The sequence below is a fragment of the Pteronotus mesoamericanus genome, unplaced genomic scaffold, assembly GCF_021234165.1.
Source record: "Pteronotus mesoamericanus isolate MK-2021 breed Mesoamerican mustached bat unplaced genomic scaffold, CSHL_Meso_final contig_42, whole genome shotgun sequence".
NCBI classification, from domain to species: Eukaryota; Metazoa; Chordata; class Mammalia; order Chiroptera; family Mormoopidae; genus Pteronotus; species Pteronotus mesoamericanus.
Window position 1 is genome coordinate 1,583,422 of NW_026555157.1, and position 102,125 is coordinate 1,685,546.

The 102,125-nt window shown below is 37.6% G+C and overlaps 1 protein-coding gene and 1 pseudogene across 1 annotated transcript; one reads left to right on the plus strand and one right to left on the minus strand.

Annotated features, from left to right (window-relative positions):
- The first annotated feature begins 559 nt into the window (after positions 1-559).
- On the plus strand, positions 560-101,380 carry CFAP44 (cilia and flagella associated protein 44). Its single transcript, XM_054577303.1, has 34 exons — positions 560-659; positions 3,707-3,862; positions 4,375-4,534; positions 6,517-6,679; positions 10,749-10,851; positions 15,330-15,546; positions 19,388-19,502; positions 22,619-22,783; positions 24,602-24,757; positions 25,176-25,223; positions 25,813-25,912; positions 34,694-34,788; positions 38,110-38,319; positions 38,947-39,057; positions 50,372-50,533; positions 51,544-51,783; positions 54,380-54,525; positions 55,135-55,405; positions 58,456-58,511; positions 58,644-58,806; positions 60,457-60,587; positions 67,513-67,709; positions 70,178-70,352; positions 75,180-75,357; positions 82,836-83,336; positions 85,672-85,875; positions 86,545-86,740; positions 89,898-90,008; positions 91,290-91,420; positions 92,664-92,780; positions 94,006-94,207; positions 98,349-98,509; positions 99,553-99,687; positions 101,207-101,380. Exons 1-34 carry the CDS (start codon positions 560-562, stop codon positions 101,378-101,380), a joined length of 5,550 nt encoding a protein of 1,849 aa, XP_054433278.1.
- Positions 69,202-69,656, minus strand: LOC129073671 (ubiquitin-fold modifier-conjugating enzyme 1-like; annotated as a pseudogene).
- Positions 101,381-102,125: the final 745 nt, after the last annotated feature.

Sequence of the window (102,125 nt, forward strand, 5' to 3'; positions counted from 1 at the left end):
AAGCTTAAAGACAACTGAACAATCTGCTACCTGCCTCCTCTTCATTTCCCCATTCACTGCCCTACTCTAGCCAATAGACTACTTTCCGCCCTTCAGACACAGCCCTGTTTCTAAGTTGCCTCTGCCTAATATACTGCTTTCCATTCTATGTCTGGCCAGCTCCTACTCATCACCTGTGTCTCAAACACCTCTTCATTAATCCCTAGGCATGAGAAGGAAGATGGCAAAGGGTTCATTTGAATGGTGGAACATTTTGAGAAAAGATGGACTTGGGTGGTGTTTCACTGCGGACCTCTGGACAGCCAGAGGGCACCGTGATGACAAGTTTGCCTGAAGAAAGGAAGTATCTGGCTATATTTTGCTATTCTGCAGAGGTGTCTGACAGGAGCTGTACTCTCCTGCTGGTGAAGTCATCTCGAATACTATGCAAATACCCAATTATCATCAATACACCTGGTCTTTGGTGCTTGTGGAATTTGTTTACAGGAAAAATCTGTTAACGATTTCTATGTTACAACTTTCTGACTTTCTCTGTCTCAGTTTTGTGCTTACAGAGGAAATGAAGGAGCCAGATGATCAGGATACTGATGAGGGGAAATCAGGTAGGTCACAGAGCAATGGAAGGCAGTCTCCAGGGTCCTCTCAAACTGCATCAAGATGCAAGCAAAGGCTATAATATACACTTGGTTTTTGATCATTAAAGTTAGCTAAAATAATTTTTAAAGAGTATATATCTAAGTTTATACAAGATAAATGGTTTACTTGTTTAACTCCCTTACTAAACTCTAAGTTCTTGAAGAGCAGTCTTTATTTTAATTATTTAACCCCACCTCCCGGCACATATACAACTCTGTGTTGATAATGACCTGTCTGCACATCAGGTCGTGTTCTCCTGTGAGGTCTTACGGGGCCTTTAATGGACTTTTCTAAAACAGTGTGGCAGGCAGAGAGCTGCACTTTGGGTTTGAGTCCTGGGTCTACCACCCAGAGGTGCTTGATCTTGGGTAAATCTTAGAGCCTCAATTTTCTCACCCATTAAAATTATAATTGTGAGCTGTTTCAGGATTAAATTGGGTAACATATATAGAAACGTATTACAGGCTGCAAATAGATGGGAAGTAGGAATTTTATAATAGGATTTTTAAAAGATGGCTAGCTCTTTCTGACTGGGTGCCATGATGTTAGATATCTAAGCAGAATCTTGACCTTTTTAATTGTAATTCTAAATATAGTTTCAGAAATTAATTTTGACTGCTCACCTAGAGGAGATCTGTTCCTGGGGAAATGAATTCATTTACAAAATGTACATTAAATTATTTCAATCTGAGATATGTCTCATAAATTCATGATTTCTCCATACCATGTTTTATGTTAGTTGTTTAACTCCTCTTGCTTGGACTCTTAAAACAAGGAATTCCATTCAAGCCCCCCTGTTCAAGTCTCCCTCCGTACCATCACTAGAGTTATCTTTCTAAAAAATAAGATTTTATCACTCTTCTTCAAATTTTAGTTTGCTTCTCTCTTGTTTAGTCTCTACTTTTCCCCACTCTCCACATTTCTGACACAGGCTTATCTGCTCTTTAGTTTCCAGCCCTTGGTAGCATTTCTCCAGATGGCTGGACTGAATGATAGTGACCCTTTGTCGAGCGCTGCCTCAGCATCTCCCTTTCCCCAGGTGGAGCCGTCTTGGAGGCTGGCCCGATCAAGTGTGGCCTGGCCCCGTGCTCAGTTTATAAAATAGTTCACACATCATGGGTTTGGGGGTCCCAAATGATAATGGGAAAGAATTCGCTGGTACCCTGGAACCCTCTGCCTTGGTGCTGCAAGAAGAGGCCTATGTCCTGATTCAGCCATTTACCTGATGGCTGTGCCCCCAAACCACCCTGAGACCTTGCCTTGTTCTCAGTCTTGCTGAAGTATTTGAGCAACTTCTTACCCTTTCGAATTTTCATACAGAGTGAATTTCCTGGTTTTCCACCTAAGCAGAGATTAAAGTGGAGTCTTCCCCAGACTCAACAATGGGTTTGTGTTATAACTGAGTCCTAATAAGAAATTTAAGCCAAATGTACCAGCCAAACTATCCAGCATTTCTTACAAGGTTGAAGGACTGTTAATTACTAAAACAGTGATTTCTGATTCTTATTAAAGGACTACATTTTTGCTGGCCTCATATAGTAAATTGGGAAGTATGTTGGTCTTTCTATTTTTATAAATGTTTTGTGTAGAATTCATATTATTATTTCTTCCTTAAATGTTGGGTAGACTTCACCAGTGAAGTATCTGGGCCTGTAATTTTCTTAGTGGGAAAATATTAAACTATGAATTTAATTTCTTTAATAAATAGAGGATTGCCTATTTCTTCAGTAACTTTTGTACGTTTATATTTTTATAGAATTTGTACATTTTTTTCTAAATAGTAAAATTTGTTGGCATAACTCTGTAGGATTTATTTTTATTTTTGATATTGGAGATTTGTATAGTCTCTCTTTTATTTCTTGATTGGTCTAGCTAGGAGTTTGTTTATTTTGTTGATCTTTTCAAAGAATAAGATTTTGGCTTTGATAATTTTCTTTTTTGTTTGTCCTTTTTATTTCATTGGTTCTTGCTCTTCATGTTTATTATTTCTATTGTTTCCTTCATTCTACAGTTTCTTGGAGATTTTTCCCTTTTCTTTTTCCAGTCTTCGAGTAGAACTTCAGGTCATTAATTCTTGACTTTTCTTCTTTTTCTTATATGCACTGAAAGCTATAAATTTCCCTCTTCACATTGTCTTAGCTCATCCCACAAATTTCGATATGTTATATTTTAATTATTATTTAGTTTGAAGTATTTTTAATTTTTTTGTTGACTTCTCCTTGACCCATAAATTATTTTAAGTATGCTATTTACTCTCCCAATGTTTGTTTTCCAGATAACTTATTGTAGTTTTTTTTTTTAAATATACTTCTGTTGTGATCAGAGAATACACACATTCTGTGTTATTTTAAACCTTCTAAATATATTGAAACTTATGTCCCAGCAAAGAATATACTTTAGTGAATGACCCATGTACACTTGAATGTGTACCTTATGTTGGCAGATGTAGTGTTTTTATAAATATCAGGTGAGGATGTTTTATAGAGTTGCTTAGATCATCTATTTCTTTATTGAGTTACTGACTAGTTCTCCTATTAACTGAAATGATACATGTACAGGGGTGGGTAAAAGTAGGTTTATAATTGTGAGTGTGTGAAACAGTTTGTTTTTGAATTATTATTTATTAATTATTGTATTATTTTCTGTATGAACAACTATAAACCTACTTTTGCCAACCTCTGTATTATAGTATCAACTAAGTAAACTGTGAAAAGTTGAGGATATATGTAATAATCCCTGAAGCAACTATATATTAATGAATGTTGGTAAAACTGAATTGAATTAATGATAGCACACTAGCCAATCTTTTTCTCTTAATTTTTTACTTTCTTGTAAATATGTTGTGATGGGAAATATATTAGAAATGAAGTGAAAATGGAGATTAACTCCTAGGAAAGGCTTTTTTAAAAAAAGTTACAATGATCAAATAATAGGACTTTTCTAGGAAGTTTTGAGCATTAAAATTCATTCACTTGAGAGTCCAAACAAATTGGAAGGATTGGTCACTTTGGAAATAAGAAAATGTTTAATTCAAAATTTAGAAATTATTAAAACAAATTATTTTTAATAGCCACTACAAAAGATGATGACAAAGTGTCAGAAGATACCACAGATGAAACATTAACTGAAGGGGAGAAATCACGTTTAGTGGACGATGACTCAGACATGGAATATTTGGAAGGGAGTTCCACTTCATTTCAAGATGATTACCAGGAAAGCACTGGAGGTTAGTATTACTAGTTTTCTATATCAGTCCTTGTTACTGTTTTAAAGATAAATTGACCAAGTTGAACAGTTGTAAATCCATAGAAAGAGAAATCTGCAGGATGTGTGAGGGTGGGGAAAGGAAAGCCTGGAACATAAACTTCATCATTGTTTCGTAGCTCTGGGGTTGTATTCTCCATTTCTGAGGCTCACAGAACTCTCATGCTCCATCTTCTGGAGAGTGAGGTGGACTAAGCAGTGCTCTACCCTAGATAAGTGAGAGTAACTCTCCCTTGGAACTGACTGGGAGTTGCTTTTGCGACTGCAGAAACCATGACCCCAGCTCGGCATTCACCCCAGCACACCGAGGGTTGTAGGTTCTTCCTCCCATGCTCTCTGGTAGGTGGCAGCCTCTGTTTGGGCTGGTAGTGGTACTTACTGCTAGAGTACTGCAGGCTAGGTACATCCCTTTGTGAAGTGTGATTTTAGGATTCACCAGATACCCTTCTTAGTTGAAATATTTTAATTTTTTAGAATCTCAGCATATGGAAACCCCTGGCTCAGCTGCAGAAGAGGCAGAGGAGGAAGTTAAGAAGAAAATACCAAACAGCTTCTTTTATGATTATATGGAGCTGGTTTCCATGCCTTTTGTGACTCCGGATTCGAACATACCACTGGATCTTCTCACACTGGTGTATCCACTTGTTACATATGCATAATTTTGGCATTTCAGCTTCTTAGGTCAGAGGCTGGCAAACTACAGCCCATAGACCAAATCTGGCCTCCTGCATATTTTCCTAAATAAAGTTTTATCAGAACACCACCACATTCATTCACTTACATTTTGTCTATGGCTGCTCTCACACTGTTAGGGCAGAATTAAATTTTGGGTTGGCCAAAACATTTGTATGGTTTTTTTCCTGTAAAGTAAAAGACACATTTTTCATTTTCACCATAACTTTATTGATTTGGATATTTTGAGTATGTTGGCTATTTCCCACATGGCATAACATCGATTGTACTCAATTAGTGACTCGATTTGATTGCTATCAATTTCCACTGATCTACCAGCTGTGGAGCATCATCCAACAAGAGATCTCCAGCACAGAAATTTGCAAACTACTTTTGACATATTCAGTTAGTCACAGCACCTTCTCCACACACTGAAACATCTTTTCTTTTTTTTGCATTTCAGTTGTGTTTTCACCTTTCTTGAAATAATAAAGCATAATATGCCAAAAATGTGTTTTCTTCCATCTTCAATATTAAAATGGCTACACAACAATTCACCAATTTTAATGTGTTATTTTTTTTTAATGCACACCGATATGACAGCTGTCACAATACAAACTAAAAAATTTTTTTCAAATGAAGTTGAAAACACTACTAGAAGTTGAAAAGCACTACTAGAGCCATGTTACAGAAAAAAACAAACAAACTTTTTGGCCAACCCAATAGTTAACAACAGAGCCCATGCGGCCCACAAAGCCTAAAGTATTCACTACCTGGCTTTTGCAGAAAGTTTGTCAACGCCTACCTTAGGTACTTCTAGGAAGCTTGGCCCTTAGAAAAGCTGAGATAGCAATGCATGATCCTAGTTTACACTAAGCTTTTGTTTGATGCCTAGTAACCATAAAGAGAAACGACACTTTTCTGGCTGTTCCTTCGTGAGATGTGACATGAAGGAGAAAAAAAGGCCTCATCCCCGATTACCTTCTCTGCCAGCCTGGCATCCCTTTTTGATGCCTGCCAAGTTAAAATCATTGACTCCCCTTCTGGAAACACTGATACCATTTTCAGGCATTAGTACTCTCACAGTATTTATTAGATGAGTTTTCCAAAAAGACAACCACCCCAAAAGTGGGGCACAAAGTAACAAGTTATAATTGATCTGGGGCATAAGAGCCAGAGAAGAAATGTAAGGGTGGAGATGACTGACACTTTATGGTGTTAGGTTTGTAAGGCGGACACTTGCGAGACGATTTCCGTTAAGGCCCTTGGCTGGCAGTTTAGTAGGCCTGCCTTCGGGGGCAGAGCTTAAGACCACATGGCCTAGCCTGTTGACTGACCTCTGGTAAAAGTGTGCTTACAGAGCGAGGGGGGGTGTATTTCCTGACTCAATTTTATTTTTACATAGAAATAGAACACATTGTTACAGTTTATAACTCTGTTTCAATCCCAGGGATAAGTAAAAGGAATTCACCTTGAATCTTGTAACCTGGATTTTCCCCTCTTGAGTGCTTTTTTTGTTTGTTTTGTCTTTGGACAAGTTACTGACAAAAATTATGCTCTTAGCTTTCCTCTAGCCTATTTTTTTCAAATGGGGTAGAATGTGAGAGTCACTGTAAACTTTTCCTGAAATGCACAAGTTCTGATAACTTCCTGGACCTATTTCACATGCAGAGGGGCTTGGACTTATGCACTTTGACAAAGCTTCTCATATGGTTTTCCCTAAGAAACTTAAAACATTATGTAAATCAGAGTTTGAGAAAATTTTCACCAAATTTAAAATCGTGTTAGTAATACATTAAAAAATTCCAAGTTTCAGAATAAAATTCAACTCTGAATCTTTACCCATGAGTGTGGGTTTAAAAATATATATTTATTTTATGTTACTTTTCCTGTCTCTAGGATGGTTATGATGTTTCACTTCTTTTCCTTAACAATTTTCCTCAGACATTCCTTTGGTTATGACTGCAAAAAGCGGGCCAACTTGCAGCTTCTGGACAGCAGTACCATCATGTACATAGCTGGGAACCAGCTGATCCTTCTGAATCTGAAAACCAAGGAACAGATGTACCTGCGAAGCAGCAGTGGTAGAGGAATTGGTGTCATTGGGGTATGACTTTAGTAACTTAAAAAAAATACATCTTTTTTGATTGCTCTATGAAGCAGCCAGGTAGGTGCCAACATCCACACACAGCATTGTGGGGCCACATGAAATGCACAGCGGTCTTTATTCTAAGGCATTCTCAGTTCAGTGATTACAACCACAGCATTCACTGACACTTTCTCTGTGTAATATTGCAATATTATATTATTAATATTATCATCCCGTTTTTCAGGAAAGGAATTTGGGGCATGTGGAAGTTAAGTGACTTTCCTATGATCATGTTGATTTTTTTCCACATTGAATGCATTGTTGCTATTCTGCAAAAATAGTGAAATGAATAGCACAAATGACGATTCAAATAATAAATAGAGCTTCCTTAGTCTTCTCATCCTCAGCATAAACGCATTCTAAATCAACTTGTTCTCATTTTAAAAGTCCCCTCTCTTACCATGCATTCTCTTTACCCACTTAGTTTTGATCTTTTCTTCCTAAGCCAAGCTTATGCTGTCTTTTTTGCCATCACCCCATTGAAACTGCCTTTACTGAGGGTGACCCATGGGCCTCCGGTGGACAAATCGGAGCGCCTCTCTAACTGTAGCTCACCTGGCCTCGTCCTAGCAGTGGGCCCCATGATCAAACTTTTCCTTTGGCTGTTCTTCTGCTTTCCGCTCCTAGAAATAGGTGTCCCTAGATCTGCTCTTATCAGTAACAAACAGCTTGAGGGGCTCTTCTTGGTGTCTTTGGTCTCTCGAGAGGGATGTCTGTTCAGGTTATGCTGTGTGAGACAGTGAGGGAAAAGAGGAGAAACACACACGGTTTGGGCTCATACAAGCAATCGTTCTATATGAGACACTCAGGAGGGTTTCCAGAAGGATCGGGATCCAAATCCAGTCTTCCCTGTCCTTGCCCTGCCTGCCTGAGGTAAGTAGATGAGGTGGAACTGGAAGGTGCAGGGCCCACTTCCCAGCACCTGCTGAGGCTGAGGGCTGCCAGCAGGAGGGCTGAGCTGGCAGGGGGCAATGGGATGTACTTTAGAGCAGACGAGACCCAATAGGACATTTAGATTACAAGTGGAGGACAGTGCAGAGGTTTAGAAGATTCTTCTTCTAAAAATTACTGTTGATGTACACTATTATATTAGTTTCAGGTGTACAACCCTGTGATTAGGCATTTATATAACTTATGAAATGATCACCCTGATAAATCGAGGGCCCATCTGGCAGCATACATAATTATTACAATATTATTGACTATATTTCCTATGCTGTAGTTTACATCCATGACTATTCTGTTCCTACCCATTTGTACTTCTTAATCCCTTCACGCTTTTCACCCAGCTCCCCAAACCCTCTCCCACTGGCCACCATCATGAAGATTGTTATCTGAGGAGTGAGGCAGGGACATGGCAATGGGAATGGAGAAGGTGAGGAATTAATTCCCTTAAATTTCACATCAACCATGTTAGTTTGGATACCATTATCATTCCCATCTTATTCATGAGGAAACTGAGGCACAGAGAAGTTAAGTAACTTGCTTGAAGTTACACAGTTGGTAAATATGAGAGGCAGTACTCAAGTCAGATGTCAGAGCCAAGAAGCAAAGGGAACTAAAAAACAGAAGATTCCAAGGGCTTAGGAGGAAATGGTTGAGACTATATCTTTCTAGATCCCCCAACCTGGGGTTGGCTGTGGACACAGGATATAGTGAGATGGAAGAGTGAAAGATAATCTCAGGTTTGTTTCTTACTTGACCATCTTGTACATGCTTGTACATAGCATGTATGCAAGATAAAGTCTCTGTCCTCAGGGAATTTGTTATAAGACCAATGAATGGATTCAGCAAGAATTTATTATATAAAACTCAGTGCCCAGACACTACCCAGAACATGCAGGGAGTTGAATTCATAGAGGTCATGAACTTAAGAATTTAAAGGCCATTTAAAGAGACAAAAAAATATTAAAAAACAAAACCCAAAAAACTATGTAAGCACATGATACTATACAACTACCAGCAGTGTGCAAACATTTGCAGGCCCACACGTGAGGGTCTTGGGCTCTGTGGAAGGGAAGTCAGTCAGAGGCCCTCCTGAGATACCATGAGCCCTGAAGTCCACACCATCTACCAAGTACTGAGCAACATCTGACTATCATTTGTTTTTCTATCACTTTATGGCCGACAGTAGTTTTGAAATTTCTGTTTTGTTTTGCTATACAGTACTTTGGTCTGAGATCAGCAGTTAGAGGTGAAGTGTGGTCAAGAAGGCTAATCCTGATCCTCATCCACCTCTGCCCTGCGCAGCTGCGGGTCCCCAGGGGGTTTCTCCATCTGTGCTGGAGCGTTGGTGACTGGGAGGTGGAGGGGCCTTTCCCCATTGCCCAGGCTGGCTTCACTTTTAAATACTTTGGCAAGGTTATGAGAAACCTGTGAGAAATGTATTTTGGGATATGTAAGCTATCTTCCAGAAAAGATAGGGCAAATCTCTATGTTGAGTGTAAACAAATGACTTAACTAGTCCCGGATCTCTACTAAAAATGATGGAAAACCCCAAAACTCAACCCCACAGTAGCTTTCTATCTGAAAGCACAGAAACCTTTCACTTGCTATAGATAAGGCCTGGGGGCGGGGCGGGGTAAAAGAGTTGCCTGAATCTCCACTCAGGTTTCTGAGACCACATATCCTACATAATATTTATTTGTAAATGGGGATCTAGAAAGATATAGTCTCAACCAATTTCCTCCTAAGTCCTTGGAATCTACTGTTTTTTCATTCCATTTGCTTCTTGGTTCCAACACCTGGCTTCAATCCTGTCTGTCATAGTTACCAGCTGTATAACTTCAAGCAAGTTACTTAACGTCTCTGTGCCTCAGTGTCCTCATCAATAAGATGGAAAAGAGAATGGTATCCAAGCTAACATGGTTGATATGAAATTTAAGGGAATTAATTAATATAAAACTTAGATCAGTGTCTGGCACATAGTAAGCACTCAATAAATGTTAGCTGTTTTTGGTGTTATAATTATCTTAGTGAGTGTCTAACCTAGAAACCCAAGCCCAGTTTCAAGTTGAACTGATAGGTATTTCCTGGAATGGAAGAATAACAGGCAACTTGCCAGTAGAAAGGCAACCTTAACACAGGTCTTATCAGCCCACATGTGGAGGGAAGAAAAAGACCTGCAACATTTCTTGGGTACCAGACCTTCCAGCACAGTCTGTATCAGAACCAAGCTCCTTGTCCTTGGGTATATAATCAGGAGTTGCAAAACAGTAACTGAAAATAGAAGTTTATAAGTACAATATGTGTTTTAAATAGTTTATTCTTATAACAACCTATTTTTATTTTTATTTTTATTTTTATTTTTGGCCACCCATTTACTCTTCCTGCACATTGGTGTACAAATGAACAAAAATAACAAAGAAACATATGATTCTATACAATTTATATGACTACTATTTGAAAGGCTGACACAAATAATTTATCCAGGGCATATTCACTATTTTCCACCGTGTCTGGATATATTGTGACTTTCTCATTTCTAATAAGCTTACATTCATTTGTGGTAAGTTTGGTCAAGGCAAAAATTTAAAAATTAGGATGTAAACTATTCTGGAAACATGAATTTTTCTATGCTAAAATTTAGGTTGGTTTATATGAAGGGTGGTTTTCAGACCACAGCATCATCACTTGGGAACATGTTAGAAATGTATCAAGTGGAAATTCTTGAGTCTTGGCCCTTATTTACTGAACCAGAAACTCCGTGCTTTATTAAGCCTTCTCTGTGATTCTGATGCACTCTAGAGATTGAGAATCACTGTTGTAGCTCTTTTGAAAGCAACTGCGAAATTTTTAAAGTTCAATTTGATTATATTAATGAAATTAAAACCTAAAATGAATATGCTGGTTTTCAGTTAAATCATATTCATCATCGAGTATTTATCAGATGCCCCTTTTTTAGTTTTCTATTGGAGTGGATCCTAATAAACAAATTATAAAATAACAGTTGCTAAGTACTGCGTTAATAGGGCTATTTAAATGTAAATCTTTGTTTATTATTTTAGTGAGATTTCATTTTTTGTAGGTTCACCCTGATAAAACTTACTTCACCGTGGCTGAAAAAGGAATTTCCCCAAAGATTATCATCTATGAGTACCCTTCCCTGAGGCCCTACAGAATCCTTCGAGGTGAGTCCAGTAAAATCTTTAAAATGCCAGTGTTCAAAGTTAACAACATTTTGAAGAACATGTGACATTATTTATATCAGTTAGAGTCCTACCAAGAATCAGAACTAGTAGAAGACTGAAGAGAGATATAGCCTCAACCGATTTTCCCCTAAGTCCTTGGAATCCACTATTTTGTCCCTTATTTAAAGGAACTGGCTTATGCAGTTGTGGGGACTGGCATGTCTGACGTCTGGAGGACATGCCTGCTGGATCGGTCCAGTTATGACAGTGGGTGTCGAAGTCTCCAAGTGGAATAGTAGATTCATTTATTTCTTCCTGAAGTTTTTGTCTGCTTTTGCCTCGTGTAGTGTGATGCTCTGTTTTTTACGGGCACACATGTTAAGGATTATTATGTCTTCTTGGAGAACTGCAGCCTTGTCATTATGTCGTGCCCCTCTTTATCCCTGATCATGTCCCTTCCTTTGAAATCTGCTCAGCCTGAAATTAATGTAGCTATTCCTGCTTTCTTTTAATTAGTGTTAGCAAGGGATGTTTTTCTCCATCCATTTACTTTTAATACACATGTGTGTTTACGTTTCATATATAGTTAGGTCATTTTTTTGTCATGTTTTTTGATTCACTGCAACAATCCCTGTCTTTTAATTGGTACATTTAGATCACTGACATTCAAAGTGATTATTTACATAGTTGAAGTAATATCTATATTTGTTAGTTTTCTATTTGTTGTCTTTGTTCTTTGTTCCTGTTTTTGTTGTCCCATTTTTTTCTGCCTTTTGCAGTTTTCATTGAGCTTTTTGTACAATTCCATTTTTTTCTTTTCTTAGCATATGTTATACTTCTTTTATTAAACTTTTTTTAGTGGTTGCCCTGAAGTTTACAATATACATTTTCAACTAATATGGGTCCACTTTCAAATAACAGTGTACTACTTCACAGGTAGTGTGAGTACTTTATAATAACAAAAAATCATAATTTCTCCCTTCCTCCCTTATAATATTGCTGTTATGTACTTCACCTTTATATAATCTTACACTCATTTCCCTTACATAAGCATACTATATACATATACATACATACTCAAATACATTGTCACTACTATTGTTTTGAACAGTTATCTGTTACAACAATTAAGAATAAGAAAAATAAAAGTGTTAATTTTACCTTCACATATTCCATCTTTGATGCTCTTCCTTTCTCTGTGTATATCTGAGTTTTGGGTCTGTATTTTTTTTCCTTCTCTCTAAAGAACTTCTCAACATTTCTTGCAAATTCCTTCTATGTTTGTCTGAGAAAGTTTTTATTTGTTAGTTTTGAAGGATAATTTCACTGGATACAGAACTGGTATTTCTCTTGTCTCAACACTTAAAAGATTTCACTCTATTCTCTCCTTGCTTGCATGGTTTCTGAGGAGAAGTTGGATTAATTATTATCTTTTTTTCTTGTGGGTAGGTGTTTTTTTTCTTCTCTATCTTCTTTCATTTTTTTAACCTTTCATTTATGCAGATTGGTGTTCTCTGGGTTTCCTGGATCTGTGTTTTGGTGTTTGATGTTAATTTGAGGAACTTCTCAGTCATTATTGTTTCAAATACAGGGTCCAGCACAAATAATGCCCTTTTTTATTATAAAATCTTTTATTACAAAATTATAAGCATGTAATTCTGTAACATAATTATATCACACTGAACCACACCATATGACATTTTAGTTGAACTGTTCAAATTAAAACTATAAATTATTACACCCATATTATTACCCTACCAACCACACTCAAGCAGGCATTACTTCTGCTGGACCCTGTGTTTCTTCTGTTCCTTTCTTCTCCTCTGGTATTCCCATAACACGTACATTATACCTTTTGTAGTTGTCCCACAGCCCTTGGATATTCTGTTCTGTTTTTAGCAATCTTCGTTCTCTTTGATTTTTAATTTCCAAAGTTTTTATTGACATAGCCTGTAACTCAGAGATTCTTCCCTCATCTGTGTCCACTCTGCTAATAAGCCCATCAAAGGTGTTCTTCATTTCTGTTACAGTGTTTTAGATTTCTAGAATTTTTTTTCTTCTATCTTAGGATTTCCATCTCTTTTTCTTATATTTCCCATCTGTTCTTACATGTTGTCTATGTGGTCCTTTAGAACCCTTGGCATGTTAATCGTGGTTGTTTAAATTCCTGTTCTAATAATTTCAGTATCCATGCTCTGTCTGGTCCTGATGCTTGCTGTGTCTCTTCAAATTGTACTCCCTGCCTCTGGTATGCGGTGTGATTTTTTTCTGGAGAGCCAGAGATGATGTACTGGGTAAAAAGGGCTCCTTTAAATAGACCTTTAGAAGTGGTGGTAAGGGGTGTGTGTGGGGCAGAGGGGGAAAGTGTTCTATAACCCTACGAATAGGTCTCAATTTTTATTGAGCCTATGCTTCTGAATTGTGAACTTTATAAATGTTTTCAGTATTTTTCTAACCACTTTGGTGGGATAGGATGGCTAGAGTGGGCTGGAGTTGAGGGCAGGCAACCTTGGAGATATTGCAGGCTTGGTCCTATACCACTGCAATCAGGCAAATACTGCAATAACATGAGCTATAATATTTTTGTTGGTGGAGGGCTTGTCCTCAATTTGTTAAAAGCACAGCATCTGTGAAGTGCATTAAGCAGAGTGCAGTAAACGAGTTTGCCTGTGTTTCAGTTACATTCTTATAACATCCCAGAATTTTAGGTGCTAGTTAATCAGTTTATCTTGAGGGTAGGCCTTACTAAGAACAGAGTGCTTTAGGGTATTTCCAAATAGCTCCCTTTCCCTCCCCCTGATGGAAGTCCAAGGGGGTTTTTCTAAATATGTACAGTGGGACTCTGGTCAAGCTCTTGGAGGTAAATTTCACAATATTGTGAAATATTGGGGGCCACCTTATGACAGGGTAGCCCTGGAGTTTTTAGCTCTCAGGCTGGCCCACGCTGCGCTTCCCACAATCCGTCAGTTACAGTTCAGGTTTTCCTGTCCCCACCCTGATTCCCTTGCTGTTGTGGCTGTATCTTGCCCTGAGTCTCTGCCCCGGTAAACTGCAAATCCCTATATCCACTTGTCAGTCTCTCCAGACTTGGGGGTGATAGTTTGCCCTGTGTCCCTCTCTTGTGGACCTGAGAAGAGTTGCTGTTTTTCAGTCGGTTCAGTTTTTAACTTGTTGTTAGTGTTGATGGGAGAGACCTGATTCTTCTTGCTGACGCAGGCAAAGAGTGACGTATCAGCAAATATATTAATGTGCAATCAGAGTTTATTAATAATCCATTCCCATGGAAGAGAATGGGCCTCGCCAAGATGGCGGGGTAGGGGGGTGAAAGGCAGAGGTTCATGGCAAAGCAGAGTGGCAAAAGCAAGGGCGGCTGAAGGCTGGGATGGCAAGCCCCCAGGTGGCCTGAGGCTGGGTGGTCAGAGAGTCAAGAGCACCCAGATTGCCAAGAGAGTGAGTCCTTAGTTCTGAGAACTTACATAGCTGGTGGGATGGGAGTAAAAAGGTTCCATATTGATTAATGGGTAAGTGTGGTGCCAGCTTTCCTGGGGGGATGTGACTCCCCAAACTTAGGTGTGGTGGGGGTCTGTTAGCCTGGATCCTTATCTTGCTCCAGACTCCATTCGTTCTTCTTGTTGTAAAACAGATACATGGCAGGAGGCAGTTAATTAAAGTTGGGGCAGTTACCCGAAGTTTCTTATGGGCTGCTTCTTGGGGTACTAGGGACTCTCTTCTGCCTTTCAGGTCCTGGGATAAAAGCACAGTTTCAAGGCTTTCTTTCCCAGGTAGTAGAAATGCTGCATAGAATTTCAAGGACTTCCCTCCTTCCTTGCTGACACAGTGTTTCTTGTGGTGTTGGAACACCTGGCAATATTATCGGACCAGGCTCAGGACGGCTGAGTCAGTGGGCGAGACGTGTCTTCCTCCTTCTCCCTGCCTTCGCTTGCTGTTCATTCTTCCTAAGTGCTAAAAGGCATCTCCTGGCAACCAGGATGCTAGACGCTGGCCAGTAACAGAAGTGCAGCCTCAAAATTCTTCCTATGCTGTCTCCTGCCTCATTAGGATGGAGTCGTGACTTCCTAGCTCTTTGCATGGAAACCTGAAGTCATCAAATTTTATTTTGTGATTTTTTTTTACAGTAGTAAACTTTAAATTGTAGATTGGATTCCTTCTGAAAACATGCTTTTGTGCCCCCTCCCTGACTACATAAAATGGAATATGTTCTTAAAGTGTTTTTCTCATGCAAAACGTTATTAAGATTTATTTCCCCCCTCACCTCATATTACTGATTCTTTTTAAAACCAAGGTTGTGAATGATTTTAGAATGATCTATTTAGGGGATTCTTGGCATTCTACCATCAATATACATAATCAAGGCGGCACATTCTCTGTCTCTCTGTCTCTCCTGTATGAATTTTTAAATAAGACACTTTTGAAAATGAAATAAATGTTACACCTGTTTATTACATTCATCCTTTCAGATGGGACTGACCTGGGCTATGCTTACATGGACTTTAACTACAGAGGTACATTGCTGGCCTCTGTTGGTGGCAACCCTGATCATACGTTGACCATCTGGAATTGGAAGGAGGAACAGCCCATACTGAGGACAAAAGCTTTTTCTCAGGAAGTTTTTAAGGTTACTTTCAATCCTGAAAATGATGAACAGCTTACTACATCGGGATCAGGCCACATCAAGTAGGTTGTGCAACTGAAACAGGTCCTAGTAAATTATAGTAAATGTATTTTCTAAGAGGGTCAATCAGCTGGAGACATTTTTGCTGATGTTAACATTAAGATATTTTATTTTTATCTTTTAATATGTTTTATTGATTATGCTATTACAGTTGTCCCAATTTTCCCCTTTCACCCTGCTCCGATTGGTACTCCCATCCCCTCCAGCAATCTCCCCCCTTAGTTCATGTCCATGGGTTATGTATATAAGTTCTTTGGCTTCTCCATTTCCTATACTTACACTTCCTGTTCTTAACATCCCCCTGGTCTATTTTGTACCTACCAATTTATACTCCTTAACCCCTGCACCTCTCCCCCCATTCTCACCTTTCCTCCTCCCAGCTGATGACCTTCCAAATGATCTCCATGTCTGTGATTCTGTTCCTGTTCTGTTTTTTCCCTTAGTTTGTTTTGTAGATTCAGTTGTTGATAGCTGTGAATTTGTTGCCATTTTAATGTTCACAGTTTTGGTATTTTTTTTCTTAAATAAGCCCTTTAACATTTCATATAACAATGTCTTGGTGATGATGAAGTCCTTTAGCTTTATCTGGGAAGTGCTTTATCTGCCTTTCCATTCTAAATGACAGCTTTGCTGGATAGAGTAATCTAGGTGGTAGGTCCTTGCTTTTCATCACTTTGAATACTTCTTGCCAGTCCCATCTTGCCTGCAAAGTTTCTTTTGAGGATTCAGCTGACCGTCTTATGGAAACTCCTTTGTAGGTAACTCTCTGCTTTTCTCTTGCTGTTTTTAAGATTCTCTCTTTGTCTTTAACCTTGGACATTTAAATTATGATGTGTCTTGGTGTGGTCCTCTTTGGGTTCAACTCGTTTGGGACTCTCTATGCTTCCTGGACTTGTGTGTATGTCTATATCCTTCACCAAATTAGGGAAGTTTTCTTTCATTATTTTTTCAAATAACTTTTCAATTTCTTGCTCTTCCTCTTCTCCTTCTGGCACCCCCCGCCCCCTGCCAAAAATTCAGATGTTGGAATGTTTAAAGTTTGTCCCAGAGGTTCCTAAGCCTCTTCTCTTTTTTTTTTTTTTTTTTTTTTTTTTGAATTCTTGCTTCTTCATTCTGTTCTGGTTGAATGTTTATGTCTTCTGCTCCCACTTGTTGATTTGAGTCCTGGTTGCCTTCTCTTTACTGTTGGTTCCCTGTAGATTTTTCTTTATTTTACTTAATGTAACCTTCATTTCTGCCTGGGTCTTTTTCATGCTGTTGACATACCCAGTGAGTTCTTTGAGCATCCTCATCTCCAGTCTTTTGAACTCTGCATCTGATAGATTGCTTACGTCCATTTCATTTAGTTCTTTTTTGGGGTTTTGTTCAGTTCTTTCATTTGAGCCATACTTCTTCATGGCTTCATTTTGGCATCCTGCCTGTGTTTGTTTCTGTGTGTTAGGTAGAGCTGCTTTGACTCCCTTTCCTAGGAACGTGGCCTATTGTAGAAAAGCGCACCTGTAAGTTGTATGGAGTGGAGCCTTAGGCAATCGCCAGGGTGGAGCAACCCGTGTCACCACTGTGTGGCTCTGTGTGTGGGAGGGCTTGGCGAGGGGATAATGTTGTTGCCTGGCCTCTGGAGTTTTGCCCAGGAAGAAGCTATCTCCCAGCAATTGCCTAGATGTCAGCCACTTCAATTTCTCCCTGTATGCCACTGGTGCCCTTCCAGCTATTGCCATGGTGCCAAATCCCAGACGGAATGGGTCCACATAAGTCTCAAGTCTGTTGTGGGCCCTTTAAGAGAAGTCTCCTCTGAATCCTGCACTTTCTTCCACCAGCCCAAACCCCACTGGTTTTTACAGCCATAAGTTATGGAGACTTATCTTCCTGGTGCTGGAACCCTGGGCTGGGTGTCTGACCTGGGGCTGGAATCCCTTATTTCCAAGGTCTCCCACCCAATTCTTATCCACTACATGTGGATATGGCACAGCCTGTTCTGTGTCTCCGCATCTCTCCACGCCTCTCCACGCCTCTCTGCAGGACTCATGTCTCTGTCCCTCCTGCCTGTCTGGATGACTATGGCTTCTTTAAATTCTTGGTTGGAGGACTTCCATACATTTTCTGACATTTCTGGGTAATATTTGTTTTGTAGTCTAGTTGTAATTTTTGCTGTAGTTGTGTGGGGAGGCAAGCTGTTTTTCCCTATGCCTCCATCTTGACTGGAAGCCCTTTAGGATACTTTTCAAATGTGTGCTTTTTAAAGCTAACTAGCAGCATAGCTTTTCTAATTCAGTATGAGGATTTTTAGTGCAGACAGCACTGATAAAAGAAGGGCTTTTAAATTTAGCCTGCTGCCTTCTTAGAAGCTGTACCTTAAAACAGTTTGTATATTGTTTTCCTATCATTGGCATGGTATTTCCAGATTTGTATTGAACTTTCAGATTTACTATTAAATTTGTTGTTCATAGCAATATGTATGATGGATAAGTCATTTTGACATCTCTGAACTTAATCTTCATCTGTTGTCACAAGAATTACAACAGAATCATTTCTGACACAGGCCCCTTGATACTAAAGGGTAGCAGAGCCTACACTTAACCTCAGGTCTTCGGCTCTAAATTCCATATCTTTTCCACTGTATCACACCCTGGTCCATTTCCAGGATGGAATGGTTTTGTCCTCCTTTTTGGCTCCACCCTGTCTCATGTGTTTATTTAATAATCTTCTACCATCACCCTTAATGCCCATAACATGATTCCTGTGTCTTTTTATGAAAGACGTTTTTGTCTATCCTAAATTCTTATTCCAATGAAAGCTGATCTTCTTATTCATTAGAAATATAGAATAACTGAACAGATTTTTAAATTCAGTCTTGGGGGAGTTCTCCAGTAACACTCTCCTAACCAGAGGCTAAACATTTCCATTTCCTTACATTTCCCCATCATTTAATAAAGTCTATATTTTCTGTGCACTATATCTTTGGGGAAAGAGGGACATGGAACAATATCATGCATGAAGTGCTGTAAAAGAAACACAGACTATATGGAAACAGATGACCAGGGGACCTGCCATAGCCTCGGAGAAGGGGGTTGGTCACCTAGTCTTCGACTTCTATTATTGGCATTGATATCTTCCATTATCTATTTTATATCCAGTTAGTAGGCCAGATTCTTTTTCTACATGGTTTTTTATCATTCTGATTGTATATTTGTTTAGTCTGTTAGTGGAAAAATACTAGTAACAACTAACATTTATTGATTACTTCTATGTGCCAGGCACTGTTCTAAGAATTTTTCAACAATTTTATGAGTTAGGTGCTACTAATATTCCCATTTTATACATGAGAAAATGAAGGCACGCTGTAGTCAGGAAAGTCACTTAAAGTTACAGCAAGTAAACTGGAATTTGGGAAAACTTTTGTGTATTCTAAAACATTACTATCCAGCAGAACTTTCTGACAGGGTGGAAATATTCTGTGCTGTCCATTCCAGTAGACACTAGCCACATGGAGCTTATTGAGCAGCTGAAACTGGCTGGTCTGACTGAAACACTGATTTTAAAATTTTATTTAATTGCTTTAAATCTGAATTAGTCCAATTTGACTAATGGTTATGACATAGGACAGCACACCTCTAAAATATAAGATCTACAAAGGCAAGAAATTTTTTCTTGGTTTATTTTGCTCAACGCTGAGTTCATATTGCCTAGAACATTGCCTGACAGGTAGTAGATAATTAATATGTATTAATCGAATGAGTGGTGTAATAATATATGTGACTATGAAACATATACATTCTTGGATCATATTGAAATTTAAAGAAACTTCTTTGATGTTAGTACATTTAGTCTCTTTCTTGTCTGCAGATTCTGGGAAATGGCTCAAACATTCACTGGTCTCAAGCTTCAGGGTTCACTAGGTCGATTTGGGAAAACAACCACTACTGATATAGAAGGTTACATGGAGCTCCCAGATGGGAAGGTGAATACAGCCTCTATTCTACAATAGTAGAACTATGTTTTCAAGTGACATGCATGTGAAGGCACATTACACATTCTAAAAAGCACTACCAATATTAGCAACAACAGATACTATACTTGGGAATATAATAGACATTTAATTTTGTCTCTCACATTATCAGTCTTAATACATTTCCATGAAATTGTTATAATGCACATGTACATTCCATTTGCTGTTTTGTTTTTACTAAACATTATACACACATATAAAGTATGCAAGCCTTCTCATATATTAATATAGTGACACACATGTTCCTTTTAATTATGTCATGGAGTTGCAATGTTTATATCTTTCCCCTCTCTTTTCTTTGCCATGATACTTCAAGAGAATTTACCAAGTCAAAGGTTATATACTGTCTTGTGGCATTGGTTTTTATTGTCAGATTATCATTCAGCAAGATTGAGCAACTTTACAGTAACATCTACAACACTGCAGCTTTAAAATAAACTGTTAGTTTATTTTTTAATATTGTTAGATTACTTTGTTTCTTTCTCTTATAAAATTTATAGGCATATTGCCTGTAGAATCATTTCTCTATTAACATTATATTTGGTTTCTTATTAGGATTAGTTATTTGTGATCATCTCAATTATAAGTAAATGCCAGTGTACAAATATTACTCTAAGGAACAAAATGGCCTAGACTTCTACCTAGTAGGATATTCTCAGTTAGGAATCATGGTGTATAGGAGGAAATAAAAAGCATTGGGTTCTGGCTAAACAATAGTATATCCAAACCCATAAAAGGATTGTAAATTTATTTCACCTTCATGTTCTGAATACTGTAAGAATTAAGCTACATAAAGATCAATGCAACTCTTGTTAAAAACATGGTATGAGATATATCTTTAAAAGTTTCAGTAGAATTTGTGTAGATGTAGGGGAGGAAAAAAAGTCTTTTTATTTTTTAAATTTAGCTTTATTTTTTATTTTTAGAGAGAGGAAAAGGGAAGGAGAAAAAGAGGGAGAGAAACATCACTGAAACAGCAATTGGTTGCCTTCCCTACTCACCCTGACCAGACACCAAAACTGCAATCCAGGCATGTGCCCTGACTGGGAATCAAACCGGTGTCCTTTCCATTTGCGGGACAATACTCAACCAACTGAGACACACCATACAGGGCAGAAGTATTTTTTAAATTAGAGTGCCACAAGGAAATATTTAGCATTAGGAATAAATATCGGATAATCAGAGGGCTAATTAAAATAAAGCATTCATCTTGGGTAAGAGTGGGAAAAAAGACTGAGAAGTATAGTTAGGTCCTGGTGTTTGAGGGCTTTAGCAGCCAGGCAGAACTATTATATAGTGGAAGAGCAGAGTAGCAAATGAAAGGAGTTATAGATAAATTTGGCCACAAAATCTCAAGTGAATTAGAGTAAAGAAAATCTGGAATCAAAGAGATGAGCTAGGAAGGAGGATGTTGCTTCCCTCTAAGAAGAGGTGATGAGGGCTTAGACTTTTCTCAGGATAGTTGGAAAAGGAAAGCTAGACATGAATGACATTTCAAAAAGGAATGCCTTACAGGCTGTGGTGAATTTGGTGGCTTTAGTTGCTGGACAGAAGAAACCAAGTCTAAATAAAGACTCTACCACAAGTGGGCTGAAGCTTAGTAGGTAATATAAATAAGAATGGGTAGACCAAGAGGTAGAAAAGGCTGGGTGAGGTCCTGGGTCACCTAGGTGAGAGGGACAGGGGGATGCAGCATCCTGGGGCAGGCAGGAATTAGGTCAGCGTTCCCCAGCGGTCATTTCATGGAGCGTTAGTCTGCAGAGAACTCGATGACAATAAGACTTCCTCTTCGAATTCCTTTGTACCTAAAAATTCCTCTTGGTGATTCCCAGTAAATAGTTTTGTGCCAAAGAGTCCTAGAGAAGAGAAATATGTTTGACTTTGTTTATCCTAGCATCTGTCTTCTGAGGCTGTGGTCGTCAAACAGGAGCTTTTGAGCCACAGTGCCTCGTTTAAAATCCTGACTCCTCTGAGTAATTTTGGGGAAGATACTTAACAGTTCTGTTCTTCAATTTTTTTCCTTTGTAAAATGGGGATAATAATAGTCAGGGCTTCCTCTGGCTTATGTGGTTTTGTGTGAAGACAAAAATTGTCTTTGGGAGAATAAAGTATCCAACTTACACAACTGTACATGTTATCCCCAATAAATGTACCTAGTTCATATAGTTTTTAGGATGAATTTATGTATGAAAAAGGCTCCAGCAGTTCTCAGCACAGTGTCAATACTCCATTAGTAGTATTTTTTAGTTAACACCTGTTAAACATCCTAAGAACTAGTGTTTAGCGGTATGTATTGATACTTCGGGAAGTGGGGGTTAAATGAATTAATATGAGGTGATTCCAGATGATCATCCTTCTTTGAAACTGGATACTGTTATACTATAATCTTCTGAGCTCAGTAATGCCCTCACAACTTATCAAACATAACAGTTGATATTATCACACTTAAAGAGTCGGTCTCATCTATCAAGAATTGTAGACATACCTCTGACTTTTGACTCAATAATTCCTCCTGGATTATATCCTTAAGAGATGTACAAAGACCCTGGCTGGTGTAGCTCAGTGGAAGGAGATCTGGCTTGTGAACCAAAGGAGTTATAGATAAATTGCTGGTTCGATTCCCAGTAAGGACACATGCCTAGGTTGCAGGCCAGGTCCTCTGTAGGGGGCGCATGAGAGGCAACCATACATTGATGTTTCTCTCCCTCTCTTCCTCCCTCTCTTCCCCTCTCTCTAAAAAGAAATAAATAAAATCTTTTTAAAATAAAGATGTACAAAAAATATATAGTAGATATGTTTGAAAAGTTACCAGCAGCTTATAGCCTAGTCACAACAATGAAAATGATGAGCAACCCTCAGAAGAAATACATCAGCATGTGATAAATGGTTCTTCCTGAGGCAGTGAGTTTTCATTTCTATATTTTCTTATTTTTTCCATATTTAAAATGTTTTACTTTTATAATCAAGAAAAATAATCTTAAAAAAATCACTTTTCCTGTTATTGGAGGCATAAATATACACACTGGTCTGTCTGAATGCACCTTCTTCCCTTTCCACACACCTGTCAGGTGCTCTCAGGGTCAGAATGGGGCAACATGCTGGTGTGGGAAGCTGGCCTCATCAAAGTCGAGCTCTGTCGAACTGGAACTAAGTCCTGTCACCAGGGTTCCATCAACCAGATAATGCTAGATGAGGGAGAAGTTATCACTGCTGGGTCAGACGGATGCATTAGGGTAAGTTTTCCGGGTACGTGGACAGTAGCACCCACATTTAAGCCTTGCAGATCACTTGATTGGTTCTATCATTTTTTCATTTCTCACAACTGTCACTTTATAAAGGAGATCAGTGATCACTTACACCCAAGTCAACTTGTTTTAAATACTGCTTCTCTTGTGGTAAATATTTGAATTCTAGTCAAAATTAATTTACAGCATCTTAGCACTAAAATTTTCTGAGGGAATCTTTTGATATTTCGATTCTGTTATTGAAATAGTAGTTTGAGAAAAGGGAAAGCCCATGTTTGCACAATATAGAGAGTGGACACAGATGTCCTTCCACAATGTCTGGTGTGAATGCATCATTTTCTAGAGACAGAAATACCAAACATTTGTAGGTTATTTTTTACTGCGGTTACCAAAGGGATATACTCAAAGATGAGATGGGAGGGTTTGGTTCCTCCATTCTTGTACCTGACAATAGTGAACTCACTTGTCCTCACCAGCGGACACTGTCCTGCCCAGAGAGTGGGTTTAGCTGGAACATTGTTCCTCCTGGTTGTGGTCGCACCTGCATATGTGTGCCCTGCTATTGCTGACAAACCTGGAGCCCCGGATTTATCTTGTGGTTCCCTTGGTGTGGATTCTTCATGGGGCCTTTTCTAAGAAAGTGGTAGTGTTATCTGCATAGTCTTTAGGAGGTATTATCAGAAGTAAAACTATTTTTCAATAGTCTGATCATTGTTGACACCTATTGAGCTTATTATGTCTAATATATTGTTTATGCCAAATCTTCCATAGTCTGCCTTCTAACTGTTAGCTTTTTGAATCCAAGTATAAATTTACATTTACCATATTAAATTTAAACTTAAAAGATTTTACTCAATACTCTGAGAATATGTTATATCTTTTATTATGCCATACAATATATTCACACCTTCTAAGATATGTCACCCCAAAATGTCAAGACACCCAACGGAAGAAATCCTCCAGAGAAAAGAAGTTAAATATTTCACAGAGGATCCCTTCATGGACACTGCTAATTTCTAAGCTTGATTCCATTTTCAAAGTTTATCCTCATCTCTTCAGTTCTTTACATTGAAATCTCTCTCTCTCACCCCTTAGGAAAAACTTACCCCAACTCCAGACACTAGGCTAGCCCTAGGACCTGGTACTCCCGCCATGGGGCTAACTTATGTGGGGCAACGCCAATCTGCCCTGAAATTACTTTCTCAGAGTCTGAGTTATTGAGTCTGAGAAAATGTGGCAGGTGTGTCAACAGAACCATCCAAAGTGGGCTTTGGCCCTTCGCAGAGGAAGTGCTTCTGAGTCTCTCTGCCGCATGATGTGAAACTGTGCTCCCTCACCTTTCCTGTAGCATTCTGATCTCCCATCCCAAGAACAACAATCCTTATACAAATAATACAGTCTAGACTGATGACAAGGAAGGGAAACAGTTTCTAATAAACACATAATCACATTAATTTTCTCTGTTTGTAATGAAGATAGTGTTTGAATTATTAAGCAAGAATGTCTATTTCCCCTTTCCAGGGAGCCTACAGGTAAATATGAAATAGGGCTTATTATGATGTCTTGCTGAACGAGCGACCATCTACTCCTTATGGCCACTCCATGTGCAGAAAGACCTGTTACATACATATCTTTAAACTTTGATATACAGATTACTTTGGGTGAATTAGAATTCCTATTTAGAGCTGTATTTTCTTACATATCTCTATAAATACAAAGGAAATTTTTGTATTTCTTTTCTGGCTTAGGAAATATTAATTCAGAACCTGCTCTATGATTAAAGTATTTTCTTATTAATTTTATAAGATATGGGATTTTGAGACCATAGACACTGCTGATATTATAGATGAGACTGGATTGCTAGAGATTGAGCCCATTAATGAACTTCAAGTAGACAAGAATGTTAAACTCTTCTCTATGATAAAAATGAATGAAACTGGAAGTAACGTTTGGTTGGCTCAGGTAAGTTGCATTCTTCTCTCTTGGCTCTTTTGAAGTTACCTGGACATAAAATTAAAACTATTATAATTTATTGTCACTGTAAGTCTATTTTACCATTAAGACTACTGTTGATAACCTGAATGAAGAGTTCTTGAGTTTTGGTGTTTAATTGACTATATGATAACACAGGAAACCTATTAGGAGTATATTTAGTATGTTAAACTAACTATAAATATAACAAGATTGCTTCGTTTATTGGGTGGTGGTGTTCCAAGACATATAGAAGTTGATTAGTTAAACTTCAGCCACAGTTTAAAATATATGTAAGCTTTTAGTGTTATAGTTTGTACTTAGTTTAAATCATAGAAAGAAAATTATTTTTATTTGATAAAAGTTCAAAAGGATAAGACAAAATGTTATTAGGTATTTAATCTTTTAGGATTCCAGTGGAGCCATATGGAAGCTTGACCTTAGTTTTTCAAATATCGTAAGTTGTCTATTTTCTTATTTTTCCTAATTTTCATATTAATAAATCTTTGTTATTCTTCCTTAAAAGATACTCTTTTTTTTCCATATTTTATCATTGTTCCCATCAAAAACTTGGTCAATATATCTGATTGCTATTGTTCTCTCTCTTCTGTTGTTATTATTGTATATTAAAAAAGGTCTATCATATAGCAAAACTTACCATAAAAGCAACAATGACAATGGCTAACATAGTGCTTCACAGTTTTCATAAACATAAGCCATTTGCATTGATATTATCTTGTGTAATCCTTGCCACTATCCCATTTAATGGGCAGGCAGTTGCCATCATCTCATTTTACTGATGAAAAAATGGAAACTGGCATTCAAAGGGGCTTGTGCAAAATCATACAGCCATCAACTCCATTTCTCCTAATTCCAAAGTCCAGTGTTCTTCCTAGCCTATTATGCTTTTCCTTTTCTTTTTTTTTTTATTAGGACACAATCACACATGTAGTAACAGGGTGCTATTTGCAATCCTTTAAACCTGACCTTCATTCTAGGCTAAGCTCTCTTTGAATCTAACAGAATTTTGGTCTTTTTATGATCAGACACAAGATCCAGAATGCCTCTTCTCCTTCCATTCTGGAGCCATTGAAGCCCTGGCCGTCTCTCCTCTCACTTACCTTATGGCCACTACTGGCTTGGACTGTAAGTAGAAACTCTTAATAAAAATATAGCTGGGTTTTTTTTGTTTCATTTTAAATACATTTTTTTCATATGTAAAACATTAAAAGCATTTGAAATTTTTCCAAAAGGTAAACCTTTTAATGTAAGTGAGGTAAGTTTTCTATGGGGGTAAGAGGGCATAAAATGCGGCAGCCATGGTTATTGTGAGATTAAAATAAGGACACAATCAGTAAATTATTCATGAAAATGTTATTAATTTTGGTTATATATATATTTGTGCTGTTCTTTTTCTTTCCATCTCCTTTCTTTCTTATTGATTTACAGAGAATCTATGTGGACTGTGCAAAGTGAGATTGATCTACCCATCAATCATCTGTTGTCTTTTATTTTTAGACTTTAAATAATTTTTTATTTTACATTTACAGTTGACATACAGTATTATATTAATTTCAGGTGTACAACCCAGTGATTAAACCTTATATAACGTACTAAGTGATCATCACCCTGATAAATCTCATACCCATCTGACACCATACATAGTTATTACAATATTATTGACTATGTTCCCTATACTGTACTTTACCTCCCCAAGACTATTCTTTAACAATCAATTTATCCTTCTTAATCCTTTCACCTTTTTAACCACTCCCCCGGCCCCCCTCCCATCTGGAAACCATCAAAATGTTCTCTGTATCTATGAGTCTTTTTCTGTTCTGCTTGTTAATTTATTTTGTCTTTTTTAGATTCCAAATATAAATGAAATCATCTGGTATCCGTCTTCTTTATCTGACTTATTTCACTCAGCACAATACCCTATAGATTCATCCATGCTGTTACAGATGGCAAGATTTCATTCTTTTTTTAATGGGTGGATTATATCCCATTGTACATACATACCACTTCTTTGTTCATTTATCTGTTGATTGACATTTAGGTTGTTTTCATATTTTGCCTATTGTGTATAATGCTGCAGTGAATATATGTGTGTTTGTAAGTTTTTGATTTAATGTTTTTGGTTTCTTCTGAGAAATAGCCAGAAATGGAAGTGCTAGGTTCTTTTGCCATCTCTTGTTTAGCCTTTGTTTTAAAGTCCATTTTGTCTAGTGTAAGTACTGCTACCCCAGCTTTTTAAAACTTTCCATTCATCTATTGATAGATACTTAGGTTGTTTTCCTAACTTGGCTATTGTACATAATGCTGCAGTGGACATGTGTTTGTATGTATCCTTTTGATTTACTGTTTTGGGTTTCTTCCAAGAAATACCCAGAAATGGAATTGCTGGGTCCGTTGTCTTATTAATAGGCTTTGTTTTAAAGTCCATTTTGTAGGACTTCTGGTCAAGATGGAGGTGTAGGTAGACGCACCTTGCCTCCTTGCTCAACTGCAAGAAGAATTAAAATGAAACCTCAAAATAAGTAACACCCAGACTGTCAGAAAATCAAACTGTATGGAAGTCCAACAATCAAGGATTTAAAGAAGCAGCATTCATTTACACAGGAAGCAGGGGTGGAGTCATGGAGATGGGTAGAGAGATGAGGAGGTGTGGTATGGAGGGAGAGGTGGTGACAGCTGTGGAACAGGTGGCCCCACAATCACATGTGGTGACTAAAATTTGGGAGGCATACCTTGGGAGTGAGCAATCCCAGACCAGGGCAGACCACAAAGCTCAGGGTTCCAATGCTGGGAAGATAAATCCCTGTAACTTCTGATTGTAAATAGCAGTGGGGGTTGGGGTGGCGGAAGAAACTGCCAGATTTTCAGGAGAGTCTACTTAAAGGGCTTGCACAGACTTAGAATGTATGCAAACCCACCCACTCTGGGATTTGCCACAAGGGCAGCAGCTGGAAGGGCACCCGTCACATATAGGAAGTGGGTGAAGTAACTGGGAATGGGGCTAGTGCTGGGCAAACCTCCAGAAGCCAGGCAGCAACATTGTCCTCTCTCTGAGCCCTCCTCTCACACAGAGCCACAAAGCAGTGAAACAAGTTGCCTAGCCCTGGTGGTTACCTATGTCCCCACCCCATAGAACTTAACGGGTGCACTAAGATAAGGAATCAAAGAAGCTCTAATTAATACACAGAAACAAACACAGAGAGGCCGCCAAGTTGAAGAGACAAAGAAACATGGCCCAAATGAAAGAACAGAAGAAAACCCCAGAAAAAAGAAATAAATGAAATGGACATAAGCAATCTATCAGATGCAGAGTTCAAAACACTGGTGATCAGGATGCTCAAAGAACTCACTGGGTACTTCAACAGCATAAAAAATACCCAGGCAGAAATGAAGGTTACATTAAGTAAAATGAAGAAAAATATACAGGTAACCAATAGTACAGAATATAGGGAAGAAAAAAAGCATTCAACCAGAACAAAAAGAAGAAACAAGAATTCAAAATAATGAGGACAGTATAAGGAGCCTCTGGGACATCTCCAAACATGTCAACTTCTGAATCATAGGGATGCCAGAAAAGGAAGAGCAAGAAATTGAAAAGCTATTTGAAAAAATAATGAAAGAAAACTTCCCTAATTTGGTGAAGGATATAGACATACACACAAGTCCAGGAAGCATAGAGAGTCCCAAACGAGTTGAACCCAAAGAGGACCACATCAAGACACATCATAATTTAAATGTCCAAAGTTAAAGACAAAGAGAGAATCTTAAAAACAGCAAGAGAAAAGCAGAGAGTTACCTACAAAGGAGTTTCCATAAGACGGTCAGCTGAATCCTCAGAAGAAACTTTGTAGGCTAGATGAGACTGGCAAGAAGTATTCGAAGTGATGAAAAGCAAGGACCTACCACCTACATTACTCTATCCAGCAAAGCTGTCATTTTGAATGGAAGGGTAGATAAAGTGCTTCCCAGACAGGAGAAAGCTAAAGGACTTCATCATCACCAAGACATTCTTATATGAAATGTTAAAGGGACTTATTTAAGAATTAAAAGACAACCAAAACTGTGAACATTAAAATGGCAACAAATTCACAGCTATCAACAACTGAATCTACAAAATAAACAAACAAAAACAAACTAAGCAAACAAACAGAACAGGAACAGAATCACAGATATGGAGATCATTTGGAGGGTTATCAGGAGAGGAAAGGTGAGAATGGGGGAAAAGGTGCTGGGATTAAGAAGTACAAATTGGTAGGTACAAAATAGACACAAGGATGTTAAATGGTATAGGAAATAGAGAAGCCAAAGAACTTATATGCATGACCGATGGACATGAACTAAGAGAGGGATTTCTGGAGGGAATGGGATACCAGGCGGAGGATAGCAAAGAAGGAAAACTTGGGACAAATGTAATAGCATAATTAAGAAAACATACTTAAAAATACAATCTGTGTAGTGTCAGTATTGTAACCCCAGCTTTTTTTCATTTCCATTCACCTATTGATGAATACTTAGGTTGTTTTCATATCTTGGCTATTGTAAATAATGCTGCAGTGAACAAACTCATATGTATGAATCTTTTTGATTTAGTGTTTGGGGATTTCCTCTGAAAAACACATGGAAGTGCAACTTCTGGGTCCTTTGTTGTCTTTTGTTATGGCCTTTATTTTAAAGTTTGTTTGTCTAATATAAGAAATGCTAACCCCCAAGATTTCCAAACTCTTTTTGTGAGGCCAGCATCATTCTAATCCCAAAACCAGATAAAAACACAACAAAGAAAAAAAACTACAGTCCAATATCACTGATGAACATAGACGCTAAAATCCTCAACAAAATATTGGCAAACTGCATCCCAAAATACATTAAAAAGATAGACTTCCAGCCAAGATGGAGGTGTAGGTAGATATACTTTCCCTCCTTGAGCAACCAAAAGGAGGACAACAACAAATTTAAAAACAAAAAAAACCAGAACTGCCAGAAAATCAAACTGTATGGAAGTCTGACAACCAAGGAGTTAAAGGAGAAACATTCAACCAGACCAGTATGAGGGGCAGAGACAGGCAGCAGGGGCAGAGAGGACACATAACAAGGCAGCGATTGGTGGACCAGGTGGTCCCACACTTTTATGCAGATAAACCAGGAAGAAGAGCTGGGGAGCAAGACAAACCATGCAACCCAGTGTTCCAGTATAGGAAAAGAAAGCCTCAGAACATCTGGCTGTAAAAACTGTGGGGGTTGCTGCAGCAGGAGAAACTTCCAGCCACAGGAGAGTTCACTGGAGAGACCCACAGGGTCCTAGAACATACACAAACCACCCACCTGGGAATCAGCAATAGAAGGGCCCAATTCGCTTGTTGGTACTGGGGGAAGTAGATGACTGAAAGCTGGCTGAGAGCCGAGCAAGTGGCATTGTTCCCTCCCAATCCCTCCCCCACACATAGCATCACAACACAGTGACCTGGGTTGCCCTCCCCTGGTAAGTACCTAAGGCTCACCCCTTACAATGTAACAAGCATGCTGAGACAAAGATATATGGCCCAAATGAAAAAAACAGATCAAAGCTCCAAAAATAGAATTAAGTGATGAAGAGACAGCCACCCTATCAGATCCACAGTTCAAAACAATGGTAATCAGGATGCTCACAGAATTGGTTGAGTTTGGTTACAAAATGGAGGAAAAAATGAAGGTTATGCAAAGTGAAATAAAGAAAAATATACAGGGAACTGACAGTGCAGGAGATGAGGCTGAGATTCAAGTCAACGATTGGGAGCAGAAGGAAGAGATAAACATTCAACCAGAACAGAATGAAGAAACAAGAATTCAAAAAGAGTGAGAGCTTAGAAACCTCTGGTGCCACTTAAATGTTTCAACATCCAAATCATGGGGGTGCCAGAAGGAGAAGAGGAAGACCAAGAAATTGAAAAGTTATTTGAGAAAACAATGAAGGAGAACTTCCCCAATCTGGCCAAGGAAATAGACTTCCAGGAGATCCAGGAACCTTGGAGAGTCCCAAAAAAGTTGGACCCCAAAAAGCATACACCAACGCACACCATAATTGCATTTTCCAAGGTTAAAGATAATGAGAGAATCTTAAAAGCAGCAAGAGAAATGAGACAGTTCCCTACAAAGGAGTTCCCATAAGAGTATCAGCTGATTTCTCAAAAGAAAGCTTGCAAGCAAGAAGGGGCTGGCAAGAAGTATTCAAAGTCATGAAAAGCAAGAACTACATCCAAGATTACTCTATCCAGCAAAGCTCTCATTTATAATGGAAGGGCAGAGAAAGTGCTTCCCAGGTAAGGTCACGTTAAAGGAGTTCATCATCACCAAGCTCTTATTATATGAAATGTTAAAGGGACTTATTTAAGGAAAAAAAGATAAAAAACTATGAACAGTAAAATGACAACAAACTCACAACTATCAACAATTGAACCTAAGAAAAACAAAAACAAAAAGCAAGAACAATCTAAGCAAACAAGTAGAACAAGATCAGAATCCCGGAAATGGAGATCAGCGGGGAGGGAGAGAATGGGAGAAAAGGTACAGGGCATAAGAAGCATAAATAGTAGGTACAAAATAGCGGGAGGTTAAGAATAGTATAGGAAATGGAGAAGCCAAAGAACTTATATGTATGACCCATGGGCATGAACTAAGAGGAGGGGAATGCTGGTGGGAGGTGTGATGTAGAGCAGAGGGGAATAAAGGGGAGGAAAACAATGGGACAACTGTAATAGCATAATCAATAAAATATATATATATTTTTTTAAAAGATAATACAACATGATCAAGTGGAATTCATCCCAGGGATGCAAGGATGGTACAATATTCACAAATCAATAAACATAATGCATCACATAAACAAAAGGAAAGACAAAAATCACATTATCATATGAATAGATGCAGAAAAAATCATTTGATAAGGCACAGAACTGATTTATGACAAAAAAACCAAACAAAGTAGGAGTAGAAGGAGCATGCCTCAACATAATAAAGGCCATATCTGAAAAACTTACAGCCGACAACACACTCAACAGGCAAAAGCTAAAAGCTTTTCCACTGATATTGGGAACAAGGCAATGATGTCTGCTTTCACCACTTCTATTCAACATAATATTGGAAGTCCTAACCACAGCAATAAGACAAGAAAAAGAAATAAAAGGCATAAATATTGGAAAGGAGGAAGTAAAACTGTCATTGTTTGCAGATGGTGTGATAGAGTACATAGAAAACCGTAGAGACTCCACCAAAACACTACTTGACCTAAGAATTAAATTTGGCAAAACAGCAGATACAAAGTCAATATTCAGAAATCAAAGGCATTTTTGTATGCCAACAATGAAATATCAGAAACAGAAACCGGGGGGGGGGGGGGGGAGGGGGGAATCCCATTTGCTATAGTAATGAGAAAAATAAAGTACCTAGAAATAAACCTAACCAAGGAGGTAAAAGACCTATACTCAGAAAACTACACAACACTGAAGAAAGAAATTAAAGAAGACGTAAACAAATGGAAGCGTATATCATGCTCATGGATTGGAAGAATTAATATCATCAAAATGTCCATACTACCCAAAGCAATTTATAGATTCAATGCAATCCCTATTAAAACACCAGAACATATTTCACAGATATATAACACCTATTTTGAAAATTTATATGGAACCATAAATGACCCCGAATAGCTGCAGTAATTTTAAGAAAGAAGAACAAAGTAGGAGGGATCACAATACCTGACATCAAACTATATTACAAGACCACTGTAATCAAAACAGTCTGGTACTGGCATAAGAAGAGACACATAGATCAGTGGAACAGAAGAGAGAGCCCAGAAATAAACCCATGTCTCTATGGTGAAGAAATATTCAACAAAGGGGGCAGAAGCATAAAATGGAGGTAAAAATAGCCTCTTCAACAAATGGTGTTGGGACATCTGAACAGATACATGCAAGAAAAATGAAACTTGCCCACCAAGTTACACTGTACACAAAAATAAACTCAAGATGGATAAGACTTAAATATAAGTCATGACACCATAAAGTCCTAGAGGAGAACATAGGCAGGAAAATTTCAGATGTTCCATGTAGCAATATTTTCACTGATATATCCCTTAGAGCAAGGTACATAAAGGAAAGAATAAATTAATGGCATTTCATCAAAATAAAAAGCTTCTGCATGGCTAAAGAAAACATCAGCAAAATGAAAAGGGAACCAACTGTATGGGAAAATATATTTGCCAATGATACCTTGGACAAGGCTTTGATCTCCAAAATATATTAAGAACTCATACAACTCCACTCCAGGAAGACAAACAATCCAATTTAAAAATGGGCAAAGGACCTGAACAGACACTTTTCCAAGGGTGACATACAGAGGGCCCAGAGCCATATGAAAGTATGCTCCACATCATTAGCCATCAGAGAGATGCAAATTAAAACCACAATGAGATACCACTCCACACTGGTCAGAATATCCATCATAACCAAATCAACAAAGAAGAAGTGCTGGTGAGGTTGTGGAGAAAAGGGAACTCTAGTCCACTGTTGGTGGGAATGCAGACTGGTGCACCCACTGTGGAAATTGTATGGAATTTTCTCAGAAAACTGAAAATGGAACTGCCTTTTGACCCAGCAATTCCACTGCTGGGATTATATCCTAAGAATCTTAGAACACCAACTCAAAAGAACCTATGCACCCCAATGTTCATAGCAGCACAATTTACAATAGTCAAGTGCTGGGAACAGCCTAAGTGCCCATCAGTAAATGAGTAGATCAAAAAACTGTTGTACATTTACACAATGGAATACTACACAGCAGAAAGAAAGAAAGAGCTCCTAGCCTTCATGACAGCATGGATGGAACTGGAGAGCATTGTGCTAAGTGAAATAAGCCAGGCAGTGAAAGACAAATACCATATGATCACACCTGTAAGTGGAACCTAATCAACAAAACAAACAAGCAAATAAAATATAACTGGAGACTTTGACATAAAGAACAAAGTGACAGTAACCAGGGCCTAGGAGGGAGGTAGATAACGGGGGAAAAAAGGAGAAGAGTCATCAGTGAACATATATAAAGGACTCATGAACAAAGCCAAAGGTGGGAAGGATTGAGGATGTGATGTGAGGGTGGATGTGCCGGGGGAGAGCGGTGGCGGGAAAATGTAGACAACTGTACTTGAAAAACAATGAAAAATAATAATAATAAAAAAGCTTTAAGAAAAAAAGGAATTGCTACCACGCCTTTTTTTCATTCTTGTTTTTATGAAATATCTTTATCCATCCCTTTCCTTTCAGTTGTGTGTGTCTTTCTTTCTGAAATGAGTCTCCTGTGAACAGCGTATGTAAAGATGTTGTTTTGTCATCCATTCAGCCATCTATCTTTTGATTCGAGCATTTAATCCATTTCCTTTCAAAGTAAATGTTGATAGATAAGCACTTATTGCCATTTTATTATTCATATTTTATCTCTTTTTTTCTGCTAGAAGACCATTTAACATTTCTTGTAATAATGGTTTGGTGGTAATGAACTCCTTTAGCTTTTTTTTGTCTGGGCAGGTTTTTATCTGTCCTTCAATGATAAAGGATAGTATTTCTGGGTAGGATAATCTTGTTTTAGGTTCTTGCTTTTCATCACTTTAAGTATTTCATGCCAACTCCTTCTGGCCTGCAAAGTTTCTGATGAGAAGTCAGCTGACAGTCCTGTGGAGTTCCCTTAAAAGTAACCAACTGCTTTTTTTATTGTTGCTCAGTAAAGGGTATGCATAGAAATTTTTGACTAAGAAAAGGTTATGGAATTATCAGTTGATTTAGTTATTTATGAAATTTCTTGTTATAAGGCTCAATATGTAAAGTGAGCCAAAGTTATTTAAAAATGGATTATACCTAAATTTTTTAAAAACTTGTCTTTCTATAGGCTCTATTCGAATCTATGATTTTGCCAGCAAAACTCCTCTGGTTCATGTGAAATTCAAACAAGGAGGCACTGCCCTTGCTTGGGTTCCCCGACTGGTAAGTTTATTATAATGAACTTCTACCAGATTCTGTTAATAAATACCCTATATCAGTGCTATTTCTGGGAAATACAGATGTTTTCTGTCTCTGGATTTCAGAAAAGAATAAAAATTTTAAGTTAGTTTATTCACTTAGAATGTGATAGAAATCATATTGTGTCCTTCCTATTGTTGTGATTTTGGTCCCGTTTTAACAAAATTCTATTTTTATGCCACCTGCAGATTAGTAGTAGTTCTGTGTTACAAAGAAATTACCCAGCAGAACTTTTGTTTATGTTCTCTATCTGCCTGGCTCTGATTTCATTCATTCTGTTTATATTTCCAGCATGCCTACTAGGTGCTGGGCCTTGTTCTGGATCTGAGACGATAGCAATGAATAAAGACAAAAATATTTATCCTTACGGCACCTTACACTGTAATTGTAGATAGGAGGCAGAGACAGACAATAAACAAATAAGTAAAATAGGTGATGTTAGATAATGATAAGAGCTATGGAAAAAAATTTAGGCAGAGATAGGGAATTGTTCTAGTCATCTATTGCTGTGTAACAAATTACCACAATAATGTAGTGGTATAAAACAGTAAACATTTTGTTTTGCTCCCATACTCTATAGATGGGGAATTCAGAGAGATGACAGCTGGGATGGGTTATGTCTGCTTCATGGTGTCTGGGACCTCAGCTGGGAAGACTTGAATGGCTGTGTCCTAGAATCATCTAAAGGTTTCTGTACTACAGATCTGGCACCTGGGTTAAAGGCTGGACTAAGCTGGGGTGTCAGCAAGAGTGCTCACCTAATAGTCCCTCCATGTGGCTTAGGCTTCATCACAGCATGGTTCCCTCAGCACCGTCACACATTTCTTACACAGTAGCTCAGGGCTCCAAGATCTAGAGTCCCAACAACAAGGCAGAAGCTGCTTGCATTCCCAGCTTTGGGAGTCACATAATGCTACTTGTACCGTATTCCACTGGGTGAAGCAGTCACAAACTCCACCCAGATGGAAGGGAGAGAAACTTAAAGGCCCATCTCTCCATGGGAGGCATGCCAAATAATTTGCAGCTATGTTTTTATTTTTTTAAATATCTTTTTTCTTAAAATCCTCACCTGAGGATATGTTTTTATTGATGTGTGTGTGTGTGTGTGTGTGTGTGTGTGTGTGAGAGAGAGAGAGAGAGAGAGAGAGAGAGAGAGATGGGGGCTGGGGGTGGGAAGTGACATGATCAGATACTTCACACAGCTATGTGAGAGAGAAGCATTGATTGGTTGCTTCCTGTACATGGGAAAATTATATAGGTTTCAGGCATACAATTCTATAATACATCATATCTTTAAATTCTTATTAAAGTCTTTAAAATATAGCCCCAGTTACTGAATTATTTATTCAGATGGTTTCATGATGTTTCCTGTTTTAGCCTTACATCCAAGTAAGGATCATATGGATATTATACTAAAATTGAAATGTCTCTTTCCATATTCCCTGCATTCTAGAAAACTCCACATCATTCTTGACAACTGAGCTTAGGTCAAACATCATCTTCTCTGCATAGCCCTTTTTGACCCACTTTCAAATAGAGCTATGTGTTCCTCCCTCTGTTATATTTTTGTTTGTTTGTTAAGGATTGCTTACGTACTTCATTTACAGCACTTAGCACAACATAGTAAGATGATTTGCTTTATTGTCTTTCCTTTCCACAAGACTGTTTATTCTTCATGGTGACAATCATACCTATTCTTATTTATACTTCCAGTGCTTCTACAGTTACTGGTACATTTGACACTTAGTAAATGGTTGCCGAATTGACAACATTCAACTAGAGATGAATGTAGTACAGTTTTCTTATTTCCAATATTCTTCCCATTGCCTGGCCTCAGGGAAGATCACTGCTCTAAAGAATACCACGCCGTTGCCCTTCTCCTGAATGTGTTTCAAGACAACAGATTTAGTAAATTCTGACATTGCTTGATTTACATTTTCAGCCTAGACTTCTCTAAGCTGCAGACTCTGTCGCCTCTATTTTGAGATCTCCAGTGCACCTCAAATTCAACATGGCCAAGACCAAGTTAATGATTTTCTGCTTGCCCTCAGTCATTCCTCGCTCCAAAACAATGATAGCAGCAACAAACCACACACACACCTGGCTCCCTTCCAGTGTTTCCTGACTCAGTATATGTCTTAGTTGCCCTTAACACCTCCTTCTGCCTCATTCCTCTTACCTAGTCATTACCAAAGGGGCATTATACTCTTACTGAAATATGTCTATATACTTCGTCTCCACTACATCACCTCAGTCCACGCGACCACAGTCACTCTCCTAGAGTATGAGAGCCATCTCTTCAAAGTACTCCTGAAAGTTCTCCCTGCCTCCTAGCTGGCCTTCTCAGATCTATTTTTCACAGAGCAGGGAGGATGACTTTTCTGAAATAGCAAATCTGATCATGTCACTTCCCACCCCCAGCCCTCAACTAAAAACCTTCTGTCTACTACATGTCAGGCACCCATCACAAGCAACTCAAGAGTGAGCATAAACAGTCTCAGGCCCTGGTTTCACAGAATTTATGGTCTAGTGGGAAGGACAAACATGAATTCCCGCTACTCTTGAGATGAAGACTATGCCTAACATGCCACGTAAGGTACTATGTGGCCTGGTGCCTGCTCATCTCCCCCTCCAGCCTCTAGTGGAAGCACTGCGCCCTCCCTCAGTCTGCTCTAGTCAAATTCTAACTTTTTTCCCCTGAGTTACTTCTTTTACCACCCTATGACCTTTGCACAAGCTATATCCTCTCCTACGAGAGCTCCTCCTACCTTCCAGTTTGTTAATTCCTGGCCCTTTTTCTGATCTCAGCTCTGCCATCTATTCCTTAAGGAAGTCCTCAGTCTAGGTCAATTTGCTTTGTTATGTGCTCTCAGACAATATGCTTCTTTCCTTTAGCACTCATTTCAGCTCATGATTCCTCACTCATTTGTGTGATTTATGTCTGTCCTTTGCACTAGACCATAAATTCTCTGAAACCAGGGCCTGAGACTGTTTATGCTCACTCTTGAGTTGCTGGTGATAGCTGCCTGACATGTAGCAGACAGATGTGCCACGAACATTCACTCAAAGAATGTTTGAATTGCTGTTGTTTACCTGTCTCATATTCAGCAGTGACAGGATCTGTTCTAGAACAGCTGGACGTTACCAGGAAGCGGTATAAGAAATTACCAAAGGGCAGCCATTGTTAAGTTACTTAAATCTAAGTAATACAGAGGTATCTGTTAGTATGTAGTATGACTCCTAATCAACTAATTTCAGATTTCTTGTGTTTAATTTTTGTCCAAGGTTAGCTACACTGGATCACAGATTGTTGTAGGATTTGAAGATGGGGTTGTCCGAGTTCTTGAACTTTATGATCCGAAGGGGCTCACAATTTTTGCAGGACGGAAGAAATTCTTAGATGCAGATCTCCATTTGAGACATGTTTTCAAACCCCATACTGCTCAGGTCACTGCTTTAGCCTTTGAACGTGATGGAGAAATTCTAGCCACGGGGGTAAGGAATAACTCTTTTGTTTTCTGTTGACCTTGCTTGGTTAAACTTGGCTTATTAGTTTTCTTACTTAATGATGCCTTGCTTGGTGATAATCATTTCTGAGGACATATCCAAATTTTGCTCTCTTTGTATTCATATTCTTCCTGTGTGGTCTGTGCATGACGTTTTAAAATATTCTTACCAGTTGAGTTCTAATGCTTATTTGAAATTAATAGAAAATTTCAGCTTGGAATCACATGAGATGTTTTATGTATAATCAATATTTTATAGGGTAGCATTCTTATATAGAACTGCCATAAATGAAGAGAATGACTATGTAAATTCTTTGTGCATTAATAGATGAACATTGACATTATGGAATTTTTTTTTCTGAATTAATCTTATGTACAGGTATGGTGACTGTATTCTCAGAACCACATACTGGAATACATGGTTTGTCAAGTGCTTTCCTGGGGAAAATGAAGTAAATATTTTGAAATAAGAATTTTCCCAGAATAATCTGGGATATGTGATCATTGTAGGTATAAGTGTACAGTGGATATACTATAGCTATTACATTCTTCCTTGTACTCTGTTGAATTGATTTCATAATAATACATATTTGGCTAATACTTCTCATTTTCTTAGAGTAAAGATAAAACTGTGTTCTTCTTTGAAGTGGAAAAGGATTATAAACCAATAGGTTATATTACTACTCCTGGACCTGTTTGCCAGTTAATGTGGTCTGGGATATCTCATGTAAGTAATTATTATTTGTCTTCATGCTTAAATCTTAATTACTACATAATGAGGTGATCTGATCGAGAATAGCAAGTGCAGCTATTATCCTTACTCATGGGTCCGGCATTGAGGGACCAGTGTGCTGCCCAGCTTGGCTATTAGTGCACCCTCAGGGGCTTCACGCTCTCCTCACTACCCCCTCTCTCTTCCATACTCTAATCATTGGCCACAGTCCTCTCAGGAAACACTGAGTTATATGAGGCTTTGCTTCAACAGAGGAGCCGTTAGCCAGATACTCAGTATGTCAGAACATGCAGACCTGACAGTCCTTGTGACATTCGGAAGTTCTGTCCCCAGTGTACTTGTCCTCATCTTTATCTTTTTACTTCTCTTCTGCCCCATTCTACCCCCGTTTTCTCTTCTAATCTTCCATTGCCTCTTTCCTAACAACAACTAGAGATTAAGTATTATTACTCTTATTTAATGCCTATAATTCCCCAAAGTTGGAGCCTATTACAGGTCAGTCATCTGATTAGTGATTGACTGTCTAAACCCGGTGCTGTACTAGGTCCCAGGGTAATTATAATACTGATGAACTGCATAAAAGTGATGTCAGGGTTATTGAGGTAACATCTATAATGTTTTAATGTCTTTTAAAGAAAAGAGCTATAAAAATGTAGTAGTATCTAGAAAAATGTCTTTTAAAATTAAGAAAGCTCATTGTTTTTTAAAACTCATTTATGTTGCAATTGCAACTGACATTCAATATTATATTAGTTTCAGGTGTACAACACAGTGATTAGACATTATAAAACTTAGGAAGTGTTCCCCCCAATAAATCTGGTACCCATCTGACACCATACAATAGTTATTACATTATAATTGACTATATTCCCTATGTTGTACTTTACACCCCCATGGCTATTTTGTAATTGCCAATTTGTACTTCTTAATCCCTTCACCTTTTTCATCCACTCTCCTACCCCTCTTCCCTCTGGCAACCCTCAAGATTTTCTCTGTATCTATGAGTATGGTTCTGTTTTGCTTGTTTTTTAGGTTCCACATATGAGTGAGATCATCTGCTATCATCAGTCTTTCCTGTCTGACTTATTTCACTCAGCCTAATACCCTCTAAGTTCATCAGTCTTGTTGCAGATGGCAAAATTTCAGTCTTTTTTATGGGTGAATCATATTCCATTGTATATATGCACCACTTCTTTATTTATTCATTCATCTATTGATGGACATTTAGGTTGCTTCCATATCTTGGATATTGTAAGCAGTGACTATATGGATGCCTATGTCTTTCCTAATTAGTGTTTTGAGTTTCTTCAGATAAATATCCAGAAATGGAATTGCTGGGTCTTCTTTGTCTCTTGTTAGAGCCATTGTTTAAAAGTCCATTTTGACTGTTTTACTGTTGCTACCCTAATTTTTTGCTTCCATTTTCATGAAATATATCTTTCTATCCAGTTACTTTGAGTCTGTGTGTGTCTTTGAGCTTAAGTGAGTCTCTTGTGAACAGCATACGTAAGAGTCTTGTTTTGTTATCTATTCAGCTACCATATGTCTTCTGATTGGAACATTTAATCCATTTGCATTTAAAGTGATTATTGATAGGTATGTACTTGTCATTTTGTTCATATTTTTAATCTTTTCTTCTTCTAGAAGACCTTTAACATTTTTTGTAATATCGCATTGCTGATGATATTACTTTAGGATATTACTGAAGGATACATCCTTTAGCTTTTTCTTGTCTGGGAAGCTCTTTATTTGTCCTTAGATTCTAAATGATAGCTTTTCTGGGTAGAGTAAGCTTTGTTGTAGGTTCTTGCTTTTCATCACTTTGAATATTTCATGCCAATTTCTTCTGGCCTGATGTATGGTACAGATGCTCCAACCAACTGAACCACCCAGCCAAAGCTGTGGGAGGGTTTTTAATAATGGATTGAATTTCTTCAGGAGATACAGGACTGTAAAGTGTTAAAATAACTCCCAACCCCCAATTTTATACATAGTGGTAGTAACTTTCACACTGAAAGTTAAATTGAAAACAAATGTGACTCTTTGCATGAAATGAACAAATCCTGTTCCTGCGCAGCTTAGAGTTGTGTAAATGTTTTAAAGGCAAAGGCCCAACACAATGTCAGTCTCACTTTTTTGCATTTTCCTTTTCTTTGAGATTATGTCCCCTCAGGTCCTAACTTGCTCTATTGTAGCTTTGAACTTCAATTTCTGTCTCCTTATCTGTGAGGGAATGCCTAAAGTCTAGGACACTACATTTTATTTGGCTTCTAGGTCCTAAGCAGTAAGTTGGTAAACACCCTGAGAAGAAAGAGTTGCAGGGAATATCTAGCTCACTTCACTTAGCTTCTTTCTCTCTGGGATCTTGGCTCTTTGAGTTGTGGCTGTAACCAGTTTCTCTCTGATGTTTTAAACTTGTTTACTTTTTTCTTTTTTAGATCTTTATTGTATTTTTTTCCATTACCATTTAATCCCTTTATCCCACCCTCCCTCCGGCAATCATCACACTGTTGTGCATGTCCATGAGTCCTTTTTTTCTTTTTGCTCAGCCCCTCCACCCCCTAACCTTCTCCCCCACAACACAACTGAACTATCTTAGCAAACTTTTCATGTCACTGAGTTTCTTTTGCTAATATTGTATTAGGATTTTAAATCTAGGTTCATAAAAGAGATTGCGCTATTATTTTCTGTCATCATAGTTCTTTATCAGGTTAGTTATTAAGATTATTTTATCTCCTAAGATGAGTTGGAAAATACTCCTTTTTCTATTTTCTTAAAGAGTTTATGTTATATTAGAATTTTGAATTTTTGACAGACTTAGTAGTAGAGCCGTCTGAGGATGGGGTATTTTTTTAGATGATTTTAAAGAAGTGATTCAATGTCGTCAATGAATATAGTGATATTTAGATGTAGTTCTTTTTAATTTTTTTGAAGTATAATTGACATACAAATTATATTAGTTGTATTATATTGTACAGGTGTACAACTAATGATTCGTTATTTGTATACATTGTGATATGATTACCACAATAAGTCTAGTTAACATCTGTCACCACACAGTTAACAATTTTTTTCTTTTGATGAGAAGTGTAAAAATTTACTCTCTTAGCAACTTTCAAATGTGCAGTGTGCTAATATTGACTATAGTCACCATGCTCTACATTACATCCCCCTAACTTATAATCGAAAGTTTGTACATTTTGACTCTTCTTCATCCATTTTGCCCACCTACTGCCTCAGGCAACTACCAATCTGTTTTCCATATCTATGAGCTTGGTTTTATTTTGAGATTCCACATATAAGTGAGAACATGCGGTATTTGTCTTTCTCTGTATGACTTGTTTCACTTAGCATATGCCTTCAAGGTTCGTCTGTGTTTTCACAAATGGAAGATTTTGCTTTTTATCCCTGAATAATATTACATTGTGTGTGTGTGTGTGTGTGTGTGTGTGTGTGTGTGTGTGTGTATGCCCCTTTTTTTTTTTAATCCATTGGTGGACACAGGTTTTTTTTCCATATTTTGGCTATGGTAAATAATACTTCAAATAAGTGTTTTTGTTTTCTGTGGATAAATATCCAGAAGTGGATTGTTGGATTATATGGTAGCTCTCTTTTTAATTTGTGGAATCTTTAACTCATAGTAGCTACACCAATTTATGTTCCCACCAATAACACACAAGGGTTTCCTATTCTCCACATCCTAGCCAGCCATTTGTCTTTTTTATAGTAGCCATTCTGACAGGTTCAAAGTAACAGCTTATTGTGGTTTTGATTTGCATTTCCCTGATGATTAGTGATGTTGAGCATATTTTTATGTATCAACTTTATTTCTTTTGAATTCTTAAATGCATTTTCTGTAATTTCATAATATCTTTAATATCACAAGATCTTTAAAGATGTCCTTTTTTCCCTTTTTATATTGGTTATGTGATCTTTTCCTTCCTCCCTTTCTTTCTTTTTCCCCCCCTCTCTCTTGCTTAATTGAACCTGCGACCTTTCAGTGCACAGCACGACACTCCAACCAACTGAGCAACCCAGCTGGGGCTGTTTTAGGTTTTGTTGTTTGTGGTTATCTTTAGGTTTGTGAAAAAGAAAATTTCATATATACAATAGTCCTTTCTCTTTTAAGTGCATCTAATCTCCATCCTCTTTTACAAATTCAAGGCTTCACCTCCTTCCCTGTTTATGTTTTTGTTGTTACAAATTATACCTCTTTATGCTCTAAATTTGTTGGTGATCTTACTTGTAATTCTGTGACCTTTTGTTCTTTGTTTCAGGTAGAATAACCCCCTTGAGTATTTCCTGCAATGGAGATCTTCTGGTGATAAATTACCTCAGCTTCTGTATGTCTGGAAAAGTCTTTACTTCCTTTTCATATCTAAAGGATAGCTTGGCTAGAGATATTATTCTTGGCTGGTAATTTCTCTCTTTTAGTAGCTTGAATATTTGGTTCCATTCTCTTCTAGCTTGTAGAGTTTCTGCTGAGAAGTTTGATGTTAACCTAATGGGTTTTTCTCTATAGGTTACTTTCTTCTTTTCCTTAGCTGCCTTGAAAATTCTTTCTTTGTCATTAATTTTTGACAGGCTTAATACAATGTGCTTGGAGAAGGCCTCTTTCAACTGAGATAATTAGATATTCTGTTTGCTTCTTGGATTCAAGGATCTAGCTCCTTCCATAGGTTTGAGAAGTTCTCATCCACTATTTGTTTAAATGGGCTCTCTATTCCCTTCTCATTTTCATCTTTTTCTGGTTTGCGTATTATTCTTATATTGCTTTCTGATGGAGTTACGTAGTTCTTGTAGAGTTCTTTCATTTTTTTATGCCCAACTCTCTTCTTTCCTCTGTATCATTTATAGATTTTTATCTTTCATACCACTCATTCTTTCCTCCATCTGTTCAGCTCTACTTTTTATGCTTGCTAGTCCATTCTGGATCTCTTTTTATTGAGTTCTTTATCTCCAGAATTACTGGTCAGTTCTTTTTTAAAGTTTCAATCTCTTTATAAAAGTACTTATTTTGTTCATTGATTTGTTTTCTGAGCTCATTAACTTGCTTGACTGTATTTTCTTACATCTCTTTGAGTTTTCCAGAACTGTAATCTGGAACTCTCCATTATTTATATTACATATTTCCATATCTATAAGTTTGTTTTCTTCAAGTTTTTCATTCTGAGCTGCCTCACCACCTTGTTTATTCATTGTTATTCAAGGTATTTGATGGATTCCTTTTCTGTCTAAGCATTTCTGTGTGAGTGGCACATCTCCAAGAGATCAATGCAAAGAGGACTTTCTCCAGTAGGTGGCGCAAGATCACAAGGTTTTGTGTTTGCTTGTTTGGTTTTGTTTTGTTTTTAGCTCTTTTGGTCTCTTTGGCTTTACAGATCTCCATAGGGTGGTAAAAATGGGAGATGGGTGTCTCCCCTACCATCTGGTTGCCCCATCCCAGGGGACCAACCCTGCAGGGGAATGCGGTGAGCAATGGGGCTCCGAATCCCTGAAATCCCAGTGCTATCCCCTGAGGCCGGACGCTACCCTCAATGTAGCCATGATATGTGGGGTTGGGGTGGGCTGGGGAAACTTGGCAAACTTCTGTGTTGTTTTACCCTTCTGGTAATGGCGATCTCAGACCTCCGTGAGGTACCCCCTGTACCCTGACCCCAGCACCAGTCAGAGAGTGCACCCTTTTCTCAGGGTAAAAAGTGATTCTGTAGGATCAGTTCCCGGGTTTATAGATAATGTGCTCTACCCCCTGGCACTAAGGATGAAGGGAGGCAAGCTCTGGGGGGTTACAGAGCAGTCAGGCTCTGTGGCTTTGTTTCTGTGACTGGAATGCCAACCACCTGACAACTGCAGCCGTACTTCTGTGCTTGACCTTGCCCAGGTCTCTGGGCTCAGTTGCAGTTCTTACTGCCCAATTCTTCGGGAATGACCACTAAATCTCTTTGCTCTTCCCCTTGAAGGGAGCACCAGCTACAATGTGTTTCCTCCCTTCTCTGGACTGAGCCCTGCCCGTGAGCTCCTGGCTGCAGGGCTGCCTCCATGGCTCTTTTGAGCTCTTCTCCCTTCTCACCTCCCAGGTTCACTCCCACTTGCCCACCTTTGGATTTTCAATGCTTGCATCTCTTAGGCATATTTGTGCATTGAGCTTGGAATCTTTTGTTGAGTTATAGCTGTTCATATTTTTGAAACTTCAAGGGGAGAGACCAAGGGAATCTCTCATGCCGCCATTCCTCTGATGTCCGTAATTAACACTCGTGAGCTTTCTTTTTGACCTTTATTTTCTTTTATTTTTCTTGCTTTATTTGCCTTTATTTGGACTGATTTTTTAAAAATTAGTTTACCTTTTCTTATACTAGTTTAGAAATTATACATCTGTTTCTATTCTTTAAATGGTTACTTTACATTTTAACCTATGCCCTTAAGTCATGAAAATTTGATTTTGATTCTTTACTTTCCTAACACACAATGCAAGTTAGTCCCTTGGGACTTTCCCTCTACCTTCCTTCTAGAATGATATTCTATTGTTGTGTATTTAAAAAATAACAATATCTCATAACATATTAAAATATAGGTATTTTAAAATTTCACAAGATATATTCAATTAACGTTCACTAAGAATTATCCACATGTTGACTACTTTTTTTGTCCTTTATTCCTTCTTGCATCTGGGAATATTTCATTCTGATAAAGTACATTCTTCAAAACTTCTGGTGTGGCTCAGTGGATGGAATGCCAACCTGTAAAGCAAAGGGTCATTGGTTTGATTCCCAGTCAGAGCACATGCCTGGGTTATGGGCCAGGTCCCCAGTAGGGGGCGTATAAGATGCAACCATACATTGATATTTCTCTCTCTCTTTTTTAATCCCTCCCTTACCCTCCCTCTAAATATAAAAATATATAAAATCTTTTTAAAAAAACTCCTACTGCAGGTCTACTATTGGTAAGCTCTCTCGATTTTAATTTTTTCCTTTCATTATTGAAGGGTTTTTGTTTTCATAGAAGTCTAGATAACAGTAGTTTTCTTTCAGCTCATTCAGTATAGTATCCCAGTGCCTTCTAACTTTAACTGCTTCTGCCGCCTATTGGTGTGATTACTGCTTTGAAGGTAATTTGCTTTTCTTTTCTGTCTGTGTTTAGAATTTTTCTATGTTTTTGGTGTTCTTCAGTTTTACTTTAATGTGTCTAGGTGCTTGAATCCATTGATTCATAACTATACCAATTTTGAAAAAAAATTATCCACTTTGTCTTGAAATATTCCTTTTGTTCCCCATCCCCTCAGAACCTGATCAAGTAGATATTAGGATTTCTCAATTGTATCCTGTAAATTTCTCACCCTATCTTTTGTCTTTTCTAGCTTAGAAAAGTTTCTTTAGGCTCTATTTTACAGACTTTTTTTCCTCTCATCTGTTTTCTATTGACAATCTCTTCAGTTATCTTGGGTTTAAGCCACACTTTGTGGTCTTAATTTTGACTGTTTAATTTTTTTAGTTCTTGCAGTTTTATTTGGTTCTTTTTATAGATATTTGTTTTATTAAATTTCATGCTTATTTGTTTTCTGTATTTTAAGGTTTTCTTTTATTTCTTTAAACATAATAAGCATGATTTTGGTGCTGTGTCTGATCATTTTAACAGCTGAAGTCTTTGTGGATTTTTTTCTGTATTATCTTTGTTTTATCGGTTCTTACTCTTAGTGTCTTATTTCTACATGTGTCTGGTGATCCTATCATCATGGATTGGTTGTCTATATCTTTAGTGACTGAATAAATGACTACCCTTTTACTCTCTTGAAAAAAATTTTATCCTGAGGCCACAGAATGATAAACAGTGTGGAAGGAGAAAGGTTGAAGGCTGGTTCCCACATCCCAGAATGTCTTTGTCCGGTGATGGCCCTCTGTGGAATGCCTCTGCCTCTTAGTCTGGCTCAGCCTCAGTGTGTGCTGGCCACCCAGGCCTGATTGTTGTCTCTGCTTCTCTGGTTTGCCCAGTAGGGTTTGCACCCTGACCCTCCACTACTCTCACTGTCTTCTGGGGACACAGTGAGTGGTGCCAGATTGCATCTGTGGCTCCCGTCCCTGTTCCTCACCACCCCTCACATCTCCGTTCCCTCCTTAGTCCCACCTTTAAACGTTGAAATGTGCGGATCTCTCAGACGTGTTTGTGTATTGAGCGGAGAATTCTTTGTTGAATTATAGCTGTCCAACTTGTAACTGCAAGGGGAGGGACCTTGAGGTCCTCTCATGTTGCCATGCTACTGACATCGACCTCTAATATGATTTCATTTGTAGCAACATTTATCTGTTACATTTATTTGAAACTCATAAAATTAAGATAAAAACACTGCTCGTTTGATCTAATTCAGCTGTATCACCTTGTCTTTCTTTACAATGCTGTCATTTTCTGATCACCTGGTCAACCTTGCCCTTTTATTAAACTCGAGAATATGGTTTGCTTTCTCTTCAAAGTGCAAGGAATTATTCTGAACGATATTAACACCATGTGCATGATGGATTGGACAGGGTCAGCCTCAGAGCTTCTTGGCCTCCCCATTTTCCATGATCCTACAGCTTATCCAGACACTTCCACAGCCACCCACTGGGGACTGTTACCACTAGTTCATTAGTTTTCCAGGGCTTTCATAACAAAATACCACAGTCTGGGTAACTTAAAAAATAGAAATTTATTTTTCATGGTTCTTTAGGCAGAATCAAGGGCTGATAGGTTTACTTTCTTCTGAGGTGTTTCTTCTTCTCTTGTAGATAGTACCTTCTCACTATGTTTTCACATGGTCATTCCTTTTTGTCCTAATTACCTCTTCTTATGATGACACCTGTCACATTGGATTAGAGCTCACCCTACTGACCCTATTTTAACATTATTACCTGCTTAAAGGCCCCATCTTCAAACACTGTCACGTTTTGAGAGCTAGGGGTTAGGGCTCCTATGTATGAATTTTGTGGGGTGACATACTTCTGACCACAACAACTTGTAAGAACTCAATCTTAAATGTCAAATATTTAAATATCTCACATTCTGACCTCAGCCTCTCTCCCTTCCACACTGTTCAGTTGGCTATCCCTGTTCTACTTTTTCCCTGGTGTTACAGGAACCTCTTGTTCATTTACCATGTTTTCTCTAACCCGTTAGTTCATTCTTGTCCTAACTTCCTTCCATGTCCAACTCAAATTTCATGATTATTCATTTCAATAAGGATAAATAAAATTCTTCCAAAGCCTTGATCTTCTTGTACCTCTGTCTTTTCTACATACCTATATGGCAGAAATTTAACTCTGAGTGCCTCCCGTTGATATGTATTTACATGTAGTGACCAGGCCAGGACATCTGGAGATACTTGTGCATCAGGGAAGATAGGTCCTTCAGAATTGAGTGATTCATATGGCCTTAAAACAGTCCATGGGATGGGTAGAAATCCTATATCAACTTCATCTCTCACCCATAATGGCCATTTTAAAACTTCTCTCCACAAAACTTCAAGCTTCCCATGATCACTTTCTCTCATTCTCAGCATTCCTTATTTCAGAGGAAAACTAGGAGTCCTTAGATAGGGACTCCTTCACCCTCCTCCTACCAAATGTAAAGTCCTGTTACCTCTGCACCCACCTGCTTCTCTTGCCTCTTTTTCCATAGATAAACTTTCTTCCTTCCTACTTGAGGCCTCTTCTGCCTCTTGACCTTTGGATTCTACTCTTTTCTACTTTATTTTCAAGATTTCACACTATGTATTTTATTTTCCCTCATATAAATTTAACCTCATCTGTTTACTGGACATTTCTATCAGTATTTAAATATGTTCACATATCTCCCACTTAAAAAAATATATTTTTTGACATCAGGTTCTCCTCCAACTACTGCTGTATCTTTTGTCTCCAGTTTTTCTCATGAGGATTGATAATTCTCACAAATTTTATTTCTTTACATCCCACTGTCTCCTTTACACTCTCTTACCAGTATCTAGTCTCACTATTCCACTAAGTCAACTTTTCTAAAGACACTAATGATATCCACTTAATGTTTTTCTTTCCTTTCATGATCTCTTAGCCTCATTTGATCCCGCTGACCCTTATTTCCTCTTTGAACTACCATCTCCCTTTGATTTTTGTGACATTTTGTCCTCATGGTTCTCTCTCCTGCATCTTGTCATTATTTTATCTCAGTCTCTGTCACACAGCCATTGAGTGTTATTTCCTTAAGGCTCTGTCCCAATCTGTCCTCTCACTCTGTTCTCCTGACCTAGATGATACCATCCAAGCCTACAACTTCCTTATGAGCCCAGTGTGCTTCAGGATACTTGCACATGGTATTTCCTTTACATAGCATCTTCCCTCAGACCCTCCCTTAACTCATTGTGTAATTGTTCACTACTCATCCCTCACCAGAAGCATAGGTGCCACCTTCTCAGGAAGCTTTGCACAACCTTCTAGCTCTTGTGGCACCTCTGCAGCACTTGCTGCGGTTATAATTTATTTCTATGCAGTTATAGATTTAGTTCTATGATTTTTTAAATGATAGGCTCTCCCATTAGAGGGAAGCTCTGTAGTGGCAGAGACTGTACCTCTTCTTATTATAATTTTACCCCTACCACTTTACAAAATGCTGAGTACATCGTAGATGTATAATAAATAACTGTGGAATAAAATAACCAAATAAATAAACATTTTGAGCAAAGTGTCTATGCAATATCAAGATGTGGATTTGTCATATGTGATTAAATACATGATTTTGGAGCTCAAGAGAGAGGTCAGGGCTAGAGAGAATAATTTGGAATTTAGTTGCCTGTCAATGGTAATGAAGCCTTGAGTTGGCTATAAGATTTTCCAGGGAATATTTTTGAAGAGAGGAGAAATGGAAGAGGACAAAAACCTTGGAATATTCATATTTAATGAACTCTAGCCAATAGAGAATGATCCATCAGAGGAAGCTGGGACTCTTGCCACACATTGCAGATTTTCCCTTGGCAGTCCCAATTATAATAGTCTGCTCTTTAGGCCAACATGTTTCACAACCACGTTTTTGGCTCAAAAAATATGTATGACATCTACAAGGGAAAAAAAATCTAAATCTAATTTTGATACCTTATTAATTATAGTAATATATAATTAGTATTAATGGTTGTTAATAGTGATTAATAAGATTGGCTTATGAATAAGAATTACAATAAGGAATTAAGTATCCTTCAAAAATGGTTAGTATACATAAGCAATTATATTTTCCCTGGTTTGTAATATTTTTGAACTGTGCTTCTAAAAGTTTGCCTAAGTATAAATAATATGTTTAATTTTTTTTTTTTTAGCCTGATAGTACTTTACTGATTATCTGTGAGAATGGCCATGTTCTTGAAGCTCCATTTCCAACCATAAAAGAGGAAGTGGAGGACCAAGATGTAGTTTCCTATGAAATCAAAGACATGTGCATAAAATGTTTCCATTTCTCAAGTGTCAAATCTAAGATTCTGGTATGAGATATTCTTGAATCATTATCTCCTAATATATTTTTTCTTTCTTAATATATAAAATATCCTGTGCTAAGTGCTGGGAAAATACAAAGAAGAGTAAGACATAGACCCTGTATTTGAAGGCAGTAGTGAATGGATATGAAAATCACAGTGCAAAGAAATGGATTTTAGGGGCATGCAGAAAAAACAATATAAGTTCTGATGAGAGGAGGTCAAAGACAACTGTATGGAGGCGACATTCAATACTAAAAGAATGAGAAGAATTTTGAAGGGTTAGAAATGAGGAAGACGGCAATAAAAGCTGGGAGAACATTCTGAGAGAAGGCAGACTTGTTTTTGGTGTTTGGGGGAATGAAGAATACACTGGTGAAACAGGGATGCAGTTTGTGGTGGGATGTGGCAAGAGTCTGTGGCCAACACACGGGACTCCTTAAATTCTAGCAAAGATGTTTCGGTTGTTTCAATTTATTTCTTAGACTGTTGGGATCCATTGTGAGTTTTTAGGAGGGGATTGATGCGATGAGATATGTAATTTAGGAAGACAATCCTGAGAGATAAACAGAATAAAGAGGTAAAAGATGGGCGTTAGGGATGCCAGTGCTGGGGGCTAGTTGATAGATGCTGAGGGTCTAAATTACAGTTTTACTAAAAATAGAAACAACATCCTTTCATAGACTGTTTCAGTGCACCTAATTTATGGGCCGACAGGGATAGACTGAGAGAAACCGTATTTAGCTTCTTTATTGGGGAAAAAGTGATAAAATAATTTCTGTAAAACCAGGATCAATGTGGGATAATACAGAAATGAAGTTATTCCAAAGATTTGAAAAATTTAATGATAAAAATATATGGCCAAATTGATAATTATTTTTAAATGATATTACTTGTTACATCAGAGCTGTGAGTTTTTCTAGGACTCTATATTTCTTTTACTTTTTTTGTCATCCAGAATAGTGTAAATGAATGAATTACAATTGTTTCGCATCTCTTTAATGTCTCTTTTGCAAAAGAGATTAATAGAAATTGAAAAGAGAAAGAGAGAGAAGGAGCTGAAGGAGAAGGAAAAGGAAGAAAGGAGGAAGCAGTTAGCAGCAGAGATGGGGAAAGAAGGAGAAAAGGAATCCCAGGAGGAGGAGCAGAAGGAGGAGGAAGAGGAAGAGAAGCCGTTACCTGAAATCTTCATTCCATCAACCCCCTGTCACATCCTCTGTGGATTTTACTCTGGGCCAGGGAAGTTCTGGGTTTCTTTGGTGAGTACTAATGTAATAAATAATTTTTATGTCATCCCTAAATTAATATATTTGATAGTCATTATTTTCCAGTACATTTTTACTTTCTCACTCTTGTGGTAAGACTTCATTTATTAACTACTATTAAAGGTATGGATTTTGAAGAATGTGCTACAGTTTTTTCTTTTTTAAAGATCATCTTAATATATCTCCTATAGGTCTACTTGTTATATCTGTTGTCATCTAGGACAGTCATGCATGTTCCAGGAGGTCAAAGGGGAGAAGAATTGAAGTTAGAAGGTCAAAGGGTTAGGAGGTTTTCCAAATGAGTCAGTGTTTTTAAATTTTGAAAATAATTAGCTTTTTGAAACTAATGACAGTGCTATCCAGTAGACATTTGCTTACATTTTCCTAACTACAACTTTGCTGTGTAAACATATGGAAGCCTGAGAAGGTGACTATTTTTGAACGGGCACAATGCCGCCCTGAACAAAACTGGAACTTGGGTAATAAAGAAGAGTAGAAAAATGGATATTGGGGAAACAAGTACCAGGGACTGTCACAATGATGTGAAAATTAAATCCTCTTAGGTATTCTATTTTTATAAAACATTTTATCACTCTATCACAAAGCAAGATTTCCTTCATTATAAATTTGTCACAAATTTCAAAAAATTTCACTCTTTTTCGTAAAATTTTATTTTTAAATCATGTTTATTCTATTACAGTTGTCTCAATTTCCTTCCCCTTTGCCCTGCGCCACAACAGAGTGGGAATTGACTGTATTTTTCACTTTTGACTGGTTCTTTTTTATGTTTTAAATATCTATTTTTTATGTTTCCTGTCTCTTCGTTCTTACTAAATTCATCTACTCTTCTCCTAAGTTCTTTGAGCATCCTTATAACCAGCGTTTTGAACTCTGTATCTGGTAGATCGCTCGTCTCCATTTTATTTAAAAATAACAGGTAGTTTTGTTGTTATTTCATATGGGATGCTTATTTTTTTTTGTCTCCTCATTTTGGCTGCCTCCCTGTGTTTGTTGCCATGCATTAGGTAGAGCTGCTACGCCTCTCGGCGTTGGTGGAGTGGTCTTACGTAGCAGGTGCCCCATGGGCCCAGGGGCGCAGCCTCCCTGGTCTCAAGGACTGGGAGTGTCAGGTTTGCCCCTGTGTGAGCTGTGTGCCACCTTCCCTTTGTAGTTGAGCCGTGATTGCTTTTGGCACATCAGTGGTAGAGATTTACCCCATCCTTTTGAAAACACTTTATTTTTCTGGTTTGAAAGTCACCACATACTACTGGCCACTTTTTAGCTAAATCTGTTGGTTTCTCATTTGCTGAACAAGGTTTGAGATTTGAAGTACTCTAGGATGTGGTCTTGGACCCCTTCCTTCTTGCTAGGTGATTTCATCTAGTCCCATGGCCTTAACTATCAATTATATGCCAATGAATATCAATTTTTTGTCTCTATTCTTGACCTCTCCTCTTATATTCAGACTTGTATACCTACCTAACTTGACATCTCTTGTTGGCACCACAAAATTAACATATTCAAAATATAGCTTTTAAACCACATTTGCTTCATGCAAATCCGCTACATCTCTATCTCAGTAAATGCGACAAACATCCACCCAGATACTAAAACAAAACTCAGAGTTATTAATGGTTGTTCTTATCTCTTTGCCTTTGATATTCTTATATTCAAAGTATGTCTCTTTAAAGCAGCATGCAGTTAGACTTCTTTTTTTTAATCCTGTAGGTTGATCTTTGTCTTTATTTTAATAGAGTACAATGTCCAATTATGTTTAATGTCATTACTAATATATTTTAGATCAAGTCCACCATATTAACTATTTCTATTCATCACACCAATTCTATGCTCCCTTTTCACCTTCTATTAGATGATTAAGTATTTTCCTTCATTTTTCTCCTCTATTAGGCTATTAGTTATACGCTCTTTTACTATTTACTTAGAGGTAATCCTAAAGACCATAATATGTATCCTTAACCTCATAATGTAAATTTATTCTTATACTGGTTCCAGAGGAAAAAGATCTTAGGGTACTTCATTCCATGTATCTTCCCTCATTGCCATTTATTGTATTGTCATACATATATTTGTGTCCCCAAAAGGCATTTTACTATTGTTTTATATTCTTGGTAGTATTTTGGTATATTCTTTTTCTTGCTGTTATTCCTTCCTATATCTTTGTAATTACACCTTCTGCCTAAAAAATAGCCTTTGACATTTTCTTTAGTGTAGGGTGTGCTGGTGACAAATTCTCTGGTGTTTGTCATGACCTATAAAATTCTGTTATTACATACTGCTTATTCAGGGTAATATTTAAAATGGCATTCAGTACATAGTCAGAGATGAGAACTCTATTCTATTACCTTTAAGTGGAAACAAATTATATGTTTTATCATTATAATTGTATAGTTGCATATAAATGGAAAATGGAGATGTTTTATAAAACCTATCTATAATCATAGATATCATATAAAGGAGATATTTTAAGACATCTATTTTGTGTTTATGAGAAATAATCAAAAACTTCTCATGTGGTCATATGTGTCTCATATTAAAATACTACCTTCTATGTTACTTATCTCTTTTCTAGGGTGGCTATGATGCTGGTATTCTATATCACTGTGAGTTTCCTCCATATGACAAAAACAGTGATATCACAGAAAAGAAAGATGAGCCCTTTGATTTCCGTTTTCTTGAGGATGCAGAAGATAATCCCATCCAAACCATCACTTTCAGGTGAACAGAATTTCAGAAAGCTTTAAAAAACTATAACCCATTGCTGTCTGTGGTTTTCTCCATAATGAATATTGTGAATTTTTAAAGATCTGTCCTAATGGAGGGGCACTCAAACAATGTTAAATAAATCAAAGGAAGAAATAGAATCAAAGTGAATCCTGAAAGTGTATTTCAATCCCTTCTATCAAATATTCTGCCAATAGTTCTTTCTATCACACAACTGAATTGTATAGATTTATTCTGTGTTGTTTAGGAGGAGGCTGCTGCTTGGTCAGATAATGTAGCTTCAGGGGTATGATTCTGGAGAAATCACAAATTAAATTATTACTCCTTAATAATTAGGAATGAAGCATATATGCCAGTCATGCTTTTGGAGACCAAATGCAATAGCTCCAACTTCCAAAGTGGCTCCCCACCACATTTATCCTTTTGTATTAGTTTGCTGGAGCTTCCATGGTTAATTAGGGCTTCAACATGTGAATTTTGAGGGGGACATAATTTAGTCCATAATATCTTTGTTACTAAATATTTACTCATTTGTCAATCAATTTAAAATTAAACATTTTCAGATTAATATAAAGAACAATTTACTTTCTTTTTGTTTCATAGTTTTAACAAAGATATGATGTTTTGTGGAATGCAAGATGGAGCAATTCGAATCTATATCCTAAGTCAGAATGACTCATCATTGACCAGTATGGAAAACTACTGGCACTTTAATATCCATGACAATAATTATGGATGTATTAAAGGCATTTCTACTAGCTATGATGACCGATTTTTGGTGACTGTTGGAGCAGATGGTAATATCTTTGTTTTCAGCATTTTTTCTGTATTTGAGTTAAGGAAAAGCATGAAAGCCAAAGTGCCATCTCCCAGGGTATGTAACTAACAACAAAAAACCCTTTATTTTAAGATAGGAGTGCTAAAATTGTTCATGTTCTTTAAAATTTGAAAACTGCTTAGACACATTAATCTTACAGATTAATCTTTCTACTAGTATTATGATCTTGACTTTCTGATGCTTCTTTTTGAAATATTAAAGATGTTGAATTCCCCTTACTTATAAAGGTATAGAATCCCCCAAATTAAAAAAAATGGTGTTAATTTTCTGTATCAATCACTTAAAGTTTGTTTTCAAAATGCATACTTTTTCATGTACATATAGCTCTTTATTTACTCATTCATCAAAGGGGCGTATTTGAGATGTACACTATAAGTTTGCCTTTGAAAGGGGTTGTAAAAATATTATTGTCTGTGGCATTAGCATATGACAGTGTGGGTCATGAAGGTCCAGTTAAATTATTCTCTTTTTATGGTGAACACATTATTCGCTTTTAGTAAAGACTGAGTATTCAGATCCCCACATTATGTACTTTTACCCTGTCACAGGGCCTGACTTTCCTATTATTGAAGTGGTTCCTTTTGATGAAATTATTAATAACTGTTGGAATTTCTCCTAAGGAACAGGAATTGTATTAGAAAGACTAGAGTTAAAATTGCTATGAACACATCGGCTTCCCACTTAACAGGTAGCCAGCCTTAGAAGAACATACAAAGAACATAGGGAAGGTCTGAGAGGGAAGTTTTTAATTTCTATTAATAGCAGCAAAATTTGGAGAATGGACTGTCGCCTAAAGAGTTTCAGCTCAGGAAGAGGAATTACAGAATGGAAAATGTATGAACATGAAGCAAATCTGTTATTTCTACCTATTGTCAACTCTCTCTATGGAAACCCATATTGGAGAGAAAAAATACATTCTACATATGTATAATAGTGTCCTTTTATTTATGACTGCAATCAGTATTTCCTAAACTACTGCTTTGAAGAAGGTGAAACCAAAAGGAATTAAATGAATAAACCAAAAACTAAACTCTGCGTAGGTTTGAGGTTCTTACCTTACCATGCTATAGAATCATCTAGGGAGTCTTTAAAAGTACAGATGCCTAAGCCCTACTCAAGAGCAATTAAATCAGAATCTCTGAAGGTGAGGCCCAGGTATCCATACCCCCTCACCCCCAAGTCCCTGTGATTTTATTGTGCAACCAGGATTGAGAACAGTTGGCATACATTTTGGGGCTTTTGGGAGCCCCTTTGTTTAAACTGAAATTTATTGAAAACAGCTGAGGCCAGGAGCTCCTGGAACTCACACTAATTTGGAGAAATAAGGGGCTTAATTCTGGGTAATAAAAGAATTTTAAAAAGTAGTTCTTTTTAACCATTTGTTCACTGCTTTGTTACCCAAACCCAGATGACCCCCTAGTGCCAGAGATTGCACGGATCTATAAAACTAATAGAGATAAATACAACAGAATACCTCAGGAATGGTCTCAGAAGTATGCCATGTGATACTACCTTAAAGTCAGAATAACCTTCATTATAGCTGGAATAAACTCTAAATTACTGTTTCTTTTTTGATTTTCTATCTGGTTGCTCTCCTATCAGACCTCATCTTTTTCAATTTTATTTTTTGTTTACCTCCCTCCATTCATTCACATGCCCATCTGAGAAAACAAGTTCTTCCAGCTTTGGACAATAATTGCTTTTAGAAACCGTAAAGTAGTTACAAGAGAACAGTTGTCCAAGATTCAGAATCTTTTAGAAAATGGAGCATGTGTGTTATGTGGCCAGTGTCTTCACTCCAACTTGGTTATGAGACGAAATCCATTCCGCACCGCGCTACCATGCTGAGGGTATCATCCGATGCGGAGGGAGGTGGATGCTCAGTTGTCACATCTAAGGGAGCAGCACTGTTCTGGCAGCATCCGTTCTTGTTGAAGCCTTCCACTGTTAGAGAACTGAGGTCACATGATATACTTTATGCTCATGTGGCTGGAGGATGGTATTAAATTTATAGCGTCGGCAGAACAGAAAATGTGATGTATTTTATGCATGTCAATAAAGGAATGACCTATTCTTGTTCTACAGAGGAAAAAAAAGAATTAAAAAAATAATTCAATAATTAACAGTAACTACAATGTGTTAGTGATCATTGTCTCTTACAGTAGTCATGATTTATGACTCCACCTTTACTAAAGTCGTAAACCTGTCTTACACAAAAAGAGACAGACCTACATTTCATATGTATAAAGACTAGTACTGTATTAAAACAACTTGATCAAAAGTCTTTGTGTCTTTACAGTGAATGACAGCAAAATAGACACCTATCTATTATAAAAGATAGTAGAAAATAAGCAAGTTCAATCTACTTAAGAACTTATTAGCTAGCAAACTAAGACTCTTTGTTTAGTTCACCAGGTCATAATTCTTCTTTAACAGCCTAAGACATTTTACAGCATAGTACCTGAATAAGCAAAGTACTTCTGAGTGATTTACTTCACAGTACTCCCTAATTTAAATTGATTTTGTTTTTAAAGGCAGATTCATATTTCTGATTTCATATCTTTCTCAAAGAGAGGGATTATATTATTCTGTATATTTCTCACTGTATGTCTTCTTTTGATAAGGTGAAGTGAAATGCTTACTAAAAATTATATATATGTATAATCTTCCTAGTACATGCATGAGGAATTTTGGGGAGTTATGTATGTATAAAATGGACATGATTTTTAAAAACCCATATTTTAAAATAAATGACTGAGAAAATTTTTGTGTGTATTCTTTGTTAATAAGAATACACATAAACATAGACAATTCACATTTTGAAGGGCCAATATGGTGATATTAACATTTTTGCATACATATGATTAAGTTTCAAGACTTACTCTACCTACCCCTTTAAGTGAAGTAGAAACAAGTAAGTTTAGTCAACTGCAATATTTTCCCTAATTTATTTTTTATGAAAATATTTTTCAGGCCTGCACTTGCTAGAAAATGGCAGGGGAAAAACCCTCAGTTTACTTATGATTAGATATTTTAAGGGCAATATGCAATTTAAAAGGGCCAATGTTTTATTCCTCTTCCTACAGTTTGGACTTGAAACAGAGCCAATTCCAGAAGATATTGAAGATCCCAAAGCCTACAGGTCTGAGCTTTTTCAAAACAAACCAACATTTTATGGAAGTTGATTAAGCTAAATGAATTTCCAAATAGTTAAATACTAATTTTCTCTTCACTGTTTCTGTATCTTGTTATGCTTTTAAATTTCTGTTTTCAGTATAGAGAATGCCAGAAGAAAAAGAGAACAGGACAAGCTAATGAAAGAAGTGGAAGAAATAAAGGCCAGGAAGAGAGAACAACTCAGAGCTTTGAGGAATCAATTTCAGAAACTGTTAGAAATTAATGAAGAATTACCAGAGCATATGCAGTTTAAAAGGACAGTAAGTCAAAAATAAATTTGACTTTAATTTTAACATATGCTATTTTTGGCTTGAAACTAGTACTATTTTGTCAATAATATCATCTTTAAGCTTCTCTTTTCTGGCCAGTCAATGTGTTGGTAGCAACTAAACTGCTGTAGAACTTGTCATACATCTTAGTTTAGATGCAGAAGAACTTCTTCATACAAAGTTTACTTCTGGATTTAGCTACCTTACCTTTTTTTTGGTAGCAAGATAAGCTACAAATATAAGTTTGAATTTGATTATCAACTCTTATCATATGTAGTCAAGATATCTAACTATTCAATATGTAACTGTTGAATATATAATTTGATTTTTGGTGGTTGCATTTCTATAATTCATCAGATCTGTTGAAAAGATACTATCTGCTTTATCCACAAAGTTTCTGAAAGATGACTTAGTTTATCTTTTTAGTTATGGGGGCAGTTGCTCAATTGTTTATGCTAATTTTGTATGAATTTTTTTCTACCTGCTAGTAATTTTTTTTTCATTTCATACTTCTTCCTAAATGGAAGTACTTCAAGAACCTAATCAAGTAAAAACCCAGAATTTATCATCCTGATTATATCCGTGGTCCTATAATTCTAGAGGCACTGAGGCAACTGCATATAAAAATGCTTTGGTGAAATCATAATGGTTAACTCATACTGGTCAAAAGATGTTTATGCTCTTTTACTAAGAAAAAGGTAGACACTTGCAGAATATGGATGACATAATTCAAAATAAAGAACAACTGAGGCAAGTTCTGTGGCTAAGCACTTTACACACATCATTACTTACAACACAGGCACCTCTTGAAAGAATAATTACCATTTCCAATTTAGTGTGAATGAAGGCCCTGACAATATTCAGGTGTGAAGGTAAGAAACATGAGACGTCTAAGTCTAATTATGGGGAAAATAACCCCCTTGGTGAAGGGCATTCAACCAGAACCTGATGTTAAGAAGATGCCAAAGATTTTTGCTGTCTTTCCTGGGTAGGGTCACATGGGAGGGGATGTTCAGCTAATGAGCAACTGCCAATGAACGTCTACCCTGTGCCCAGCTGGCTATGTAACAGTAATTGCTTTGGGGTATAGGGAATATATTTTTTAAAACTCTGTGAAGGGAACTCTAATGGGGTGGCTCAGTTGGTTGGAGCATTGCCCCATACACCAAAAAGTGGTGGGTTCAATTCCTGGTCAGGGCACATGCCTAGGCTGCGGGTTTGATCCCCAGTTATGGCACATACAGGAGGCAACCAGTTGATGATTCTCTCTCACAGCGATGCCTCTCTCTCTCCTCTCTAAGATCTATAAATGTGACCTTGGATGACGATTAAAAAAAATGTAAACTTCCTACACTCTAAATAGTCTGTTAGCATTAGTTATTTTTATTATGAGAAAAAATCATTTAGTATATAATTTTATTTGTGTTATAATTATTTCTGAGAATGTTTTTCATTTTTTGTGGAAGATCAAAAGTATGTTATTTCTTTCTATAATGGAAAGAGTTTATGATATTTGGGAAGGAGTAATGATGCTGGATGAAATTGAGGAGAAAACTTAAAAATCTGTATGTGTGAAATAGGATTGATAAAAGTACATCGATAAAAGTACCTGTTTTCATGAACAAATCTACCTATCTGCAGGATTTTGATGTAGATTCTAAAATTCGTGCTGAGATTAACAGAAAAACAGTTCATAAAATTCAGCAAGTGGAAAAGGAATTGGCTTGGGAAAAAGAGAAACATGAACTTGGCCTAATGAAGCTACAGAATAGGTAGGATCCATAATTCTTTCAATTTAAGATGTTTGAGAGAATATATTTGAATAAAATAGTTTATAGTGGCTTAATTGAAGTATTCAGATAAGAGGTCTCCTGAAATATGCACTAACTCTTAAAATCTCAAGGAATCTTCTTGTCACTGCTACTGATACCTTCCTGAGCTTTCTGATCACTCCTTCCTATGTAAACCTGAGAAATTTGTTTTACAATTAGATATTTTGTCAACCAAGTTATGTAATACATATTTACATTGTTTTTCACAGTTTTTAAAATCTAACTAATACAATAGCATGTAAATATTAAAACACCAAAAATAAAATAGAGCCAAAGTACTCTCACAATGGAAGACTTCAACTTCTGTCCAATCCCCCTTATGTACCAATTTGACTTCTCAGGGAATATTAGTTTTCTTTGCCTTTTTGAGATATAATTTATATAGAGTAAAATGCATAAATCTTAACTGAACAGCTCGATATGGATAAACTTTTATGGATATATAAACATATATACCTGATACCTGGATTATGGACATTAATAGCACTGCAGAAAGTTCCCTCATGATCCATCCTACTAAAAATTTACTTTGCAAAAATGAATGTTTATCACCATAGATTAGTTTTGCCTGAACCTCATATAAATGAAATGTTGCAGTATGAACTCTTTGGTGTCTGGCTTCTTTACTTGGTATCATGCCTAAATTTAACCATGTCATTGCAGGTAACAGTAGCTTATTCTTTCTCATTGCTTTATAATATTCTATTAAATGGTTACACCACAATTTATCCATTTAACTGTTGATAAATAGTTGAGTCGTTTCTTCTATTTTTTGGCTACTATGAGTAATGGGGCTATGAGTATTTCCGTGCATGTTTTTTGGTGGATATAAGCATGTGTTTTAGAACAGAAGTTTTTAATTTCAGAAAGTTCAACTCATCCATTTTTTTTCAATTTATTAAAGTTTTTGCTATCTCTTAGTGCTTTTATGTTGTAATTAGGAAATTTTGTTTATTCCAAAATTGTGAAATATTCTCCTATGTTTTTTTCTAGGAGCTTTATTGTTTTGCCATTATTTATCTTGAATAAATTTAATGGGTGGTATAAGACAGAGATTAACTATCATAGTTATCACAAATTCATAACTAGGTGGGTCATGGTAGGTAGTAATGCCCCAGGCACATAATTTCTTCAGTAAAAGTGTTATTTTTGCCTTAAGTAAGCTCTGTCCATTGTTTCTTTGCATCTAGGCTAACACACCTTTGAAATTCCCACCTTCTAATGTGTGACCACATTCAAGAAAGCACTTAATCTTAAACTATACTGTAATTTATTTATTTATTTATTTATTTATTTTTATTGTTGTTCAAGTACAGTTGTCTCCAATTTCCCACCACTACTTTCCCCTGCTCCACCCACTCCCATAACCCCTCCTCAATCCTTCCCCACTTTGGCTTTGTCCATGAGTCCTTTATACATGTTCCTTGACTTAAGCTTTCCTCTTCTTTTTCCCAGTTGCCTCCACCCCCCTCCCCTCTGGTTGCTGTCAGTTTGTTCTTTATTTCAATGTTCCTGGTTATATTTTGCCTGCTTGTTTGTTGATTAGGTTCCACTTATAGATGAGATCATACGGTATTTGTCATTCACCACCTGGCTTGTTTCGCTTAGCATAATGCTCTCCATTTCCCTCCATGCTGTTGCGAAGGGTAGTAGCTCGCTCTTTCTTTCTGCTTCATAGTATTCCATGGTGTAAATGCACCACAGTTTTTTGATCCACTCATTTACTGTTGGGCACTTAGGTTGCTTCCAGCACTTGGCTATTGTAAATTGTACTGCTATGAACATTGGGGTGCATAGGTTCTTCTGAATTGATGTTAAACTATTCTGTAATTTAATCCCTGCTTTGCTTTCTCCCACTTTCATGTAATCCCTCCTTAAGCTCAAATGCATAAAAGAAACTGCAAACTGTTATTCTCTGAAGCGTTTATCTCAGTCTTTTGAGATCTTTTTTTCCAGGCATATCCTCTGTTTGGCTCAAATAAGCTTTTGTAAAAATTAAAAACAGAAAACAAAAACAAAGAGATAGAGATCAAGTGTCATTTGTTTCTGCGTGGATATCTAATTGACCGAGTATCATTTGCTGAAAAAAACTACTCTTTCCTCACTAGATTGTAGTGATGCTACAGTTAACCATGTATATGTGGTTCTGATCCTGAACTCTTCATTCTGATCCATTGAACTATATATCTATATGCTCATATCACATTGTCTTAATTATTTTTTTGACCTCTCACATTGTAAATCCCCTGGCTTTGTTCTTCATCTTCAATATTAAGTCCTCTGCATGCTAAGATTTTTTATTGGAATTACCTTGAATCTGTACATCAGTTTAGACATTTTCAGACATCTAAAAAATATTGAATTTTTCAGTCCATAAACATGATATATCTTGAAAAGAATCCACTTTTAATGTTTCTTCTAGTGGTTGCAACCATACATCTAAATAACATATTTCTATGAATTTATTACTAATCATTATTTATTGACTTCCTAGCATGATAGGTGAGGATTTTGCTCACTTTAACATGCTCATGCTGTATTTTTTTTTAACCTTTTTGGACATAGAAAATATATTATAATAACACTTTAAAGTCCTTTTCTGCTAATTATATCATCTGCATCATTTCTGGGTCTGTTTTTATTCATTGATATTTTTCTCTTTATTTTAGCTCATATTTTTCTTCTATTTTGCCTGCCTGGAAAGTTTTGATTGGATGCCAGACATTGTGAATTTTACATTGTGGGTGCTGGATTGTTTTTTTAAAGAGGAAATTCATTTTTTTTAAGATTTCATTTATTTTTAGACATAGGGGAAGGGAGGTAAAAAGAGAGGGAGAGAAACATCCATGTGTGGTTGCTTCTCATGTGCTCCCTACTGGGGACCTGGCCCACAACCCAGGCATGTGCCCTGCCTGGGAATTGAACCAGCAACCCTTTGGTTCGCAGGCTGGTGCTCAATCCACTGAACCACACCAGCCAGGGCTGCTGGATGTTTTTTTACATACTTTTACATATTCTTGATCTTTGTTCTGGGATTTAGTCAAGTTATATGAAAACAGCTTGCTTTTTTTGATGCTTGCTTCTTTTTAAATGATTTTTTATTGTTCAGTTACAGTTGTCCCCATTTCCCCCCCATTACTCTTCCCTACTCTACCCACCCCCACCTCCCACATTCAATCCTCCCCCTCCTCACTGTCGTCTTTGTCCATGGGTCCTTTATACACGTTCCTTGATGACCTTTCCCCTTGCTTTTAATCTTTGTTAGGTGGAATCAGGCACCCTTTAGTACAGAGCTAATTTTTCCCACTACTAAGATAAAATTCTTCTGAGTACTCTTCCTCTATGTCCCATGTGTTATAAGGCTTGTGAAAACGTAAGCTACTCCAACCTGTGAGGGGGTCTGGGGATTATTCTACCTGCTTCCTTCCGGTGTTTCTTTCCCCAGCTTCAGATAGACCCCTCACACGTTACATGCTGATTAGGGCTCACCTGAGGCAGGAAGGCAGCCCTTTGCAGCTCTCCAGCTCTCTCTCCGTGTGCGGCAGTCTCCTCTCAGGTGCTCTGCCTTGTGAATTATGGCACTGGTTACTTGGCATCTAGTCCCTGAATATTTGAATTCTTGGATAATATTTGAATATATAAATCCCTAAATTATATCTAGATTGCTACCCCCCAAGAGATGAAAGTAAGGAGTTCTTCTCAGGAAGAACACTCAACATAGTGTCCTATGTTTGGCTTTAATATTCATAATATATTTATAAATATATATGACAAATATGAATCTTTCCCAAACTCAGGTACACAGGCAATATTGCTAGTTTTTATTTTATTGAAAATAACTTAAATTTGACTCAGGGCTCCTGTTCCACCAGGTTGACAAGAAAGCTATTTTTAGTACCACTGAGGCTCACTGCCCCAGCCTGCCTGCTTTTTTTCAATCCTTTGAATCTATGGTTCCTGTGCTCTGCTGGAGCAGGGCAGCCTTTGGTAAGGTTTACAGGATTCAACACACTCGTAGCCATCATCCTAGAGGCCTTGTGTCTCCCCAGATGCTATCAGAAGCAGGGAACAAGTGCCCATCACTCTAGGACCCAATTTGCCCATCATCCTTCTCGTCAAGTGGAACCTCTTCCTTCCACTCTCCTTGCCCTCAAATACTTGTTTTCTTAACTCCCTGTTTTCTTGCCCTGGTCTAGGCCCCTGACCCTCCATAGCTTGGTGTCTTCAATAAGCTTATGGAAGGAAATATTAAAAACCTAGCTCTCTGATTGGAACTGGGGAGAGGATAAATTTGTACCACTGAATATCACTAGGCATTACCAGTGTTTTCATCTTCATTGGTCTAATAAGCCAAATATAATAACTCTTGGTTGAATAATTTATATTGATTATTGATGTAGTTAAACATTTGTTTTCATTAGTCTATAGTTCATTTATCTTTATTGTTATAATTGTCTATTTAGAGTCCTTGTTTGTTTTTCTTGGAGTTCTGTTTATTTTTCCCCTTATTTTTAGTTATAGTCTATTCCTATTTCTCTATTTGCCTTTTATTATATACATTGTAACTACTTTCTCCTACCATTTGCCTTAAACCTTGTTCATATTTTTCTAACTGTGCAGAAGTTTTAAATTTTGATGTGATCAAAAGTATTCATTATTTCCTTCATGTTACCTGGATTTCATGGCAAAACTAAAATTTAAAGAGTAAAAAACTCCCATAGGCAAGAAGATAAAGGGAATAAGTCTTACAGAGATGAGAAAGATACTATGCTATGAGAGAAAAGGGAAAATTAAAAAGAAATAATAAGCCATTTTAAAAGGAGAAATACATTCAAAGGATTGAGTTATAAAAACAATAAGAAAGACAAAAAAGCTAGGAATAATTACTATGTACATAAATAAGTTAAATTCTAAAATTAAAACATGGGGGAATAATTAGGAATAAGTTCTAAAAATAGCAATAATTTAATTGATGAAGAAAAACTTTTAAAAGATAAATCTCGCCCTGGCTGGGTGGCTCACTTGGTTGAGCATCTTCCCGTACACCAAAGAGTCAAAGATTCGATTCCCAGTAAGGGCACATACCTAGGTTGCAGATTCAATCCTCAGTCAGGGCTTGCACAAGAGACAACTGGTCAATGTTTCTCTGTAACATTGATGTTTTTCTCTTTCCGTCCCTCCCTCCCTCCCTCCCTCCCTCTCTCCCTCTCTCAAATCAATATGCATATCCTCAGGTGAAGATTAAAGAAAAAAAAAAAAGGCCCTGGCTGGTGTGGCTCAATAGATTCAGCGCTGACCTGAGAACCAAAGGGTCATTGGTTCGATTTCCAGTCTAGGGCGCATGCCTGGGTGTGGGCCAGGTCCCCAGTAGGGGGTGCTTGAGAGGCAACCAGACATTGATGTTTCTCTCCCTCTCTTTCTCCCTCCCTTCTCCTCTCTAAAAAAAAATAAAAACATGATAATCTTTTTAAATAAAGATAAATCTTTGTGGGCTGTAGGAGAACAGTGAACTAGAGTGTAGTATGAATTTCTGAGCTTAATGTTTCTTATAGAGGCAAATAGGGTAATATGATAGATATGAGATATATAGTATATATATCATCTCACTATTACTTATATTTGTAATATATAATGAGATACATATAAAATGGAAGATATACAGTATATGAATTAATAGAGAGGTAGATTACATTTTCTTAGTTTGAGATGATCCATTTACCATTAAACTGCAGTCAACTTGAAAAATTTTTATTTTTTTACACATCACCAAAACAGTAATATTATACTGATTGATAATAGGTCATTTAATATTTACATTAGAAAGAAAATTCTACTTGCTCTTTAACCAAGTCCTACCCAACTTCCATCCTTGTTGGTATATGCATGATTAAGTTTTGGATCCAGTGTGATATTATTTGTTATTATATTTTTATTGTTCAAATACATTTGTCTCCATTTTCCCGCCACCACTTTCCCCTGCCCCACCCATCCCCACCCCCTACCCTCAATCCTTCCCCACTTTGGCTTTGACCATGTGTCTTTTATGCATGTTTCCTGATTTGACCCTTCCCCATCTTTTCCCTGTTACCACCCTCCCACCTCCCCTCTTGTTACTGTAGGTTCATTTTTTCTTTCAATGTTACTGGTTATATTTTTCTTGCTTCTTTGTTTTGTTGATTAGGTTTCACTTACAAGTGAGATCATATGGTATTTGTCTTTCACCCCTTGGCTTATTTCGCTTAGCATAATGCTCTCCAGATCCATCCATGCTTTTGCGAAGGGTAGTAGCTTTTTCTTTCTTTCTGCTGTGTAGTATTCCATTGTGTAACTGTACCATAGTTTTTTGATCCACTCATTTACTGTTGGGTACTTAGGTTGCTTCCAATACTTGGCTATTGTAAATCGTGCAGCTATGAACATTGGGGTGCATAGGTTCTTTTGAATGGGTGTTTTAGGATTCTTAGGGTATAATCCCAACAGTGGAATTACTGGGTCAAAAGACAGTTCCAGTTTCAGTTTTTTGAGGAAATTCCCAACTGTTTTCCACGGTGGCTGCACCAGTCTGCATTCCCACCAACAGTGCACTAGGGTTCCCTTTTCTCTACAACCTTGTGAGCACTTGTTTGTTGATTTGTTTATGATGGTCATTCTGACTGGTGTAAAATGGTATCTCACTGTGATTTTAATTTGCATCTCTCTGATGGCTTGTGATGCTGAGCATCCTTTCATATGTCTCTGGGCCCCATATATGTTATAAGCATAGTATATTGCAGTCTTATTTTATTACTTAATAATTATGTAGAATGATTAAAATGGTGTAAATGATTAAAGTGGTGACTAGTGAAGATACTTGTTTCTTTTTCAGGTTTCTTGACTCATTGGAAAGTGATACTATTGTGGTTCATGCCATACAGAGTGATCACAAGATATCCTCCTACAGGCTTACAAAGCCTTCCAAGTACTCCAAATTCAAACGGGCCAGTCAGTCAGACAGACGAACAAGCAAATTGGAGAGGTTTGAAAAAGAGGGAACTGGAAGAAGTGATAGCCAGAAAGATATAGGTAACCTAAATGACTAGAAAGCTTTTAAGTCCTCCTTAAGATTTCAAAACCAGGTTGTATTTTTGTGGGCAGAACATTGGAATGCATTTTGGTGGCTTGAGTTGAATCTCCTGTCTCCGGTCTTTCATTTCTTTGGAAGAAGTAATCTAAAGAACTTTGTATGGTTGAGATTAAGAGGTCAATTTTCTCCAGCAAATGCTGCACACCAACCTTCCTGTTTGGAACAGGCTGCTAAAGAAAACTCACCCTGGTCATGTGACTGAGAGGATAAGAATACCCAATGCTGCTGGGGGTTTTTGTTTTTGTTTTTGTTTTACTTCCTGTGTACACCTATTCTTAAATCTAGGATTTCCCCCAGATGCTAGTTTCCAGGCATTGTTTCTACCCAGATTCCTGGGCTCCATCCCAGAGTGCGGGACTGGAACACAGCATTTCAAACTATTTTCGAAGAACATGTGCTTTAAACAGAAGGATGAGCTGAGAATAGAGATGTAAAAATAGTACTTCTAATTCCTGCAACCTGCCTCTTGTAACTGCTCACAGGGTAACTGCAGATGACTAGAAGGAGGACAAGGATTCAGGGAATGGCTTGGAGAGGACAGTCAAGAACAAATTAAGGACCCAATGTAGCCTGGCTAGGTCTGAGCTAGTGCCCGAGATACAGAACTGACATTAAAGCTGGTTTTTCCTCTTCCTTGAAAAATCTTTAATAACTCTTTTTTGCCTCTGCGATAAATTCTGAAACCATTATCCCACGATGTATCAGTATTCTGTTTCCTGTTAATGATGCATCCTCATACTGATCAACTTGTATTTTTAGCCTATTGTCCTGCTCGATGCTCCCTAATTCTACTTGATGCTTCCATATCCAGGCTTCTGCTAGAGTGACCAATTCACTCTTTCCTTTGAATTCTACCAGTTCATGGAGATCCAGATCGAATTACTTTTTTCTTTTTTAAATAAAGCCTCCCATGACCATCAGTTTACATTAAACTCTTCCTTTTCCACACTGCCATATATTTGAAATATGACATGGGGAGTTATAACTATACGGCCATCTCATTAACTTTTTTCATGCATCTCTAAAGTACATCTCTATGCAGCTTGAACATGAACTGAGTATTACTTAGATACTTGTTGATAAAGCCAATAACTTTTTCCGCCCAGAGGAAGCAGCTTTTATTGATGTTATCTCCAGAAACCAAGAAGACCATGTACCCACTTTTGGTCACCTCCTATCCTTCCAGAATCTCACATTGCTTTTACTTGGGGAAGGGATATAAATTGTCTTTTGGTTTTCTAAATCCCTAAGACTTTCTCTTTTCCGTGTAGCCTTTGAAACTCAGTATCAATACTGTTTTGTTGTTGTTGTTTTTCAGCAATGCTTCCTGAATCTATTTAGTAACAATGGGTGAGGCACCGTGAAGGATGCAAGGAAAACAGGAGTGTAGCCTATCAAAGACCCTCTGTCCAGCTTTAATGGCTTGATCCTTCATTGGTTGCATTTCTCTTAATGCTATATCAGACCATTCTGAATCACAGTCAAGATTTCTACTGCCAGCTCTAGACCCAGCCCCAGAGCCACAAGATGAACTAGTCTCTGTTAGTGATCTGCGAAGGCTTAAAGCAATCAGGCAGGCATATTTTTCTACCCCTATACATCTTTGCTATTTTCTCATCCAGTTCAAGGGCTACAGTTTCTGGATCAGTAGTGGAACATGTGATAATTTGGATTGTCAGTCTCATATTTGAGGAGATCATGTATGTACCAGTATGTTCCACACCACCAAGTCCCTTCTTTGCAGAACTGCTGTCAGAACCAATCACTGTCCGCATTCTTGCTTTCCACATACTGGATAAGCGATTGATATTCCTTCTTGAGTTGCTGCACCCATAGCTCCTGATACTGAGTCCATTGTTAGTTTGCACCACTGGGATCTCAGACATGGCATGCTTGTGGCCTTGTCCATCATCTTGAACAAGGACCTAAAACCAATAACTTTAAAATGATATATTTGATTGTGTGTTTCTGATCAGTTTGTAAATTGACCACACATATACCAACTGAAGTTGGTATATGTCACCTCAAATGGTACATCTAAAATACAACTCATTTGCTTTCCTCTTCCCCTACTATCATATCACAAACACTTTTTCCCAGCCTCTCAGTATATATGTCAGTTGTCCATCATTATTTTCTCACTATCTGCTTGTTTAATATATATGTCTTATCTTCCCAACTTTTCAATGTTTCCTAAAAGCAAATATTGTAACTTAAATCTCTTAATTTTGGTATTTTAAAGTACCTATTATGAGGCTGAATTCATGCTAGTTGCTTAATAACTACTGTGATTTACAAATTCATTATATTCTCTGGATGTAAAAAATGTGATAGGTTGAAAACAATACCTGAGAATTTCATTTTGATGTTTCAAAAAGATTGATAAAAATGTTGACTCTCTGTACAGGTGGGAGTATTAGTGTGCCAGAAGAATCAATTATAGAAAAAGGGAAGCTATTTCGGCCTAAAACCCTAAGTCAAATTATGGTGGAAAATCAGATTGAGAAAACAAGAAAACTTATATTAAAAGCTGAAAGGGCACGGCAGAAGATTCAGCAGCGGAAAAAACAATGGGAGGAACTGTAAGTTTTCTATGTAAACTTTTAATATGAGTCTCAAAATACCCTTAACAATGTAAATAAATATAAAAATTTTTCTTTAAATAAGAAATGAAACAAATAGAAACAGAGGTGGAGAGACTGGAAACTGGTTAGCTGGATCTTTCAGGGTGGTGAGACCTTGGTGCATCTTCTATGATCCTGAGTTTCAGGTCCTGGAATTCCATTTTGCTGATAACACTCAGAATGACTTTCCAGGATTAAGACATTCTTTTTATCCCAACATCAAGAAGATATTCTCCAGATGTTCTTCTAACATCTTATAGTTTTGGCTTTCACCTGTTGATCTCTAACCATCTGAAATTAACTTTAAAAATCTAGTATAAAGTACTTTTATTTAACAAGCACATATTTTCATTTATTTTCCACCTATATATCTTTGGCAAAATGTCTCTCCGTATCTTTTGCTCATGTTCAAATGAGATGTTAGCTATATAAGTGTTGAGTTTTAAGATTTTAAAAAAATATATTCTACAGACTAGTCCTCAGGCATGTTGTTTTCAAATATTTTCTCCTAGTCTATTGCTTGTCTGTTCATTCCCTTAAGAGGGTCGTTTGCAAAGCAAAACTTTTTGATTTTGTTGAAGTGAACTCATCAGTTTTTCCTTCTGTGAATCTTGGTTTTGGTGCTGAGTCTAAGAATTCTGTCTAACACTAGGTCCCAAAGATTTTCTTGTTTTTATAAAAAGTTTTGTAGTTTTACACCATATATTTAAATCTATGATCCATTTAGTGTTCATTTTTGCAAAAGGTGTGAGATTTATGTTTATATATTTTTTATTTTCTTTTTTTGCCCATAGGTATCCAATTCCTCAGTCATCTTTTGGTGTAAAGCTTCTATTTCCTCTACTGAATTGCTTTTGCACTTTTGTCAAAAATCATCTTGGCATATTGGCATTGGTCTATTTCCCTGTTCACTTTCTGATCCAATGATTTCTATGTCTGTCCCTTCCCCAACATACAATCTGGATTACTAAAGGTATATAATAGTTCTTGAATTTGGATAGACTAATTTCTCTTATTTTATTCTTTTTCAAAATTATTTTAGCTATTCTAGTTACTTTGATTTTTCATATAAATTTTAGAATACTCTTGCCTATGTTTATAAAAAATCTTACAGAAATTATGATAGGAATTGCATTAATCCTTGTATCAATTTGGAGAACATTGACATATTTATTATGTTGAGTCTTTTAATCTATGGACATGGTATGACTCTCCGTTTATTTAGATCTTTTTTGATTTCTTTCATCTGTTTTATTTTTCACTATAAAAGTACTATACATATTTTGTTAGATATATACATAAATATTTCATTTTTGTCAACTGTAAATAGTTTTGTGTTTTTAATTTTGGTGTCTGTATGTTCACATGCATTGCTAGTAAAGACATACATTTGATTTTTGTGTTTATCTGGGTACCATGACCTTGCTGCACCAAGAGAGTTCTTTTTGGGTGTGGATGTTCCTTGAGATTTTCTGTGTAGACTATCATTGTCATATGTAAATAGGGGCAATTTTATTTCTTCTTATTCAGTCTGTTTGCTTCTTATTTCTTTTTTTCTTATTTTTTTTTTTTGCTCTGGTTAGAGCTTTCAGTACTATATTAAAATAGAACAAAGACAGCTGGCATCTACATCTATTTCTAATCTTAGTGGGAAAGCATTTAGTATTGTTTACTTCAGCCTACCTATATAGGTTTTTTTGAAGTTAATGTCTTATTGACAGCATATAGTTGGGTTATGTTTTTTAATTCATTCTGTCAATTCCAGTTCTTTAATTGGTATATTTAAGCCATTTACACTTAAGGTAATTATTGATATTTGAAGCTTATATCTACTATTTTATATTTTATTTTCTATTTGTTCTCTCTTTTGTTTTTCTGGGGTTTTTTCCTGCTGTCTATGGTTTAGTTAAATATTTTAGGATTCCAGCATGATTATCTATAGTGTTTTTTTAGCAAACAGCTTTGTGCAGCTGTTTCAGTATTTGCTCTAGGTATTACATTAAGTATGCATGACTTAATACAGTGTACTGATGTTGACATTTTATCATTTTGAATGAAGTGTAAAAACTTCACCTGCTTTTATGACCCTTGCCCCCTCATTTCCCCTGTTCATAATATAATTCTATAAATATTTCTTCTACATACATTTTAAAACACAGCAGTATTATAGTTTTCCTTTAATCGTAAAACATAATAGACAACAGAAGTAAAATGTATTTGCCAATATATTTGCTATTACCATTTTATTAACTTCCTTTTTTGCTGTTCCTAGTTTCCTTTTATTTTTTCATTTTTATTTAGATAATTTTTTTAAGACATTCTTTTATGATAGTTATACTGGTGACAAATTCTGTTAGTTTTTCTTCATCTAAGAATGGTTTGATTTCCCTTCCTACTGTACTTAGAATTCTGTATTAACAGTTCATATTTTCAGCATGTAAAAAATATTGTGCTTCTTCCTGCTGGCCTCCATGGTTTCTTATGATTTGTCTGCTGTCATTGAAATTATTTTCCTCCCATATCTAAGATTTTAGTTTTCTCTTGCTGCTTTCCAGAATTTTTCCAGAAACTTTTCCAGAAAACTAAAGCCCCTTGTCTTTAGTTTTCAGAAGTTTTACTGTGATGTGTCTTGGTGTAAATTTCTTTAAACTTTTCTTTGTTGGATTCATTGAACTTCTTGAATCTGTACGCTTGTGTCTCCTGCCAACTTTGGGGAAGTCTTCAGCCATTCATTATTACAGTTATTTTGAAGTCCTTTCCTCTTTTTTTTTCTCCTTCTGGGACTCCAATGACACAAATATTAGATCCCTGAAGCTCTGTATGTCTTGTTGATGCTGTTGTTTGCTTGCTTGTTTGTTTCTGGTGTCTTTTCTTTCTGCTGTTTAGATTGGGTAATTGCTATTTTCTATCTTAAAGCTCACTGATTCTTTCCTCTGCATCTTACATTTTGATTTGAGCCCATCCTTTGAATTTTATTTTGGTTATTTTATTTTTCAGTTCTAAATTTCTATTTGGTTCTTCCTTATATCTCCCATTGTTTCTTAAGACCTTCTTTTCTTTCATTTGTTTTAAGCATCTTCCTAAATATTTGCTGAAGCACTTTTTAATGGCTGCTTAAAATCCTTGTAAGATTATTTAAATATTTTATTAAGATTTTTTAATAAAAAGTTATTTTAAAACTGTATATTCTCATTTAAGTTGAGGTCATCCTGATTCTTGGTAGGAGCAGTGATTTTTTTAATTAAAATCTGGACATTTTGGGTATTATGAGACTCTGGATCTTATTTATATATTGTTTTATCTGGGCTTCTGTCACTTTAGCAGGATAAAGAGGAGTGCCATCTTGTTATGAGTTCAGAAGCCTAAATTACCCAATCTTCCCCAACTGGCACCTGAGGAGGGACAAGGCTACTTGCTGGTCAAGAGTAGGAGTTCTAGATCCATTAGGCTCCCATTAATACCACTTTTACTCTTCAATTCGCCCTCACTGATACTGTGGGAGAAGGTGAAAGTCATCACTCTCCAATAGGCCTCCTCAAACACTACCTCCTCAGGGAGGGATGGATCATCTTGTTATTACTACAGGCAGTCCAAGTTCAAGCCATCCTGTGGGGTCTCTACTGACACTGTGGTAGTGTGGCTTGTTACCTCACTATGGGGATAAAAGTTTTGGTTCTTAGGACTCACCTTCTCTAACGCTGACCCTGGAAGTTGTTTTGCCTTGTTAAGGCCTGGAAATGGTAGTAATTGGGATTCCCCATTTCGCCTTTGCTGACATGGGTGGAGGTGTGGTCATAATTTTTTTTCTGTGGTGTTTGGCTGGAATAGAACACTTATTCTCTAGAGGTTTTCTGTCTTGCTATTCTGCTCCTTTCTTAATTATTTAACTAGAGAAAACAGGATTTTGTTTAGGTTTTGTTGTCTAAAACTATTGGTATTTCTGAGTTGCTTTTTTTTTAAAATTATAGATGAGATAACAATATTATATTAGTCTCAGGCATATAAAATAGTGATTTGATTCTTATATACATTATAAAGTGATCACCACAACAAGTCTAGTAACTTTCCATCACCTTACAAAGTTATTATGACATTATTGACTATGTTCCCTATGCTGTACATTGCATCCTGTGGCTTATTTGATTTATACCTGGAAATTTGTACCTCTTCATTCCCTTCACCTTATTCACCCATCCCCAAGCCCCCTCCTATCTTGAGTTGCTGTTTTCTTTGGCTCCAAGTCTGAGATATATGAGGCAGAAAGAAAATCTAGAAAACTTACCATCATATCCTTCCTTGGGTCCCAAGGTTCTCTGTGGTCTGCCTTCTTCTTCCCACATTTCAGAATCTTATGTTTGTTTTATATACAAGGTCTGTCCAGAGGGTATCCAGCCATGTACTATGAAAAATCAAGATATTTATTGAAGAAGATACAAGAAACATTATCTGTGTTTATGCATAACCCACAGACACAGACAATAGTGTGGTGATGGCCAGAGGGAAGGCAGCAGGGGGTGCGGAGGCTGGGTGGAGATGAGCAAGGAGGGGAATGGAACATCTGTAATAGTGTCAACAATAAAAATAAAGTAAAACAATAAATAAAAAGTCAACTTTAAAAAATGCTTGAGCTTTAAAAAATGCTTGAACTCTATAGACAAATAACATTACAGATTAAGAATTATACTTTTGCTTCATGATTGAGTTTGATTATATGCCTATAGTAAAGTAGACAAATTAGAGTTTATTGTTATGTTTGAGGCTGGGTATTGGGTATTTTTCTCACAGGTACAAGAGTAAACCTGCTGATGACTATGAAGATCCCAAAGATGTTCAAGCCATCAAAGAGGCTCAGGTGTATATGGGAGACTTCAATCTGAAGACAGCCCCAGACTACAAGATACCTGAGCACATGAGAATAAATGCTGCCAAGAAAGAAGAGGAACTGGGACAGTTAGACTCTATGGTACTTACCCACAGCTTGTGTGACAGTGAGAGGAACCTGGGTTTTTTTAACTGAATTCTTCCAAAACCACCTATTTCACTAGTAGGTCCATAATGACATATAGTCATAGAAATTTAGAACTGTAAAAGACCTTCATGTTTATGTAGGTCTCAGTTCCCTCATTTGTAGAAAGGGGGCATTATTCTAAATAATCATGAAAAAATACTGGTGGGAGGTTTTTTATTATTGATTTAATCTTCTCACTAATTATCTATTCAAATTTTCTATTTCTTTATGATTCACATCTGGAAGATTGTATGTGTCTAGGAATTTATTCATTTCTTCTAGGTTCAATTGTTGTTGTATAGTTGTCAATAGTAGCCTCCTGTTAATAGTGTTTCTGTGGTATCAGTTGCAACTTCTGTTTTACTTTCTATTTTTTTCTTGGTGAGCATAGCCAAACGTTTGTCAATTTCATTTATCTTTTCAAAGATCCAGCTCTTAGTTTCATTGATTTTTTCTATTGTTTTTTAGTCTTTGTTTTATTTAATTCTCTGATTTTTATGAACTTCCCTCTTAGATCTGCTTTTTTTTTTTGCATCCGATAGATTTTGAAATGTTATATATTCAGTTTCATTTGTCTCCATGTATTGTCTGATATCCCCATTAATTTCTTCATTGACCTATTGATTGTTGAATAGCATATTGCTTAATCTCCACATACCTGTGATTTTTCCAGTTTTCTTATTACAGTTGATTTCTAGTTTTGAACCATTGTGTTGGGAAAGATACATGTGAGATTTGAATCTTCTTAAATTATGGACACTTGTTTTGTGCCTAACATGTGATGTATCCTATACAATGTTCTATGTACACTTGAAAACAATGTGTATTTTACCACATTTGGATAGAACATTCTGTTTATATTTATTAAGTGCTTCTGGTCTAATGCGTTGTCTAAAACTGATATTCCAGATTGATTTTCTGTTTGAATGATGTAGCCATTGATGGAAGTGGGCTATAAAGGTCTCCTACCATTATTGTGTGCCATCAATTTCTCCTTTTATGTATGTTAATAGTTGCTTATATATTTTGGTGTTTCTAAATTTGTAAGTTTTACAAAGGTTATATCCTCTTGTTGGAAATACCTCCTATATTATTATGTAATGCCTTTAATTGTCTTTTATTACAGTCTTTGTTTCAAAGTCTGTTTTGTCTGACATAAGCATAGCTACACCATTTTCTTGTTGTTTCTCTTTGCATGAGATATCTTTTTTCCATCCCTTCACTTTCAGTCTGTGTGAGTTCTTAGATCTGAAGTGAGTCTTCGGTAGGAAGTGTATAGATGAGTCTTGGGTTTTTAATCCAATCCGCATTCTGTGTCTTTCTGATTGGGGAATTAGTGCATTTCCATTTAAAGTAATTATTGATAGGTAGTTCTTATTACCACTCTGTTAATTGTTTTCTAGACATTTTTGTAGTTCTTCTTTGTTCATCTGTTTTTTCCTTGTCCTCTTCCTTTGTGGTTTGATGACATTCCTTAGTGTTATCTTTAGATTTCCTTCTCATTATCTTTTGTGTATCTCTTATAGGTTTTTGCTTCATGGTTACTCTGAGGTTCACATATAACTATGTATATAACTTTTAAACATCTTTTTTTATATAGTTAAAACTATATGACTACACGCACACACATACGTTATCCACATATAAAAGGATACTATATAGATGACATGTGATGTATATTGTAGAATGTTCTATGTGGACTTGAAAAGAATGTGTATCGGTCTTTTTTAAGTTGATAACAACTTAAGTTTGAATGCATTTAAAAACTCTACATTTTTGCCCTGGCTGGTGTGGCTCAGTGGATTGAGTACCAGGCTATGAACAAAAAGGTCATGGGTTCAGTTCCCAATCAGGGCACATGCCTGGGTTGTGGGCCAGGTCCCTGTTTGGGGGTGTGTGAGAGGCAACCAGTAGATGTTTTTTGTTAATGTCAATGTTTCTCTTCCTCTCTTTTTCCCTCCCTTCCTCTCTTTCTAAAAAATAAATAAATATTTTTTACAAAATAAAATAAAAACTGCACATTTTTATGCCTCCTTCTGTATTTTATATTTTTGTTGTCATGGTTTACATTTTTATTTTATATATCCTTAACTATTTATTGTAGTTATATTTGATTTTACTACTTTTGTCTTTTAACCTTCACACCATCTTTATATGTGGTTAATCTACCTATATCTGACTCAATCAGTGAGATTTTTACTTTCATATGTTTTCTTATTATTGGATGGTGCCTTTGCTTTTCAGCTTATAAAAGTCCCTTTAACATTTCTGATGAAGCCAGTTTAATGGTTATGAACTCATTTAGCTTATCTCATCTGGGAAATTTTATCTTTCCCTTAATTCTGAATGATAACCTTGCTGGGTAGAGTTTTAGCTGGAAGTTTTTTCCTTTCAGCACTTTGAATATGTCATACTACCACCTTCTGGTCTGCAAGATTTCTGCTGAGAAATCACCTGATGGTCTTATGGGGGTTCTCTTGTACATAACAAATTGTTTTTTGCTATTGCTTTTAAGATCTTTTTTCTCTATTTTAATTATAATGTATCTTGGTATGGATCTCTTTGGGTTAATCTTTTTCTTTTCTTTTCTTTTTTTTTTTTTAACTCTCTGTGCTTCCTGGACCCCATGTCTGCTTCCTTTCCCAGGTTGGGGAAATTTTCAGCCATTATTTCTTCAGATAAGTTTTCTGCCCCTTTCTCTTTCTCTTCTTTTTCTTGGACTTCTATAATGTTAATGTCATTCCACTTGATTTTGCCCCATATGTCTCTTACGCTATCTTCACCTTTTAAACATCTTTTTTTATTTTCCCTGCTCTGTTTGAGTGAGTCCAGCTCCCTTGTTTCCCAGGTCAGTGACTGTTTTCCTATTCCCCCTAGTCTGCTATTGAATCCCTCTAGTATATTATCCATCTAATTTTATTCTTCAGCTCTGTACTTTTGTTTGGTACTTTCTTATATTTTTTAATTGCTTTGTTGAAGTTCTTACTTTGTTCATCCATTTTTCTCCCAGGTTCAATGATTATCTTTATGCCCATTACTTTTCTTTCTTTCTTTCTTTCTTTCTTTTTTTATTGCTGTTCAAGTACAGTTGTCTCCATTTTCCTGGCACCACTTCCCCCCGCCATACCCACCCCACATCCCACCCTCAATCCTCTCCTACTTTGGCTTTGTCCATGGGTCCTGTATACATGTTCCTTGATGATCCTTCCTCTTCTTTCCCCTTTATCCCCCTTCCCCCTCGCCTCTGGTTACTGTCAATTTGTTCTTTATTTCAATGTCTCCAGTTATATTTTGCTTGGTTGGTTGTTTTGTTGATTAGGTTCCACTTATAGGTTAGGTCATATGGTATTTGTTTTTACCACCTGGTTTATTTCTCTTAGCACAATGCTCTCCAGTTCCATCCATACTGTTGCGAAGGGCCATAGCTCTTTCTTTCTGCTGCATAGTATTCTGTTTTGTAGCTGCACTGTAGTTTTTTGATCCTCTCATTTACTGTTGGGCCCTTAGGTTGCTTTCAACACTTGTCTATTATAAATTGTGCTGCTATGAACGTTGGGGTGCATAGGTTATTTTGAATTGACGTTTCAGGATTCTTAGGGTATAATCCTAGCAGTATAATTGCTGGGTCAAAAAGCAGTTCCATATTTAGTTTTTGAGGAAATTCCCAACTGTTTTCCACGGTGGCTGCACCAGTCTGCATTCCCACCAACAGTGCACTAGGGTTCCCTTTTCTCCACAACCTCGCCAGCACTTACTGTTTGTTGATTTGTTTATGATGGCCATTCTGACTGGTGTCAAATTGTATCTCACTGTGGTTTTAATTTGCATTTCTCTGATGGCTAGTGATGCTGAGCATCCTTTCATATGTCTCTGGGCCCTGTGTATGTCCTCCTTGGAGAAGTATCTGTTCAGGTCCTTTGCCCATTTTTTAATTGGATTGTTTGTCTTCCTGGAGTGGAGTTGTGTGAGTTCTTTATATATTTTAGAGATCAAACATTTGTTCAAGGTATCATTGGCAAATATATTTTCCCATATGGTTGGTTCCCTTTTCATTTTGCTAATGTTTTATTTAGCCATGCAGAAGCTTTTTGCTTTGATGAAGTGCCATTTGTTTATTCTTTCCTTTATTCCCTTGCTCCAGGGGACATATCAGTGAAAATATTCTGCATGGAATATCTGAGATTTTCCTGCCTATGTTCTCCTCTAGGACTTTTATGGTGTCACAACTTATATTTAAGCTTTTTATCCATCTTGAGTTTATTTTTGTGTGTAGTGTAAATTGGTGGTTGAGTTTCATTTTTTCAGGAAGGATTTTTTCTGGAGCTTAACTTGCTCTTTTATTTGGAACATATCCCTCTATTTCCTTATTTTGTGTGTCTCTCTGTGTTTGTTTCTATTTATTAAGCAAACAGCTACCTCTTCTAGTCTTGAAGGATTTGCTTTGTATAAGCAATGTACCTTAAGTTCAACCTTGCCCTACCTCTTTGTTGTCTCTCAAACCTTTGTGATTGTCTAAGCAGACTATTTATTCTTGATAGGTCTCAGTTGTTGAGGGCATGACAAGACCTGGCAGTATTCCAAAGGTAGTTTTTTAGCACCTAGATTCAGGTTGATTGGAAGTCAGACTCTTAGGAACATCTTTTAAAGTAGCAAATATATATATAGTCCTGTGAGACTGCAGTCCCGACCTCTGCTGGCCTCCCGTTCAGGCTATTTGGAGGGAAGGTGTCTTTTTGGTGACAGTTGTGCAAATCAGGGCTCTTGATGAATGTATAAACTCTTTTTTTGGAGCAACCTGTAAGCTGCAGTGAGGCCAAGGGAGAGCACAAAGATGGTGTCCCCCAGCCTGTGTTCCCTGTAAGCTCCTTTGTAACCTCTAGATGTGTGGTAAACCTAAAGTCTGCCCCTTAGGCTGATGCTTCAGGTCAGGTCAATAGGCCTTTTTCACATGACTAGTGAGATATTTTAATCAACTATCTGTGCCAAACTCTTGCCAAGATCTGTCTCTCTGAATGTTCCAGTCCTGTGGGGCCTAACAACAGTCCCTTGTGGCCACCATTGCCAGGCACTTACGAGGTGTCCCCTGTTGGACTGCATTCACCTCCTGTTCTCAGAGGGGCTACAGGAGGGTGTGTGAGTGGGTGAGCCCGCTGACTTCAGGCAGGCTGCAGGAGTGCATGGAGGTGGGAAAGCTTGTAGGTGCCAGAAGGTAGAGGGAGCACAAAAATGCACCTACCAGCATCAGTGCTAGCAAGGTGGACTAAGAGTGCAAAAGTGGCACCCACCAGCACCTTCATCCCTAGAGAAAGTCCCAGGAGATGCTTTAAAATTAGCTAATGAATCTCCTTCACATATGGTCTAGGCACTTTTTAAATTGCTGCTTTTGTGCTGGATCCAGGCAAGTGAGTGAGTCTGCATGTGAGCTCTTAAAAGAGCTGACTTACCTTTCTCCACAGACTTTTGGGTCTTCTGGCCATGAACCCCATTGGTTTCCAAAGCCAGGTATTCTGGAGGCTTTTCTTTCTGGGACAAGTCCCAAGAGTCAGAGTACCTGATATGGGACACAAACTCCTTGCTCCTCTGGGGTGTGCTTTGTGTTTGTGAGCCCTCTCCCACTGTGGGTCTTTGTGCTGGAATGGTTTTGGGGAGACCGCATTTCTGCTTCTCCTACCCATCTTGGTGTGGCCCTTTATCTTTTGTTGTGGAGGAGCTAGCTGTGCAAGTAGATTTAAAGTCTTTTTCAGAGGGAGTTGACCCATGTGTATCGTAGCTGTAGATTTGGTGAGTCCATGGGAAGAGGTAAGTTCAGGTACTTCCTATTTTGTCACCTTGAACGAACCCCCACCCCCTGCCGGCCCTGAACATTTTATTATTGACCATTTGGGTTGCTTTTCTAGCTATTTGTCTAAGGTAATTCTTGTTTCATCTTTCATGTTACATCCATCATCATAGAAAAATGTTCTTTTGGCCACAATTTGCCAATCATTCAACCTGAAATTTCATAGTCTAACTAGAGATGATTGACAGGTATGATGTCCTACACAAAACTTCATTACACTGCAATGGCAGTATAAAATAATGTAGAGCACACCATTATACAAGTCAGAAGACTGGAGTTCTGTTCCCATGCTTAACATTTAATAGCCCTGTGAACTTTGTTAGTCACGTAAATCTCCCTAAGCCTCAGTTATGTTGTTTGTAAAAAGCGTATTAATAGCAATTAACAACAATAAGACATGTCTAGTCTATCTCATAGGGTTAATGTACTGGTCAAAGTCAATAAATGGTCATTCTTGTCATGATTGAATTAAAAGTACTTTAATAAGACTTTTTAAATAGTGTATTTATACATCCTTTCTCCCCATGGCCAGTGTTTATGTATGTGCATATTTGGAAAAGTAGAAAGAAAGGTTTGATGTGTAAAGAGGGCTCCTCTAAGAGGTAGTCTAAAAGGTATAGACTGGTTTGGGTTTCTTCTTTTAGGCTCAATTCTCAGTCCTCCAGGCACTTCAGAAGTGGTCCCCCCACTCAGCAGATGCCGGTTTCTGAGTTTAAGTCTTAATGCTTTAAAGGTTTATTCTTGAATATGTAAAACACTTCCTCTATTTTATTACATAGACAGTAAATATACAGGTTTAAATTTTATAAGGCTGCTTGGAAAAGTACCTTTTGGTCTTTTATTTTTTTAATCTGTGTATTTATTCAAGGTAACTCCTGAGAGTTTTCAGACCATCAAGTTGCCTAACTGTACACAGGAGCAGAGTTGAATGGATGCCTAGGCTCTGGTAGAGACATTGAGAAAACACAGACGAGGGAGAGAGCTGGTATGGGGGAGACATGGAACAGGATGGCGCAGCTTGGCTTAGATAAATGGAGAAGGAAATAAGGAAGAGTCCTGTAATCTCTTGGTGCGACATGATATTGAAATTCAGGATCATTACCTTGCCTGCACAAAAAGGAACAGTAATATGTGGCCAAAATACAGATTGTGAATAAGCTAAACTATAGTTTGGCCCTAGGCAGGCAAACATGAGTCTGAGCCAATGATAGTTGAGTTTCCATCAGAAAAGGACAGTTTCTTGTGTGTCTCTGCCTAAAGAATGACCTTTCCCTCCCTGAGACGTGGCTGAGTACAAGCTTTCAGGAAGGACTTCTACTGAGGGGTGGGAGCACGCAGAGGCCAGGGAGCCTCAGCCCTGTGAGCTAGCTGTGGGGTACAGGTCATATCCAGACCGTCTCCCCGTTTTGGAGAGGCAAAATGGGGAAAAGCCTAAAAATTAGAGAAAACTATTTAGTAGTGAACAAGAATGTTCAGATAAATTTTTTATCTTGAATTTTTGTTATGCACACCAGTCAAGAGACAAAAGCAGATCATATTTGAAACTGTCCTTTGTGTGAGTGTCATTTTGCTTCCTTTCTGTTCTTTTTATCAGACTCATTCAAAGAAAATGCACATGAACAAGTGCATCCTCTCTCTTCGAGACCTTAAAGTGGCTGTCATCGAGGAAATACAGTGCCTGGTACAAGAACTGAAGAACATTCAGTCAACTCTTCACGTATCCAAGCACATCCCCATTCCGAAAATCCCTCAGATACACCCGGAAGAAGTTCCTGAAAAGAGATTTCACTATGATGAGGAAATTCTCCTAGCTTTTAAGCAACAGAAGATGAAAAATGAGAATGAAAATGTCCCTCAAATGGAACGGGCAGGGTCTACAGGCGCAAATAGAGGATTCCTTAGAATCTCTTCTTTAAAGGACGGGGATTTGACAACACGAGAGTCATTGTCTAGATCATCAAAGGCATCAACATTCATTCTAGAAATTTCAAAGTTAACAGAATTTGAAAAAGCAGATCCAATTGATGTAGAGCTGGAGATTATGAAGAGAAATGAGATTAAAAACATGTACATGCAACAGTATTTGGCCAACAGGGTAAGGGGTGAGACTGTATTTAAAACTAAAAAAGAGTGGAGCAGGGAGGTAGATCTAGTTTCTTTCTCTCTTTCTTATTTATTTATTTAAAAGTTTTCTACATTGACCTTCCCCAAACACTGTCCAGCCCACAACTGACTAATGGCTTGGCTTCTTCCCCATCCTGGTTTTCTGAAAATCATTGCGCTCTGCCCCAAAATTTGGAGCTTTAGAACTTCTTCCTTTTTGGAAAGCTGACTAAACATTAGGGACAAATCCATGTTATTTGGGGCATTTAACTGAAATCATGGGACAGGGGAAGTGTTGGAGCAGCTTTCACATGATGGATGGAACATCATAAAAACCTTCCAGAGGAAATGGGCCACCCTCTACTTTTTATACCGTCCCTTTTCTCTGTGCGCTTTGCTCCAATAATGGGAATGTTCATCGTAATAAATGGCTTCAAATTGTTCTGGAGCTAGAATGCCAGCTTATTTTATTCCTAGGAAAAGCAGGACCAGACTGGGACCAGTTGTGCAGGAGGTACTTTGAATCTGGAAGGAAAAAGACCTTTCCTAAATAGATAGCTCCCTGCAGCCCGCCCTATGGAGTCCTTTTCCTCATTTTGTCTTTTCCATCTAGGCACCCCCTATAGCTTTCCAACTTTGTTCTTCACCATTATCTCTACTTTATCCAGCCCAGTATTCTCACTCTTCCTGCTTCTTCCTACTCTCCTCCCATCCCCCAATTCTGTGTTTCCTATCTGTGCTTTTTCCTTTGCTATTTCCTTCTACCTGCAATGACTTCCTTCCAAAGCTGAGTCATCATTCAAAACTTAGTGCAGTTCCAAACCCTTTCCAGATCTTCTGCCCACACTACATGCTCTCTTTTTTTAACCTTCCATTGCACCTATAACCGGCACATCATGTTTTGTACTAATTTTTCTTGCTGTTGTATGTGTTAGTTTTGTCTTGCAATCTAGGTTATACAGTTCTTGAGAGAAGGTACATAAACTGATTCCCCTGCAGTGGGTAGGACAATGCCAGACATATAGTAGGTACTCTAAAAAGTTTTGATTTAATTGAGTAATTTATTAATTACAAAATATTTATTGGATATCCTGTGAGCATGGACAGTGTTAACTAGGTAGTAGAGATTCATTAGTACTCAAATCAGACATGTTCTCTATCCTCAGAAAGCTTATAGGCTGTCAGGGATAAGAGAGAATAGAACAAGTGACACCCATACAGAGTTGGACATCTATGTAGTACAGCTTCAGAATGCTGTTGTAGTAAAAAAAATATAGTCCTTCCTCCAAAGAAATCTTAAAGTAACTCAAATTTGTTGGACGAACTTTTATGGAGAGCCCACTTATAGTCTAGAGCCACACGTAAGTTTAATTTTTTTCTTTTCTTTGTTTTTTTCTTTGTCTGTTTTTAAGCTACATGAAATTCTCCAGCCGTTTTACTGCCCCAAGCCCACAGATCCCTTCACCGTTCTCAGCACCAGTCCGGGCCCTCACTCTTTATAAGAGTTTGACCGTTGGTCGTGTACAGCCCAGAGAAAAGACATGAAATGGTGGGCCTCCCCCTATTGTACTAGTTTCCTCAGGAGAATCAGCCCTTGAGGCTCTCTCTCGATCTCTTCATCTCCTTTGTGATGGGGGGTGGGGGGAGAAGCTGTGCAAAAATTCCAGCAAAACCGAGGATTTAAGATCATTAGGAGGTCAGATGAGTAAGGTCTAGACCAGGACTTGGGATACTTAGGTTCTTACCCCAGTTGTGTGACAAATTAGCTTCGACCTCAGGAAAATCACCTTTAGCCTCAGTATCTTCATTTCTGAAATAAGATTAAACAGGGTTCCTGTGTGCCCATGATTATATGTATGTACTTGAAAATATTTACTCTGTAGGTTTGAAATTTTTCACAATAAGGAGTTGAGGGAAATACTTATTTAGTGTTTACTGTATGCAAAGGCCATGTAGAAATACTGTGGGGATATAATGGAGGTAAATATAAACACTACCCACACATAGCACATAGTCTCTGACTTATACCATTCAGTACAGCAAGAAGGGCATTCTTGATCAATGGCTTCTTCAATGGTAGAGAAAGAGCTGGAAGAACTGCAGTTAAAGAATTTTTACCACTTAATAAATAAATAAATTTATGTAAATGTAAGATGATTGATGAATGATTTATATGATTAGACACAATCATACATACCTATTTAATTTTCCAACAATAATAAGCTCAGAATGAGAAAATGTTTTCATCCAAATTAGTATTGTTAGATAGCTTAAAAAACACGTTTACCTGTTCTTCTAATATATCCTCAAATCTTTTTCTACCTCAGATCAAAGAACTGATTGTCACTTTTGATGCAGAACTCCGTCTCCTGAGACATCAGAAGCTGAAACTAGATACTCAGATGAAACTATCTGACCTGCACCATGTCACATTATTTCAAGAAATGCTTCTCCTCAAGAATTTTGAAAAACAGGAGAACATACTTCAAAAGAATGTTAATTCATTAGACAAAGAGGAACAGGACATGCAAGTATGAATGGGCAGGAGAATGCAAGCTGGCTGCGCCCTGAGTTATGGAGGGAACTTAAATCTTCTTTTCTTTCTTCTTCTCAACTTAATTTCCCCTTGTCTACTCCTCGTCTCTTTCTTGTCTTCTCTCTTTTCTCATTTTCCTGATCATTCAAGCTTGCTCTCTGTTTTTGGTATCCTTGGTCAGAGAGAAGTGAGTCAGGTTTTTTTAGTGAATCTGATGTAATATTTTGTAAGGTACATTAGAACAACATTTTCAAAAGTAAGCCTTTTACTTAGTTTATCTGTGCATTTCAAAAGTTTGTGTTTTTGTTGTTACTACCTACCATGTGAAGTTAAGTTTTGATTCTCTGCTATCCTTACATATATAACTGGAAAAGAAGTCAGGGAGTTTCTTAAATATGATAGCTAGTGTCAGAGTACTGTATAATTAAATGTCACAGGAAATGGTTTCTCTATCTGTATATATGTTAAATTTAAGGAGGTAAATTATACCACCTCTTTGTCTTAAGGGAAGAAAGATTCTATTAAATAGATATTACATACTGATAGAGACATTAGTTTTTAGGTATTTCAGCTTCACTAAGATATGATGTATCTTTTTTTTTTTAGTTGTCATATGAGGTGGGCAAAAAAATATCTTCATTTGTTCTTGTTATTGTTCATTTAGTGGAAAATAAATGAAACTCTTAAGGAGATGGAAGAGAAAAAGAATGAAATTACCAGGCTCCAGGACCAAGAAAAGGCACTCTATGCTGGTTTCCAGACTGCCCTTGGAGAGAACAATAAATTTGCTAACTTCCTCATGAAGGTCCTAAAAAAGAAGATAAAGCGGGTGAAGAAAAAGGAGGTTGAAGGAGATGCCGGTTTGCATTTCTTTCTTTTATATGATAATATTTTTTATTAGCATGGGGTAGAGAAATAGAGAAATCATCTATGTTCACCATAGCATAGACAATGCAGAGGCATTGTGGGACTTAAAGAGGCGAGGATATGAACGATTTAGGTCTCTATAGGTAAAGTATCACTTTTTTCTTCACTGCCACATCAGACAATGTGTGTGTGTGTGTGTGTGTGTGTGTGTATAATTAACTTGAAAATAAAAGGAAGGAAAAGATATGTCATGCAAACACTAATCAAATCAAAACAGGAGTGGCTACGTTAATATCAGATAAAGTAGATTTCAGAGAAAAAAAATTACTGGAGACAGAAAAACATTGTGTAATGATAAGTGTCAATCTACCAAGAAGACAAAGCAATCTTTAATGTCTATGCTAAAACAACAGAGCTGCAAAATATGTGAAGCAAAAACTGATAGATGTGAAAGGAAAAATAAAGAAATCTATGATTATGTTTGTAGGCTTCAACCCCTCCCCCCAACATTTGATAGAACAACTATACAGAAAATCAGTAAGGATATGGAGGGCCCAAACAGCACCATCAACCACAAAGATTTAATTGGTAGTAATAAAACACTTCACCCAAAACAGCAGAATATATACTTTGCAAGTAAGTGTCCACAATACATATACTAAGATAAACCATATGTTAGACTATGAACAAATCTCAACAACTATAAAAGAATTGAAACTATATAGAATATGTTCCCTAACTACAGTGGAATGAAACTAGAAATCAAGAATAGAAAGATAATAGAAAAAGCTTGAAACACTCAGACTTGAATAACACTCATCTATAGAATTCATGGGGTCTAGAAGACATCTCAGTGTAAATTTTAAAACTATATTGACCTAAATGAAAATGAAAATGCAATTTATTAAAACTTGTGGCATACAGCTAAAGCAATGTTGGGAGGGAAATTTACAGTGCTAAGGTAGAAAAGACAACAAGTCTCAATCCAGTAATTTAAGCTCCCACCTCAAAACCTCAAAACAGAAGTGCAAAATAAACCCAGAGTAAGCGAGCAGAAGGGAGGTAACGCTAAAAGTAAAGGCAGAAATCAATGAAATTGGAAGCAGAAAACCAATAGAGAAAATCACTTATATGAAAAGCCAGGTTGTTTTCTAGAAAATCAATTGATTGAGAAACCTCTAGCAAGAGTTAAAAAAAGGTAGGAAGAGAACAAACAAGGTACTAATATCAATAATGTAAGGGGCGATATCATTATCCTTTAATATCAGATATTAAAGGATAACGAGGAAGTACAATGAGCATCTCTATGCATATAAATTTGACAACTTGGATGAAATAGGCAAATTCCACAAAAAATACTACCATGACTCATCCAATATGAATAGATAATTTGATAACTAGTAAGAACATGAAATTAGTCATTTCATAACTCCCCTGAAGAAATCCACTCGTCTAAATAGTTTTACTGGAGCACTCTACCAAACATTTAAAGAATTACCACTCTTCTACACAGTATCGTCCAGAAAATCAAAGAGGGGATGTGGGAGTGGGACCACAGTTATTCTCTGTGGTATTTGGGTAGGTATTGTCTAAAAGTTTGCTAAGCTGCCTCTTTCCTGGTCATTTAGCTAAGGAGAGCAAGCTGTTGTTGGGCCTTCCTGTGTCTGCACCTGTTGGTATTTCCAACTTGCTCAATTATTCATCTCCAAGTCTGAGATATGAGGCAAAAAGAAGAACCAAGGAACTCATCACAATGGGTTTTTTTTTTTGGGGGGGGGGCGTTCTGAGGTGCATAGCTGGTCTGCCTTCTTTTCCGCTTTTCAGAGTCTTCTTACGTTTGTTTTACATGTAATGTCCTGAGTTTCTGGCTGTATTTAGTGGGAGAAATAGAGAACAGTAGATCTATTTCATCCCCCTCAAAACATTTTAAGGTCTAAATTTACATTTTGATGCTTTATTTTATAAGTTGGTACAGATCACTTAGAGTAATTTTAAGAGAGAGATTATACTTAAGAAATCTTCTAGAGAGTATGAGTTCCACCTCTTTAATTTGATGTTTTGTAAAATAGAAATTTCCAATTAGTGACCTGTGGTTCATAGAGGCCCTCAAGAAAACAGAGTTGGGTGGGGGAGGCTTATAATTCTTTACCCAAAACTCTTGGGGGCAAGTGTGTTTTAGTACTCAAAATTTTATATTTTATAAAAGATATTGTCTATGACATTATTTAAAAAAATCATAACACCTGTTAAGTTATTCATAACACTTGGTAAAGAACAATAAGGTGGACTTTATTTAGGAGGGGCTACTGCCCTCCTAAATAATGGGATTTTGTGGAAAGGAAGAGAAATCAGCGCAACTCTGAATACAACAAAGAAAAGTGGAGATTTATAACCAAGGAGGAGGTTGGGGGTCAATGGACGAAAAATTACTCAGAGGTAATTCTTTGCTAAACTGACCTAACAGGATTTTGGCTGAATACAGGTCAATGTGATAAGATTGTGCGCAGGGACTAATGATTTTGATCAGATATCAAGGGTACGGACTAAACTGACAAAGCAGGATTCTTCATAAAACTGGACTAAGTGGGCCAAGGGCAGTACCCGAGATCAAGGACTAGTCAGAGAGAAGACTCAGAGGGGACTGACTCAAGTTTGGCCAAAGGAGAGAGTCTTTGTCAACCCGCCCCAGCAGGGCTTGCTGCAGGATCTCTAAATCAAACATCTCAATAGTTCTGCAGCAACACATGAATATTCACACTAAGCAGGTTAGATAAAAATTATAAATAGCATTACTTCAGGTCATATAAGTTGTGAAAATCTTCTCTGCTTTCCGGGTAGTGTGGGTTGCGGGCCTGTATGACCAAACGTGTGTCAGGTGGGTCACACACAAGCAGTTTGGCTACGTGTTCTCAACCCTCTCTCACTCGATGGATTGAAATTAATTGCACAACTTTCTGCAGGCATTTCAGTTTGTGGTCTCTATGTCTTTAACCGTTCTAAACTCTTCTAAAAAACATGAAGTAATTTTCTGCTTTTTCTTTGTTATTTTCTTAGTGACTAACTCATTAAAAAACATCTTATTTAAAAAATCTGGGATTTAGCTTAACACAAGAACTTTGGCTTATTAACAGTGTTTTACTTTCTCCTTAGATGAAGATGAGGAGAGTGATGAATCAAGTGAGGAAGAATCCAGCTTGGAGAGTGATGAAGATGAGTCTGGATCTGAAGATGAGGTTTTTGATGATTCTATCTGCCCATCAAGTAAGTTGGATAAAACCATGTGTTCTCTATGAAGTGTGGAGTGGACCATACCAAGGAGGTCTTTTTTTTATTTTATTTTTTTTTTTGTCTTCTCAATTACCTCACAATAACAATTAAGGAAAGGGTGATTTAAGACATATGAAGTACAGTTTAATATAGTATTCTGGAGGCTCTTTGGATAATTGGTTTTCTGTTTCTTTAGGTGGCCATAGATGAGTGACAAATTAAATTATCTGCAGACTATTCATAGTTGACTGAGCAGCATTAATGCAGCACATTTCATTTTATAGAGAAACAAAAGATGGTTATATATATTTTTAACATTTTTCTTTTACAAAGGTCTCTCTCCTTGACAAACCCATTCACATTTTCCTGCTTCAAATCTGTTCTGTGAAGGCAGTTTTTACCAGTTTCCTGGTGGTGCTTGGCAATTTATATTCCTTGTTTTCACCACTGAAACCAGTCGGAAGTATCCTGACCAATATTCTTACAGTTTCAATAGATAAATGATTCAGTAGAAAAAATTTTCTTCTTAGCCCGAAGTTTATTTTTGTAGTCATTTCCTAAAAATTATAAATCAAATTTTAAAGTTTAATTCCAAATAAATTTTAAATCTTGTTCTGATTTTGAAAATAAGAGTCGTATTAAAATCATAATATTTATGAGTTGAAGAAAGCTAAAAAATCTTGTAGGATAGCTCACTGTTTTATACCAGGATTCAATGACTTGGACAATCTCACAGCTACTTTAGTGGTAGAACTAGGGCTAGAACTAAGGTTTCTAAATTCTGTTGTAGTACTCATTGTAATTATATTTTCACATTCTTTGTCTATTATCAATACTTGGTGGATAAATGTGGAAGTTAATAATAGAAATAGTGACCTTGAATGCCTTCTGTCACATATCAGCTACGATATGTCACATATCATATATATGATATGACCTCTCTGAGCTTCAGAGTCCCTCACCTATGAAATGAAAACAACAGTTTCTACCTTGCAGAACCTAGAAATGAGCCTTGAATGAAATAATGTACTTGAAGGGCCTAGCACAAAGCCTGCCGCAGAGTACTGCTCTGAACATCAATGCTAGTATCATAATCATTATCATGATTATTAATAATTTTTACCTGGGCTAAAGGAGCCCTAAGTGTAATGAAACCTTGTTAGAGTAGATCCACAAGTGGACATTAATAATTCTGAAGCTCCAAAGTCCACACTCCCAGTATCATTACGTTCCATAACAAATGGGGCTTTTTAAAAATTTTGCCTATCTTTTCAGATTGTGATGTGGGTCTTTTTGAGCTGGCGCTCCAACTTCGAGAGAAAAGGCTGGACATTGAGGAGGCCTTAGTTGAAGAAAAGAAAATGATTGATAACCTCAAAAAAGAATATGACACATTGTCCAAAAAAGTACGGTGCTTCTCCTTTTTCAGGTCTATTTATTCTCTCCCAACATGTTGTGTGTTCTCCCAGGTATAATGTTGCCGTTTCATAGCAGTGCCATGGTTTGAGACTTCTTTAAAGAGAAGAAACATTTCACACATTACCTCCAGTGTCTTTTTCTTCAAGCACAGTCACGGTGGGGACCATTGGAGTATTGTAACCTGAATCATTGGTTCCCAAACTTTTTTGATTACATACTTATATACATTAAAAAAAAATGTGTGGCCCATGTACTCACACAATATATATTTATTTATAAATTGTGTTTATGAACTATTGTACTAATACACAGTTGACTCTTAAACAACATAGGTTTGAACTGAGCAGGTCCACATATAACACAGTAAATTCTGCATCCCTAGGTTTTGCATCTGTAGATTCAGTATTTTCGATCCATGGTTGGGGGCCCCTGGGTGTGGAAGGCTGACTTAAGTTATATGTGGATTTTCGACTATGCAGGGGTTGCCACCCCAGATCCCCCACATTGTCCAGGGTCAACTGTATTTTGTATATTAGGGAGCATTTATAAAAACAAGAATTAAAAAGAAAAAGATAAAAGGAAATAGAAACTCAGGTATTTTCTTTCTTTTTTGCTGGGGTGTATGCTAAACTTCGGGTATAATTGTATTGATTAATATTCGCTTTATCTGCTCATTTTCCATCTTAGGTATCTTTCCTAGAGCAACATCACTTAACTTGATTAATATTCAGAACTATTTTTGATAGATTGCATCTCCTCTTTCAAACAGGAACTGATTTGGAAAACTGTCAAGTGTTTTAGAGGACAAAGAATGTGCTACAGAAATGCTATAATTAGTAGTTTCATTACTTTAAAGTCTGCCTCCTTTAATTTATTGAGTCCATTATGACCGAATATGATTCAAATCATTCTGACAAAGACATTCCATACTGAGAGAGACTTTTCATGCAGCAAACAGAAGGGAGATGAGGACATGTCTTCTGAGCTCACATTCACCAAAACTTACAACTCTGGGGAGGTAGCGAGTGGCTGAAAAAAGTGTAGATCATGACTTAGCAGGATGAAGATAATATATATTTCTGGCCTGGAAACTGGGATCATCCAGTTAATCACAGCCCAACAAAGCAGATCTTGCTCATGCTTTTACTCCCCGCAGGATGTCCTTATTTTCCACCTTTGGTGTGTGTTTGCCGAATCTTGTCACCCTTTCACTCCTGGGGCTTCCCGCAGGTCAAAATTGTGGCGACTAACCTGAACGCAGCGGAAGAGGCGCTGGAGGCTTATCAACGAGAGAAGCAGCAGCGGCTGAATGAACTGCTGGTTGTGATTCCGCTTAAGCTCCACCAGGTGATGGGTCTCGAGGGGTTGCCCCACCCGGCCTGAGCAGAACCTCCACACACAGGCCTTTCCAAAGAATGATTCGTGGGTCACTGATGGGGAGAAGAGCAGTCTTTTGTTGAGAATTCTACCTGTAGAATGATACCCCTACTTTTCTTATCCACTCTCAGGTTGTTGTAAAAGAGTCACATCAAATCCTATGTATTTCTCTCCAGCCTGTTATTCACCTGGAAGTTGAATCATGTCAGGCCTGGAAAATGAGGTGCCTGTAACTTAGGAATGGACTGGCGTGGCGGTTGAAATCTTGGATCTTGCACATGTGTCTCTTTTCACACCACATTTAAATAGGCATGAACTAACGATGCAAGGGTTATCTTCATTTAATCCCCACTCATTAATGGTAGAAATAAAGACAAAAGGAAATATTCTCGCTTTTTTCCCTTTTTTTGTTCATTTCCACATTTCACTTGAATTATAACATATTAAAATGCAGAGATACATACCAGAGAGAGAAAAGGCCCATTGTACAGTATTTTGCCAGGTACGATGACCTGGCAAAGAGAGAACAGCGTATCTTAGAGGAAAAATCCAAGATCAGCCTTACGTATGCGGTGCATCTGTGTTACGACGTGCTGTTGAGTTGGCGCTGACTCTGGGGGACCCTGTGAATGAGTGATGCCCACAACGTCCTCTCCTCAACAGCCCTGCGTAGCACTCACAGATTCATGCCTATAGTTTATTTTATGGAGTCAATCCATCTCATATTTTCTTCCTCTTTCCCTGCTGCCTTCTATTTTCCCAGCATTATTGTTTTTTCCAAAGAACCCTGCCTGGTTAGGATGTGCCCGAAGTAAGACAGTTTCAGTTTTGTCATTTTTGCCTTGTTTCCTCAGCAATGTTTCTGGTTTAATTTGCTTTAGGTAACCTGACCCAAACCGGGTTAGCTGTATGTGTCAATTTGCCCAGTATGCCAACCCTGAAACCTGAAATATTTGTTCCATCATTGTACTGTAGATATCAGCCATGATCTGTGTGCGAAGGCTTGCTGTCCCCAGATGGGTAGAGTCTGTCTAACCACTTGAAGGCAACCTCCTGCTTTCACATACTTCAGGTTGATAAAAATACAAGCCCAAAGACAGTGACCCAAACAAGGAATAGAAGAAAGTGCTTCCCTTGTGCTTTCTATGACTTTACATTTAGTTTGATCTTTGTGATTTTTGTCTTATTTTGTTAGATAGAATATGTGGTCTTTGGAGAAATACCTAGTGATCTTTCTGGAACTTTGGTCTTTTCCAACCGCTCGTTGGGACGGCTGCAAGAACGCATTGTACAGCTCCAGGAGGAGAATTCCAAGCAGCAAAAGCTTAACAAAGAATGGCGGGAGAGACGGAAACAGCTTATTCGAGAAAAGAGAGAGATGGCAAAAACTATAAATAGTGAGTAACTGAGGCCATGGCTTATCTAGTAATGTTTATTGATATTTACTGATAAGTAATATTTATTGATAAGAGGGAACTCTCAAGTGACTAGTTCCACCTTTGAAAACAGTAAGTAATCAAAGAATCAAGAGGAAACAAGAACACCTTCTCATATTCCTACTTAACTGTCTCTCCCGATACCATTAAATGATCACTGTCCTATTTTAAACAGATGAATTTTTATCATAGAAATGATTCTCCTGAATTAGAAAAGATTTTATGTATAATGAAATATAGAATGATATAATAATAACCCATGTATCACTACCACGCTTAAGAAATAAAACACTGAAGATACCCTTGAAGTCCCTTCTCTTCCTGATACCCCTCTGCTATCTCCTTCCCTAGGATCAAGCACCAGGTGAGTATACATGCATGTGTACGTGTCCACATACAATATGTGAAACTACTTTTAACTGTAATACTATATTACTCATATAATTTTATGGTTCACTCTATTAAACGAGTTTTTTAGAGTTATCCATGTTGCTGCAACAGTTACTCATTATAAGTGTTATTACAATGATTTTCAATGAGTGTGCTGCAAGAATTTTTGAAACATGAAATACCTATTTACTCAGAGGCACTGCCTTCTTTTCCCTTAGATTGTCAGATAAAAAAAAAGTGACAACAGCCAACACAACAATAACAATCTGATGTGAATGAATCAAAATTATACCTATTTTTTTTGTCAGATCGGCAACAAATAAATTTTTGGTGTGCTACAGAATTTCAGTAATAAGTTTATGTGTGCCATGAGGTAGAAAAGGTTGAAAATTGCTGTGCTGTAACAATACTCCATTGTAGGGCTCTAAGTCTTCTATTGGTACTTAGGGTAGCCCTCATTTTTCATGATTACAGACAGTGTTACAGGGAACCTTCCTGTACACATCTCCCTGTGTGTGGGTGGCTCCCAGGATGAGCATTCTGGCTAATAGGGGGACGTGCACATTTTCAGCTCTCAAGGGTGTTGCTACATTGCCTTCTAAAATGGTTGTGCCATTTTAGCGCCCCCCCGGCAGTGAGTGAGAGTTGCCCAGGCTTCTGTTCTCATCAGCACTTGATACTGTCAGACCAATATTTTTGCCAACCTGGTGGATGTTAAACTACACATAACTGAAGTTTTTATTCACGTTCCCTTGATTCTGGTGAAGTTGAACCTCTTTATATACATCTGTTCGTGTTTCCTTTTCTCTAACTTGCCTGTCAAATCCTTTACCCTTTTTTTTTTACTTCTGTTTTTTGTTTTCTTAATTAATTTTAGGGAGCTCTTTCTATATTCTTTGTCCATTAGTGCACTTCAAATCTCTTCTAGTTTGTGGCTTGCCTTTTACATTGTTTGGTGTATCTTCTGGAGATATATTTTAAATCTTAATATAGTTTCTTTTATCTATTTATGGTTTGTGCAGTGTGTGTGTGTGTGTGTGTGTGTGTGTGTGTGTGTGTAGAAACCCTCTTCTTGTCTGATTTCAGAAGCCAAGCAGGGCGGGGCCTGGTCAGTACTTGGATGGGAGAAATCCTTTTCTATTTTAAGGTCATAAAGATATTTTTGTACAGTGTCCACTTTTAGTGGTATTCTTCACATTTGCATTTTTAATCTATCTGGAATTGAGGTGGATAGTACAGGATGAAGTGTAAAGATTTTCTTTTAAAATACTTTTTATAATATTTGACATATGAATATATGTGTAAGTGATGAAGTATTCTAACTTTAATAAAAATAATATTACCAATACCATAGCATCTACCTTAATGCCACAGAACTGTATACTTTAAAATGTATTATTTTAATCATCTTTTGCTATGTGTATTTTGCCACAATTAAATAATTTTTAAAGGAAAATTTAAAAAAGGAAAAAAATGGGAAGAACATAGTGGTCAATCCAAGTTGCTTGGATTTGTAGAGGCCAGTTTCTAGAAAGTAAATGTCGATGGTTCTGCCCTCATGGGTGGTTGGATTATTTTTTTAAAAAAAGAGAAGAGGAAGAAGAAGAAGATGGAAAGAAAGAAAAAAAGGAAGGAAGGAAGGAAGGAAGGAAGGAAGGAAGGAAGGAAGGAAGGAAGGAAGGAAGGAAGGATGTTAATACTCCATATTTGTTTAACACTTATTTGAAACAGTTTTCTCAGGTGTAAGCCTTGAGGTTCCAAAGTTTCTCATATATTTCACATTCTTTTGGCTTCTGTAGCCTGTGAATTTTGTTTATATTTAGAAGTACTCCTCATCAAAACAAGGAATAAACTAGTATGAAAAATGAGGAAGCTTGTTTCAATATGAGTAAACCCAGTTTGGGAAAATGTGTGAAGAAAATAGTGAAGTATCACATTTTTGGTGTTAGTTAAAATTAAAAAAAAAAAGTTCCATGTGGTGGGAGTTTTATTCAGTGACTTGAGTTCTCTCACCTCCAGCCCATTTTGTGAGAGCAGCTTGTGAGTCGTTAAAGACTGATTTCCTAATTCTGAGTGTGAAACTGAGAGTGAGTTCCTTTCCTGTAGCTCAGAGAAAAAAAGGCTGAACAGTGATGAGAAACACTGCGCTTGCCTTGCAGTTGCCCTCCTCTGACCCTGGAACCAATGGGGAAGCAGAGGAGAGTCTAGAATGTGGGCATGGGAAAGGGTGAGTTCTCTCCACTCCAAGGAGGGCACGGCTCACAGCCATGGGGAAGGTGGCTGGTGAGGGGTCTAGAAGCCTCGATGTCCACAATAAAAACTAGCTGGTTTAATGGAGTCAGGAGAAGATGCATTAGGCTGGTTTCACAGGCGGATGGCAAGGACCCGAGTGTGTGTCCTGGTCCACTGCCCCGGCGGAGGTTAGCCCCTATGTAGGGCTAGCTGGAAGGAAGTCAAGATTGTTTCTAAGAGAGGCAGTGGCAGCCGTAGGCTGGCCACATGTGTGCAAATAATTTAACTGTTTTATTTGCATCACCGATTTTCACAGCCACATTACACAAGTCAATGGTGTTGCTACTCACACAGAATAGAAATAAATAACCCCATCCTGGTTTGTGCAAAGTGGTAGCCTCGCTGTTTACACTGTTACAATTCAATTGCAACAATGATACCTGAATAGAATTTCTCCTCTATAACTGTATCATGTTATACTCTAGGGCCTCAGACTTCACTTGAAGATAGTCTATGACTGAGAAAGTCTTGTCACAAGATTACATTTTCTTGAGGTGCTCCAGTCCTGCTAATGGAATTTTGTCCAGGTGTTCAGCATTCTCACATTGGGGAAAGACAATAAACAAAGTAAAATATGTTACTTGTTAGTTAGAGATAATTGTTAAAAATAAACATTAAAAAGGACTGGAGGAGCCAGGCTGAGGTCAGGGGGAGGATGGGAAGAGCTCTCTGGAAAGGTAACACACCTGATAAGATGTAGCTCTTCCAGGTTGGAGGACAAGGACCTGCTGCTGCTAGTTACACCTGCAGAATTGGGTGTACTGGAAATGGGTCTTTCACAGGTCTCACAACTTGTTTTCCGAACATGGGCTGGGCAGAGTGCGCCCTGAGGCTATTTGGGAAACAGCATTCCAGACAGAGGGAACTGAGATGGGGGCAATCCTGGAATATTTGAGATATAAAAAAAGGAGTCCAGCATGTACAGTGAAAATGAAGAGAGAGTATGAGAAGGAAGGTAGGAGAGGTAATACGCCAGGGCAGGGCAGGGCCTCATGAAACGCTATAAGGACTTACAATTTTTACTTGGAGTAAGATGAAAACCTTCGTTAAGTGCCTGCTCTATTCTTAACACTGATGCTATAGAGATCAATAAGAAAATAATTAAAAAATGGAAGAGTTTATAATCTAGTTGGAGTCCATTAACAGTCTGAGGAGGGGCAGATCAGGATATATAAGCCAGGTGGGAAAGATGAGTCTGTTTTACACAAGGTTTTGAAGTGGATGAAAAGATAATACAAATGGGCATTTTCAGTGAAGAAAGTAGCAGCTGAGAAGTTAGAGGAAAAACCAACTGGTAACATGAAATCATTTTCCATCTTCTTACAAAAGCCCTTCCTTTAGAAGGTTCTTGTTATTGGTGTTGCTCATTTAACAACAAGGGGAGCCATTGAGCAATCTGATAGTGACTATCTTCTTTTAGAAATGGAAGAAACAGTCCGTCAACTAATGATCAGCAAGTTTGGCCGTGTGATAGACCTAGCAGCTCTTCAGACACTTTCTGTGAATACAACACTTGAAGAACTCAAAATCAAAAAACTTCGAAAGGAGCTATTGAATGCAAAGGAGATGAAGAAATGGGAGGTATGGCTGAGAGGGCACATGACCTACTTTTGTTCAGTCAGGGTGGAGGCAAGAAATCCTTGTGAGCTGCGGTTCCTGGAAGCATCTGTATAAGCTGCAGATGGGCCTGGGTCTGTGAGCCCCACTCTCCGCCCACACCCCTCCGCTGTGATCTGATCTTAAGCCAATCTCGGGATCTCGGCTTCCTTGTCACTCACTCAGTTGGAGGAACTAGTCTATCTTGGGTTGGAAGCACCAGCACTGGGGTTTGGCATCCAGGGTGCATGTAAATATGATGGCAATATGTCATGAAAGATTACAGAGAGATTTTGTGCTGAGATCTCAGAGCTCTAACAGGGTTAGAAATAGAACCGCTGTCCTATGAGGATCCTAACTGTATTGTCCTATATAGCCTTTACCTGCTGTTATAATCTGGAAATTAGAACACATATGCATAATACATTTTATAGCAAGGCGTGGACTATTCAGCTGGTAGGGCCTTAGAAGAATTTAATGCCTACATTGTGGAGCTGAGAGATGAGGCAGTGCCTAGCTACAGCCTGATTCAAACAGAGGGGCTTTTACAAAGACTTGATAAGCCTGCGAGTCATCGACTTCTCCAGTTTACCGTCTTATGTCGTCAGTAGATAGGGAAGGTGGATGGGTTCCTAGTGCTATCCTGTCTAATCATTTTTTTACCCAAGATTTGCCACTGGGCTGCGAAGAAGTAAATCACTTAAGCTCTTAAGTGTTGGTGTCAACAGGACTGGTCCCTACTAGCAGTCAGCCTGCAACTCATTTCACCCCTCAACCACGGAGGGAGATCAATGTCTACCTTATTTTTACCTACTTTTATCCTTGATTATACTTACATTCTTCCTATTTTTCCTCTAGTTAAACCAGACCCACTGCAGTTGCTTCTAGTTGCATTTTCATACTGACTTGTGATTATATATTTCTATGTGCCTATTGCTCCATTTGCCTGATGGTTTTGATAAATCTGGACATTCATCTCTCTATGTTCTCATTTACTTAATCTACTTTGCACCTTCCTGCCCTGGTAGGAAAAGATTGCTCAAGTGCGACAGGAACTGATGATGAAGACGGAAGAACACACCAAAAAGCTTCACCAGATGAATGACTTATGTATTGAAAAGAGGAAACTTGATTCTCGACTGAATACACTACAGAACCAGCAGGTACGCTTCTTTTCTTCAGAGCATTTGTTGAAGTGGGGACATTCTGTACAGGGAGCTATTCACAGGAATAGTAAGTGCTGGCATTTAAACCTGTTTTTAGACTGCTTCTTGCCCCACCTGGGTCTCTGAGAACGTTGAATTGTTTGTTACTGGCCACGTTACAGGGAGCCCAAAGGCTTACCTTCATTGTAAACCTCTTGGGTGCCAGGAACAGATGTAAGTGCTAATGTATGGGGTTTGCCTTGGCCCTGGAGAGGTAAGGCTATTTAGGTATGAATAATACGAATATAATACCTGAATTTGGTGTCAAACATCTATCTCCAATATCTGCTCATTTAATTTGACGTAAGTGGATCAGAGTCACAAGATGGCCACCTCAGCCCCCTGTTTCACATCCACTTGCCAGCCCCTTCTGTGCTTTTCATTAAGAAAGCAAGTTTTCTGCTTAGGTTCACTTAGCCACCCCTAGCTGCAAGGGAAACTGGGTAATATTAGTGTTTAGCGTCCACAGCCTCTATAGTGAAGGCAGACAAGAGAGAAGCTATTGGGTAATGACAGCCTCTTCTTACTAAGAAGGTCTGCTGTGGGAAGTGAGGGTAACGGACACATCATGGAGTTTTGGCTTCAGGTCACCTGATTCCAGTTCTCAGTAGTACAGTCACGTGGGCCAGTTCGTGCATCTCTCAGTCTGTCTCTGTAGCTGTACATTTGGAAGAACACCATCTAGTTCGCAGAGTTGTTGTGAGGATTAAATGAGGCAGCGTATGTACAGCGCCTGGCAGGCAGCAGAGAGGCCTGTGTGGTCCATGCCTGCCTTTAGCGCACAGTCCCGTTTCATGGAGCATCTCCCGATGTGTCGAGCTCTAGGGTGAGTGCTGGGTCGTGCGGCGAGGTCCAGGCACACTGGGCCTCTCTCTGAGGCATGTGACCTCCCAACAAAGATAATATACATTTAGGTTGAACCATAACAAATGCCACTTTGTTTAGGTTAAAAAGTGGTCCCATGTCATAAATTTCAAATGGCTCAATCTGATGATTACAATGACAGAGGATGGCTCTTCTGACAGAACACAGGGCAGGAAATCCCAGCCTAGTCCACGGGGCAAAGCAAGCCTCCCTAAAAGGGATGTCAGAAGCATGAGCAGGAGCTGGCTGGATGGGAAGAAATTAGATAAGGAAACAAAGATGATTTCCTTTCTGGAAACAAAATATGGCCATGGGCTATATAGAAAAAAGGGGGTACCTTGTCTTTTATGAGTCCAGTGATGAGCCCTCTAAGGTATGAGCGGCAGCCAGCCTAATGAGTTACCCATTTAAAGGGTATTTGCGTTTTAGGAGTTGTTAGCCCGAGGGACACTTTCCTAGTGGTGGGATTTCAGTGAAGAACGAAGGCCTCTTAGAATAAGGAGCCATGGCTTTTTAAATGGACTGTAAGGCAGACACTCCTAACCATCTAAGGACAGGGAAGTTTTTCCACCCCAAATGGTGCCTAAAGTAGGGGGGTGCTTTCTCTCAACAGGGCAATGCCTTCCAGAGCCCACGGAAAGCAGATATTGTGGCGAGAGAGAAGGTCACTGAGATGATCCAACTCCAGGCTGAAAGGATTCTAGCCCTAAAGAAAGAGATTGCCCTTTTGCGGAAGAAAGGCGGCCTTATCCTCCCGCCTATTCAGTCTGCACAGGAGAAGAGATGAGCCCTTGGGCCTTTTAAGTTTGTGCTCTTTCCCTCAAATCCCTCCAAGATTGCTGACATAAAATTCAACAGAAGTTGTTTTCTTCTCCCCTACAACAATCCTGTTAAACTTATTTCAAAGTCTACAACCAGCTCCAGCCATGCAGCTCCCATCTATTACTGAACTGAACCATTTTAGATTGGTCTGGAACCAACTGGATTGAATATAAAGTCTCAGCAGGCTGTCTCTCAGACTGCAAGAAGGTACCTTTAAAATGGCCTGTTTTAGAAAGTGTGGGTTTTTTGTTATCGAAATTTTTAGCCATTGGCAAGAAAAACTGTCATAAATAGCATTAGCCTGGAGTCTGTACTGCTGTTTAAAGGTGGGAGGCCAGAAGGTGAGCTACAGCCCAGCCCTGAGGGCCCCCTGCATTAGCCAAATGAAGATTGAGCGCAAAAGCCCCGACCCATTCCTGGAGGTGACTACGCCCTCAGCCAGGTGTGTCTGAAGTTTCCTCTTCCTTCCCTTACCTGCTCTACTTCTCCTTTCTTATCTTTTCCATGTTACTTACAGCCCTTCATTTTATGTCTTAAAATATTTTTAAAATACTGCTCTTCTGAATATCATGTTACATCTTTATGAGTTTTTCCAATTTAGTTTTGCATGGAAAAAGGATGTTAACAATCTACCAGCTGGCACTATTTCTTCTTGCCGGCAGAGGGTGCACTTGTCCTAGGCCGCCGGCCAGTCCTGGGGTTTTCCTAGA

Coding starts and splice junctions, on each gene's coding strand:
- CFAP44 (XM_054577303.1), top strand. CDS start 560: ATGAAGGAGCCAGATGATCAGGATACTGATGAGGGGAAATCAGGTAGG. Junction 660..3,706: donor CTCTCAAACTGCATCAAGAT/GCAAGCAAAGGC, acceptor TATTTTTAATAG/CCACTACAAAAGATGATGAC. Junction 90,009..91,289: donor TGATTCTATCTGCCCATCAA/GTAAGTTGGATA, acceptor CTATCTTTTCAG/ATTGTGATGTGGGTCTTTTT.